The 144,179-nt window shown below is 42.1% G+C and overlaps 2 protein-coding genes and 1 long non-coding RNA gene across 5 annotated transcripts in view; 1 reads left to right on the top strand and 2 right to left on the bottom strand.

Moving 5' to 3' along the window:
- The window catches only part of ESD (esterase D), a 19,943-nt gene extending 8,411 nt beyond the window's left edge, over positions 1-11,532 (bottom strand). Inside the window, exons 1-7 of one of the 2 annotated variants that reach the window (XM_005668414.3) lie at positions 11,466-11,524; positions 8,133-8,183; positions 6,883-6,957; positions 6,213-6,301; positions 4,024-4,122; positions 1,938-2,062; positions 122-241 (exon numbers count right to left, since the gene is read on the bottom strand). In XM_005668414.3, coding sequence (XP_005668471.1) covers positions 122-241; positions 1,938-2,062; positions 4,024-4,122; positions 6,213-6,301; positions 6,883-6,950 — 501 coding nt within the window. In that variant the 5' untranslated portion in view covers positions 6,951-6,957; positions 8,133-8,183; positions 11,466-11,524. Of the gene's footprint in view, positions 1-121; positions 242-1,937; positions 2,063-4,023; positions 4,123-6,212; positions 6,302-6,882; positions 6,958-8,132; positions 8,184-11,465 lie in introns of both variants that reach the window. The other variant, NM_214060.1, reaches the window with a different exon arrangement.
- On the bottom strand, positions 43,611-107,897 carry HTR2A (5-hydroxytryptamine receptor 2A). 2 transcript variants are annotated; one of them, XM_013980517.2, is made up of 4 exons: positions 107,500-107,897; positions 106,312-107,057; positions 102,920-103,120; positions 43,611-47,643 (listed from the first exon to the last, which is right to left on the bottom strand). In XM_013980517.2, exons 2-4 carry the CDS (start codon positions 106,721-106,723, stop codon positions 46,844-46,846), a joined length of 1,413 nt encoding a protein of 470 aa, XP_013835971.2. In that variant the 5' UTR covers positions 106,724-107,057; positions 107,500-107,897; the 3' UTR covers positions 43,611-46,843.
- On the top strand, positions 64,552-89,813 carry LOC110255812. Its single transcript, XR_002336672.1, has 3 exons — positions 64,552-66,221; positions 86,267-86,375; positions 88,229-89,813. It is a non-coding gene; the product is annotated as an uncharacterized LOC110255812 (long non-coding RNA).

Here is a 144,179-nt window from a genome sequence, read left to right as displayed (position 1 = left end):
CAACACCAGAAAAGTTAATCTCAAAACGAAAACAACAGTATCTTAATTTCAATCTTTGAAAGTTCCTAATAGTATATTATGCAAGAGAAACATCTGTCATTAGAAGTTTAGGTCATCTTACTTTGTATTTTCCAGGATTCTTCAAAGTACAAATCAGAGCTCCATGGCCTCCCATGGAGTGGCCGAAAATAGACATCCTTTGGGGGTCTACTGGAAAATTGGCATTTATGAGTTGGGGAAGCTAGAGAGAATAGTTGGACAAAAGATAGGAGAGAAATAAGTTCAGACTTTTTCAAAGTTACATACAATAATCAATACTTCGAAAATCACAGTCTTAGAGTTGTTTACACTTGCAAAGATTTTAAAAAATGTCAGATAGGGAGTTCCCGTCATGGCTCAGCAGTGACGAACTGGACTAGTATCTGTGGGGACACAGGTTCGATCCCTGGCCTCGGTCAGTGGGTTGAGGATCTGGTGCTGCCATGAGCTGTGGTGAAGGTCTCAGACAAGGCTCGGATTTGGCATTGCTGTGGCTGTGGTGTAGGCTGGCAGCTCCAGCTCTGATTCAACCCCTAGCCTGGGGGAACCTCCATATGCTGGGAACCTCCATATGCTGTGGGTGTGGCCCTAAAAAGACAAAAAAAAAAAAAGTCAGCCAATGATTATTAATATTACTACTGGAGACTATAGGGCACATCCAACTTGGAAAGCAACTTTAAGAAGATAATGTGGGAGGAGTTCCCGTCGTGGCGCAGTGGTTAACGAATCCGACTAGGAACCATGAGGTCGCGGGTTCGGTCCCTGCCCTTGCTCGGTGGGTTAACGATCCGGCGTTGCCGTGAGCTGTGGTGTAGGTTGCAGACGCGGCTCGGATCCCGCGTTGCTGTGGCTCTGGCGTAGGCTGGTGGCTACAGCTCCGATTCAACCCCTAGTCTGGGAACCTCCATATGCTGCTTGAGCGGCCCAAGAAATAGCAACAACAACAACAACAACAACAAAAAAAAAAACAAACAAACAAAAAAGAAGATAATGTGGAAAGAAACTTTAAAGTGTTCTAAATTTTGATCTAGTAATTTCACTTCCTGGAGTCTATTCTAAGGGAAAAGTCTTTATGGGGAAAAATTATATTCAAAGATAATCAAATGCAGTAACACATTTTATGGTAAATAATACATACATAAATATAGCCTCTGTTAGGAAAAAGTATTCATGTCGTATGACAGAATACTACCCAATTATTAAAATTATGTTACAAATAGAGAATATTAACAAACATTTATTTTACACAACTAAAAAGAACGAGATAAAAAAATGTTTTATAATTACATGAAAACTAGTCATAACAAAAAGCTTGAAATATACCAAAATGTAATTCTTGTTTGAAGTGACAGAATTACGGGTGATTCAAATTTTATATTATTGTTTCTGAGTTTTTATGAGGTGCACATTAACAGTTAAAGTCATATAAAATTTAGAAAATGCATAAACTGCACACAACTATTATTAATAGAAGCATTATCATTTATCCTGATTACGGTTAATCACTTTGAAATACATCTGAATGAACCTGCTGTCAAAGAAATGCAAAGTTTTATGGAACATGATGGAAGATAATGTGAGAAAAAGACTATATGTACGACTGGGTCACTTTGCTGTACAGCAGAAAATGACAGAACATTGTAAATCAGCTATAATAGAAAAAATAAAAAGAAATACAAAGCTTTTTCATGTACTATTTTCTCTGTATAATATGGGTAGTGTATACAGGCATCAAAATAATAATTCAACTCTTTAAACTTTGGAATTTTTACTAAGATAATAAACATATACCAAATAGATTCAATAATACCATATATTAATTTAAAATTCTTGGGACTAGAAGGACCTTGTGTCTAAAATCAAACTTTTAGCAATAGTTACAATACAAATGAAATTACCTCCTCCGTTACATAAGAGTACATTCTGTAGTTAGTTTTCCAAGGATCTTCAGTAGCATCCAGATAAAATCCGGCCCCAGTGCCAAAATCCCAGCTCTCATCTTCGCCTTTAATATTACAGCCACCTAGGAAAGAAGAAATCTTGTCGCTTCATTTACTTTGTAGTAATGGCCCATGTTTAACAACACACCTTAAAAGGAACCTGAAATTTCATGTGCCTTAAGGCTGTTCACCAAATATTATCGGCTCTCTGCCTGCTGGGGCGGGTACTTCCGGGCCCTCTGAGTCAGGCCATGTGACTCGTTCTGGCCAATGAGGCAGGGGAGGAAATGACCCTGCGGGCTGGGGTGTTCACCGACAAGGTAAAGCACTGGCTTTCTCGGTTGAGGAAGCTCCCTCCACTGCACTCTGAACATACCCTTCCTCACTCTGTTTTACCCATCAAAGTGCTTATCCCCTCTTTGTCTCTTGCAGAGACGTGTTCAGATTCCTTCTCTGAGAACACTCCCCGTGACCAACACTTCTTCACTTCTCTGTACCACTGTATTCTTTTTTTTTTTTTGTCTCTTTTGCCTTTGCTAGCTAGGGCTGCTCCCGCAGCATATGGAGGTTCCCAGGCTAGGGGTCTAATCGGAGCTGTAGCCCCCAGCCTTCGCCAGAACCACAGCAACCCCCGATCCTTAACCCACAGAGCAAGACCAGGGATCGAACCCACAACCTCATGGTTCCTAGTCGGATTCGTTAACCACTGAGCCATGAGAGGAACTCCGTCTGTACCACTGTAATCTTTAAGGATGAGGGGGATAAATGCTTGTGTTCAATTCTCTGTCTTGAACTGAAAATGTCTCCTCATGTACTTGAGTCACCCCATCATGTTTTCCCTATTTACCCATCCCCCAGTGGGATTTTCTGATATTCTTCTTAAAACTTAGTAGGTTTTATTTTTTATACCTGTATACAGTTAAAAAGCCAACCAATGGGATTTCAAATAAAATTACAGTGATATGTAATTTGATGGAAATGACTTCATAATATTGTCGGTTTGCCCATCCAGGAATGTGGCATTTTTCCATTTATGGTCATTAGGAAATTTTATATGCTTTTTTCCCCTATTGGATTATTTTATCATATAGAGAATAATCATTTCCCTTTTCTCAGTTCTTTAATAAAGAAGGTACGAATTATTCCATTTTATATTTTTGATGCTATTCTGAATTAAACATTTTATTACATCTCCTGTGAGACATGTCTTACTTTTACATAATATGAACCATGAAAGGAAATGAACTGCTTCACGAGTCCAGCCATTTTACTTCCAGATGGTTTTAGCTCCCATTTAAATTCCGTTTCCTAACCATTCCAGGGTCACAAAACAAGTTTCAACTATCTTGATTTGGACTGAATTCTCAAACATTTGATATTCTCATTTCCCTAAGGTAAGCATTATAATCATTTATATTAAAACTAATACTTGTTTAACTGTATGACTGTCTGATGACTAACAGAAATGAGAAAAGTTAATTATCATGTGACAAAGCAGTTTACCCAAGGAATTAAAAAAAAAAAAAATCACTTCCTAAGCATGTAGGTTATTTTGGAACTAGTGCCAATAGGACATATTATTATTATTATTATTTTTGTATTTCAGGGCTGCATCCACGGCATATGGAAGTTCCCAGGCTAGGGGTCGAATGAGAGCTACTACAGCTGACAACCCACACACAACTCATGGCAACATCGGATCCTTAACCCACCGAGTAGGGTCAGGGGTCAAACCTGCATCCTCATGGATACTAGTTGGGTTTGTTACTGCTGACCCACAACAGGAACTCCCAATGTGACCTATTATTAATTGAGTTGCTCAAGCTCTGTTTTAAAGTATCCTCATCTGTAAAATGGGAAAAATACGAGTGATGTGATGAGTAAAATTCAGTGAGGAAGAAGTACAGCATGGTATTTTACAGTCATGATGTTGCTTCAAAGATTAATAAATAGCAAAAATATGAATTGTGTAAATGTTATGCCGCTTAGACCTTAGTCTTTAAGACTTATATTTTCACAAAAGATCTCATAAAAAAAGACTTACGAGGGCTGGTATCTGGAGCAATGACGACAAGGCCGTGTTCTGAGGCAGCTTGATGATAACCAGATTTTGTAATAAAATTTTGTTCTGTGCAAGTTAAACCTGAAGATCAAAAACATTGTTATCTCATGTTATACTGTGAACAGTTTATAAGCTTTAATCTTTTTGTAAAACAGGAAAACAAGCTCATTTATTATTACAAAGATTTTTTTTTAAGAAATAACGCTGAAAAGACATTAAAGTTCCCCTTCTTATAGAATTTATAACAGTATTAATCTAAGAACGGTCTTAGGTTAAATGCTCCCATAGCTGTCCTTTGAAAGTCACTCTCTAAATTTCAAATACTGAAGTCCTTTGGAGCAGATATATCTGGGAATTCAGGATTTTTCAAACTGTATAATGGCAATATGGTGTATAAATGAAACATTATAACAAACCCAATGGATCAAAATCTGCTTCACTATGTAACTACTCACTAGTCTAGTTCTGTTCTCTGGAAACATCTAAAACACACTTGGGAGTCCCCGTCGTGGCACAGTGGAAACGAATCCAACTAGGAACCATGAGGTTGTGGGTTCGATCCCTGGCCTCACTCAGTGGGTTAAGGATCTGGCGTTGCCGTCAGCTGTCGTGTAGGTCGCAGACACGGCTCGGATCTGACATGGCTGTGGCTGTGGCATAGGCTGGTGGTTACAACTCTGATTGGACCCCTAGCCTGGGAACCTTTATATGCTGGGGTGTGACCCTAAAAAGCAAAACAAAAACAAAAACAAAACCCAACAAAACACTCAGATGATATGTCCTGACAGATTTCAATCGTGGTTAGAAGTTCAGACCTTTCATTGCAGTACATGTTACACAACACCCTGGTACTTCCAAACTGGGTTATTACTCCTTTAACAAGAGACATGACCCCTTTACTTTACTCCTGTAACAAGAAATAGAGCTCTCACGAAAAACAAAATGCAAAAATAGGAGAAAAGACTGAACACAGCTTTGAACCACACGTCAGAAAACTTGTTCACTCTTTGAGTGACCTTGGGTGATATATAATTTCCCTAATCCTGTGGGATAATTTCCTATTATATAGGTTACATGATTTCTAAGATCATTTTTAGCCTCACCATACTACGTTTCTAAAACAGACATATAATTTGTTGTTGCTTTTGGCGATACTCGGTGCTCTTCTAGCAGAACTGGTCTGTTTGCTCTTCCCCATCAAAGAAATCAGTTGAAATTAGGTAAGCACTTCATTTTTACCTTTTTTAAATAAAATATCTATTCTCATTTTTAAAGACTGGTATTTGAGGCTTAGCCTCGATGAAACATAGATAAGGGAAGATTTATTAAACCAAAGTTAGAAGAAGCAATTTTAGAGAAACAAAAACAGAACTCTATGACGTAATTTGGTTTCTATGAGTTCTTCTTATGTTTGCTTCTAAAGAGGAAGTGCCAAGATCTTGTGAAATAAAAGTTAGCACAAAGGTTCAAAGTTACTCTCTCACGATCCATTTGACAATCTTAAGATTAACCCTGGTTAAGCAGCCTTAGTATGATGTTCCAGATTGTTGCCAGAGGAGATCTGAGTCCAAGTACAGCATTCTAGAGATCACTGTAAGCAGTTACTTGTCTCTGGTTTCCAATTAGCATTCCACAGGTATGCTGGTTTTACCTGAAATTGTTCTATCTGCATGGTAAAGTCGCTAAGAAATGCTTGGGAAGGTACAAAGAAAACTTATCTAAGCTCTTGCCACTGAGTCTAGAACTTTATATTCTCTGTTAAACTACTTGGTCTAATGGAAAAGGAAGCAAAGTAAGCGTAATTCAGCAGGTCTGAAATTATTCTCAGGATAAAGTAAGAGACTATGACAGGCTTCTCAAGTCTTTCATAAACAGTTCAGAAACACACCAATAAGTCAGGACTGAAGAGTAAGATAAGCCAGTTAAAAAGATAAAGAGACTCTCCCCGCTACCCCCTTTTAAAGGCCGTATCCAGGGCATATGGACGTTCCTGGGTCAAGGACTGAATCCAGCGATTTTACACCACGGCTGCGGCAACGCTGGACCACTAAACCACCCCACCAGGCTGGGATTGAACCCGCACCTCCACAGTGACCCTGGCTGCTGCAGTTGGATTCTACCACACAGGGAACTTGAAACTGTTTTATAAAACTCAAATGCATAACACTCACCAGAGAGCCAGTATAGTGCAGGGCATTTTCCAGTTTCTGCCTTTGGTGGTAAGTAGATAGCAAATTTCATTTTGCACTTCAATTCAACACTGAAATTTTAACAGCCCCAAGACAAAACAAGACAAAACAAAACAATTGCCCTTCATTAGCTGAGAGAGAAACACAAATGATTTAATGTCCAAAATAACTGTTTCCACCAACATTTAAGGATCGTACTTCAGCCCTTAAAGAAATGGGGCCAATTTAGCATAGTGATTAACCAACCTGAGCCTATGCCATGCATGGTTTATAGTCATTTTGAGCAGAATGAATTAAAAAATAAATGTAATATACTCAATGTAGCACTAATATTATTAAACATTGTTTCTGTTTCTAAAGAGATGTATGAAAAAACCAATCAGTTTTCACAAAAAAATGAATTCTAAAGATCTTAAACTACAGGTTTGCTCCTGGGCAGTGAAATGGACCACATCCTTAATTTGCTTTTATCACTAATATTACCACCACTAATATCAAAACTGGATAAAATAAAGCTCATAAAAACCACAGGTATTTTTCCATGTAAATAGTAATTCATGCAACAGGGATCTTTTACGGGCTTATTGAAAGAATCAAATAGATGGAAGCAGGGAACGAGAGATTTCTAAAATTGTATCTTCTTAGTAATTACCTGTCATGTTCAAAAACCTTTTGCAATCCTCCAAAGCACTTGTTGCTGGAAAGCTGTTTCAGTGCCATTCTTCACCTATTAGTGAAGATTAATCTCATTAATTTCTAGAGAAATCGTTGCTAAAAAAATCTGAAACAAAACTTTTTTCAGATAAATTATCTAAACAAACAACTGTTTCTACCTTAAATTTTTTCCACATGCTGATTTTCTCTGATAAATAATATTATGAAACTAATTTTGATACGTACACTTACACTTGTTATTTTAAAAACTTTAATACTTTAGCATGTCATTACTGATTTATTAACAAGCTTTTTTGTGTGTGTTTGTCTGTGGACTCCTCCAAATTCTTTTTAGAAAGAGGCAGAATATAAGTAAGTTATTAACTTACTACTTTAGCTTAGAAGATCAAAATTATTAATAGTTTTCTTGTTAACTGTAGCAAAGGAGTCAATGGTTATGGTTGATACTAAAATGGGAGGAAAATGATGTATCAATCATAATTTTGATAATAATAATAGATAACATTTATTGAACACTGACAGTGTGATAAGCACTTTCCCATATGTTAACCAGATCAAATTACTCTTCCTAGGAGAGTTTTTCTGAGAAAGAGATATATATACAACTTTCAGATCAACATTCCTCCTTTTAAAACAAACCGGCAAGTAAAACCTAAGGCTCTCCCAAGTGAAATATTTTATTTATTTATTTTTTTTTTGCTTTTTAGGGCTGTACCAGTGGCATATGCAGGTTCCTAGGCTAGGGGTTGAATCAGAGCTGCACCTGCCGGCCTATACCACAGCCACAGCAACATGGGATTCCCAACCCACTAAGTGAGGCCAGGGATTGAACCTGCATCCTCGTGGATACTAATCAGATTGGTTTCCCCTGAGCCACGCCAGGAACTCCTCCCAAGTGAATTAAAAGTACAATTTGCCGGAGTTCCCGTCATGGCTCAGTGGTTAACGAATCCGACTAGGAACCATGAGGTTTTGGGTTCGATCCCTGGCCTTGCTCAGTGGGTTAAGGATCTGGCGCTGCCGCCGTGAGCTGTGGTATAGGTTGCACATGCAGCTCGGATCCTGTGTTGCTGTGGCTGTGGTGTAGGCCAGCAGCTGCAGCTCCAGTTCAACCCCTAGCCTGGGAACTTTCATATGCCTAGGATGCAGCCCTAAAAAGACAAAATAATAACAACAACAATAATAATAATAATAATGATAAATAAATGAGATTAGTTTCAAACCTACCTTTAAGCAGTCTCCTCAATAAATCCAAATCCTTATCTGTGCGCTGGAGAGCTGGGATGTGAACCAGGAAGTCTGACGTCAGAGCCCTTACTCTGCTACTATGCTCTCCTGCCTCCCCAGAGGGTCTTAAATACTCTTACAAAAATGTCTTTTAGAGAAGAGTGACTAATTTTTACAGTATTAGGGCACCACAAGTACACACAGAGGAATTACCGTCTATTCGCAGGTTTATGCTTTCAATCTATAAAAGACCAATTTTTATACAAACTGCCCACAGGATGTTACTAATTACTGAATATTAACTTCAGCTATTCTTGTGTATGACACTATCTTAAATAATGAATTAATGGAGATAGATGTATACTTTTAAAATACATACACATGAGACCAAGGAATAACATTTATTTGTTGAGTTACTCTACAAGGAAAATCCTATTTTTTTAGACCTAGCAGGGACTATGTTTGCGTTCCCAAAACATGGTTCACTGATCATGTATCTAGTACATGAGGTACCTAAGAATCATTTTTTTAAATTAATGAATAAATTTAACTTCTAACTACCAATTATGTGAAAGTTTTTAAGATTAGTCTTAAAGATTAATTTTTTTTTTTAATTTTATTTATTTTGTTGTTGTTGTTGTTGTTGCTATTTCTTGGGCCGCACCTGCGGCATATGGAGGTTCCCAGGCTAGGGGTCTAATCGGAGCTGTAGCCACCGGCCTACGCCAGAGCCACAGCAACGCGGGATCCGAGCCGCGTCTGCAACCTACACCACAGCTCACGGCAACGCCGGATCATTAACCCACTGAGCAAGGGCAGGGACCGAACCCGCAACCTCATGGTTCCTAGTCGGATTCGTTAACCACTGCGCCACAACGGGAACTCCCCAAGATTAATTTTTAAGATTAGTTTTTATTCATCTACTTTAGTGATCCATAACTAGTCTATTTCCTATGCTCTTTGAATGTCCTTTAAGTTAAGTGCAAAATCAGATAGTTCCCATTTGGCCAGAGAAAACAAAGTTAAAATATTTTTTTTTTAATTGATAGAATGAAGCAAAAAATAAAACGAAAACCTTAACGAGTTCCCATTGTGGTTTGGCGGTAACGAATTCAACTAGTATCCATGAGGACATGGGTTTGATCCCTGGCCTTGCTCAGTGGGTTAAGGATCCGGTGTTGCTGTGAGCTGTGGTGTAGGTGGCAGACATGGCTTGCATCTGGCGCGGCTGTGGCTCTGGCTGTGGCAGGCAGCTGCAACTCTGATTCGACCCCTAGCCTGGGAACTTCCATATGCTGTGGGTGGGGCCCTAAAAAGACAACAACAACAACAAAAAAAGAATCTTCAAGTATGAATCAAAAAAAAAAAAGTTCAATAAAAAGTATGACATAGCTAAGAAGTAGATGTAACATACTCTGTAGCACATGACCTGGTACCCTAGGTGATTACCTATTTGCTGACATTATTCCATGGGAAAAATAGCATATTTAAAACCAACTTTATCAGATATTTCACTCAGCTTCCACAATAACACATAAAAGATAAAACTTTAAAATTTTAAAACGTAGTTGGCTTGTCCACATTAACTGGCTGATGAGAAATGCTTGGGCAACTCCTGGATGCTGCTGCTATAGGTGTAGAGAGCTAATCCCACTCAGTTGTCAGCCCAGTAGTTGAAAACCAATGTCACCAAAACCAAGACACTATAATTAATGATACGATTTTTTTCAAGCTTGAGGCCATTAAAACTTAACAAAAGTGAAACTATAGGAGTTCCCCTCGTGGCGCAGCGGTTAATGAATCCGACTAGGAACCATGAGGTTGCGGGTTCGGTCCCTGCCCTTGCTCAGTGGGTTAACGATCTCTCGTTGTGAGCTGTGGTGTAGGTTGCAGACGCGGCTCGGATCCTGAGTTGCTGTGGCTCTGGTGTAGGACAGTGGCTACAGCTCCGATTCGACCCCTAGCCTGGGAACCTCCATATGCCTCGGGAGCGGCCCAAAGAAATAGCAAAAAGACAAAAAAAAAAAAAAAAAAAGTAAATAAATAAAAGTGAAACTATACATTGACAAAAAGATAAGGATGAATAAGGCTCCATATATACTGGGATCACATTTTTAACTGTGTACTAAACATAATTTCTTTTCCTTCACAAAAATTCACATGGCTTGCCCATAGATGAATTTTTAATCCACCCTAGGGAAAAACCCACAGCATCCATGAGCTCTAAACACCTCACCCTGGCTCTTAAAATTGTCTTCAACGGTCCCAGACTATTTTTCTGGCCTTGTTTTCTATTACTTTAATTTAGTCGAACTCAATTATGTACATAATTCTAGGATAGCCTGGATGTTTCTACTGGGTGCCATGGTATAACGGTTTGGGACCAGGTAGGTTGTGGAGCCAAACCCTTCAGGTTCAGATTCTGGCTTCACCAGGTACTACTAAGTCGTAGTACTTGGTAGTGGTAGTGATTTTGGGCAAACTACCTCATAGCTCTTTTTTTTTTTTTTTTTTTTTTTTTTTTTTTTTTTTTTTATGGCCACACTCTCAGCATATGTAAGTTCCCAGGCCAGCGACTGAACCCCAGTAGCAGATGAGGCAAGAGGGATCCTTTAACCCACTGCCACAGCAGGAACTCCTATGCCTCATTTCCCCATCTGCAAAATGGGCCTATTAATATGATCTACCTGATAGGGCTGTTCCTGGGACTAGGTAAGTTAATTCACATACTTGGAACACTGCCGGCCATGATACACAAATGTTAGTTATCATTATTCCCGCAACATCGAATGCCCTCCAAGTTCTGCTCAAGTGCTATCTCCCTGGCGACCCCGTGAGACATGACCTCCAGATCCCTACACAACTCTGACAGCGCATTTACAACACGATCAGGCTTCGAAAGTGCTTGCAAGCGTCCGGAGATGCGCACGGGCTTCCTGACCCAGGCGCCCATGGGGCCTCCGAACATTTTGGGTCTGCTTCCTCCACGAGCGGGGGACACATCCACTTCCCGCAGGAAAAGCTACAGAGGCGTAGCGGGCTCTAGAGACACCCGCACCTGCTCCGCAAAGATCGCACGCCCGAATGCCCCGGGGTACACATGCTTGGAAGCGCAGAGAGGAAAAGGTCCAGTGCCCCTCCCTCGGCTTCCTGCCAAGGCTTGGTCGTTCTCCCGGACAGAGGCCGCGCGGTCTTCGCATTTGCGCCCATGCGACTCGCCGCAGGCCTCAGCGTCCTCCCCTATCCGGCCCCACAGCCCCACAGTGTCATCCGTGCAGCAGGAGACCCTGGCCGGCCCAGGACGTACGGACCTCGGCCCAGCCCCAGTCTTACCTACGGCAGCAGCCGGAGGCCGAGCAGTAGCCGTCAGGGAAAGGCGGAGCTTCAACATGGCCGCTGTGCCACCGCCTCGGTCCCACCCCCTCTAGGGCCCGCCCCTCGGTCCCAACCACCGGACCCGCCCATCTCGGGCCCGCCCACTAGGGTCCCTACTCCTCAGCCCCGCCCCTCATCGACCCCGCCCCGAAGGCTCCGCCCAGAAGACCCCGCCCCCAGCGCCCGCCTCCCTGACCTCACATTTCCCGGGAGAACTCTCTGCGGCTCCACTTCCTGTGACGGATCCGAAGTCAAGCACCCGCCAGGCGCTATGGTCCCGACCCTTCTCAGGGGACGCTTAGTAAGGCTGAGGCTTGAATAAACACGAGATCTGGCCCCATTTAACTCGTGGAAAATGTTTCCGCCTAATCCTTTGAGGTTATTTAGAAACCGGGACATAATTTCAGTTCCCCTATTTGGTAGCTGGGGTTAAACAAAAGCCATTGAAAAAAATCACCTGTGCTAGAAAAGTAGTAGGTGCTTCACCGGTGTCCTTTTTTCTTCCTTCTCTCAGTGTTAGAAGAATTGAGTAATATAGTTGCTGGTTGCTGACTTAACAACAAATAGTTCCTTGACCTTTTGCTTCCTTGGCTTGCCTTAACCAAATTGATTGTGATGTACTTTGCCTGTTGAGAAAATTAAATCTGATTACAAACAAAACAAAACAAAACCCTTAAAAAAATTTAACAGCTAGGCCATCAGATTGTGAATGACATCTTCGGAAGGACAAAACTGGTTTTGTGGGCATGCAGCCCGTGCAGTAGAGCAAGATCGCCGAAGGACCCTGCCCTTAATTTCTTTCCTGTGCCACATTGTTAAGAAATTTTGAAAGGGGCCTCATATTTTCGTTTTGCACTGGACCCTGCAAATTATGTGGCATATCTTCCTGAAAGGACTGGTAAGTGAAGTGACCTCTATTGAAACTGATGTTATAGATGCTACAGAAGAGATTACATGGCGCGGGTCCATTTGGCCACAGTGACTTGTGGGTTGCACCTGTGGAGCTATATCGATTGGAATTCAGCCCAAAATTGGTACTTAAAATACTATTTTCATTTTGAGAAAGCATTGAAATGAAAAATGTTTTATTTTCTACCATTTTAAAAATATAAATCACCGAAAAGGGAATTTTCTTCAAACTGAGTTTCACAACTAAAACAGTACCCAAGGAGTTCCCGTCGTGGCGCAGTGGTTAACGAATCTGACTAGGAACCATGAGGTTGCGGGTTCGGTCCCTGCCCTTGCTCAGTGGGTTAACGATCTGGCGTTGCCGTGAGCTGTGGTGTAGGTTGCAGACGCGGCTCGGATCCCGCGTTGCTGTGGCTCTGGCGTAGGCCGGCGGCTACAGCTCCGATTCAACCCCTAGCCTGGGAACCTCCATATGCCGCAGGAGCAGCCCAATAAATAGCAAAAAGACAATGAATAAATAAATAAATAAATAAAACAGTACCCAAGCTTGCAAGTTATTTAGAAAGGATAGGAAATGATTGAAGAAAGTTATTTACAGTGTGTTTATTTAATAAATTGATTGCTGTGGGGTGTAGAATAGCCTATGCTATGAGATGAAGTCTTTTACGGCAAAGTTCTTGCGTTGACACTGTGTGATGATAACCAGAGCTAAAATTTATTTTGCTTAACATAATACAATTTTAATTTATAGCTCCAATACATTTGTTTCTTCTAAAATTATATATGTATAATTTTATAATATATAGCTTAAAAAGACAGAAAGACATGTGTACTCCCCATGTTCATTTGTAACATTATTTACAATAGATAAGACCTGGAACCTAAGTGTTCCTTGGTGGATGATGGATGAGTGGATGAAAAAAATGTGAGATTATATATATACGTGTGTGTGTGTGTGTGTGTGTGTATATGAAATATATATATATGAAATGGAGTATGTCAGCCTTAAAAAAGGAGAAAATCCTTAAAAAAGGAAACTGAGGGCATTATGCTAAATGAAATAGACAGAAAAAAGACAAATACTGAATGATCTCAAAAACCAGACCGGGGAATTCTCATTGTGGTGCAGCATAGACGAATCTGACTAGGATCCACGAGGATGTGAGTTAATCCCTGGCCTTGGTCAGTGGGTTGGGAATCTGGCAATGCCATGAACTGTGGTATAGGCTAGCCACCGTAGCTGATTCCGACCGTAGCCTGAGAACTTCCATATGTTGCAAATGCAGCCCTAAAACAAACAAAAACCAGGGCTCAAGGATCCAAAAAACAGATTGGTGGGTGCCAGACGTGAGGAGCTGGGCAAAAAGGCTGACTTCCGGCCAAGAGATAAACAAGTCCGAGGAGGCAGCTCAAGATGGCAGCTCTCTCTTGCCAGAGACACACCAAGTCTGCTGCTACTTATGGTACAACTGACCTGCAAACGAGCGGAGCAACTCCTTCACATCAGCAAACGAAGCACATCAAAGCAGGTAGGAGAGGCTGAGACCCAGTCTCGCCATAAACCCCATCCCTGGCATGGTGACCTGCAATTTAGAGGGACCTCACACAGCTGGAGCTTCTCCCTCAGGAGCAAAGGGTTCATCCCCGCTCGGGCCCTCCACCTTTTAAGACCTGCACCTGAGAAGTGAGGCCTCTGAACATCTGCCTTGGAAAACCACGAGACCCAAAAAGCTGTAGGAGCTGAGAAGCAGCCCCTAAAGGGGTTGCATCCTTTGACTCACACCCCCTTGGAATGACAGAAGCAGCCCAGGGGTTGAACATCGCCCAGATTTATGTCAAAGAGATTATTAATTTGCTAATCTTAAAACATCACAGGCTGGCTGGAGGGACCTGGCCTGTGGGGATAAGCTCCAAACAAGAGGTGCTGGTGGGCGCCATTTTTGTGCTCTCCCTCTGCTTTGCTAAAGCTGGTGGGTGTCAAGATGTTTTGTTGTTTCACATTGGACTTTTTTTTTTTTTTTTTCCACTTGGGATGGGGCACCATCTTCATGCTTTACTTCTGACGTGCTCCACAGTGCCAGTATCTCCTGGAGGGGACGATGTACACATCTGCTGCCCTCCCTGGGTTTTGCAGCTACAGCCCAGGGGATGCCCCCTGACCACCTGGCTCTGGAGGCCAGACTGTCGTGGTCAATGCACCCAGGTCGGAAAAAGAATTTTCCAGCATAGCGAGGTGAAGAGAAAGAAGAGTTTATTGCTGTAAGAGATGTTGGGCTAGCAGCAGGATGACTTCCTGATGATCCGGGGAGAGCTGACTCTGAGCCATGGTCCTGTTTTTATAGCCCAGGGAGAGGAGCGATCTTAGGGTATACCTGCCGACCTGCTGATTGGTTGGGGGAAGAGGGGCCTTAGACACCCTTGCTTATTGGTTGGTTGCCTATGAGGCCTCTATAGAGGCGGGGTGAGGAGTGGGCCACATACCTTTCCTAGAAGGGGGAGGACAGAGTAGTACAGGTTAAGGCGGGGGAGGGGCATTGGACTGAGACGGGTGGGGCAATGATAAGGGTGTGGTAACTCTTGTCTTGGCCGGAGGCTTTGAGTTCTGTCTCCTTGAATGGGCCTTGAAGCCCCACACAGACTACCAGCCCAGGGCACTGCTCAGACAGCAGCCAGAACACCCCCCAGTCTTGCTGAGAAAGAGGCCGATTTGCCTGTCCTGGAGCTTTGGCTTAAGGGGCAGACTGCCTTTATGTTCTCTTTCTAAATATCTCAACGTCCCCAAACTGATACCACTTAGGCCTTACCTTTCATTGATTTCAAAGTTTCATAAAGTAAAATTGCATATTCCTGCTTTCATGATTTCAGTTAGATTCATCTCAGTTTTTAAGAAATATTCATTATATTATTAGCATTAATTACATTAATAATACAAATATACATTTGAAAAGAACACAAACTATGGAATAGTGCAGAAGATTAAATAACCAATAAGCCTACTATTTAAGAGAGAATTTAATTTAATTTCTCTATAGGTCATTTGACCATTTAAGATTTGAAAACACGTGCCTCGAAAACTTTTTTGCCTGACACATTTTTGAAGTGGCAATGAAAGCTTTTTCTCACTTTCTAACATGGCTATTTAGAATTTTAAATTCCTTTAAGGTAAATTTTGATAATTTGTGTTATCTAAAAAGGTAATCTCTTTTACCCAGATTTTATATTTTTGGTAGCATTTTCTTTTAAAAAGTTAAAATTTCCACACCTGTGGTTGTTACACTTTCCCCCTTCTTAGTCCTGAAATGTTTGCGTAATTTCTCTTTTTAGCTTGTTCTTTCAGAGGTGATTCTTTGTAGTTGGCCTTTCTGAAGAACAATACTTAGATTTGTGTATGCATTTTTTTAAATGAAAATTTAAAATGCATTCCTACAAGAGGGATTATTGGGTCAGCTGTTTTGAAGGTTTTTACTATTCTTGAAATATACTGCCAAATTGCTTCTAGAAAGTTTATAAGACTCATGTGCAGTGTTTGTTTTTCTCTTTCACAAATTGGTCATAATTGCCAATTACTCAATAAAGTTGGAGAAAAGAAAACCCAAAATAAGAAAAAAAATATTAGGGTCATATTCTATGAATTGTTCTAAAATTACTCCATCCTTTAACAGTTGTATAGTGTTTCATTCTGTGGCTTTACCATATTTGACTGAATCAATGCCTTATTGTTCTGGTGACCAATGCTTCATAAAAACTAGTCTAAAACTTAGTCATGTGAAATAGCATTTTGTTGCACTCACTCTGTGGGTTAGGAATTCAGAGCACAGTTGAGATGTCTTAATCTCTGACACCTGATGTCCAGGGCCTCAACTGGGGAGAACTAACAGCCGAGGTGACTCAATAACTGGGGAATTGAAGTCATCAGTAGATATTTTTCCTTACATGCCTGGTGGTTGATGCTGGCTTTTGTCCAGAGCACCTACCTCTCCAGGTGGCCTGACTTCCTCACAGTGTGACAGATTGAGGATACCTGGGCTTTTTACATGGTGGCTGAAGGCTCTACAGGTGAGTGTCCCAAAAGAACCAGGCAGAAGCTACATAGCCTATTCTGGCCACTTCTGCTGCCTTCTCTTGGTCATAGCAGTCACAAGCCTACCTAGATTTTAGGAGAGGGGATGTAGACCCCATCTCTTGAGAGGAGACATGTCGAAGAATTTGTGGACATGTTTTAAAACCACCATACTGGAGTTCCCTTCGTGGCACAATGGAAATGAGTCCGACTAGGAACCATGAGGTTGTGGGTTCGAGCCCTGGCCTCGTTCAGTGGATTAAGGATCTGGCATTGCCGTGAGCTGTGGTATAGTTTGCAGATGTGGCTTGGATCTCGCCTTGCTGTGGCTGTGGTGTAGGCCAGCAGCTGCAGCTCCGATTAGACCCTTAGCCTGGGAACCTCCATGTGCTGCAGGTGCGGCCCTAAAACACAAAAATAAATAAATAAAACCACCATACCTATTATGAACTTGTAGACTGTTTACAGTTTTGTCCATGACAATGCAGCAGTGAACATGTACATACATATATCTGTGTGCACACAGCACGGATTCCTGAAGGGCATATTTCCCATGAACACAGCATGCATATTTAGAATTTTGATAAATCTACCTAATATCACTCCTATCACTCCTTTGCCAGATTTATGCACATGAAAGAAACTTTCCTTATCCCTTTTCTAACATCAAACTATATTTGAACAGCTTTCCAAGATGAAAGTACTTTCCTAGCAAGAAATTTTTCTTTTTATTAAAGTATAGTTGAACAGTGTTGTGCCACTTTGTGCTATACAGCAAAGTGACCCAGTCATGCAGATATATACACCCTCTTTCTGATATTATCTTCCATCGTGTTCTAGCCCAAGAAACTGGATATAGTTCCCTGTGCTCTACAGTAGGTCTTCCTTGCTTATGTATTCTTTTTTAAAATTATTTTTTTATTTTATTTTTTTGCTTTTTTAGGGCCGCACATGCAGCATATGGAGGTGCCCAGGCTAGGGCTTGAATTGGAGCTACATCTGCGGGCCTATGCCACAGCCACAGTAACACCTGATTGGAGCCAGGTCTGTGACCTACACCACAGCTCACAGCAATGCCGGATCCTTAACCCACTGAGCAAGGCCAGGGCTCGAACCTGCAACCTCATGGTTCCTAGTCGGATTCGTTTCCACTGAGCCATGACGGGAACTCCTGCTTATCCATTCTAAATAAAATAGTTTGCATCTACTAACCCCAAACTCCTCATCCATCCCACTCTTTCCCTCCTTCCCCTTGGCAACCACAGTCTGTTCTCTCTGTCTGCAAGTCTGTTTCTATGCCATATTTGAGATCCCACATATAAGTGATATCATATGGTTTTGGTCTTTCTCTTTCTGACTTACTTCACTGAGGATGAGGATCTCTAGCTGCATCCCTGTGGCTACAAATGGCATCATTTCATTCTTTTTTTTTATGGTGCCTTGTGTACATGTACCATATCTTAGTCCATTCATTTGTCAAGGGACATTTAGGTTGTTTTCATGTCTTGGCTATTGTGCATGGTGCTGCTATGAACATACAAGTATATTTATCTTTTTGAATTATTGTTTTGTCCAGGTATATGCCCAGGAGTGGGACTGCTGGATCATATGGTGGTTTTATATTTAGTTTTGTGAGGAACCTCCATACTGTTTTCCATAGTGGTTGTGTCAGTGTCCATCCCACCAACAGTGTAGAAGGGTTCCCTTTTCTCCACACCCTCTCTCGAATTTGTTATTGGCAGACTTATTAATGATGGTCATTCTGACTAGTGTGAGGTGGTACCTCATTGTAGTTTTGATTTGCATTTCTCTACTAATTAGTGATGTTGATGACTTTTTCATGTGCCTACTGGCCATCCGTATGTCTTCATTGGAGAAATGTCTGTTTAGGTCGTCTGCCCATTTTTTGATTGGGTTGTTAGGTTTTCTTTTTTTCCTTGGTTGTTGAGTTGTATGAGTTATTTGTATATATTTGGATATTAAGCCCTTTTGCTTACATCATTTGCAACAGTTTTCTCCAATTTTGTAGTTGTCTTTTCATTTTTCTTATGATTTCCTTTGCTGTGCAAAAGCTTGTAAGTTTGATTATGTCCCATTTGCTTATTTTTGGTTTTATTTTTATTGCCTTACCGAGGGATTTTTAATGGGTGAATAGTTTCCATAAAGTGTATTTTACCTTTCATTTGCATGGTTAGATTGTTTCTAATTTTTCATTACAATAAAGAATTTGAGAATATATATCCTTGTAAGTAAACCTTTCCTACTTTCTTAATCATTTCCTAAGGACGCCGTCCTAAAAGCGGAATTACTAAGTCAAAATTTATTCTCCTTTTTAAGCCTTTGGATATGCATTGTCAAAATAACAGTGTTTATGCCATTTTACATTCCCACCAACATCTCTCATTCCCTTTTTACTCTTTTCATTAGGCAATGCTCTTCAACAGTGGGACACTTTGCATTTTGTGCACATTTCACTACAAATTTCCAGTGTGAATTCAGAAATCACATGTAATAACTGTCTAGTTGTAATTTTCTATGAATGGGATGTTTTGGTGAATGCAGTGTCTCTTTGATCCATATCATGTATTTAAAAAATTAGAAAACTCAATACCTAGACTTCAACACCTGTCATTATCTCCCTGTCCCCCTGTAGTTTGCATTTCCAGAATGACGCTTTGGCATTATTTTCTTTTTTTCTTTTCTTTTTTTGTCTTTGTAGGGCCACGCCCAAGGCATATGGAAGTTCCCAAGCTAGGGGTCGAATCAGAGCTGTAGCTGCTTGCCTACACCACAGCCACAGCAACGCCAGATCCAAGCCACATCTTTAACCTACACCACAGCTCACAGCAATGCCGAATCCTTAATCCATTGAGCGAGGCCAGGGGTTGAACCCGAGTCCTCATGGATGCCAGTCAGATTCATTTCTGCTGAGACACAAGGGGAAGCCCTGGCATTATTTTCTTATATAAATAGCTGAAATGAAAACATGTAATGTTTGACATGGCTTTCTATAATATGTATAAAGCAGTTCAGTGTGTTCTTACAAACTCTCCTATAAGTATTTCTCTAAGCACTGGGAGTATGAATAAAAGTTTGTGTTCCCCAATAAACTACTGTACTTCTGTCCATCAGTAAGAGGTATGAATTGTACTTCCTTATATGTCCTATTTTTTAGGATGCTCAGAACTAAGTTTTCCCCAGATACTATAGCATGTTTACTTTAATCAAGATTTTTATAAAGACCAAATTTTCTTCTGTTTCTTATTTTTTCAATTTTTTGGCATGTGGAAGTTCCTGGCAGGGATCAAACCTATGCCACGGCAGTGACAAGGCCAGATCCTTAACTGCTAGGCCACAAAGGAACTCTTCTTCTATTTCTTATCCCTCTCTCTTTTATGGGAACATTTGGGTCTTGCTTAAATTAATCTACTTTCAATTGTTTTTAGAAGACTGAGAGGGAAGTTCAAACCATAAATCAACTGATAAAAAATTATATCTTTAGTAATAAAAGTGATTTGAAGATTGGGCTAAATATGTATTTGTTTTATATGACTTAGAAGCAATTTAAAAATTAGAGTGCAAGTTATTTTGCTATTCATTTTTCTGTGTCTGGCAAAAGGTTATAGGAATTTGGGAGTAATCAAAGGCTTTATTTTAGATTTTATTATTATTATTATTATTATTATGTTTGCGGCCGCACCTGGGGCATATGGAAATTCTTGGGCCGGGGATTGAATTCAAGCCAGAGCTGCAGCCTGTGCTACAGCTGCAGCCACGCAAGATCCTTTAACCCATGGCACAAGGTAGGGGATCAAACCTGCATCTCTGCAGTGACCCAGGCTGCTGCAGTTGGATTCTTAACCCACTGCACTGTGGCGGGAACGCCCTAATTTTTTTTTCTGAACTATATTTAATAAGACATCTAATGGATCCTTTTGTAACACAGAATTAGCTGTAGAGAAAGTTTTGCTCATTTTAACATTTTGCATTTATAATGGTGATAGATCCAGCAACCCGAGGCTGACATCCTGAGATAATCTGTCTCTGATTCTATATTTTTGAAACATTATGTTTAGAATTTTAGTTTTCTATTACTCTGTGTTAGCTTGGAGTGGACCAAGGTCTGCAAGAAAGGCAGCATCTGGAAATGCTGTAAATATCTGTAAATGACTGTTGCTTTCAGTCCAGACTAGCTCAGTTGAATTTGAGAAAACAGAGCTCGTGTTTCCTGATTCTTATTAAATTATGATTTTTTTTTTCCAATGTCCCTCTTCCTAAACCATAGATGTGGAAGTCAGACGATGTTATATAAACATTCTAGAAGCATTATATTTTGAGTAGGAAACAGGGGTAATGAGCCAGATCTAAAAATGTTTTCTTTGGAATCAACAAGGGAAGGAGAGAACAGAGTTTTTAAAAATAAGAGTAAATGAGTGAGTGGAGAATAAAAGTAAGATAAGAATAAGCTGTGTGAATAGGAGAGATTTTTATAGACTGAAACCTGAATCAGAATGAAAGAATTGGAAAAATGCCAGGGCCATTTTGAACTTATTGTAAATGGTTGGGAAAACAGTGATATTTTATTGTTATATTTGGATTGCCTGGTATACAAAAGGCCATTCTTGCAAAACTGACAGATTTCTGGAATTTTCATAAACTGGTTAGAGAAAACCAGAGGCTAGGATGTTTCAGGAATATACTCAGGTGAAATCAGAGCTCACATAAGAATTTATATCTCACTTTCAGAGTTCCCATGGTGCAGTTCCCATGGCGTGGCGCAGCAGAGACAAATCCGACTAGGAGCCATGAGGTTTCAGCTTCTATCCCTGGCTTTGCTCGGTGGGTTAAGGATCTGGCATTGGCGTGAGCTGTGGTGTAGGTTGCAGATGTGGCTTGGATCCCACGTTGCTGTGGCTGTGGTATAGACCGGCAGCTGTAGGTCTGATTGGACCCCTAGCCTGGGAGCCTCCATATGCCGAGGGTGCAGTCCTAAAAAGCAATGAATAAATAAATAAGAATTTATATCTCACTTTTAATTTTATTGTCACTCGACAAAACTTGATTAATAAATGGACGTTCATCATAAATCTGGTCCCACATTTCTCAATGTGACCTTGAGAAACTCTAATTCCATTGGTTTTATTTAGATTCGTGTCTCTGTGATTGAGTATGAGAAGGATAGCCTAAACAAAGGACTTTGCTGAATGTTTAAAGTGCTGCCATGCATTATGAATATTCCATGGCCTGGGGGTGGGTGAGTGTAGTACTGCTTTTGTCCTGGAACATTCTGATAGATTTGTGCCATCTGGAACGCAATTTGGGAAAGACCGATCTAGTTTACTGCTGGCCATGTTCCCACTGAATCAGACCCCCTCACAATCTTTTTCTGTTCACAGAGTCCTTAACTCTTCACATTCCCCTGATGGCTTGGTTTCTCTATCTTAGCTTTCAATACTGTGGTATTGATAGGGATGGAGTAGGCCCAGGTAGTTGTAGAATTCCCTGTCAGGAACCACGGATAGAGAGGGAAACCTAGGGAACTTTGGGAGATCTCTGGAAGTTAAAAACTGCTCAGAGGGCCATCAGAACAGGGCCGGCTTGCTTGGCTAGTAGAGGCATGAGATTTGCCTCGGGTCACTGGGTAGGGAATGGGGGGAGGCCTGAATTCAGATTCAGACCCGGGGCAGGAGTTTGAGGACCGCCCTTCTGCTGATTTGAATAAGAACCAAGACAGTCCTAGTCTGATCTTACAGGGTCAAATACACTCTCATCGGATATCAAGGAGGAGCTACTACTCAAAGAACGAGGAAGAGGCGGTCTTTCCCAACCCCCACTCCCCTTGGATGATAAAAAGTGTAGCCCACCTGAACTTGAGGCAGAGTCTCCTTGCCTGCCCGCTTGCATCTCTCACAAGCACCCTATCTTAATAAATCCATTTCTTGGCTATCACTCTGTCTCTCTCTGAATTCCTTCTGCACAGAGGCATAAATAACCTGAGCCTCAGTAAGTCCAGACACCAGGCGAGTGATTCTAATTTAAAAACCGTGGGTTTGGAGTTCCTGTTGTGGCGCAGTGGTTAACGAATCCAACTAGGAACCATGAGGTTGAGGGTTCGATCCCTGGCCTTGCTCAGTGGGTTAAGGATCCGGTGTTGCCGTGAGCTGTGGTGTAGGTTGCAGATGTGGCTCAGATCTCGCCTTGCTGTGGCTGTGGCGTAGGCCGGTGGCTACAGCTCCAATTAGACCCCTAGCCTGGGAACCTCCAGGGAAGCAGCCCTAGGAAAGGCAAAAAGACAAAAACAATAAAAATAAAAAAAATAAAAACTGTGGGTTCAAGTCCCAAGCTGGGTTCTGGCTAGGTTCAGGCCATTAGTGCTACCAGTCTCAGCATCACCCATTTCTCCAAGCATTTTATATTTGATTGCTTTTTATTCTACCTCCCCCATCAATCGCCAAGTCCTATTGCATTTTTTTTCACAGAATTTCACAAAAGTTCTCACTTTTTATTTTTCTGGACTAACATCCTCATGTAGGGGCTTTGATCAACATGTGTCTAGGCTGTTTCAGCCTTTTCAACCAGCCTAATTTCTCTCCATGGAAATTTTGTTACTGATAAAGGTGTCATCCTTCCTCTTCTTCTTCTTCTTCTTTTTTTTTTTTTTTTTTTTTTTTGCTTTTTAGCGCCGAACCTGAGGCATATGGAAGTTCCCAGGCTAGGGGTCGAATTGGAGCTATAGCTTCGGGTCTACACCACAGCCACAGCCATGCCGGAACTGAGCTGCGTCTGCGACTTACACCATAGCTCAGGACAACGCCAGATCCTTAGCCCACTGAGAGAGGCCAGGGATCGAACCCACATCCTCACGAAGGGAACTCCCTTCCCGCTTCGTTTAACCATGCTGCCTCCTTGGTTTCCTTAGAGGAACCACATATTATCTCACTTATAGTACTACTAGTGTAATTTTTAAAAGGTTCTGTGCATGATCTCTTATATAAATAAAAACTGCCCCTGAAAGATTTTATTCACCTCGTTAAATGAGGCACCAGTAAGATGTTTAAACTGGTTCAAATGGGAACTTGAGTTGCAAAGATTTTTGTTCTCTGCCTGGTAAAATTAATTTGCATTAAATACTGTGAGTAGAAATCATTTGCATAGCTATTAACTGGAATTATTTGCATGGCTATAAGTTTTCTACAACTTTACCTCTAGAGGGTTGTAAAATAGCCTAGTCAGTAAAACATCAATCACAGATACACACTGGCATACAGTAAGATGACACCCAGTGTCCTTACACCATGCCCAGTCTCCCCTGGGTTTAGCTTGCCAGAGCAGAGGCCTAGCATAGTACCACCAGAGTTAAGAATTTTAAGGCTTTTAATGAGAACTTTTTTTTTTTTTTTTTTTTTTTTTTTTTTGCTTTTTAGGGCCTCACCCAAGGCATATGGAAGTTCCCAGGCCAGGGGTCGAATCAGAGCTACAGCTGCTACAGCCACAGCAACTCGGGATCTGAGCCGCATCTGCAACCTACACCACAGCTCATCCTCTCATCACAGCAGATCCTTAACCCACTGAGCAAGGGCAGGGATCAAAGCCGCATCCTCATGGATCCTAATTGGGATCATTAACCCCTGGGCCATGAAGGGAAGTCAAGAGAACTTTTTAGAAGAGAGATTTTTCTCGTGAAACAAAATGAAAAGTAAATTTCCATGTAGATTTAAATAACCTGTGATTTTACAATGCCCTGCTTCCCATGCCCCAGGCCTCTAAATACTGAGCTAAATATACAGTCTTCTGATAATTACTGCCTAGGTGGGAGGACTGCCGAGGTGCGCGTACAGTTTGTGGTTTTGAGGGTTTCTGTCTGAGCAAGGCTCATCCTTTCAACGATGAGACCCATGCATTGGGCTCTTTGAGCACAGCTCTTTAAAACGGGCTCTACTGAGAGCATAATTCAGTTATAGTGGGGATACTGGTTTAAGTCAAATAAACAAACCTCCTTACCAATCCATTGGAGGCTTTATCCTTTCAGTGAAAGAGTTCAGCACCTTTCCAAAAGCAAATGCCCCTCAGAGGCTGGATTCTTTACGCATCCCTCAGTCCTTTACTTAGTTTTGTCCCTCTGAAACTGTCAGTGGTGAATAACGATGCATATGTAAATTCCAATGTCATGGGCCAATATCATAAAACTGACTTTCCAGTAAAGTGCAACAAAAAACCCACTCTGGTTCAGAGAAAAAGCAAGCTTAGATCAATGTGTGTACCATGCTCACTTTAGAATATAAAAGTGAAAAAAATACAAAGAGGTATTTGTATTTGGGTAAGGAAACACTGGGAGGAAGTGCAAATCTACTAAAGTGTGCTCTCTGTAAATAAATACGTACATAAATAAGTAGATAAATAAATTATAGGGAGTGGCCATGAAGAACAAGAGGGAGTGAAATTCCTAATTATAGTCATTTGCTTTTTGAAACACTTAAATCTATTCACTATAAAATGAATTTTAAAGCAAAATGAAAACATTTATATTCTGTACTTAGCTGAAAAAGAAATATTTATTTAAAAGTTCTGACCATTCATCGTTGACTCAAGGACTATGACTAAAGGGAAAGATGGCCTTGTCTTGCTCAAAGTATGTGCCACACAGCTTTCCATTTGATTATCTGTTTTAGATGAAAATGACATTTTCTCACATCCCCTCTCTTTCATCTTTACTTTTAAATAACCAGTCTTTGTATTCCAGCTTTTTATTCTCTAAAGAAAATAAATGTTTAATTCCAGAAATGAATGCTACCAACTGTTGAAGAAGGCCATAGACTTACTTTGGGCTGTAAATTTTTGTCAATTGCCAGGTCTTCTATTCCCCGACTCTTTAACTTTTTTGAGTAAATGGTTATTCTCTATGTTAAGTTAGCAAAAGAGTAAACAAGTACTGAGAAATATGTCTTTTCTTATGAATAACTAACAATGGACTGTTAAGAAGAAGGCTAGTTTGTGTGTATGGTTACCTCATCTCAGGCCTGTACCTGGCACTGTGAATCCAGGTTATCGTGGAGTCTTGGATATGAGAAACATGCAAGATGAACAAAGTCTGGCTAGGAGAAAACAAAAGATGAAAGATCCGGGCCATCAGTTAGAAACATAAAACGCTGGTTGGAGGGGAAGATATTCACATCACCAATAAAAGACCTAAGAATACGTTTGATCATGAATTGGCGAAACCCACGCAAGGAGGAAGAATGAAATATAAAACACAAAACCTTGCTGAGACTAGTTTCCTGAGAAGGAAACCAGATAATTAAAAAAATGTAAATACCTTTCACATGGATTGACAAGTTTTGTGTAATGCCTATCACAATTCCATAAGTATTCTTGCGGAACTTGGCAAAGGACTCAAGATTCCTTTGAAAGAATAGGAATTAAAAATCTACCACAAAACCAAAACCCAAAACAAGCCAAAAACACAAGGCAGGTTAATAACTAGGTACAGGGATGATTAGACAGGGATAAAGCAAATACATTGACTTGTAAATTACAGAGTCCACATGATGTGTGTAGGGTGTTAAGTGTACAATTCTTTGAACTATTCCTGATATATGAACATTTTACAAATAAAATGAAAAAAAAAATCTGGCACAGCTCCCTCTTCTTATTATATCAAGTCCAAATATCTCTGCCTGGTTTTCAAAACTCAGAGTTAAAAAGTTAGACCATCCATACATGTTCAACAGTATTTTCCACTGCACCCTATTCTGGAGCCAACTGATTTCCTCACTCTCTCTTGCTCCTGCTATGCTCATCTTCCCTTTCACACCTTTGCTCCTTCTGTTTCTCCTGCCTAAGTTGACCTCCTGTGCCCTCTTCACCAAGATTCACCAAGCTTTCCCGAACTTGCCAGACCTCCATTTCCACCATACCCGGGTCCTGCTGTATGCAGCCCTCCTCTGGTCCAGATACTCTGATCTCTTATTATCCTTATGATTTCATGCAAACTCTACAGTGCCTCACTCTTAAGTGCTGGTCTATTAGTCTGGTCATACCTAACTGTGGGCTCATCTCGATGCTTCTCTGTGTTACTCAGCGTCTAGCATGGTTTACTATATGGTTGATCAAGAATTGATCAGCTTGACTGATGGGTGAGCAAGAATCATAGTCATGAATTTAACTGTTGAATGAATCAGTTGACTTCGTTCCACTTAGTGGCTGGCATGGTGCCTGCCATGGTTATGGTGTCTGGTCCATAGGAGATTTTCAGTAACTATTGAAAAGAAGAGAGAGGGAGTGAACATTAAAAGGAAAAACCATTGACTTCTCCTTCCGAACTATCTGGAGCACAGGAGAGGATGTGAAGGGTGAAATGACCTACACCAAGCTATTGTCCTTGGCGTAAAATAGGAGAGCCTCAATGCTCAATGGCCCTCAGGACCCTTTCCATCTTGCTGTGTGTGGCTCTACATTTGAATCTTTTATGGCAACATTGTCATCTTTTGTTACTTGCATAACTTTCAAAAAGTTATAGGTAAGACTGATAACTTTTACAAAGGACACACTTCTCTTCAGGCAGCATGTACGCCGTTTTAAATGAGCTTTGCAGAGATGTCGGTTAATCAAGAGAAATAGTCGGCCTCTACAGTTAACAAGGACACTGCAAAGTGCCGTGGAACCTTCTGATAGATATAGGATTATAAGGAAAGTGCAATCAAGAGTGGAACAGTTTAATGTGTTATTGAGAGGAGATTGAGATATAAATACAATTGAGGTTAACCATGTATAATTATAGATCTAAATTTTTTTTTTAGAAGGGAGATACGTTTACTGATTGAAAAGAAAATGGTGATCAAATTACATTGTCAGAATGCTTGAACGGAGGGAGGTACAGACTGCCTTTATTTTATTTTTATTTTTTTGCAGTGGTCCCATACTGCTGTATTATTTCATAAGTTCAGATAGTTGTCAACATTTTTCACATTGATGTGGAAGTACAACTAATTAGAATGTGTGTCTCTGTAGACTCTATTTCTGAGAATATCAAACCCTTTTCTGCCCATAGAGGCTTTTCTGGCATTGAATGTATTTTTTGAAATATAACATATATAAACATATACTGAATGCTTTTTTAAAATTAAGATTTAGCTGAGCACATGCATACAAAAATGCCTTGCAGTTCAGAGGATTCAGTGCAGTGATTGTAGGAAATTGCTCACGAAGCTTAAAGCGCTACAGTGACATGAAGCATTGTTTTTATTCTTGCTTACCTGCTGTTAAGAGGTTTGAGATAGTATAGACACAAGGATTTCTAGATGTGTACAATAATGCATTTAAACACCATTTTAAAAAAATGAATACTTTGAACTGGAAAATTCCTAAATTCCTGTAGAATGTTCCTTAATCTTTTGGCTCCCTCTTCCTCATTCTGGGTAGTGATAATCTTATTGTCCCAAACTCAAGCCAGACATGGGATTTATTCCTCTCCATTGCCCTCATGGCTAAGTCTTGTTTATCTTCTCTTCTTTCCACTGCTACGCATTTGTGAATTCAAATTGTTCTGGTTTTACGAAGATAATCTGAACCCTATACATTCCATAACATCTCCAACAGGATCTAGAACAGCTCCCAGGAACCATATACATAAATATTTCTGTAGTGGAACATATGAGTCGTCACACCAAATGGCTAACTAAAAATTACGCCTAGTCTCCTATCAGCTCAGGGCAGATTTTGCCAAAAAGACTTCAGGTCAGGTGTTGCTACCAAATCAAAATATTATTTTTGGGGAGTTCCTGTCATGGGTTCATGGAAACGAATCTGACTAGCATCCATGAAGATGCAAGTTCTAACCCTGGCCTCGCTCAGCGGGTTAAAGGATCTGACACTGCCGTGAGCTGTTGTGTAAGTTGCAGAGGCAGCCTGGATCTGGCATTGCTGTGAGGCTGTGGTGTAGGCTGGCGGCTATAGTTCCTGATTCAACCCCTAGCCTGGTAATCTCCATATACTATGGGTGCAGCCCTAAAAAGACAAAACAAATATTTTTTTTAGTGTCCAGAATGTTTTGGTTTTGGAATTGAGGATTCAGGATCTTGGAACTGAGGTTAAAAGATTGTGAGCCTGTTATAGCATTTTTTTCTGGAGGGCTTGATGCAACAGTTCTCCCATTCCAATTCATCTTTTGTGTTAGTAAACGATTTCCACATTTAAAAAAATTTATTGGGGTATAGTTGACTTACAGTGTTGCGTTATTTTCAGGTGTACAGCAAAGTGAATCAGTTATACATATATCCATTCTTTTTTTTTATTACTCAAATGAATTTATCACATCTGTAGTTGTATAATGATCATAACAATCTGATTTCACAGGATTTCCATCCCACAGCCCAGGGACATCCCCCCACCCCCCATACTGTCTCCTCCGGAGACCATAAGTTTTTCAATGTCTGTGAGTCAGCATCTGTTCTGCAAAAAAGTTCCGTCTGTCCTTTTTTCCGATTCCACATGTCAGTGAAATCATTTGATGTTGGTGTCTCATTGTATGGCTGACTTCACTGGCCTTCAATGCCGGATGCTCTGGGGCTCTTTCTCCCATTGCCAGATCCCCACACGTGAGAGTTTAATGTGTGGCTCAGATCTCTTACTCCTGTAGGTGAGTCTCTGTCAACCAGTTAGTTTCCAGTCTGTGGAGCTTCCCACTCAGGAGGTATGGGGTTGTTTATATCGAGAAATCACCCCTCCTACCTCTTGATGTGGTCTCGTCTTTTTCTTCTGGAATAGGATATCTTTTTTAAGGTTTCCAGTCCATTTGGGTGAAGAGTGCTCAGTCTTTAGTTGTGAATTTTGTTGTTTTTAGGAGAGAAGTTAAGCTCCAGTCCTTCTATTCTGCCATCTTAATCCTGTCTTTCTCTCCACACCACAGAGACCGATGCCAGCAACAGGGTAGGGAGCGAGAGGAGATGATGGGGACGAGCTCCCGCTGGCTCCAGTGGCCCCTGGGCCTCGGAGCCGCCCAGCACCGCCGCCTCCTGCCGCTGCTCGCTGGGCTGCGCTCCTCCCATGTATCCATTCTTTTCAGAGTCTTTTCAGGTTATTGCAGAGTATTGAGTAGATTTCCCTTTGCTATATAGCAGGTCCTTCTTACTTATTTCATATCTTTTAGTATGTTTATGTTAATCACATTCTCCCTCTCCCCACATTTGCCCTTTGGAAACCCTAAGTTTGGTTTCAAAATCTTTAAGTCTGTTTCTGAATTGTGAATAAGTTATTTTGTATCATTTTTATTAGATTCCACAGATTAGTGACTTCATGTGATATTTGCCTTTCTCTGGCTGACTTTACTTAGTCTGATAATCTCTTGGTCCATCCATGTTGCTGCAGATGGCATTATTTTGTTCTTTTTTTTTTTTTTTTTTGGACTTTTTGTCCTTTCAGGGGCACAGCCTCGGCATATGGAGGTTCCCAGGCTAGGGGTCTAACTGGAGCTGTGGCCGCCAGCCTACGCCAGAGCCACAGCAACGCCAGACCCGAGCCACATCTGCAACCTATACCACAGCTCACGGCAATGCCAGATCCTTAACCCACTGAGCAAGGCAAGGGATCAAACCCGAAACCTCATGGTTCCTAGTTGGATTCGTTTTCACTGTGCCACGACAGGAACTCCTATTTTGTTCTTTTTTTATGGCTAAAGAATAGTCTGAAGATGTGGGTACATATACACAATTTTTGCATTTCTTGCTTCTTCACCTGTGCTCCTCTTCACCTCTTGCTTCAGATAAAGTCCAGGGCTGTGTAGTTGCAACCGTAATCAACTCCACTTGAAACAGTGGGCTTCCCACTGGTGCCTAAATGATCAAAGGTGCAAACTTGGTTACATGGTATCTTGCTAATTTCATAGTCAATGGCTCCCCATTGCCCACAGGAGAGATTCCCAACAGGCAAGTTTCCAGTTTAGGGTGGTTTTTGTTCCAGCGCCCACCTGTACAATTCCACCTTGTCTTCTGCTGCTCCTCTCTCCCCGCTTCACTCTTGGCGTGAGACTTACAGTTCTTGGAGTAGCCTTACTTTGCCCACTCTGCTCTCCTTTATGATTTCAGTGCCCTTCCCTCAGGTCAGCTTGGTGAATTCATCCTCACTGATCACAGTACAGTCATCAGGGAAGGTTCCTCAGCCCTTCCCACGCAGAGTTCACCACCCTTTCTTCATGTCTCCCACGTGGATGTTCTCTGTTGAATAGATGCCTGCGTAGCTCCGATGACATTACTGCAGATTTTGTTTACCTGTCTGAGTTTCCACCAGGGCTCCGGTCTTCCTGACGGCAGGGACAATGTCTCTGTCATCTCCACATTCCCAACATCCCCCAAACTCGTATGTATGGTTTTAACATATACTAGTGGAAAGGATGACTAAGTGGAGTGTGATTATACCTTCAGGTCAGTGTTTCCTGAACTAAGTGTTGAAGAAACACCCAGGGTCTTAGAGAGACCTCAGATTTCTGGGCCCAACGCTGGGTGACCCCAAAGAGAATTCCAGAAGGACGCTCTGTTTTCTACACTTCAAACCAACTCTCAAGGCATTCTGAAGACAGAGAACCATTGTGTTGGGTGCCAGTGAAGCATCTGGGATCTGTAGCCAGGAGTGAAACTCTCAGACCTAAGGTGATTTTCTCCGGCTAACCAATTGGTGGTTTTTCTCCTTAAATTTTCAAGAGCAGTCAGATACCTCAGCTGTGTGGTTTTTTTCCTTTGGTTTTTTGTTTTGTTTTGTTTTGTTTTTTGTTTTTTGTGTTTTTATTTATTTATTTATTTATTTATTTATTTATTTTTGTCTTTTTAGTTATTTCTTGAGCCACTTCCGCGGCATATGGAGGTTCCCAGGCTGGGGGTCAAATCAGAGCTGTAGCCACTGGCCTACACCAGAGCCACAGCAACGCGGGATCCGAGCCGCGTCTGCAACCTACACCACAGCTCACGGCAACGCCGGATCGTTAACCCACTGAGCAAGGGTAGGGACCAAACCCGCGACCTCATGGTTCCTAGTCGGATTGGTTAACCACTGCGCCACGACGGGAACTCCATGTTTTTTTTTTGTTTTTAGAACTCCACCTATGGCATATGGAAGTCCCCAGGCTAGGGGTGGAATCAGAGCTGCAGCTGTTGGCCTGCACCACAGCCACAGCCATGCCAGATCTGAGCCACGTCTGCAACCTACACCACAGCTCACAGTAACATGGGATACTTAACCCACTGAGTGAGGCCAGGGATCAAACCTGCAACCTCATGGATCCTAGTGGGGTTCATTACTGCTGAGCCATGACGGGAACTCCACCTCAGCTGTTCTTTAGATCCAGCTCCCTATTGCTCAATCTTCTGTTTCTTCTCTATTCTGTAACAAGGAACCAGTGGACGGCAATGCACAGCCCCTCACCCCCTCACAACAATCCCAGGGTGCATGGGACTTGAAGTTTGTAAGAGTGGGGGTTGAAAGAGTGTCCCTCATTACCTTGACTGGCTGCCTCTGCTTCAGGATTCGAGGCTTTTCTGTGGAATGAAGGGCAGAGTTGTGTCTAGAGCTACTCAGAAGCTCTTCTCAGTCATTTCTCTGTATAGCCTGGTTCTAGAATCCTGAGATTGCCGAACAGCCAGTGCCGAGAAGGTGTCAGCCACGATATGAGAATTCCCCGATTAGAAGGCTCATTCTTCCCAGGAACGGCTCAACTAGATCAGCATGGGGCCTCCCTCTGCCTGGGTGTGTAGGGCTGATATGTCATCCAAGGGCAGATCTGAAAAGGAAGTGTTAGCGTTCCGCATTCCTCCTTCGCACCCCTCTCTACAGTGACACTAGAGAGAAAAATAAAAACTCACCTGTTGTTCTAAATAAATATCAATCTGGGGAAGTTCCCTGGTGGTGCAGAGGTTAAGGATCCGACGTTGCTGTAGCTGTGGCTTGGGTTGGACGTCTGGCCTGGAAACGTCCACATGCCGAGGGTGTGGCCAAAAAAAAAAAAAAAAAAAAAAATCTGGTCCTGATTTCCCCTGTCAAAAGTTGGTGGAACTTTCATCACTATTGCCAAGGAGCATCAATCCTCTTACTTTATTTATTTAGAAATTTTAAAAATTAAAGTAGAGTTGATTTACAATGTTTTGGCAATTTCCGCTATGTAGCGAAGTGACTCAATTATACATACATATACATTCTTTTTTCAATTTTTTTTTCCATCGAGGTGTATCCCAAGAGATTGGATATAGTTCTTTGTGCTATGTGGTAGGACCTGTGTATCTATTCTAATGTAATAGTTTGCATCTAGAAACCCCAAACTCCCGCTCCCCCACCGCCCCCTCCTTGGCAACCACAAGTCTGTTCTCCATGTCTGTGAGTCTGTTTCTGTTTGTAGATAGGTTCATTTGTGCCATATTTAGATTCCACACAGAAGTGAACAATCCCCTTATTTTAGAAGAGTCCAAAGGTCATGGTCCAGAAGCTTGGAGATGCTTGCATCCGTGGCTGTGCAGTGGATGGAGGCTGGGAAGCTCACTCCCTCCTTGCCAGCATCAGACCTGCAGTGCTTTGGTCAAGGCACCTGGTTTTCTGTTCTCTGCCATTCAGCAGCAGCCTGACAGAGGCCTTACTATCTGGCAGCTCTTTCTCACGTGTGGAAGTGCTCACCTCTTTACCTTGCTGAGCCTCAGGGGAACCTCAGCATAGGCCGTCCCTCCCAGCTGCAGTGAAAGCCTCCGTTCCCAGCCTCTCCGCATCTGCTATGGACCAACCTCAGTATTGGGCCTGTTGACCAGGCTCCTCTGGGAAGGAGCCGCAGACCTTTAGAGACAGGTGCAGGCAAGGGAAGAAGATGCCTTCTTTCCAAGTGCGTGTTGGTAAAAGCGCCCCGAACAATAGTAGATGGGTTTTTTTTTTTTTCACTTGATAAATCACCCTAATCTACAAACACCAAGGGAAAAACGAGGTGGGGTTAGATTAGTGTGAGAGGCTGCCAGACATCACGTGTGAATTTTGCCTATGGTTTGTTAACGCTGGAGGTCCCTTTGCCTTCATTTTTGCCTCCCTTTCTGTGGATATCGTCAGGCGTGTTCTCCTAATGGGTAGCTGGCTCTTTGCTCTTGACCCAGTCATGTTAACCTTATCACGGGTTCTGTAACAGCCCAAACCCTGGTCAAGGATCTCCCTCTAAATCTCACAACTCCGCAAGATGTCATCACCTCCATTTAACAGATGAGGTGTGCAGAGGGTAATTTTTTTTCTCTTTCTTTAAATTCTTCCAGTAAACAGTACAGGTAGAATTTGAAGTCATGTCTGTGTAACCCTTAAGCCCATCCACTTTCAAACATGTTCCTAAATCTGAGTGTTTCCGTTGTGACTCAGTGCTAACCAATCCGACTAATACCCAAGAGGATGTGGGTTTGATCCCTCCATGGCTCAGTGGGTTAAGCATCTGGCATTGCCGTGAGCTGTGGTATAGGCTACAGACACGTGCTGATCTGGTGTTGCTGTGCCTGTGTCATAAGGCTGTAGCTCTTATTTAACACCTCACCTGGGAACGTCCATATGTCCCAGGTGTGGCCCTGAGAAGCAATAAACAAACGAACAAAACAAACCAAAAACATGTTCCTAAATTTTTAGCCTTAGTTTTTTTTTTTTGTTAAATTTTTTTTTAGCCTTAGTTTTAAAACACAATCTTCCCTTAATGGCCTTACCGTGAACTTTGAATTGTTGCAAAATTCACTAAGATAAAGTTCCCATGCTCTATTAGGTAACTTCTTGGTTTTTGTGAAACTAAGGAATATGGAATAATTCGAACAATTATTGCTATGCTGCAGGGGGAAATGTATTTTATTAGCTTATTTTTACTAATGTCCGATAGTTCTCTCTTCTTAAAGTTTTGGTTTGTAGATAATTAAATCCATGCTCAACTCACAGGTGTAAACTGGGTATCTCCCTGAGGGCTGCAGGTGCCTGTATCATTCTGTGCCTTTCCTCTCCCAGGTATGTCAGCCCAATGACATAAGTGTTTCTAATTCAGGTACTAAATCACTTTCTCCTCTAGGAGGCTTGGCAGATTTTTCCTCCTGTATTGTCTAATTTTCTTTAGATTGTAACATGGCTATTTTAATCACAGTGCACTGTGACTGCCTGTTGAGATCATCAAATCACAATTCCCAGGACAAGAGGTGGAAAAGCATCACTGAGTTTGGTTTATTTCCTGTCCATTGTATTTCCCAGATTTCATACTTAAGCTTCTGTTTTTTTTTGTTTTGTTTTTTGTTTTTTTTAAATAGCGATGACACTTTTGCCGATTGCACCGTAAAAGAAAACTGGCCAGTTCACTTTTTGGTGACATTCTTTAAAGTGTGAGGGTCTGTCTTTATAGTTTAGGCAAGAGATAGGAAATTGGAAATAGCTGTATTGGAAGGAAAAAACATGAAAGTTAGAAATGGGAATGCTATTTTTTTGGGGGGGGTTTCTTTTAGGGATGCACCTGTGGCGTATGGAGGTTCCCAGGCTAGGGGTGTAAAAGGAGCTGTAGCTGTTGGCCTGTGCCAGAGCCACAGCAACGCCACATCCAAGCACGTCTTCACCTACACCACAGCTCATGGCAACGCCGGATCCTTAACCCACTGAGTGAGGTCCGGGATCGAACCACAACCTCATGGTTCCTAGTCGGATTCATTTCCGCTGCCCCACGACAGGAACTCCAGGAATGCTATTTGACAGCGTTGGCACCCCTTTCCAGAACCGTCAGTAGATTCTGTTTTTGTTCTATCGGTGTTGACTAGACATGGCGTTGACCCTTCTTAGCCCCTTGTGTGAAAATCGTCTTCTGTCCAGGGATCCAGCGAGGGGAACATTCTGCACTGCCCACCACAGCTGGCTGGATTGGAGCATCTGGACATGGTCTAGTGAGAAGACTGTAAGAGGGGCTTAGAACAAAATCTCTTCCTGAACAGGGAGAACCTGGACCAACCTGCTCGCCATCCCTTAGAAATCTGAAGGGGGAGGATGGGAAAGGTCCAGTAAACAGTGGCAGGTGCAGGAGATGAACAAGGTCACGGTGGACTGCGAGAGAGCGCGTAAAAAGTAAGGAGACAATGAAGGAAGCCACTCGATAGCAGCAGAAGGAGAGAAAGGGGTGCAGAGAGGAATGGGCTGGGGGCGAGCAGAGGAATCTCACGAGGACTGGGGGATCTCGGGCCTGTGTAACCTCAGGAGCCTTCGTTTGGTGCAGAGCTGGTTGTGTTTTTCTTTCTTTGACATCAGTGATTCCTGCCTGCTTGTTCCTAAGTGGGTCCTGACAATAAACTCCATGTTCTCTGAAGGAACTTGGCTGGAGAGTTTCCAATGAGTAAACAGGTCTAACACTCATTTTAAATAGTATTTTCCCCCCTTAGTCCAAATTCATTCTTTTATTTGTTAGTGCAAGGAGTAGAAAGGATATATCGGAAATTTCCTTTTGAGCATAATTCTGCTGGGATGAAGGGCATCTAATTTATTCATTTAACCCCCTTTTAAAAGAGGAACTTAATATTAGATATATTCTGTGGGCATAAGGGAAACCAAGAGAAGACATAGTGGGAGTTCTATCATGATGGTATCTTATAAGATCTGGAATGACCCTTCATATGGAGATTTAATCATGTTGATGGTGAACCATATTTATGGGTCAAGTTATGTTTATTCATAGAAGTCTAATTTACCCTGCACGGTAAGTTAGGAACTTTGGGAGAAACTATGTTTTCACACAGTTAGAATTCCTGTGAGCTTTATTCTTCAGTTTAACTGAGGCCAGGCAATCTCAGGGATAAAGCAGGTGTGAGGGCATTGTGTGCTTGCATTTCTGAATTAGGGAAGAAATAGAGCAAAGAACTGAGAATAAGAATGTTGATTAAAACACAGCTCTGGAGTTCCCATCGTGGCTCGGTGGTTAATGATCTGACTAGGAACCATGAGGTTGCGGGTTCAATCCCTGGCCCCTCTCAGTGGGTTAAGATCTGTCATTGCCGTGAGCCGTGGTGTAGGTTGCAAATGCAGCTCGGATCCCGTGTTGCTGTGGCTCTGGCGTAGGCCGGTGGCTACTGCTCCGATTAGATCCCTAGCCTGGGAAGCTCCATATGCCTTGGGTGTGGCCCTAGAAAAGACAAAAAGACAACCCCCCCCAAAACCAAAAAACCCCACAGCTCTAATGCTTACTAGGTGTGAGCCTGAGCATGTCACTTAGATCTCCAGTTTCCTTATATACAAAAAGAGGTGATAAATGGAGATGATAATGTGTTAAGCATGTAGTCTTGATATTGTAGAATTAAGTAGAATAAAAATTTAAAGGGTCTGCACAATACTTGGCATTTTATAAGGGCTCAGATACATGGCTGTGAAGGTAGTCGTCATATGTGGCTAGTGTTGTATTCGTCGAAATCATTGTACTGTTCTCGGTGTGTGGTGCAATCTGGAGATCGCTAACTACGGCTCACAGGATTTGTCTGGCACACAGCCTGTTTTTGTAAATACAGTCTTACTGCAGACAGCCCCATCCTCTCATTTGCTCATTGTCTGTGGCTGCATTCACACTGCAATGGCAGAGTGGCATACTGGTGACAGATGGCATGGCCCGCAGAACCTGAAATATATACTGTTTGGCTCTGTACAGAAAACATTTCCTTGTCTTTGGCATAGTAGAAATAGGAAACAGCAAAGACTTGACAGCCGTACAGATGTGCACTTGACTTTTGATTCTACTCCTCAGTCCGTGAAATGGGGCAAGTTCTCCTCTGAGACTCAGTTTCTTTCTTGGTTACAATGAAACATAGATATATCCGTGATTACATGTGTGAAAGCACTTAGTATAGAGTAGTTGTTGGGATGTAAATAAGCCTTGACATCTGTATTTCCTTTTACATTCCTTCTGCTTTCTTTTTTTTTTTTTTTTTTTTTTTTTTTTTTTTTTTGTCTTTTTGTCTTTTTAGGGACGCACCGCAGCATATGGAGGTCCAATTAGAGCTGTAGCTGCCGGCCTACACCACAGCCACAACAATGTGGGATCCGAGCTGCATCTGTAGCTCTCATGGCTACGCTGGATCCTTAACCCCCTGAGTGAGGTCAGGATCAAACCTACATCCTCATGGATGCTAGTCAGGTTCGCTAACCACTAAGCCATGATGGGAACTCCTCTGCTTTCTGTCTTATAGTAAGGAAGGTAGATTGATGGTTCTGGGTTTAATTTAATTGTTTCAAGAAATGTCAAAACATTGCTAATTATGCTTTATATACAATTATCATCCACCTATAATTGGGTATTTGTACTTTATCTGAGTTCTTAGAACTAATCGGGGATTGCTCAAAGCCATTAGCAATGTAATCTGTTACTAAATTTAAATAAAAAGTATTTTTTTCCAAGGGGAAAATAATTTGTCTTTCAAAGTCATTAAAAGGCTTTTCTTAGAGAACATTGCATGAATGCCCCTGTAGCTTCAGTATTTTATTTACTATGCTTATTACAAGTTGAAGTAACTTGATATTTGCATTGTGATTATGATTATAATTCTAAGGCTGATAAGATTTTCTCTTTTTGAGTGGTCCTCGTGGGTTTTTGGACATGGTCCGATCCATCTGGTAAACGGGTAGAGGAACAAATGTGAGTCATAGTTTCAGCTTCTGCTGCAGACAAGTGCAGGGCTGAATTAATCATAGTCAAGTTCTCTGGTGATTATATTTGAAGACTGAGTGTAATATGACATTTTCATGCAAATCACTCTTCTTTCTCTTCAGTCTTGAACATGTTTAGTTTTCGTAAATGTGTCATACTCAGAATCACTCATGAATAACTATTTCCTATTTTCTTGCTAATTCAGAAAAAAGTCATCATCTCATTTTTAGAAATGATATACTTATAGATATATCCCATTTTTAGAGATCAAAGAGACAAATGATGAAATGTGCACATGCTGAGCAAATTAATTTTAATTTTTATCACTGTTTTATTTCTTTTTTCTTCTTTAAAAAAATTCTTCTTGGGAGGGATAAATTAGGAGTGTGGGAATATCCGATACAAATGGCAATATATGGAGTAGCTAAACTGCAAGGTCTTACTGTATAGCACAGGGAACTATAATCAATATCCCGTAAAAATCCTGAAAAAGAATATGAAAAAGAATATATGTGTAACTGAATTACTTTGCTGTACACCAGAAACTAACACAACATTGTAAATCAACTATATTTCAAGAAAAAAAATAAAGTACTTAACTCTTCTCCCACTTAAAATTCTTCTTTATTTGCTCTTCTATGTTGACTTAATTTCCATCTTTTGGATATTCTTTTTATATACCCTATTATGAACCCTGGGTCTTAGAATGTAGACCATTCATAGTAGAGCCTGGAGACAGCGATTATGAACAGTCTCTCTAATTTTAATTTTTTCCCTTTATAACTCATTTCCAAATGCTGTGTTCTTAACACCTTTGCCAATGCCTACCTACGTCTGCTTTTCACTGGGGTAGGCCGTGGCCAAAACATCAGCATCAAGGTGGTGGCCTTGCAGCAGGGGACATCTATCAGATGCTGACTCTCAAGATGCATCATTGGATCGGTGTGTCAGGTTATCCACCTACTCATTGACAAAGCTGTGGGTTCAACAAAATCAACATGAATTTTATAAAGAGGACAGGATCATTTGTCACAAAACATCTTGTTCCACTATTAAAAAAAATCTATTCCTGATCTTCCCACACTTAATAATGTCTTAGGTGTAACACACACACACTGTAGACACTCACTAAGAAGCCTGTTGAGAGGATATGTGAGTCAGCAAGATGGGTGTCTCAATCTGATTTAAATACATATTTTGGTGATATTATCAAATAAACCATATAGGCCATAAACCAATGAGCCCTCCTTAGATTTGTTTTTCATAGAAAAGGGGAAAAGTAGAGATTGGTCACCCTTGCTGACTCAGATGCTTCCAGGCCTGGTGACCTTGGATAATTTCTCTAAATTTTCTGACTTTTTATCACCACTCCCCCTAAATGAGGGGCGTGGACTAGATGATGCCTGAGCTCTTAAATTTATCAACTCTGTTTCTTTTTGTCTGTTTCAATAGTTTATTTTTATTAAAGTATAGTTGATTTGCAAATGTAGTGCCAATTTCTGCTGAAACCGGTCTCATATATATATACATATATATATATATATATCTCCCCTTTCTTATCTCCCATCTTGGTCTCTCCCAAGAGACTGGGTTTAGTTCCCTGTGTTATACAGTAGGGCCTCATTGCTTATCCATTCTGAATGGAATAGTTTGCATCTGTCAACCCCAGACTCCCCATTCATCCCATTTCTTTCCTCCTCCCCTTTAACACTCACAAGTCTGTTCTCCATGTCTATGAGTCTGTTTCTGTTTTGTAGATATGTTCATTTGTGCCATATTTTAGATTCCAGCTATAAGTGATATCTTATGGTATTTGTCTTTCTCTTTCTGACTTCCTTCACTTAGTATGAGAAATCTCTAGCTGCATCCATGCTGCTGCAAAAGGAATTATTTTGTCCTTTTTATGGCTGAGTAGTATTCCATTGTATATACGTCCCACATCTTAATCCATTCACCTCTTGATGGACATTTAGGTTGTTTCTATGTCCTGGCTATTATGAATAGTGCTGCAATGAACATAGGGGTGCATGTATCTTCTCGAATTACAGTTTTGTCCAGATATATGCCCTGGAGTGGGATTGCTAGACAATATGATAGTTCTATATTTAGTTTTCTCCATTTTGGTAGTTTAGATTGATCACTTAGGCTAAATAAATAGAATGCATATAAGAAATTGGGCAAAATAGAAATCACATAAAGAATTTATCATTTACATTTTAGAAATGTAGAGTGCTCTTTTTGGTCTTCTAGAGTTCTTGTAGGAATAATGATGGCCGAAAATAACCATCTTAGCAGAGCCTGAAGGAATTATCTGCAGCATGCTTCTGAGTTTGATTCTGTATGAAATGTGTGTGCTGGTCCTAGGGTCTCAGGAATAAGTTTAGAAGTGATTGTATTATATGAGTCTGTTTATTTAAAAGTTGTTAGTGATACTACTACTACTACTTTCTATTGAGGAGGCATAAAGACTTTTGAGACCATGATTAATCACCAACTGGGTGAAACATTCATGCAAGATCTCGACCACGTGCCTTTGACTCACCTTTGATTTTAACTGTAGCTGTGGTGCAGAGTTCCAAGTTATCCTCTACTGTTGGTGGAATTCCTAATTGTCTTCAGTACCCTGGACGCCACACCATTAATGAGACTTTTACATCTTCCCTACTTCTATCTGCTTCCTGGCATTCTTCCCACAGAAACAGCCTGCACCCAAGTTCTCATCTCAGCTCTGCCCTTGGGGTCACCCCCAACTACGACAAGATCATCTGGATAATGGCATATTATTACCTTTCAATAACTGGAATAAATATAGGATAGGAAGTACCAATTGTACTGTTCTCTAGCAGCCAGAATAAACACCCTTCTAAGACCTCATAATCTTAATTATAAGCAAAAACTTAAATGACCTTGGCTCACTTTCAGCAAAAATCTGGCTTTAAAAAAAGAGATTTTTCTCTGCACTGTGCATTCTAAATCTATTTAGGCTTTTAAAGTTTAACCCTTCAAGGAGATCGAACTTCGCTAGTAGGAACACTTGTTCTTCAGGAAGCCTGGGAGCTGTTTTTTTTTTTTGTCTTTCTGCTATTTCTTTGGGCCACTCCCGCGGCATATGGAGGTTCCCAGGCTGGGGGTCGAATCGGAGCTGTAGCCACTGGCCTACACCAGAGCCACAGCAACGCGGGATCCGAGCCGCGTCTGCAACCTACACCACAGCTCACGGCAACGCCGGATCGTTAACCCACTGAGCAGGGGCAGGGACCGAACCTGCAACCTCATTGTTCCTAGTCAGATTCGTTAACCACTGCACCACTACGGGAACTCCCTGGGAGCTGTTAAAAAGAGCAACTTGATATCTTGGAGCAGCTAGAAACTACAGAAGAGAGGCTGACTTTGAGAAAAATGCCACAGCAGGAATCCTTCCTGTTGAAATCTGATTCTTGGTCTCATAGCTTAGGAAGTCCTTCGATCATTAACAATTTGACTTTTCTCATGAGATTCCCATATAAATGTGAAAGCTGTCATATATTTGAAAAGCATCTAAACAATTTTGGAAAATGTGAGAATTGTGAGTTCCATGATATTCCTTGCACACAGAACTGTGCCTTGGTTCATCAATGCTTTGACCGGACATCCTGGCACTCAAAGAAGCATAGACTGGATCCTGCAGAGATCATTGACTCTAAGTCCTTCATCAAACACTTGAAGGAAAAGAGGCTTCGACTTGTCCAGGCAGCAGACCCAGGTTTCCTGCCTCGGTCTTCTGCTCCAATGGGCTCATGTCAAATCCTGAGGCTCCAAATGGATGTGAAACCTCCCAAAATTGTTGCTCAGGTGGACATACTGGTGTTAAATATCAAAAGGAAGAACAGAGCTAAGACTGATGTGAATAGCATTAAGGGAAAATAAGCCATTTTTTTTTTGCAAGCTGTCTGCACAGATAATAAAAAATTAACAAAAAAATTTTGTCTTCTTGCATATTTACCAGGGCACATATCCATTGAGAGTAACATTATGAGTGTCCTCAGTTTGCAGTGAGTCTTTAAAGATGCAGATGCTTCTTTCAAAATCATCATTATGATTGTGGATTAACATTCAAGGTGAAGTTATACAATTTTATATAAATTATGAAGTGTCCGAAGGTATTTGTTTTTTTGTGGGTCACCTGAGCAATACCAGGAGGATGTTTCCTGCCCCCAAATTCCTTTCTCGCTTGTCTCCCGGCGCCTAAAATTTTTGCCTTTGGTTTCTGTCTTTTGGTTCATCTTTGCGGCGGACAGCTAAAGGGACCTCAGTGGAGACAATGGGTTATCCGCTTGAATTACTTATTGATGCCCTAGCAGAGAGGAGAAACCTGAGGGAGTGGGACATAAAATCACTAAGTTTTGGTGGAAGCAGGAAAGATCTACACTATGGTGAGAACAAAGCAGAAGCAAACAGTTGGCAAAGATGAGAAGCACTCAGAGAAAGGATAATAGAAGCTGTTGAATAGTAATGCGGCCTCTCCCACGATTTTATCTAGAATTTGTTCTGATGGCTAATAATGTATAGAGGCTTTTTTTTTTTTAACGACACATTTATAACATTTATATAGCATCTTACAGATTTTTAAGTACAACTCTAGAATGATTTAAGCAACATGGTTTGTTAGCTAGGGTAGGTACTAGAAGTTCCATTTTAGAGACAGTGACATTGAGGCCCAGGGTTAGTAAGTGACTTGTCCAAGCTCATATAACCCGTGCCCAGGGGAGCTAAGATGGGAACTTGCATCTTTGGGTCCTCAGCCCAGCGCTCTTTCATCTGCACCGAATTGAGCAGGGGAAAGAGTTTATGCTTCTGAGTCAGATGACCTAGGCTTGCACTTGCTACTCTCCTAGCCAGCTGTGTGACCTCAGGTATGTTACTCCCTCCTCTGAATCTCAGTTTCTCCATCTGTGAAATACAGGGAATAATAACACCTATGCTGTAGGCTTGTGAGGATTCCATCAGGTAAAGCAAGTCAAGCGAACCAGCTTAATGCCTGGCATGTGATATGCACTCAATACAGGGAGCTGTAAACACCTGGCAAGGATACCTCCCCTCCCTGTTTCCATTCTCCTACACTTGCAGGTGAAATGATGAATCAGGGCAGCTTTCCAGCTTATTCAAGGATATGGCGTTTTCTTGGTTTACTTTAATTCCCGAAACTAGCTCCTGTAAAAGTGTGTATGTGTGTAAATGCACCTGTTGGTGTCTTCAGGTACACCTGTACATGTGTACCCACAGGTGGAACCAGACATTGTGATTGAACATGGAGCACTTGGCTGCTACAGATAACCAGAAACTGAATCCTGACCATGCATCGAACTCAGCCTGGTGGGTCCTAGCTCTGTGACCAAGCTCCAGAAGCATTGGCTCTGTACCCTCAAAATAACTGGATGATACCTGGAGTTCCCAGCTTGATGACCCAGGAGGTTTCGGGGACTCTTTTTAGCAGACATAGCCATAGATTCACAAAATTGCATTTATTTTTGAGTATATTTTATTTACAATTATTTATTCTTTCTTGAAATCCTTTAGAATAGCCTTGATTAAAATCATGACATAAAATAATCTTCCCTGTATTTGTTACATATGGCACAGAATAACTTAACACTTTATATAAATATGTTTCATTGATGCACAAATGGAAGAAGCACCCTTTGCCAAAAGCAGTACAGTAACTTAGTTCCATTTGGCTATGGTAGCAGTTTCAAAAATGACCATGAGATGGTGCTGTGCTAAAGTAGATTAAGTGCTTTAAACTGAGCGTGTTCCCTAAAGATGGCACTTAATTCTTTTCTTTAAATGTAGAAGAATCTACCGTTCAACTTAACATAGAATAAAGTTGGTCACTCTATTTTAATAATATAAACTAGGAGTGAGTCCTTTAATCTCAGATCCATAAATTAGTCAAGGACTGTATTTCGCTGGGGTGAGGGGTGTGTTTAAAAAGCTTTAGTAGTCAGAAAGTCCCCAGACTAATTAAGAAGCCCAAAGGTACCATTTTATTTAGCATCAATCAACCACATATAAGGAGCATGGTTCCCCCCACCCCTGTGTTAAAGTCGTCCCACAAAATTAGGTCAACTTCCAGTTTATTTAAAGAGCTGACACCTCTGTTACATTTTAATCTGCTTTGACAGCAATGGAAGATCATAGAAACATTAGAACAGGAAATTCACATTTAAACTGACATGATACAAACATGCACACAGGTGTATATACTACGTATTTTCATCAATGACTCTTGCTTTTCCTCCATATAAATATATAAATATTGAATAAAGTGCATGGGACCATGTCTGTACAAGTATACAGATACAGGTTTGTCTATATACACTTGAATAGATAGTGACGGAGAGAAAAAACACACACATTTGTAATATATATGTAGTCAAAAGACATCAGGCAGTATTTATGTTCATTCTGATCAAGATTGAGTATAGGAGTGTAGACGCTGTAGTCTTTAATATATAATGAGATGTGCAGAGTTATAAACTAAGGCAAGATACATTAGAGCAGAGACTTTTAAACATCTGCATTTTTATCTGTTAGCACAGAGTAATCATTAAGATAGTTCAGTTCAAATGCAGCTTAGATACCAGTGGCTTACTATAAATTCTAGCTTTGGAAAAAACCTTTCAATGTACCTAAAAGAACCTAATTAGGATAGCCCTAATGCGTTTCCACATTATACAATGTATCTCCCACATTTAGTTTTCAAGGACATAATTTTTTAAAAGGGTGTAGAGGAAAAAAACATTTCTCCTTCAATAGAAACACTTCAGTATTGTAATCACATCTCTAATATCTATTGAATAGGAATGTGCAATTTAACCTAGAATAATATAACATCAAGGTGAATTAACTGCTGTTAATTTCTGTCTCTCTTTAACAAATTTTCAGCAAAATATTCTTTTTCCCCCCTTTTTTAGGGCCTCACCCGTGGCATATGGAGGTTCCCAGGCTAAGGGTCCAAACGGAGCTGTAGCCGAGGGCCTGCACCCCAGCCATAGCAACGCCAGATCCAAGCCACGTCTGCGACCTACAACACAGCTCACGGCAACACCAGATCCTTAACCCACTGAGTGAGGCCAGGGACTGAACCCACAACCTCATGGATGCTATCGGGTTCGTTAATTGCTGAGCCATTTCTGCAAAATATTCTCTCACAGCTTTTTCCAGTGTGGGGAGTCCAGCATCAGTGAGTAATACCTAAGTTTGTTTTTAGGAAAGTGAAACAAAAAATTTGCTCAAAACCTTGGTAGTCATAGTTGGGGTCCAGGTTAAGTGCATATTCCTAAACTAACTGCAAAACTGACCTTCGGGTCACCCTCCCACCTTTGGTTGGTTGGTATTTGTTGGCAATCAGTCCGGAAACTTACTGAGAAAACTACCCTCAGAGGTGAAACACACCTGTTTCTGAACCAGGTGAGAAGGAAATAAATTGAACTGATTCTCAAAATAAGTCAGTGATTTACTCTTTTTGGTGAGGTCCATTCAAATTAGGTCACTTTCTTTAAAGGCAAAGATCTTCTTTCAATTATTTTTAGTATGTAGTACCTTGGACATTTCTTTCTCCACAGTATACATTCAGGAGAGCATTGTGAGTCCAAAGCTGAATAGTTTTAATAAATAATATCGATGGGTTTGGAGCCTCACTTTACCTAATGGGTGCCAACAGGTGGGTCATCTGCATTTTTTAAGACATGTCCTAAGACTCTACTGCTGTTAGTAGCCGCAAACCTGAGTTTATTCCTCAATCCTGTCCCAGTTACATCAATACTGCTTACAGCTCAGAGGAGCGCATGCAAAAATGCAGTCGTTAAAGAGCAAGTTACCAGACACTTCTCTGGTGCTGTTTAGGAGAAGCAAATTCTAGGAATGCATTTGGTAAATGTTTGGTTATCCTTTTGATCGTTTACCTACTAGAGCAAACACTAAACAAGACCACGTTGGAAATTCAGAATAAAGCACAAGTAGTAGAAGAGAAAGCAGCCAATAGTTATTACATAGCATTTAAACTCTTTTTCGCTTCTCAGGAGGATGAACTTGAAATGCAGCCAATGCCAGCAACCTTGTGAATATTTCAAAGTGGCATCCATGAAAAAGCAGGAATGAAAACGTTGTCAAGTATTTCCTTTAAGCATCTCAGCAATGCAGATCTCATAACACTGTCCTTAGTGTCTTTTTGTTGTTGTCGTTCAAGATATGCATCGTGGTGAGTTTCAGAGAAGATTTGACTTTATTCGAGAGGTCATCATAGTCAACCAGTGTTTCACAAGTTAGAGCGATTTTTATTTACAGCAATAGGCAACCGTCTCATGCTGGCCATTAACAACACAGCAGCAAGGTTTCCACTTGAAAACAGAAGTTAATCTAGATTTATTTATGGCCTCATTGTAATTATACAATAAAAGCTAATTATTTTAAGGACATAACATTTACAGTGTTAAAAACAATATCATAAAGCTCACAGCTGAAATGCTGTCAGAATAGTTTTGGAGCGCACATTTTGCGGCACTGAACCCTGCTTTTCATTGACGGAATAAAATGAAGCACATAGATTCTCTTGTTGCTTCCACTAGACTAGCCTAGTTTTTTCCAGTCTCCCTATTTTGTTTCCTTTCTTTCTTTCCTTCTTTTTTCTCCCCCTCCCAGATAGGGGAAAACTCGCTCAGTGGGCCCTCCACGGTTGCTATGGCAACCACTCCATCATACACAGCTAACCTTTTCGTTCACTGTGTTGCAATTGTCTGCAGGAGCATCTTCTGAATGTTGTTTTCCTAGAGCAACCATAGTGCAGTCGTTTTCTGTGGCCTTGTCCTCTTGCTTTGAATTCTCTTTTTGTCCCGTTTGGAGTTGACTAGACTTGTAGGCCAAGGCCGGTATGGTGTTCACTAGAATTAACTGCAGCGGTTTTTTATTTTCCTTGTACTGACACTGAATATACCTGGAAAAGGCCGACCTGTAGGTCTTATTGAACAGTGTGTACACTAGCGGGTTGACGGCTGAGGAGAGGTAACCGATCCAAACGAACACGTTGAGCAGGGCTCCGATGACATCCTCGTTGCAGGACTCTTTGCAGATGACGGCCATGATGTTGGTGATGAAGAAGGGGCACCACATCACCACGAACAGAAAGAAGACTATGCCCAGCACCTTGCACGCCTTCTGCTCATTGCTGATGGACTGCATAGTCCTCCTGCCGTAGGAGCCTGGCTCCCTGTGGATGGACCGCTGGAAGAGCTTTTCGGAAGACAGGGAGCTCTGAGGGAGGAAACTGAAAGAAGCTAATTTGGCCCGTGTCCCAAGATCACTCACACACAAAGTAGCTTCTTTCTGGAGTGACTTGATGGTTAGAAAGTAGGTGATCACCATGATGGTTAAGGGAATGAAAAATGACACAAAAGAGCCAATCAGGACAAAGTTATCATCCGCAAGTAAGCAGCTCCCTTCCTTGAAGACCTTGGAATCATCCTGGAGCCCAAAGACAGGGATTGGCATGGAGATACCTGGATTGGACAGAAAGTGACACACGATTATTAAGGGAGCAGGTGTATCAAGGCAAGAGCATCACTGCGTCATGGTGGCTCTTGAAAGGATCTCGTGTCGGCCTTGTTTCAAAGCTTAACATACACTTCCAAAGAGGATTAAGATTCCCTTGGACTTAACCTTTTTATAAGTGTATATTATATAGTTCCTTATATGTTTATACTGCCTTATATAGAAATCCTTTGCTTAGACAGAAATACAACTTTATTTTTTCATGCTGTTTTCCTGATTATAACATTATACTTAGTAATTGAAGAAGGAACATAAAGAGACAAAGAAACAAAAATAAAAATGACCAGTGGTGCCATCACCCAGAAATAGTTATCATTAACAATTTGGTGATGTTTCTTTTCTTTTTCTTTTTTTTTGGCTGCCCTGCAGCATATGGAGTTCCTGGCCAAGGGATCAGATCTGAGCCTCAGTTGCAGCAAGGCTGGATCCTTCAACCCACTGTGCTGGGGGCCGGCCAGGGACTGAACCTGTGTCCTGGCACTGCAGAGATGCTGCTGATCCTGTCTTGCCACAGTGGGAACTCCCATGATGTTTATTTTAGGTATACACACACATCATGCATACACATTTAAATACAAATTCAGATATTATTTCATGAGCAATTCTGTAACTTTTTTTCACCTTACCTATCATGAGCATGGTTTACAAAAATAACTTTATAAAATGAAAAACATTTTCTTTCTAGAAACTTTGGAAAATGGAAAAAAATAACCGTGAATAAAGAAAAAAAACATGTATTCTTGCCTGTTAGGAACAACCATAATTTAATTTTCCTTGACTTACATGCATATGTAAATATATATATGTACGCACAATATTTTATGTGCAGTTTTAAATCTTACTCCATTTAAATTAAATCATAAAATTGCACCCATTTTAAAGTATTTTTGAAAAATATGATTTTCATGTGAATTTTAAATAATTTTAACCAATTTTGAGTCTTTTAAAAAAGGCTTTTTATTATGGAAAAATTCTAACATACGCAAACAGCACAAATCAAAACAAGGTCCAGCACAATGAACCCATTGCCCAGCTTCAACAATGATCAACTCGAGGCCAATTTTGTTTCACCTTTACCCCCACCGCTGCAACCTTCCCATGCTATTTTGAAACAAGTCCTGAACATCATATCATTTGATCTGTAAATATTTTAATATGTATATACCAAAGCTATGCACTCTTAAGAAACCTAATATTATCACAATACCATTCCCACTCCTAAATATAAATTTAATATCCCCTTAATATCATTAAATACAGCATTGGTGGTCACATTTCCAATGTCCCGTAAACATCATTATGTATTTTTTGTGGTAGAGCATTCATAAGGGTAGATTACAAAAAATAAGCAGATACAGATTTTTTTCTTATGGACAAATACAAGATTTGGGCACATACCTAGCCAAGCAGGTGGGAACATGTGTCCATGGTTATTGTCACTTCAATCTGGGGACACTGTAAAGCTCTTAGGCTTAGGCGGAGGTGGGAGCGGAACCAATAAGGGCAACAGGTGGCCTCTAATCATGCTCATTTCTCCCTCCTGATGACAGGACCAGGGTCTGCCACCACCACTCTACAGTTTGGAGGAAGCGGGAATGGCTTCCTCTACTGGCCTGGGACTGGTCAGGCTGAGGCAGTCATGTGATGGCCATAAAGGAAGGATCAGGATGATGGGGAAAGGAGAAGAAACATGAATCTGATACTCTGTGTAACTTCGTGTAAGGTCGCTTCCTTCTGGAAGGGGTGCCCTGGGAGAAAGTCTGCCAAGTTCCTTTCCAACTCCTGCCTATGTTTTCAGCTCCTTCAGAACTGTAGGACAGGCTGTGTCCTGGTCCTGCTTCTAGGCCATGCTGTATTTATTTATGGCCACACCTGTGGCATATGGAAGTTCCTGGGTAGGGGTCAAATTGGAGCTGGAGCTGCCGGCCTACGCCACAGCCACAGCAATGCCAGATCTGAGCCTCATCTGCTACCTACACCACAGCTCATGGTAATGCTGGATCCTTAATCCACTGTGCGGGCCCAGGGATCAAACCTGCATCCTCATGGACACCAGGAACTCCTGAACCATCCTTTAGAATCTAGTAAGTGGTCACCATCCAGCCAAGAACACAGACTTACTCTAGAGTCGGGAGCTACTGTAGTTTGGTTCTTGCCATCCATGGAAAAACTTCCTTTGAGATTCTGTACCTAACTTCTGCCTACTCAGAAGAGAGTTCATCTCCATCCAACCACGGATCGGACTGTCCTAACCTCACGTCACCTCACTTGCTTGCAAAGCGGGCGGCACATTAGCTTGAGTTAATGTAATGCCTGACACAAATCTTCCTCAGTGACATTGGCCATGATCTCCACAGACTGAACTGACGATATTTGTCACTTGTCTAGGCAAGGCCATCCCAGGATTCTTGGAAGGCGGAGATCAATGACATCAGAGCTGTTCTTAAGGACACTACTCAGCATGGCTAATGACTCTTCATTTCCTTCCTTCCTCTCTGTCCCTGGCCCTTTTCTGGGAACGTTCTGTGGGCCAAGAAGAGACGGAAGAAATGTGGTTCTGAGAGGAACATCCTCTCGAGATGCTGGATACAGCCCAGTTGTGCTTTTCCTTCAAAATAATTTGACTGTAAAAGTTAACGCATGGTTTCTAAGAAGAACGTTTTGTTTTTCTAAGTGTTGGAACGTATTATCTGTGAAAGGTGTTCCGGGTACTCACCTGCATGATTTAAAGTACTTGTTCACTAATTAGAACAGATGCCACCTACTTGCCTCCCTGGACGGGGTGAGGATAAAAGGGATCAAATATATAAAGCACCTAAGACAGTGCTTAGTGAAGAACGCATGTTCTACCAGTGGTGGGTCATCATGAGGTTAGCTTTCTTTGCAGGGTTATTCAGATCAAATGCATTCACTTGATTTTTCTCTAGTTTTGTTCTATTTGGCTTTGCTTGTATATGCTAGACTTTAACCTATGATAGATCTTAAATCAAAAGAAGTTAAAAAGACTTTTGGCTATTGGCTAGTCTACTGTTAATAAATAATGATGTAATTATTATCTTCTGCCAGGGTGACAAAGGGTCTAAATCAATTTTAATTTCGTGCAGCTCGAACTGTGGCTTGCTTTTCTAATGTGATGAATTACAGCCATTACGATTAGTCATGATAAACAAAATATCAACTGTCCAAAAAAAGTGGATGATTTTTGTTATGCACCTCTTGGGTGTGCATTTTCCTGATTAATACAAAGGAAGTCACCTCCTCGAGAGCCTTTTGCCCTATTTGTTTGTCACCTGGTAATTTACAGAAGTGGCAGTTCTCAGTTAACTAGAACATAGGATTACCCCAGACACCAAAATCTTCAATTCATTTGGAGTTCAGATGCATGTCCTTGTTTGAGAAGAAGATGGTTGTGTGCGTGCATGAGTGTTCGCATGCGTGTGCGCGCACACACACACACACACACACACCTCTCCAAATGAAAGGTCAGGGAGGGAAAGGGATGGTTGATGCAGCCACTTGACTGAAGCAGAGATTCCTTCATGAGCTTCCTGGGATGGAGAGCCACTTTAAAGTGGCTGGAACAAGAGGACAGCTATCTGCAAGGCGGACCTTGGTTGGAAGGGGCAGAATCCAATGATTAGGTATTTATGTATATAGGTATGTATTTATTTATCTTTTTAGGGCCGAACCTGCGGCATATGAAGGTTCCCAGGCTAGGGGTCCACACGAAGCTGTAGCTGCCGGCCTACACCACAGCCACAGCCGTGTGGGATCTGAGCTTCATCTGTGACCTACACCACAGCTCAGGGCAACGCTGGATCCTTAACCCACTGAGCGAGGCCAGGGATCAAACTTGCATCCTCATGGATGCTAGTCAGATTTGTTTCCGCTGAGCCATGATGGGAACTCCTGATGTGGTCTTTAAATGGCTCATTTGTCTTTATATATGACAAAAATATCTTGAATCCTCTCATATACCATTTTATTCAGTGCTTCACTCAGAGTAGATGGTAAGCAAGGGTTTAGGGAAAGAAGAATGAGAGAGTGAAAGCAATACTCTGTAAAAGAAAGGGGGGATTTGACGTCAAAGAAGTAGCGCACTTAGACAAGCCTGGTGGATATAATAAGCAGTTCAAAACCATGCTCCTACCAAGAGAGATGAAAATGCTGGCTGAGAGCCAAGACTGTGGTCCCAGCCGTCACCAGGGCATTCATTTTCTGGTTGCTTTGTTTGATAATAGCTGTTTTTGGAGACCTGAGATCACCTCTCACTTGAAATTTTTGCATATAAAGCATTTTCCTTTATGAACAAACAGAGAGTAGCTTAAGCTGCGTGACTCTGCATTTTGTTGAATATCTTTTTTTTTCTGAGGCATGGAAAACAGCAGTCAAAATTTAGTATCAGTATGAGCTCTTCCACATTCATTTTAATTTCTTTTCATTAAGACTAAGACAAGGACATGAACAGGAAAACCAGGGGTTGGCTGGTGTCTTTCTTCTAGGGTAGCCCTGCTTACGCCTGGCATATAAAGTCTGCACCTCTGGTTAACATCTTAACCACAATCAAGATAAATAGCTCTAACTCTGTAGCACTGGCTGTGAAAAGCAGGCTTATTTTAAAAATTTTTAATTTTTTTGTCTTTTTAGGGCTGCACCCGTGGCATAGGGAGGTTCCCAGGCTAGGGGTCCAATCGGAGCTATAGCTGCCTGCCTGCACCGCAGCCACAGCAACTGAAGATCTGAGCTGTGTCTGAGACCTATGCCACAGCTCACGGTACCATCGTATCCTTAACCCACTGAGCGAGGCCAGGGATTGAACCTGCATCCTCATGGATACTAGTCAGATTTGTTTTTGCTGAAGCACGATGAGAGCTCTGAAGCAGGCTTATGTTTAACCCTAGATTTTTACACTTCATGTCTTGAAACTGAAGGCAGAGTTCTGAGACAGTGTTTTCCTTGGGAACTAAGAAGGTTGCTTTCCTAGGTAGGGACCCTCTGCTAGGGAACCAGTGCCAAACCTCAAGGCCTCCGTTCAGGTAGGAGGTGGAAAGAAAATACTTCCGGGCTCCTGCGAAAAAGACGAAAGTTTGGTTCAAAAGTTTCATTTCCCCTGAAAGGACTACTTTTCCTTTGCATTTTAACACATGCTGAATTTTTTTCAAGTTATAAAAATGGATGTACTAGCAGCTTGACAGAAAGCATGACAAATGACTACTGCAGGCTGGTCACCTTTCTGCAGGGAGAAAGAGATTGAATATATAGGCCAGCTGGGGCTGGGACTCACCATCCCACTAACACGATGTGAACTCATGTTACCAAAGGGGACAGGTGGTGGGGGAGGGATAGACTAGGGGGCTGGGACTATGCACACTCAGGTATATGGAGTGACGGGCCTCTGGGGACCTGCTGGGTAGCACGGGGAACTCTACCAATATTCTGTGATGATCTTTGTGGGAAAAGAACCTGCCAGAGAATGGATGTGTGTATATGTGTAACTGAATCGCTTTGTTGCACATCAGAAACGATAAACTACACTTCACACCAATGAAACTTTAAAAAATGAAAACAGGAGTTGTGACTCAGCAGGTTACGAACCCAACTAGTATCCATGAGGATTCAAGTTAGATCCCTGGCCTCGCCCAATGGGTTAAGGATCCAGCGTTGCCCTGAGCTACGGTGGAGGTCGAAGACATAGCTTGGATCCGAGTTGCTGAGGCTGTGGTGGAGGCCAGCAGCTGTAGCTCTGACTCGACCCCTATGCTGGGAACTTCCATATGCCGTGGGTGTGGCCCTATAAAAAAAAAAAAAGAAAAAGAAAAGAAAGCAAAAACCAAGCCAAAAGAAAAAAACAATGTGAGCTCTGAGTTAGCTGAAGAGTTTCTGAATTCCTTATCATCTGTGGTCTGCTGACAAACCAGTGTGCATAACAGAGGAAGCTGGATACTCGTGTCAGTTACTCAAGAAATTTTATGTTTCTTCTTAGATTAATTCTGAATAGCTCTAATAATAAATCACAACATTTCAAAGTGCTTTCATACATATAGTCTATGCGTATATCAGAGGTCCATAACATTGGTTTTGGAAGATGGTGATAGTCTTAAAATTGGAAAAATCTGTATATTATGTTCATTGTTTTGGAGAAAAGAGAGCCTTTATCAGATCATCAGAAATGTTTCTGCTCCTAAGGCTGTTAGTAACTCCTGAATTATATCAACACCCTACCTACAGAATGTAGACACGCACACAGGCACACACACACACACACACAGGTACACACACACACAGAGTCCCCGATGATTCTCTATGCATCGATACTTTCTTTTTCATCCTTTCATCCTTTCTTTTTCTTCCAGGAAAGTGGTATTTCCTCTAGTGAGCCATTATTTTTGAGGCCAGACAGATATTTCAAAACTAAAACCCTTATTATAATCGACACCTAGTTTCTTTTTTATAAAGTGTGATTCTTGACTTTGGCTGCTTATTAGAATTACCTGGAGAGTTTTTGAAAATTCCATTGTCTGGGCTCTGTTCCCAGAAGTTCAGATATTAGTATTTTAAAAAATGCTAAATGCTCAGGCCCCACAGGGACATTATTATCAAAACAAGAGAATAGCCAGGTGGGATCCTAACCTACGACCAGCATTGAGAACTTGAAACATATAGGATTGAAAGCATAGTAAAATGGTTTATTTTGAAATGAAACCAAATCAAGCAAAGCTTTCCAGTTCTGCCCTTTGTCTCATTAAATAAACCTATTAATTTCCCAACAGGCTCAGGTTCACTTTCCGCAGCAAACCGCGAAGCAGCGTGGAGAGTAGATGGAAAGGACCAGAAACCTGCCCTTTGTTGCTGCCCCATCATCTTGGGCAGGAGTTGTCCGGGTGGCGGGGAGTTTTGAGTGAGGTTATTGTGTTAAACCCCAAGTCTTTGTTTCAGATCTTCCCCCGCTATGGCTAAATCTCTAAGAAGCTTTTAAACCTTGTGTTCTGCCTGAGTCCATATGCGGTACTTGGGAGAAAGGCTCAATCTCTCTGTGCGGTACAAGCAGTTGTGCAGTCACTGCCCAAGTGGGTGGCCTCAGCATCATGTCCTGGCGACCTCTTGCTTGTCTGACACTGACTCCTTTTCCGTTGTGTTTCATAGCCCAGAGGTGTACTTTTGAGGCGACTCTCTTGCACTGAAAGGTAAAGAAACTGGCTTCTGACTTGTCAAATGTGGGTTGTCACTGGGACACCTGAAATCCCACCCAGGTCTCTTGTCCCAGGCGGATGGATGCCCGCCCACACCTTCTTCCCCTGACAATACATCATGAAGCACAAATAGAATCGGAATGATACGATGGAATTTCAATAAATTATCAGAGCCGTGTTTTGTTGTTGGAATCACAACTTCTCCAATTATTTCATTCAATTTGTCCCCTCTAATAAGCAGATATCACACATCGATGGAAAAGTGTTCTTTTCTAGACTGTGTATTTAGCAAGTGTTCATGAGCAGAGGTTATTTACCAAAAAATTCATCTCTGCCCGACATGACTGAACCTCAGTTTAAAGAACTCCATCCTATCTTCTTCTTCTTCTTCCTTTTTTTTTTTTTTTTGCTTTTTTAGGGCCATACCCATGGCATATGGAAGTTCTCAGCCTAGGGGTTGAACTGGAGCTGCAGCTGCCAGCCTACACCACAGCCACAGCAATGCATGATCTGAGCTGCGTCTGAGACCTACACCACAGCTCAGGACAACGCCAGATCCTTAACCCACTGAGCGAGGCCAAGTATTGAACCTGCATCCTCATGGATCCTGGTTGGGTTCATTAACCGCTGAGCCACGAAGGGAACTCCCCCATTTGTTTTAAACATTTTAAAGGGGGTAGATTTGGGGAATTCTGCCTGTGGTGCAGTGGATTAAGATTTGGTGTTGCCTCTGTGGCTGCTCAGGTTAGGTCCCCGGCCCAGAACAGAGGGTTAAAGATCTTTGCTGCTGCAGCTGTGGTGTAGGTTGCAGCTGTGGCTCGGATTCTATCCTTGGCCTGGGAACTTCCATGTGCTATGGGTGTGGCACAAGTAAATAAATAAAGGGAGCACCTTTTGGAGTAATTCCTTCTGAAAGCTTAGAGAATGAATCTCACATGTGACATCTCCTTTCAGGCTTGGGTCTAGAAGGTGTGGGTAGAAACAGTTACAGTGTCTGGAGAGTGAGCTTGCAGCAGGTACCTGCATAATCCAGGCCAACAGCTGGTCCGTTCTTCCCCCAGCCTCTCTCATCCTCAGCTTCCCAAAGCACCACATTTGTCATCATGAAAAACCACAGCGTCCCTGATGTTCAAGCCATTACCAATGATGAGAGCCCTTGCAGAGCCCACCCTGCAAGGTCTCTGTGATTTTAATGTCATTATTCAACTTTCTCAATTGTGACATAGCCATGTGGGTTCTCGGTCTAATTTATGTCTTGAACTCTTCAGGAGGGTGTTACATTGAGCTTGACATGGCAGCAAATCACATAGTGTGACTTGAGGAGCTTCTGAGATCTGCCCATTCTTTTCCCCATGGAGTGCTTGGGGCACTCAGTGTCTACTGTTAGAGTGAGGGGTCCCTGTTTCTGTCCCTGTAATACTTCAGAAGGTTAATGATTAATTATTCCAAGCTCAAGTTGCAGAGGTGCAGAGATGCACAGTAGGGGAGACTCCTGGGGGCACGGGCCTCTGAAAGAAGCTCATCATAGGAGAGGGACACAGAGCACAGCCCAGGGATGCAGATCAGAGATGTGGTGTCTGTGGCATGATGGGTTGCCCTGAGCACCATGGGAGAAGGTGCACAGCACTTAGTGACTGGGAGGTACAGACTCACTTCTCCATTTTGCCCTGGACCAGTTCTGACACCATCGCCTCCCCTGAAATGCTGGTCCAACCACTGGGGGCTCCAGAATTTATCTGCAACAGGAGCTAGGGGTGGCAGCAGGATGGGTGGGGGGAGCAAGGCAACCTGTTTTGACTTTGTATGATTATGTGGGGGTGGTTTAGAGGCTGCAGATGGAGATGATGGCCCCAGACCACATGAACCTGCGGCTTACGGAAGTCTCTGGGCTAGGGGTTGAATTGGAGTTACAGTTGCTGGTCAACACCACAGCCACGGCAACACCAGATCTAAGCCGCATCTGCGACCTGTGCCGCAGCTGTGGCAATGCTGGATCCTTAATCCACTGAGCAAGGCCAGAGATTGAACCCATATCCTTGTGGACTCTATGTCAGGTTCTTAACTTGCTGAGCCACCATGAAAACTCCCATATCCTACAACTCTTTTGAGACACATCTCATGACATCGTTCTTCAAGACATGCCCTGTATGAGGTCTTTCCCGAACTATTTCTCTCTATAATTAGATCTCCTTTCCTTACTGTATAGACCTGCATAACCCCATAAATAATTTATACTGAGCTAATTCGCACTTCTAATAGCTTAGAATTTTTCTCTAGAAATGTCATTTCAACCATGAGATGATATTCTCAGTAATGGCAGGGATAGATTATCTTTTTACTTATTGCAAACCCCTCCAGCATCTCATGCAGCTCTGCTCATACTGGGGGCTTAGTAGATGCTTTGGGATTGGTGAGCAAATGAGTGAGTGGGAGAGAAATGATAGGGAATCATAAATGTGGATTCTAATAAATTTTATATCTACCATTTGCATTTATTGGATTGTTTCACAATGTTTTCCTTCATGTTTGCTGGGAAGACACAGTCAAGGAGGCAGTCAATTAGCTACAAAGGGTAGAAAGAGGAAAAGGGAAAGTCTGTGTAATAATGCGTATACGCTCCTGAGAGAACTGCAGAGAGGATGAAACAGCACATGAGCTGACCACCTTAACAGCTAAAATCACAAGGGAGAAAGATGGCTGTCAAATGCAGCACCTGCAGGAGAATCAGGAGACCAGGGTTTATTCCTGTCTGTTCTGACTCACAACCTAGATCTAGGGCTGTTGGTTTTCTCAAAGCTCTTTCAAGTCCGTTAAACGGGTTTGGTCCTGTGATAATCTGTATGGGAAAAGAATCTGAAAAGGAAAGAAAGAAATAGCATTGGAAAAAAAACAAACAGGTATGCACTAAGAAACTAGAACAACACATGGTCAGGAAAGCACAGAGTCGGGCATCAAAAGATGCACGTTTGCATCTGACTCTGTCCATTGCTGGCTGGGTGACCTTGATCTGCTTAATTTTAAAGCCTCCCTCTGTCAGGTGGAGATAATAAAAAGAGGCCTTCCCTAATTTATCTCTAGGGGGCTGGTGAGAAAACCATGAGGTGATGTGTCTGAATTAAGATCCCATGATTAGAATTTACTTGGCACTATGCTAGACTCTGTGGGTACCCCAGAAGACTTTTGAGAAGCTTCTCGAAGCCTAAGATTTTGTCGGGAAAATGAAATATACACAGGTGACTTAGAAAGACAGCAGTGCAAAGTTCCCTGGGGGCCTAGGGGTTAAAGATCCAGTGTTGTCATTGCTGTGGTATAGGCTTAATCCCTAGCCCAGGAACATAAAAAGACAAAATAGAACAAACAAACAAAGAGACAGAAAGACAACAATGCAAGAGAGAATGAAGTCAAGAGGGGAAATAGGTGACAAGGACAAACACTTGATGTCAGAATGTGATTATCACTGTGGGTTTTGTCTCTGGGAAAGGGCTGTGTAGAAGATGGGATGGCTGAGCTGGGTCTTGTGGGTGAATATACTCTGGGCAGGGTTCAGGTTCAAAGGCAAGGAGAAAGGTATATGATTGTTGTACATCCAGGGCTGTAGTACAGCCCACCTTGCTGGGGCTGAGTTCAGCTGTGTCTGGCATGCAACTGTGAACTTGGGAGCAAGCATACATGCTTCTCAGAGGCATCAAGCAGGTCCCCTCTGTGTGACAGCAATCTGTTTCAGTCACTCATCTGGTAATCAAATATTAGGTGAACAGGAGTTCCTGTCGTGGCGCAGTGGTTAACGAATCCGACTAGGAACCATGAGGTTGCGGGTTCTGTCCCTGCCCTTGCTTAGTGGGTTAATGATCCAGCATTGCTGTGAGCTGTGGTGTAGGTTGCAGACGCAGCTCGGATCCCGTGTTGCTGTGGCTCTGGCGTAGGCTGGTGGCTACAGCTCCGATTGGACCCCTAGCCTGGGAACCTCCATATGCCGCGGGAGCGGCCCAAGAAATAGCAAAAAAAAAAAAAAAAAAAAAAAAAAAAAAAAAAATTAGGTGAACATACAGTGAACTACGTACTTTAGGAATCTGAGAGGAAGGAGCTTGAGTCTATAATCACTCTACTTCCAGACTTTTAGGGATCCTTCGTGAACTCACCTATCCAAATTAAGACTGAGGAGGAAGAGCATACAGAGATGTATGCAGAAAAACAATCAAATTGTTGCAATAATGCAATCAAGAAAAATCCTGTCTGATCGTTCTGCTAGGCAGCATCATGTCAAAAGATTGTATAACACAAGCTTGTGCTGAGCACTGCTTTTTCTCCAGTCATCCCAATCTCCCTGCCTCCTCCTCCCTGGCTCCCTTTTTTAATCCACCTGAGCTTTTCTCCCATAAAATGGGGGATTATTTAATAGCATCCTCATTAAAAGATTCTCAGGAGGAATATAAGTGAGAATTGCTATACCGTTGGTAGTAAATACAGAATTGCCTACCAGACAGAAATCATAGAGAAGAATGTTTGACAGTCTTTCTTAATGTGCAGCGTCCTTCATTGCTGTCTTAAAATCCCTGTCGTAGCTGAAGTCGCCTACATCCTTTGTTTGGCTCCACCAGAACTGAAAACCAGCTTGTTGTCATCCTTATAGCTTAGCTTAAAGTTTGTGTCTTGCTTGTGTCCTTTGCATAGGTCTGTGACTAGGGAACCAATTTATCAGTCCCCGGGAGAGGCTTGGAGAGCAAGACTGTCTCCCAGCTGATAAAGCACTCCTCAGAGCTATCATTTTCCCCAACTGACCAAGTAGCAAAGGGTGAAAATGTAATGACCTCTTATGTGGATGGTACCAATTAAGTCAACTGCCAGGAGCACTGAGTAATGGGTGTGCAATATGATAGGACTATAGAAAGTCCATGTTGGGATTCACAGAGCCAGGATCAAAAAGGGATTTTTACCATGCGCTTACTTCCTCTGTGGGAGCAGGGGCCTGATGAAATCGAGGGCGTCTTTCACACAGGTTGGGGTTTGTGGAAATTAGTGCCAGTAGCTTTCTCCCAAGGCAGCTCCAATGAAATGTTCTCAAAGATGGATCTCTCATTGTTTTTTTTTAAATTTTTTAAATTTTTTTTATTTTTTATTTTCCCACTGTACAGCAAGGGGGTCAGGTTATCCTTACATGTATACATTACAATTACATTTTTTCCCCCACCCTTTGTTCTGTTGCAACATGAGTATCTAGACATAGTTCTCAATGCTACTCAGCAGGATCTCCTTGTAAATCTATTCTAAGTTGTGTCTGATAGTTTTTTCAGTCAGCTGTGGTATTTGGTTTTAAGCATAGAAGCTGATTTGGGCTGATCTAGCACAAAATAAGTTTCATAAAAGGATATGGAGTAGTTCAAATAATTCTTGAGAAGGCTAGGCTCCGGGCTAAAATTCCAGGAGTAAAACTGCAGCACAGACCTGGTCCGACAAGGAAACTGCTGCTGTTTTCCTTGTCTACTCCGCCCCAGTGCCCCCTGCCTTGTCCCTGTCACTTCTCTACCAGGGACTCAATTATGCAACCACTGGGGACCTGGCACCTCTGTTACCTCCACGCTGGCACAGACATCCTATTTGTTCACTTTGCTCTTTACTATGTCACAGTTTTGCCAAGGGGCTACTCTTGGGAGGAACCAAGGCCATGAACCAATGTCCTAGCTAGAAGGAAGGCTGGGGAGTTGAGTTCTGCTTCTTGGGAATTTCTCCAAATATAGAAAGGCAAGTTGAAAGGGATGGGCAGCCACGATTATGGCAGGTACCCATGTCCCCTGACATGGTGGCTGCTGTAATTGGGCTGGGGGCAGGGAGATGCTTCTTCCAAAGATGGTGATGCTGGCAATTTTGGCCTTTTCCTCTTTCCCCTGTGACTATCCTCCTTCTCTGCCATCCCTGCAGTCAGCATGTGTTCAAATATTTAATATTGAAAAACTTGAGCCAACCTGGAAATGGCATACCAATAGCTGTGGACTTGAATGCATACAGAACTAGTGTAGTCATATAACCGAGATGTGTGTTGGGGTAGAAGATGATGGGAGACCACTGCTTGGTACACTGGACGGTGTCTAAGGACAATCAGGTTCAGTTAAGAAAATAAACACATTGTGCAAGTCAAACAAAACAGATCTGTGGGCCGGGCTGATGGTTCATTATTCAGTTAGCTTGGCATGGGTTTGGAGTTTAAAAAGTCTTTTGGGGGGAGATTTTTCTTTATTCTCATCTCCTATAGGCTTCTCATCTTGGCCTTGCTCTTTGGGTCACTGTCCCTGAAACTTCCTATCGCAAGGCTCAAAGACACTTTTGTTTTGGTTCCTAAGTCCTCTAATCAAGCCGTGTCTTTCTTAGCAAGCATGGGATTCAGATGCACCCTGCTCCCCGGACTCAGTTCAATGCTGCTGCCACACACATGAATAAGATCTTGTTCTGAGGGTGTCTCTAGAGAAGGAGGACCCAGAAAATCCTAGCTAGTGACTCCCTTTTCTAACCTGAGCTGAAATTCTGTGTCTTCTCTCTGCCTTAGCGACTCTCTCCGTGAGTGGCTAGGATTCTAGAAGCTTCTTTACAGCTTCCCGCTCTTTTATCACTCATCAAGCCAGTTGGCCCAGACCTACAAACTTCCCATCGACTTGCGGGAAGCCTGAGATGAAGAGCTTTGAGTTTTGATTTCTCTTGGACTGTATTTTCAGCAAGTGATACTAAAATTGCTACTCAGTAAGATTTCATTTACTCTGACTTCTACAAAGGCGTTTCCATCCTGAAATCGGAGAGACATTTCTTTGGTCTAATATCTGCTCCTGAACGCTGCATATTCCTCAGACTACATGTGACCTAGGCTTGTGGAAGGATGCACTAATATCAGGATAAAGAGTGGCTTTAACTAAGAAATCTATCTGGTTGTTTTCAAGTGGATAATTTTATGGCTTTTTAAAGAGCTGCAATAGAGCTTAATGATCATCTAATGAAACATTTTCTTTTGCAGTTGATGAACCAAGGTAGAGAGATATTAATTAAAAAGAGTAGAAAAAACCCCCAAGTTTATAGATGCCTATCATAGATAGTGTAGACACTGTGTAAATGTCCACAGCTGTCGGCAAATTTCATCCTCATAAGGCACAGATGAGGCAGGGACTATTATCCCCATATTACAGGTGAAGAAAATGAATTTCTAAGATATTCCATAATTTGCTCTAGGTTTTTCAGTCAGACCCCTGCAGCCAGGGGTCAAGCCTAGGACTGATTTATTTTCTTTGTACCTTATGTTTTGTTAGGACCTTGGCCTCATAATCCCTAGGCTAGGGGTCCTTTGACTACATCAGAGTGTTTTTCATTAGTGTTTTCATTGCTTTCACTTTATAATGAATACTTTTTTGAATGTGAGGGATTAAGACTGTTCACTGGTAAAAGAGCTTGAGATGCACACGAATGTCACGTGGGAACTTAGACCCAGGAGGTAGGGACAGAAACAGGAGTTAGAAGCGGAAAACCAACAACACCCCCAGCCAAGGGCAGTGAGTCACCACCGATACAAATAGACCTCATTCTCAGAGCTCTTCCATAAAAGCATCCTATCCCAGGTCCCAGATACGTGTAGGATAAGCAATAGACACATATCTAGCTGCTGACTTGGCCTCTCCACTTAGGTGTCTTTAACAGGCATCCCTAACCTTACTCGATAGACCGCTGGATCGCATCCTTCCCCACCCCCTAATTTTCTCCACTTTTCCCATCCTAGTTAATAGCACTACCTCCCATCCAAGTGCACAGCTCAAAGATTTAAAGAGTCATTCTTTTTACGACTGCACTTGCTGCATATGGAAGTTCCTGGGTCAGGGGTCGAATTGGAGCTTCAGCTGTGACTTATGCCACAAGCATGGCAATACCGGATCCTTAAGTCACTGAGCCACAACGGGAACTCCTTAAAAGCGATTCTTTTCATTATCCCCTGTTTGCAGAAAACTCATCAACATACTATGTAGTATACCTCCAACATGTATTTTATGGCCAAATCTGTCTACCTTTCTCTAGCTCCACTGCCATCTCTGCACCCCCATTAAGACTCACACCTGGATTATTGCAAGAGCTTCCTCACTGTTCTCACTGTTTCTGCCCTTACCTGTGTAACCCTTTGCTTAAACCCTTCAGAGATCTCCCCTTGCACCTAGAATAACATCCAACTCCTTACTCTGGCTACAAGGCCCTCAGGGATGCAGTCCTGCCTCCATCTCCTTCCCCATCTTCTGACTCTCGTTGTTTCTTGAGGAACTGCTTGAGCTGCACTGGTGTCTTTCTGATCTTTCAACCCCATCGGCTGGCTTCCACATAGGACTTAGGACTTGCTGTTTCCACTGCCAAGAACACGTCCTCCATATGCTGTGGCTGGCTCCTTCTCATTATTCAGCATCAATTTTAATGCCCTCTTCTTAGTGAGTCCCTTCCTGACAACTTCACCTAAATTCGCCCTTCCTCGCCCTGCCTGAGTCACTCTATATTTCCCTGATGTATTTTCTTTCTTTCTCTCTTTTTTTTCTTTTTGGTCTTTGTAGGGCCACCCTCGTGGCACATGGAAGTTCCCAGGCCAGGGGTCCAGTTGGAGCTGTAGCTGCTGGCCTACGTGACAGCCACAGCAGCTTGGGATCTGAGACATGTCTGTGACCTACACCACAGCTCATGGCAACACCAGATCCTTAAACCACTGAGTGAGGCCAGGGATCGAACCCACGTCCTCATGGATACTAGTCGGGTTTGTTAATGGCTGAGCCACAGCAGTAACTCCCCTGATGGTTTTTATTTATAGCACTTGTCAGTTTGTGAAAATGTATTTGTTGGTCTATTTATTTGCTTGTGTACTGTTCATCGCTTTCCATGAATGTGAACTCCATAAAATGAGGGACTTTTCCTAAGAGAGTGCCTGGCATATCGTATTTAAGTATGAAAAACTAAATAAATATTTGTGAAATAAATGAACAAGCAAATTCAGAGGCCTTTGGGTCATAAAAAGAAGAGAAGAAAACAATTATGATTAAATAAGAGACTTTCTCATTACCTTGGTTATAATGGTAAGGGCAAGAGTTTGCCCAAATATAGGCCATTTGGGGGACTAGAAATTCTAGGCAAATGAAGTCTTTATAGGTGAGGAAGTTAAAGCTATGAAATAGGGCTTTTAATAGACAGTACCCTTTCTCTAATGTGCTGCGGTTACGAAGATCTTTCATCTTGAAAACCTAATGCTTCTTTAGGGACACTCTGTAGTGATGGTAATATTTAATAATGATCTTAAAAACTTGTGTGACATTTCCTATGTTCCAAGCACTGTCCATCCTAGGTGCTTTATATAAATTAGCTCGCTTAATTGTCACCTCAACCTTGGGAGGCAGGTACTATTATTATCTCTATTTGCTGATAAAAAAATGTAAGATTCCAAGAGGTTAAGTGACTTGTCTAAGGTCACACGTAAGTGGTGGAACCAGGATTTCGAGATGCGGTCCGTATGGCTCCACAGTGTGTGAGCTTCTTGCTCTGTGGCCCCAGCACAGTTCAGCTGTTAGGCATGCAGTCTTGAGGCATCAAACTGTCATATTTCAGCAAATCTGCTACCATCACTCCTGGATCCTGCATCATCAGATCTGGGTCCTGAAATTCACATGGGTCCCAGCTATGAAATACGCTGATAGTGCATGCCTCCTTGTTTCTTTGTTTGTATTTAAATTTGGCATTGAGAGCTGCTTAGATGCTTTTCACGGGAGGCCATTTATGGCTTCCCATGGGAGACATGAAAATGAAGAGATTCGGTATGGGACCTGTCATCTAGGAGCTTAAAGTCAAGGAGGAATTATCTACTGTGTCTTGAATGTGCATCTCCTAGTTTTTAAATTTTACACTTTTATATGAACAGTTTTAACACTTAAAAAAAATTCCAATTTCCTCCACTGTTTTTCACAATGCTCATTCTCTTTCCATGAGTGCCAGCTGACTGGTATCCTGTGCCTGGACTGATGTTGAATGTTCTTCTTCCAACTTAAACTTTGGATGGTTTTGCAGATGGGGATGGGGCAGAGACCCTCTGAAAATGAATGCACAAGTTTATGTTCTTGTGACTGTGTCAGTTTTTCAGGAGGGAGGTAATCCTCTAATATGCTGTAACACAAAAATGATTCTGGATCACTGAACCTGGATGTAGAAAGACTATGTCGTGTGTGTGTGTGTGTGTGTGTGTGTGTGTGTGTGTGTGTGTGTGGTGTGTATGTGTCCTGGTAAAATCACAGTCTCATAGGTTAATGTCTCCTGGATAATGCTCTTCTGAGACTACTGAAGCAATGTATACTTTATCAAGATACAAAAGTCACAGTTAAAAATTTAATGAGCCAAGTAGCTTTAAGGAAATGCAGGAAAAAGTGATAAAGGATGAAGCTTTTTTGTTTTTTTCTTTTCCACTGCACCTGTGGCCTATGGAAGTTCCCAGGCCAGGGACTGAATCTGAGCCACAGCTGCGGCAGTGCCAGAGGGGATGGGCTTTTTTTAACCCATTTAATTGGGTATTCAGGTTAAAACACACACACACACACTCTCTGCAAAACACATTAACTTTAGTGTCTTGGGGAGAAGGTGATTTGCTGTTTACATACATTGTACATCGCTATTTACATCCAATTAAAGTTGAAGCCCTGCTTAGGAGGAGGCAGACCGAGAGAATACTTTCACGCAGACAAAAGACAACTTTCATACAGTGGAAACAGGAACTTCTGAAAAATGCTTCGGCTGTCCACTTCGGTTACAAGGGCAGGATAGTTTTAGAGTAGGTGGGAGAGAGCGCCTCCTTTTAATGATCTCTTGGGCGTGTGGGGTAGTAGGGGATCCAGCGAAGTTAACTGAATGAACCTCTCAATGATACATTCACTGCTTTTCTAAACTTTGGGACAGTAGCAAAGACCCTGTTTAACCAATCCCATCAATGTATTTTTAAACGAATACTCTGTGGGGGGGCGGGCAGAATAATGATCCCCTGAAATGCTCCCACCTAAGTCCTGGAACCTGGATACCTTGTGTTTCACAGCCGAGGGGCGTTGAGGTTGTGGATGGGCATTAAGGATGCCAATCAGCTATCTTCAAACAGGGCGAGGGGCCTGGGTCCTCCAGGTGGGCTCAATGTACTCACAAGCATCCTTAAGGCGGAAGAGGAGGCGGGGACTTAGGTCAGTGATTCACTCTTCAAAGATGGCGGCAGGCGGCTCCTGGAATTTCAAGAGGGCAGGGGGATGCTTTTTTCCCTCTGGAGCCCCCTGGAAAGGAAGGCAGGCCTGCAGACACCTGGACTTGGCCCGGTAAGACCCATTTTGGACTTCTAACTAGACCAGCAAGTAATACCTTGTGTTTTAAGTTGACAAATTGTTGCCTGAGTTTGTGATAATTGTTACAGCAGCAACAGGAAAGTGAAAACATGTTGCCTAGACCTGCTACTGCTCTGAAACTTAGGTTTTGTTGTGGGTACAGAGACACTGGGGAGGCAGAGAGGGGCTCTCCAGGCTGTGAACGTAGTTTTGGTTGGTACACAATGCTCTCTGCTCCTACTGTTTTAATGGCATTGCCCTTGTGCGTTGGGAGTGGGATTCACCAGGTGAATTCTTCAAAACTGGATGAGTTTTGATGCCATCCAGGCTCATGTATGAACTTGTTAAACCTTTCTCTGAGGAAGAAAATTGACAATATGCAAAGTGGTATTACTTTTCATCTTTATGCTGTGGAAGTGGATTTCACATCAGGCACCATGTCGGGTGGAATAAGCAGGAGACTCGGGGTGGGGTGGGGGTGGGGGAGATGGAAGCCTTTCCTCTTCCTCATACACACTGCAGATGTGATGGAGTTTTGTTCTGCTAGAAACATTTACAGTAACTTTATCAAGTCCCTCAAATGCTTTTGGTATTTGAATGGAAATTGGTTTAATTTTGGGGAAAACTAACCTCTTAGTTCTGCAGTTTACGATGTCAGATTATTTCAGTATGAACATGTTATATCTTTTTACCTAGGTCAGTCTTATTATTTTGTCCTAAAGTCTTTTTTTTTTTTTTTTCATAAGTCTTGAGGATTCTTCATGTTATTTTTGCACCCAGTATTGCTGGGTGGTGGTGATTATTCTTTGTCTGGTGTGTTACTTCTGAATTGTCAGGGGAAGGTTGGTCTACTTGTATTTCCTTTGTAGACTTGTTCTCAAAGGCCTGAGCACTTTTCCTTGAGTTTAGGTTCCCCGTGGGGATAAAGGGACCTCAGTCGATAGGACGTGCACAGCAGGAGGAGGGGTTATACAGCTCACTCTCTAGCCCAGGTGACCCTGGTGGGGGAGGAGGACAGTCCTTAGGGCAGAGGACAGAACATTAAAATGTGGGCTCAGAGGTTCTCATCATAGCTTAGCGAAATGAATCCAACTGGGAACCACGAGGTTGCAGATTTGGTCCCTGGCCTTGACCAGTGTGGGTTAAGGATCCCGCATTCTGTGGCTATGGTGTAGGCTGACAGCTGTAGCTCCAGTTAGACCCCTAGCCTGGGAACCTCCATATGCCGCAGGTGCGGCCCTAAAAAGTGCAAAAAAAAAATGTGGGCTCAAATATACCCGTTAGCCCACATTGTACCTGGATGTCTCCATGGATACCTGCGTGGGCTGCCAATTGATCTTGCCATCCCCGACCCTTTGGGCTGGGAGGAGTAGCAGGAGAGAAAGCTTGGAGCCAGCTGGCTGCTCCCTTCTCCCCTCTCTCTGCTCTCATTTGGTGGTTTTCGACCTTGGAGCACCTTGGAACCATCTCAGGCTTTGAAATACTGACACCTGGGAGTTCCCATTGTGGCTCAGCATACTAAGAATACGATATAGTGTCCATGAGGATGCGGGGCAGATCCATGGCCTTGGTGGCTTAAGGATCCAGTATTGCTGCAAGCTACTGTAGGTCACATGTGGTTTGGATCTGGTGTTGCAGTGGCTGTGGTGTAGCCCGGCAGCTGTAGCTCCAGTTCGACCTCTAGCCTGGAAACTTCCACATACTGCAGGTGCAGCCCCAAAAAAAAAACTAACACCTGGATTGAATCCAGAGGTTAACTATGAGCCCCAGGTGAGGCCAGGACAGAGGTTTTAAAGTGCCGCAGGTGGTCCTCATGTGCTGCAGAGGCTGAGATCTTCAGACCTGGTCTGAAGTGTCCCACTGGCTGGAGGAGGTGCTGTTTCTCTGCTTTGCTTGATCACCAGGCAGCAGCTCCCACCCAAGGCAGCATGGAGACTCTGGAGAGAGGCTACCTACCCTGTCTGTGGCTCTCAGGGCTTTTCCCTTCTGGGGTATGTGTCATTTATGCGTGGACCTGATCCCCTAGATTTTTTTCCTAGAGATTTTTTTTTCATAGCTTTTATGCTAGTTCTCAGATGAACCAGTTTCCATCCTGTCTCAGGTGTTGAGAAGGGAGTCTGCAGTCCTAGTGACCTGGTTTTGGTAACAACATCTGGAGGCCCTTGTTTACATTTCAGCCAGAAAGGCTAAAAGGAAACCAGCTTGAGTGACTACACCAGGCCATGTTCACATGTTATTTTCCTTCAGAACACTATCAAATTGCGGGGTGGGGGGGCTGGGGTGGGTTCAGAGAAGACTCTGGACACAGCACCAACTCTGGGATTGGATTCTTAGCTAACAAGTTTACCCCTCAAGATGTGGTCTCTTATAAATGAGCTAAGAAGGAAAGGCCCCAGCAGCATCTTGTAGGAGATGCCCACAGGCATGAGCTGAACTTGAACTCTTGTGGCGAATAGGACAAAAACTTGGAGGGATGTGTGAGGGAGGACCAGCACTCTGAATCTAAAGAATCATCTAGGAGGGGCTGTTACAAAGATGACAGGCTTCGGTGGCTGTGAGCATAGCTTTAGTGCTCCCTTCTGTTAGTTGCTTATTAGAATTTGTTAGAATTTAATGAGACATCTCTGTTACCCTACAAGAGGGGCTCGTAATAAAGCTCATCCAATTTAGCTCATTTCTAGCTTGGACAGGCTCGAGGTGGAAGCAGCCAGAATTGACTTTTATTGTCAGGACTTCCAGTGTGGGCTGATTGTTTGAGCCTGGATTGGGATAAAGTATCATGACGACATGTTGGTCTAGCCCTTTCTGACTTCACCTCTTTCTGGGCTGACACTTGCCCTGGGATTGTCTGATGGACATCACTAATAACAGAGGTCAGCAGAGATGCCTCGGTTCAGGGATATGATCATATTTTAGCACTTGATAATACTCAAGGCAGAACCAGACTCAAGGCAGAACCAGAACAGAGCCTTTGGTCAAGAGATCATACTTGGCTCCCAGAACCCCTGTTAGGAGTTGAAGGCTATCTCCCCAAAAGAGGTGAAATCCTAATCCCCCAGGACCAGTGAGTGTGACCTTGTTTGAAGGGTCTGTGATGATCAAGTCCAAATAAGGTCATTAGAGTCGTAAGACCTAATCTGCTCTGACCAGTGACCTTTATGACAAGAGGAAATGAGGACATAGAGACAGACAAGCACACAGGGATAACGCTATACGAAGATGAAGGTAGAAATTGGGCAGTGCATCTACCAAGACAAGGAGTGCAAAGGATGCTTAGCGAACCACTGGAGGCTGGGAGAGAAGCATGGGGCAGCGTCTCCCCTCCACAGCTCTCAAAAGAGCTCATCCTGCTGCTCCCTTGACTTTGGGCTGCTAGCATCCAGAACTATGAAACAATACTCTGGTGTTTGAGTCATTGGTTGGTGGTATTTGGGTGTGGCAACCTAGGAAACTGGTAACACCCCCTTTCCCTCGCTCTGGCTCCTCAGAGAAGTGATGCTATGGATGGGTCAGATTCAAGGACACTTGTGGAATTAATCAGGTTGAAATGTGAAAGGGCTGATAGTGAACCAGTTTTGACCTTCAGAAAGGACAACTGCACATGACCCAACCCAATGTATTTCTGGCCAAATCTCAACAGGGTGTGATGGGCGGGGGAGCTGTCTCTTATTTCCATTCCCTCCCCCTCTTGTGGAAAGTGGGAAGGGGCTCACAGCTGGAAGAAATCCTGGCCACCTTTTCCTTAGGGCTTTCATAAGGTTTTCCTTAGGTTTCTGAGTACTCTTTATTCCATGTAGCTTGGTAAACAGGTAAACTAACTGGGGACAGAACCCCAAAGTTTGCCTTTCCTAAAAAGGTCTGAGGTGGGGTGGCAGGTGGGGACCTTTCAGTGTTATGAAAGGCCTATGAAAACCTTAGGGCCTGGAGAAAATGATGAAAAAATAGCAATATGTAACCTTTTTGAAATAAACATCTAAAGAGCTATATAACATTGTAGCCATCAAAGCTGATCTGGCTAGTGACATTAATATGCACATGAAACACAGCTTACATATTTAAGATGATCTAGGCGGGGTCTCCAAAAGTTAGAGTTAGCAAAAGGTGATAAATGGCCCTGGGCACTAGGGCTAATGTTCTTTCCTCTGGTTACCGTCAAGTTAGACTCAACAACTACTTCCTTGCTGGTGTATTTCTTGGCATTCGTGGAAAGATCAGAGACTGGATTCAGGACAAAAGGGATAGAATAAAGCAAGTGTTTGTTTTGCTTTGTCTTTGGCTATACATTTCTCTTGGAATAGCTGATAGGGTTCTAAATAGTGTGGATTAAAACAGGATTCATGTATTTCTGTGTCCTGCCACTAGGATCCTAACCCTCTTTGTAAGAGGACCCAATTCATTCATTCAGTTTCCTCTATAAAAAAATCTTAAATAGCCATCCTTCAGGCTTGGAAATCAACCTAATAGGCAGTTTTGAAAAAGGCTTGAAGTAAATGCAAATACTTGGTACAGCTTTCCATCTTCCTGTGAAATCACACAAACCTGAACTAAAGATGTAAGAATGTTGCTTCATTCACTATGAGCTTATGAGACTTGAGAAGACTGTAGCAGGATTCTGAATAGAAATAAGCATCTTCTAAATGGACATGGGGCTTGCTTGTCCTTCTACTTGATGGGCTATTGATCTTTTAAGTGAACATGAGTCTTAGATGTGCCTTAAAGTTTGTGGAAGGGAAGATCAGGTTGCCTTTCTCTGGTGTGGCCTTTTCAACTCTCTTAACTACAAAATGCCAGGGTAAATGGGGCCCCTAAAATCACCATCATTTGGTATGGTGATTTTTTTTTTTTCTTTTTTTTGGCCATGTGTGCAGCAGATTGATGTGGGATCTTAGTTCACAGACCTGGGATGGAACTTGAGCCACAGCAGTGAAAGTGCTGAATCCTAAGCACTAGATCACCAGGGAATCTCCCCCGCCCCTCAACCCAGTATGGTGATTCTGAGACACTCTCAAAGTACTTTGATCCTGGGGTCAAGGTCTCTTATGAAAAGACCTGTCACTTAGGTTAAAGGGATATCATTATTTAATTATCATTAATCCAGAAAGTTTGTGCTTTTTAGAGCCACACACACGGCAGATGGAAGTTCCCAGGCTAAGGGTTGAATCAGAGCTGCAGCTGCTGGCCTATGCCACAGGCACAGCAACACCAGATCCAAGCCACATCTATGACCTACACAACAGCTCGTGACAGTGGCAGATCTTTAACCCACTGAGCGAGGTCAGGGATTGAATGGCATCCTCACAGAGACTCTATTGGGTTCTTAATCCTCTGAGATAGCAGGAACTCCCAGAAAATAACTTGTGAAAGTCTCCGTCATGTCAGGAATGATGTGAAGCACCAAGGATACAACCTTGATGGAGACGGTCCTTGACATCAGGAGCTGACAGATGAGTAGGGGGCATTGCTAATTCAGGGGAATGCATTCCAGGCTGGTAGCTGTTGCAGGGTGCAATGAGCACTACAGAGTGAGATGTGGGGGCAGATCAAGAAAGCTTTCTGTAGAAAGTGATCAAAAACCGAGACCTCGAAAATAAGGCTTTATCTAGACAAATGGGATAGGTTCCCTAGAGATAAGAAAGCACAGCACATAATAAGAACTGAAAGTAATTCAATATGAGGTCAGGATCCTCCAGAAAGAGATGAGCCTGAAGAAGGATGCAAGAGCCACATCCTGCAGGGCTTTGCAAGCCATTTGGAGCAGTTTTAACTTGTATCCTGAGGGCAATGGGCAGCCATGAAATGATTGAAACCAGAGTGGAAAATGGATTAGAAGAGAACTCGACCCGTCAAGAGGCTGATGGGGTACACAAGGTGAAAAGTGACACAGGGCAGTGGGGACAGGGAAAAGCGGGGGATTCATAAGACAAGAAGAGAACTGGAAGAACTTGACACTTGGTATGGGCACAAGGAAGGAAAATGAAGATGGAAGCTTTTTAAATTTGTAGAGTGGTGCCCATCATGGAACCACTTGAGGACTCAAGTTTTATTTAATTTTTGCATTTTAGGGCTGCCCTGATGACATAGGGAAGTTCCCAGGCTAGGGGTTGAATCGGAAGCTGTAGCCGCTGGCCTATGCCACACCACAGCAACACCAGATCCAAGCTGTGTCTGCAACCTACACCCCAGCTTATGGCAACGCTGGATCTTTAACCCACTGAGCAAAGCCGGGGATTGAACCCACGTCCTCATGGATACTGGTTGGGTTCATTGCCGCTGAGCCACAATGGGAACTCCAAAGAACATATTTTAGGGAAAATGTAGTAACTCAGTTTGGAACACACGGATTTGGAGATACTGACAGTATATCCAAGGATGGCTTCTTTTAAACAGATAGGAGTCTGGAGAAGGAAAGTGATAAGGACTCCTCCAGGACAAGCCCCTTAGACATCTGGCTGGAGATAACTCTAGGAAGAGGTGAGTACTGAGCTGAGTCTGGGTGGATGAATAGTGGTGTCATGTTAATGGAAGAGCCCAGAAGGCAATGAGGAGTTTCAGGTAGCGTAGAGGGGTTGGGATGGAGCAGGAAGGCAGGAAATCATTCCTGATGGGGGCCTTGCGTGACAGGCCTTAGGCATAAGGAACTAGGAACAAGCCAATAAGATTCTAGGCAGGGGACAGACCTGGTCTTTTTTGTACTCTACAAATTATTTATTTTATTTTATTTTATTTTCCCACTGTACAGCAAGGGGGTCAGGTTATCCTTAGATGTATACATTGCAATTACAGTTTTTTCCCCCACCCTTTCTTCTGTTGCAACATGAGTATCTAGACATAGTTCTTTGTACTCTACAAATTAGACTGGGCACTAACATGAACAAGAACTGGAAATGACAAGTCAGCCCATTAAGAGATGCTAGTGCTATTTCTGTCAAAAGATCAAATCCCAAACGAATGCTGAGGCAGAGGAGAAAAAGGAGTGAAACGGGGCAATATTGAGGAGAAAGAAAGGGCAGACATAGCCATGCCCTCTGGGAAGCAAGGAAAATGGCATGAATGATGCTGAGGCTTCAGCTCAGCTGGTGGTGGCCACTTGATAAGATAGACAAGGTGGGTAATGGGAAGGAGTTAGTAAGAAAAGCAGGAGAGATGGGCCATAATCCTTGGTTTTTCATTAAACCAAGTCAGGAGTTAAAAGAAAGGAATTTTTGTTGGCTATGAGAAGCAATTATAACTTTCATCTGTAGTAAAGAATTTTCAGTGATGTCACATTATCCTTGTCTATGAATACTGAGGCTCAGGAATTATTTCACTCTGGAAAAACTCCCTTTCTCTAAAAAGAGACAGCAATATTCAACATGGGGCCGAAAAGAGAACACTGCCATAACTTGGTATTTGCATATGTCTTTCCTAAATAGTCAGACAGAAATCTTTGTAACAAAAGTATTTTTTAATTTGTCCAAGGCCTCAAGATCTTACAACATGGCTACTTATCTTCTAAGTTTCAGTTGAGATAAAAGTGGTCAAAAAAGCCTTCCCTGAAGATCTTCTCTAAATGGTTGCCTTTCCTAATATCGAGGTACCATGTCTCATTCTTGATAGCACTTTTTTCTTCTGCTTCAAGTTATATTTTGTTCAGTTATTTCTTTCCTTCTCAGTATATCATAGGGTTCTTCGTTGGTGGCTCTGTTGTAGAGAATAGTAGATATTTTGACAGCTATCCCTGGCTAGACTTCTAATCTAAACCTACTCTAAATCTGCTAAAGCTACTCTATGTTGCTGTATAGTGCATAGAAATCTCCATCAGGAATTAAAAAGAGCTCCCCATGGTAACATGAATAAGAAAAGCAAAAGTGGAGTGTCACAGAAAATGGGTGGGAGGGTCTGTGTGGGCGCGTCTGTGTTAGGGCCTGAGATGGGGAGGTCTGTGGCAAAGGAGGATTGCAGAGCAAGCTCCTCGATTTTCTTTTGGTGGAAGAGAAGCGTTGTTGCTTCCACAGAGAAGAGCTTCATTGAAAGAAGCTCCAATTCAACTACTGTGGATTCTATGACTATATTCTGGAGTGGGGGAGATCCTGAGGGAGCCTGTCTCCAGAAGCTGGCTTAATTGGGTTCCAACTGGGCAGAATGAATTTTTAATCAGAACAGATTTTATTTGCTTTAAATGAATATTGTTGCAGTTAGCTGTTAATGACCCCTTTGTTGATCAATAGAGGCTATCAGTGGCTGACCTTGACAGATTCCATTACTGAAATAATGAGTCTGATGGGTTATGATGATTAACATTTGCGAATGGTTTTACATTTGCAGGGCAGGAGAGGGGTGTGAAATAAAGCTGCTTACTCAGGCGGGTTGACCATGGGGAGATGGAAGGAAGTAGTGAAAAGTGCAGGGAGCTTGATTAAAAAATGAATGGCTCCCAGGAAGAAGTCGTACAAATGAAGGCATATTCAGATACATATCTTGGAATCACCATGTTGAAAAGGTTGATGACTTAAAATTGGAATTACCAGATGTTTTGGGCAGAAATGGGGAACCAAGTGGGAAAATAGGAATTTATCCTTTTAAAAGGTCCTGGTTTATTTCTTAACAGCTGGTGGGAACCTGAACCAAACTGACAAATTGAAGAAAGCAGCCAGGTTCAGAGGGAAATGTAGGAGAGACGCTTATAAGTAGGATATAAAAAAAAAAAAGGGGGGGGAGGTGAAGTCCAATTGAATGTGAGCACTTCTGAAACTTGGAAGCTTAGGTTTCCAAGAAATGTGATTTTATTTTTTCCCCCTAAGCAGCTTCCTTCTCAATGACATACTTTTAGATTGTAAAAAAATTTCTTCCCTTATCCTCAAAACTATTAAAAAAAAAAAAAATTCAGTGCCTCCAGACACATGACCCAGCAAACAAATACCAACACAACTCCTCCTATCCGCCCCCCGCCCCCCAGTCAGCTGTGGGAAAATGTGTGAACTTTTTCTTGTGATACAGTTTGGGTGACTGTGGAAAGATCTGTTGTCAAATTTTCCCTCCCACCTTCCCCCAATTTTCCCATCACAGATTGATTTCTTTGTATCTATTGAACATCTTGAGTTTTCTGGCACTATGTCCTTAAGATGCACCCATTTCTGGAAGGGGTAATAACTTTGCATCCATAATTAGCTCATACCAACTAAAACCTTTTGCAAAGAGAAATCACATGGGGACCAATGCATGTGAAATGAATTACTTTGGAGACAATAGTTTTCTCCTTGTCCCGGTGCTACTTTTCAGAGGTGGAAGAGCCTATTTTTGGCCTCTTAAACGACTCTGAATAGGAATTTCCTTCTCTGGCTTATTAATCTCTATTGTCAAACTTCCTGGATCACTAATTAACCGACTGAAGGCAATTTGTTCTATGCCTTTACATATTGCCAAAGAACCCAATGTAATGAGGAATATTGAATATACATGGAGGCAAACTCCTATATAAGACACAAATAGACCCTGTCTTGGTGTTGCCTATCCTTGGTTTCTGGATAATGGGTCCAGGATCCTACTAACTGCTTACATAAGAAGTTAACAGGCTTCAAAATGACCTGTGCCCAAGCAAGCAAAATAAAGAACCAGATGACAATGAGTAAGTTCCTTGCCAGATCTGACTCTATTGTAATGAATCAAATTACTGTACCTTCTGTAAGTGCAAAGCCAACAGTTGGTGCACAGCATATGGGAAATGCATACAGTTTTGAACCAATCCATCCATTCCACACCTTAGGGAGATGACTCAGAGCAAGAAGCTCCTTTAGAAATGGTTTTCCCCATCATTAAGGGCCTATTCTATGTTGGTACCACAATCTAAGTATAAAGGTAAGCACTGTATCAGCTAGGCTGTAGGCAAATTAATATATTAGGGACAACAAACTATACTATCAAGTTTAATAAAATAGAGCACAGGGAATTATAACCACTTGTGATGGAATAAAATGGAAGATACCATGAGAAAATGAATGTGTATATATATGTATAACTGGGTCACTTTGTTGTACAGCAGAAATTTACAGAACATTATGAGTCAACTACAATAAAAATTAAAAAAAATCCCAGTAGGCCGTTATAGGGAAAAAATAGAAACAGAGCAAGGAAAATCAGCTGGGGAAAAAAGTACTGTAGAATTCATCTGGGGATAGATCCAAGGTGGCTTTTCGGGACATAGAGGCCCCCAATGAGAAACTCTCAAAACAGGAAAAAGAAATGGAAAATCAAACTGGTGGACCCTGATGGGGAGGTCCAGTGGTTAGTGACTCCTATTAACTGAAGTCTTTCTAAGACAACTCCAAGTTTTTGTTGGGTCTCTTCACCCTGTGTCCTCTCATGGGTCATAACTTCAGTGGTAAAATACACCACTTCGCAAAACTTGGAGCCAAGACCTAGAGGAAGACGAGGAAGTGAAGTAAAGGGGAGGGTGGGATCAGAAATGATACTTCAACCCTGAAGTCAAAGACTGTGGTAACTGGGGAAAGACGAGGCTGGTCTTCAGGGAGATAGGGAGCAAGTGAGGTAACGAAATGGGCAGGTGCCTCAGGGTGAAGAACTTAGCGTTTAAGCCTAGAGAAAGCATCTCAAAGTCATCCTAAGGGTGATGGGAAGCCACTGAAAAGTTACTAAAAGACCTTCACTTACTTAGCTCATATCGCTGAATTCTGAATGAGTCACATCTGTAGGTTGTTGAAAAATCCCCGTGTTCGCCAAATTAACTGGGTTAATAGGTACATGTATAATGGAAACTTTCTGACTACTTACTAACATTAAGGTATTTGATGAGAATGAAATACACAGAGTACGTGGACCACAGCTGATTTTTTTGTTGTTGTTGAAATAAATGATGGTATGACTCTTTGTTGAGTATGAATCTTTGCAATTTTTGCAGTCAACTTTTCAATAAAGTAGTATGGGGGGGTTAGTTTTCCTAAGTTATAACTAAAGTTGCTGAGAGCTTGTAACATGCAACATTTTCAATATAGTCTGGCAGTACATCCAAGGAAAATTCTTTGCTTGGTTTATTATAACTTGATTGGAATGCCACTACTTCAGACTCTGTAGAAGAATACTGGTACTACTTACAAAATTACATTTGTTCTGAAAATAAAACAAGTTACGGGTGGGTATGTTAATATTTAGAATGCTTTCAAGTACTTAGGGGTCACTTTCCTGTAAGTGACTTAAATCACGATGGAACTTTTCAATCTTGAAAATACTAAGGACCTCTAAACTAATTTCCTCCTTGGTATAACCCTGTATTACTACATGAATTTCAGAGTAAAGATTTCTTTTAAAAAAAACTGTAAAAAAAAAAAAAAAAAAAAAAAACAAAAAAAAGTTAACATCATAAAATGTATAAAACAAAAATACAAACCTACTGAAAATCTATAATTTAGGTCCTTTAATTCAGACTTACTTGCCCAACATTAGTCAAATAAGGTCATATTATTAATGATCATACAACTTTGAGTTAATGTATTACTTGTACAGATGTTAAGGGAATAGATACAAATTAAAAGCAAGAGACTACATTCATATTAAAAATAAGAGATGTTCCCTTTCATTTTCTTAGAGCGTTTTCCTTTGTAAAGTTCTAAGTTCTTTATTTGGCTCTGCGTTGTAAATCTTTTAAAAGGCTTCTTAAGTCTTCTAACTAGGAACGTCTTTGTCCAGGACCTAGAGACCAACCCTTGGAAATGCCATCATCATAAGTGACTAGATATAGTTCCCTGTAACTATAATGGAAAAAATAAAAATCATTAAAAAATTATCAATGGTCGTGTTGCAAAAAAAAAATACCATCATCAAGGGGGAGATAGAGCTTTTAAATAGCAATAGACATATCTGGTGGCTATCTTTATAGATCTATTGGATTCAAAGCAAAAACATTTTGGGGGTCATTCACTTAGGGTATATGTCTATATGGATACACCTGTATATACACATACCTGTGCTAATGGTGGGGGACAAATCTGACGTATGGAAAGCTGATCGGCATTTACCACTGATGGGAGGACAGGGATGCTAAAGCTAAAAGCTGCTGGAAGCCATGGGGCCATCTGGATGTTCCGAACAAGGTCAGCTTTCCTGCGCCTTAGCCAGCCATCCCATGAGAACTTTGGGCTGTCCTTTTCGCACTCACTTCATTATGTTTCAAGTTCTGCTACCTTTATCTTGCCCACATCCTGGGGATCCTAAGAGGATTCATTTGTGAGAGTTTTGTAAATTGCTTTGTAGATTAAAATTCTCTATAAAGTGTTTATTACTACGGGCAGTCCTGACCGGGAGAGATTAGACTTCTGACAGTTGCCATTTCTAGGCTCAGAGAAACGTGTCTGTGTTATTCACCCACAAGGCTGGCTCACACTGATAGCGTTGATCAGGTGATGTGCTTCCTGATCTGCTTCCCTGTACCGATGACTTGTCTTTCAGCCTTAGCCTGGCCTCACCTTTCTCCTTCCTCTGCTTCCCTCCTTTTCCTGGGGCCTCCCAGCTCCTAAGCAGAGCTCCCCTAGACTTGTCAAGAGCCCTTTGGATAGGGAGAGGCCGAGGAAAGCAGTGTGGCGCAGTGAGGAGCTTCTGTCGTGGCTCAGTCGTAATGAACCTGACTAGGATCCATGAGGGTGTGGGTTTGATCCCTGGCTAAGGATCTGCACAGTGGGTTAAGGATCTGGCTTTGCCGAGACGTGTTGGGTAGGTTGCAGATGAGACTTGGATCTTGCATTGTTGTGGCTGTGGTGTAGGCTGGCAGCTGTAGCTCTGATTCAACCCCTAGCCTGGGAACTTTCATATGCTGAAGATGGGTCCCTTTAAAAAAAAAAAAAAAAAGACACACACAAAGTGTGGAACAGTGGATATGGTCCTGAACTTCAAGTCTGGAGATCTGCCTTTGACCAATCCTGCCTTGTAGTTACGGAATCCTGACCGGGTACTTCATCTCTTGGAGCCTAGTTCTCATTGAACACATTTATTGAGCCTTGACTAGGGCCGGGCTAGGTATAGTGTTTGGGGCTGGAGAGTCATCAGAGAACTAGCTCCAAGCCCCTGTCCTCATGGAACTTATATTTCAGCGGGGGAAGCTGAAGATAAAGCATAAGTACAGAATGGAAGATAGCAACCTAAGGTTGGGGGACACCTGGGTGAAATGGATGGGGAGCGGATGGGTGAGAATGTGATCGTTTCTCTGGGGGATCAGGGTAGACTTCAGAAGAAAGGGGCATTTGAGCAAAGACCTAGAGGAAATGAGGCAGTAGGACCAACACTGTACCTATCTTGAGAAGAACTTGCCAAATAGAGTCCAGGATCAGGAAAAGGGGAAACTAAAAACTAGTTGTTGACCCTTGCCTGGAACTAAAAACAAGGGCAACAGCTACTCTTAAAATGGTTACTATAGGCTAGGCGTGTAGTAGACAGAGCTATCTGGTAGAGACCTTGTATCTAAAATATGTCTACTTTACAAGCTGGTCATGGCTGACCTTCATCTTGTCCACTTCTACTGTACAGCAGAGTGACCCAGGCATACACGTAGATACATTCTTTTTCTCATATCATCCCCCATCATGTTCTATCCCGAGAGTCTGCACACAGTTCCCTGTGGAGGAGGTCAGTTCTTAGAGTTGATTTCTTAGGCAACTGGGAACCTACTTAGTCTGTGAAATTGAAATTCACAAGTTTATATTATCAGTGGAAATTCTGTTTAAACATCTTTTCTTATTATCTCCCTAAAGCTGTGGGAGTGTCTTTCCCCTAGAGAGGTCCGATTTCAGGAGCACATAAACTTTGAATAATCCAAAAGCTCAGCATTCTTGGCTGTGCAAGGTGCCAGAGCTGGGTCAGAGTCAAGCTGGATGGAATTACTGAAGGTGGCTGTGTGGCCGGCAATGCAGTCTGAAGATGAAATGCAAGGTACCACTTAGACCGCTTGGTATTGAGAATGAAGGTTTGTACGAGGTCTTTGAGGGTGAAGGCCTTGCTTAGGAACAAAGAAAACTGTTGAGAAGATGATGTATTTGGAGGAATTCAACCCTGTGACTGAAAGCAAATTCCAGCTCAAAGAATTAAGAACACTTCCTTAAATTATCATCACTGGCATTTTTCCCCCTTAAATGAAGGAATCCCATTTTCAAAGACCTGTAACTACTAATACATAGTTCTTTGAGAGGACCCACTTATGGGGATTATACCTTAAATCCCCCATATTTAATTGAATTCTGTTATATGGAATTTCTATGATTTATCTTCAGACTTTGCAAGGAAGTCCAGGGTGGCAGTTCATCCCTGAAGTATCCAAAAGGCTCATAAGCTGGGTCCATATTCACTAGCCACAGGGAAACTGCCATTTCTCAGGATGGAAAGATTATTCTCAGCTATTAAGATTGTCACACAGGCGTTCCCGTCGTGGCTCAGAGGTTAACGAATATGACTAGCAACCATGAGGATCTGGGTTTGATCCCTGGTCCCGATCAGTGGGGTGGGGATCCAGCGTTGCCATGAGCTGTGGTGTGGGTTGCAGATGCAGCTCAGATCCTGCGTTGCCGTGGCCTTTGCCGGTGGCTACATCCTGATTGGACCCCTAGCCTTGGAACCTCTATGCCGTGGATGCAGCCCTAGAAAGACGAAAAAAGTGTCACAGAGAAAAATTTCCATACTGACAATACTTTTAACTAGGAAATTAGAGGAAAAGAATGTTATTGCAAGTCTGCATTATTTTCAGATAACTATTGCTGGATTACTATTTAACAGTAATACTTGGGGTGATAAAGGAACCTTAAAGAATCTGAAGGAAATAAAAAGAGATACAAGATTAAAGGGACAGTGAGTGAAGGAGGTCACACCAAAAGCACAAGAAGAGAAGAAAAAAATGGGGCTTCAGGAAAATTAAACTTCTATGCATCAAAGGACACTATCAAGAAAGTAAAATGACAACCTATAGAATCTGGAAAATCTTGGCAAATGATACCTGACAAAGGCTGATTATTCAGAATAAAGAATTCCTGGAGTTTCCTTTGGGGTGAAGTGAAAAACGAATCTGACTAGTACCATGAGGCTGCGGGTTTGATCTCTGGCCTTGCTCAGTGGGTTAAGAATCTGGCATTGCCATGAACTGTGGTGTAGGCCAGCAGCTGCAGCTCTGATTCACCTCCTAGCCTGGGAATTTCCATATGCCAAGTATTATGACCCTAAAAGGCAGGGGGCAGGGAGGAGACCCTGGAACTCAAGCATTCTAATTAAAATGCGCAAAGGACTTGAAAGACACTTCTTCAAAGACAAAGGCCAATAAGCACATGAAACAACAAATGCAAATCAAAGCCACAATGGGATAACACTTCCCACCTACTAGGATGGCTACCATAAAGAGCAAATAACAGAAATTGAAATCCTTGTACATTGCTGGTGGGAATGTAAAGTGATGCAGTTACTGTGGAAAATAGTTTGGCAGTTCCTCAAAAAGCTAAATATAAAATTGCCACATGACCCAGCCATTTCACTCCTCAGTAAATTCCCCACATTGAAAATGGGCCTCAAACAGACCTTGTCCGCCAGTGGTCATTACAACATTGTTCACAATAGCCGAGCTGCTCAGTGGATAAATCAAACAAGATGTACATGCAATGGACTCTTCAGTTATAAAAAGGAGTGAAGGAGTTCCTGTCGTGGCTCAGAGGAAGCAAATCTGATTAGTATCCGTGAGTTTGCAGATTCGATCCCTGGCTTCACTCAGTAGGTTAAGAATCTAGCATTGCTATGAGCTGTGGTGTAGGTTGCAGACCTGGCTTGGATCCCTTGTTGCTGTGGTGTAGGCTACAGCTCTGATTGGACCCCTAGCCTTAGAACTTCCTTATGCCCTGGGTGCAGCTCTAAAAAGACCCCCCCCACACAAAAAATTTCTGATAGTGCTACAATATAGGTGATGAACCTTGAAAACATGCTAAGTGAAATAAGCCAGACAAAAAAAGACAAATATGATTTCACACATATGAGAGATCTAGAAAGGATAAATTCACAGACAAACTAGATTGGAGGTTACCAGGGGCTGGGGTAGGAGGGAATGGGGAAAAATTGCTTTTTGGTCAGGGTTTCTGTTTGGGGTAATAAATCTAGAAATAATGGTGATGGTTGCATAAGGTTGTGGATAGAAAACCCCTAAATCGTATACTTGAAACGGCAAATTTGTTCTTGAATCACAGTTTGTTTAGATGGAAATACTTTTTATTTGTGATTTTTAAATTAACTTCCAAACTGGTCAAAGGCTTTTTTTAATGGAAAAAGTAAAAATTATTGGGATGACAAGTAAATATATCTGAGGTAATTATAGGCAAGTGGAAGCACATAGATTATCATAGGGATAGAATAACATCCTAGCGTAGGCCAAACTACTGTTTTGAATATACTATTAAAACGAGAACCAGAATTGGGAAAATGGCTAATGATGATAATATACTAACACAAGGGAATGACTTGCCATTAAAATCGTAATTACGAAGCGCATATGAAAAAAACATAAATACGTGAATACCTTACATGAAGTATGAGAATATAGAATAGCATGTAGAGTATCTTTGCTAAAATAGGTTTTATGTGGGAGTGAAAACATTAAACCCATTTTAGGGATAAAATATTTCTAATGCCTGTGGCTTTATTTTTTTTGAAAAAAAATGAAAACTGCTGGTGGGCTCAATACTTTGCATCGCTAGTCATTACCTTTTGTGCAGAGTAGAGTTGGCGTTTTGAGCTGAGAAACTCCTTCAATTCTGGAGCTGTATCCATTCTATTCAGTTTTAATCTGAAGACTTGTTAGGTGTACATGAGGCTAAAATTAATGACAGCAGAGATAAACTACTGGTTTAAAGATGTTATAAGTTAAATTCCAATTAAGCGTTGCTTGCAATCTCACTAAATACTCTCATTTAATACCAAGACCCAAGACTTCAGGGTTCTTTCATGTAACTATAGGATGATAGAGTGAACAACTGCAGTCTAAATCCTCGTTTTGAAAGTGAGGGAACTGATAAACACAGTTTGTATTCTGACAAAAGCCAGGCAGTAGCCCAGGTCTTAATGCTTAGCCCATATCTGGTGCTGAACTGTGCATGGAAGTGTCCTACAGACAGAGGGGCATGTGCTGGAAGATATAACTTCAAAATGTGGTTGGCTTAGTGATATTCATACCAAACTAGCCACACCTGTCATCCTTTCTCTCCTCCGACTTTTGGAATTTTTACATTGTGAGAATTATTTCAACTTAGCAATAATAGCACTTTGCTTCATGCTGGAAGCTTAGGGCAGGAAAAACTTTCTCAAGAACATAAATGCAACCTGATGGGTGTTTCCTATCTTGGTGAAGAATCTGTTAAGAACCCACAACCCAACAGGTCAATTTTGACCTGAAAACAAAAAAGAAACCAATCCCCAAACCCTGATGCTTTTTAGGACTGTTAACTCAGTTCTACTTGAAGCAGGGGCTGGGTTACAAGAGAACTCTTTCAGGTCCCTCAGTGTTCTCCTGGCCTAACTCAGGATGCTGAACTACTGATGGGGCTGTTAAATAATCCATCATCAGCTCTGAATGCAAGCAACCATTACAGCAAAGGAAACAGGCCAATCATCCTGAAGATATGGACTATTTAGCATTCATTACTGTGTTGATAGGGTTGATGATGTGGTTTATTCACCTGAAAACCAACTCTTTGGAAACAATTACAAAGTGTTGGTAAACTCTGAAAGCAGGGAACAGATGGGAGTTGCAGGTAACACCACCTGTCCTGGTCAGGCCAGTAAGAGGTTTCAGTGCCGTTCTTTATGTCTTGACACCCAACTTCATAACATAATTCTGAAGGTCGAATAGAATCTCTTGGTACCGGAACAAAGGCCTCTTTGTTCAGTGGCTTGCTGACAATTTTAAGTATTGAGATATCTAACAGGGGAAAATGGAATTACAGAGCTGGAAAGGATTATCAAAATGTAATTTAATTCTAGACAAATCCCATCTAAGTCCTTAGCTTTCAAAAGAGCTCCAGGGAAATTACTTGAGTTGTACCTTTATTTTTTCCCCTTCAATTCTGGGAGCTTTATTGATGATGGGTAGTGATAGTGTGAGAATATCATGGTGCTCTTTGAGATGTGGGAAGGTACCTTATTACCTTGCCCAACTTGGAACAAAAACGATCCTTCAATTTAGATTTTTTCTTTCTTTTTATGGCTGCATCTGTGGGATTGAACCCACATCCGCGTGGATACTAGTCTGGTTCTTTACCTGCTGAGCCACAAGGGGAACTCCTTCAATTTAGATTTTCAAGATAACATAAGAGAGGATAAAGAACCAAGTCTAATGCACTTGCTTGAGGAATTGCTCAGTAATGGTCAGTTCTGCCAGCATTTAGCAAATTCTTACTACGCTAGCGATGACTAAATCAAAGAGTAAGAATGATCCCTTCCTGCACCTGAAGGGTTAAAAACCTAGTATGCTCTAATGAAGTAAGTTGGAAAGAGAAAGATAAATACCACCATATGCTTTCACTTATATCTGGAATCTAATATATGGCCCAAATGAACCTTTCCACAGAAAAGAAAATCATGGACATGGAGAACAGACTTGGGGTTGCCAAGAAAGAAGGGGAGGGAGTGGGAGGGACTGGGACTTAAGGGTTAGTAGATGCAAACGATTGCCTGTGGAATGGATAAGCAATGGGGTCCTGCTGTGTAGCACTGGGAAATGTCTGGTCACTTGTGATGGAGCATGAGAATGTCAGAAAAAAGAATGTATGCATGTATGTGTGACTGGGTCACCTTGCTGTGCAGTAAAAAATAGAACACTGTAAATCGGCTATAACGGAAACAATTAAAATCTTTATAGAAAAAAACCCCCAAAACCTAATATGCTCTATTGCATGGTTAATAGGCCCGTGCACCACCACGGTACCACTGGTTCCTTGCAAGGAAGTGGAATGCAATGTATGTATCCGAAATTTTTACAAGTGCATGTGTGAGGCAGTTCGTCAAGAGTCTACATTAAAACGTCTAGCCACATCCTAGGCTGATAGTGCCAGCATTGCTCTTGGTGCATTTCAAATCCTGGTCTTCCCTGTGATTTCTGCTCAAGTCAGATCATTTGGGAATGGGCCTAAGACGAGGCCCTCCTCTGTGATCCTAATGTACTTCCAGTGTTTCCTTCCAGAAAAGTCATCCTTCAAATAAATAGGTTCTCGCCCAAGGGTGAAATGGTCTTCAGTTACGGGTCATTATTTTTGGCTTTTCTATTGTTGCAGAAACTGGTTTGAGAAAGGTTTTGATAGCTGCTTAGATAAATACTTCACTGTGACAGTTCAGGCTTCATCTCTGAGTTTTCATTGTTTTCTTTCTTTTTCTTTTTTTTTTTTTTTTTTTTTTTGTGCCTTTTAAGGCTGTAACTGTAGCACATGGAGGTTCCCAGGCTAGGGGTTGAATCGGAGCTATAGCTGCTGGCCTCCACCACAGCACCACCAGATCTGAGCTGCATCTGGAACCTATACCACAGATCATGGCAATGCTAGATTCTTAACCCACTGAGTGAGGCCAGGGATTGAACCTGCAACCTCTTGGATTCTAGTTGGGTTTGTTATCCCTGAACCACAATGGGGAACTCCTCGTTCATTTTCTTTTACACTTTTATAAATGGTCTAGCCAAATGTGAAGAAAATAGCTCAAATGGGCAAGCGAGCAAGTGCTGGCTAAAACCCTTAACTGAGGGGAGGGTGCCTGGTAGCTTAGTAGGGGCATTCTCCGGGCCAAAAGCAGAACCCTATAGTCCCCCATCCCCTGAGGAACATTCCGAGTAACACTGCTCCTGGAATTGCTTTTGTTTTTATGGGATGTGTAAACAGTCGAAAGTGAAACCCTCATTAATGTAATGAAAATTAATGAAAATATTTCTTGCTTAATAAGGCACCCTCCTGTTGTGTTAAAGCACTAAGTTATTAAAAAGACAAAAGTGTGACTTTGAGCTTTTGCTTGAAGTTAGAACGTGAGAGTCTCATGGTATGTGTCTCTCATCTTAGCTTCTATGACCAGCCTTGCCAGACCTGTTTCTATGGAGACAGACATTAAACCGGTGAACATACTAGAGAAACTACTATTAGGATGTTCTTTGAAACTTGGATTTGCCAGGTGAGGCCCCCATTTGCAAAACAGGCACAGGGAGACACAGTAAAGATGACTCGCTATCAGGGCAAAACTACAAGGGCTTCTGGGAAACCCTTTTTCTCTTTATTTTCCTCTCCTCTTTTCCTTTCTCCTTCTCTCATTGATTGTATTTATTCAGTCAAGCATAATTGAGCTCTTAGATGTGGTTAAAACCACATACTTTTCCCTTCCTCTTGTGTGAGTCAGATAGATGGCTTTAGGAGACAAAACCAATAGGAAACTCTTTCAGGATATCTGGGGAGCACATCTGTTAAACACACTGATAGAAGGGCAGAGTTGGTACCTCTGCCTCTCGAGCATCCCAAGCATGATGGCTCAATACACATCTAAGCATGGTGATGCCTGAATAGGATGGCTGGAGCCACAGGAGAACACTGGCAGACTCTTGGACCCAGAGGTGTTGGGGAGTTAGCATAACTGAGAAATAGAATCTTTCCTTTCCTTTAAGTAGAGAAATCACAGGTGCATGGTTTGTGTAACGTCATGGGCATCTCCCAGGGGTTCAGAAGCCAGTGCCTATAACAAAGACCCAATAGCCTGTGTGCCAAACAGAAACAATGAATGAAGATTGACTTTCTTCCAGACAGGCTTAAATGTCTTTCATGGGATAAAACAAAGCTGAATAAGCAACAAACACTTTACCCAACAGGTGGGTTAATCGCTCTCTTAGGGAAATAGAGAGCCACCTCGAGCAGAACTTGGGAAATCACCCAGTTGACCCTGAAACCAAAGTTACTATATTGGATGTAAAAACTGGGTGGTTTCTTTGAATAGAACACACAGTAGTAACTTGGTTGTGTTTTACCCATTTGAGCCTGTAAACACATTCACCCATGTAAACCTTTAGAGCAAATCATCTGGGAGTTAAAAAGGAATAGGAACATGAAAACAAATTCATCCCATAGGCAAGAGAGAAATGTAGGAGACACATTAATTCACAATTTTGGGATGTTTTAAAAATCTGAGATGATGGCAAGCATTTACAACGTATAAAGGTTCTCATGAGCACATTCTAATAAGAATTGAGCAGGAAGCTTCTATCCAACTCTACACCCCACCAAAGCCAATGGTCTTAACTTCTGAAATCAAGCCTTTATTAAAAAATGAGAAATAGGGTAGATTAGAAACTACATTTAGGAAGACAATTCAATTTTTTTTTCTTTTTGTCTTTTGTTGTTGTTGTTGTTTGTTGTTGCTATTTCTTGGGCCGCTCCCGCGGCATATGGAGGTTCCCAGGCTAGGGGTCTAGTCGGAGCTGTAGCCACCGGCCTACGCCAGAGCCACAGCAACGCGGGATCCGAGCCGCGTCTGCAACCTACACCACAGCTCACGGCAACGCCGGATCATTAACCCACTGAGCAAGGGCAGGGACCGAACCCTCAACCTCATGGTTCCTAGTCGGATTCGTTAACCACTGCGCCACGATGGGAACTCCCAATTCAATTTTTTTTAAAGTATAGTTGATTCACAATGTCGTGCCAGTTTCTGCTGTACAGCAAAGTGACCCAATCATATATATACACATACGTACGTACATTCCCTTTCCCATATTACCTTCCAACATGGTCTATCCCAAGAGATTGGATATAGTTTCCTGTGATGTACAGTAGGACCTCATGGCTTCTCCATGCTAAACGTAAGAGTTGGCGTCTACTAACCCCAAACTCTCCGTGCATCCCACTCCTTCCCCCTCCCCCTTGGCAACCCCAAGTCTGCTAGCTCCGTGAGTCAGAGGAAGACATTTTTCAAGTGCTGGCATACTTCAGGTTTCCTGACTTTGTTTCTAAAACAAAGGCTGTTCCCTTTCGCTAAGCAAGAGACCTGATTGTCGGCGAAGATCAGAAAGTGGTACCTTCTGGAATTAAAACCCTGCAAGATCATAATGAGATGGATGAAACTCTTCATCTGCGGAAATCTTCCGAGACGCAACTCTCTAAAAGAAAGGTGCGAAAGTGTTTCTGAAAAACACCACAACTTCCTGTTCATCCAAGACTCCAAGGTGCCTCCCTCCAAGTCAGCCAGCACCTGTAACATGACTAATGCCAAGTGCTAATCTTTGAGCTGCAACATTAATGTATAATGGGCTATTTTGGTGACAGATGAAATATTGAAAGGGTTCGATAGCTACAAAATCTTTAGCATTCTTTCAGTACTGTCCAGGGAAAGATGTTCTGACTCTAGATGACTAGTCTTGCTTATTTAAAGACAAATATCCCTAGAGTGGAAAAGGGCAATTTATCAGTGTTAAGAGTTATAGAAGTAGCCTTTCAAGGGTGTCTAAATCCATATAGCCAATCCCTTGTATATCAAGCTATACTAGAATGTTTTCCCTCTACATTATTACTCTTTCTGAAGAGTTCTCATTCTCCATTTTCCCAACTTCATCCTATTCTTCAAACCCCAACTCAAATATCTGTCTTCACGCAACCATCTCTCATCCTCCATTCTTCCAAGTTCTTGGCATTTTTTTTTATAATAAATTCTGCTTTCTGTTATAGCTGGCTTTATCCATCAGGCTGTATGTTCTTTGCTGTGTACTTACTTTTTGATTCGTGTTTAAAAAGTTTGCAGATACATGCATCAAACTCTCCTCTAGATGCTTGCATATTCGTTCTATCCTGTGTCTGGCAGGTGCTTAGATTTGCTCTAGCCCATTGTAGACACTCCCTAACTGCACACTGCTATTTGGTATGGCATCTGAGGGGATTGCCCTACTGCAAGGAGAGTCCCATGAAGGTGAACGGGTCCAGGAAAATGGGTCTGTATTACCCACGTATGAAATAAATCAAGTGATTGGAACTTGACTCATGTAAGTCAGCTTCAGAGAGTGTCATTATTCCTGGGTCAAGGTGGGGAAAAGAAGTCGGAACTTGGAAAGTTGATGGTTGGTATTGTGGAATGTGGAGACCCCACTGATGTTCACCTGCAGTGGTGAGATTCTGCCTGGGAGACCCATGAGGCCTCTGAGAGATGCATCGCACCTCTTCGCATAATGATTGCAAAAAATCAGCCAGATTAATGGAAAACTACCCTGAGATGCTATGTAGATTCTGACACAAGAGAACTTGGTTTAGGAGAACAATTGTCCAAATGGGTCTTAAAATCTCAAACCAAAGCTCAGCAGTTGCTGGGGGAAAAACATTCAACATCGTTCTTACAGACCCTATTAATTAGGCATTTATAATAACCACAATATGGTTGGTATTTAGTAGAAAAAGGTAGTTTATTTTTTAATAAATGTTAGGCTTTCATAAGGTATGGGAAAAGTAATCTAAAAATAGCATTGTTGGGGAGAGTTTGGGGTTAACAGATGTGAACTATTACATTTAGAATGGATAAGCAATGAGGTCCTACTGTACAGCAAAGGGAACTGTATCCAGTCTCTGGGATGGATCATGATGGAAAATAATATAAGAAAGGGAGTGTGTGTGTGTGAGAGAGAGACTGGGTCACTTCGCTATACAACAGAAATTAGTACAACATTGTATATCAACTATACCCTAATAAAAAAAAAATAGCAGTTTGAAACCAAATGGACAAAGAAGGAAGTTGGTGAAAGGTGCTTTCAGTTCAGACTCTAGAAATTAATTCTGACATGCATGCCTGTATAGGCATTATCTATTATATAACTTGGGCTGAAGATTAAGTGTATTTTTATTCCTTGTGTTCTCTGGAAACACATAATCTAGTGAGGGAATAAAAGATGATGGTAAGATGTGAAAAGATAATATGTAAGGGCTGTGGAAGAATCAAAGCAGGGTACATATCTCACCCTTGGATAGAAGGGAAAAACGAAGGCTTCCTGGAGGAGGTGATGCCAAAGGTAGAAATTGCCAAGCAGGGAGATGAAAGGGCATTTGAAGCAGAAGATGCAATGATGAAGGTGAAGGGACGTGGGAATTCTAGGTAACTGATTGTAGATGGAGAATGTGAAATAGAGGTGTGGGCAGGGACCTTCTTTATGGGGCCCTGTGTGTCTCATTTAAGGATCTGTAATCTTACTGGCAGCAAAGTCATTCAAGGGTTTCCAAAAGGAGAGAGATTTTAGTTAAATATTTATTTGATATGGTTAACTTTGGTGAAGAGGTGGAGAATGACAGCCATGGAAGGGGACATGTTTGCCATAACCCAGGAGATGAGATGGGGCTGAATGAAAGGAGGGGAGGCTGATGGTGAAACAGCGAGGAAGCAGACAGCAGAGGCCTCAGCAAGTGCTCAGATGTGCAGGTGAGGAAGGGGAGGAGTTTGGGGCATCTAGTGATGGAGCAGACTTTAATGCCATATTCTAAATCAAAGATTTCAGGAAGCGGGGGACGGAACACGAACACAGCTTGGGAGCAGGTAAGACTGAGGTTCCAGTGGGACTCGAGGCTGGAGTCCTTCATCACATAGTTGGATGCAGGAGGCTGAGGCCCTGGGGAGCGGGGTAGTCCAGAATACAGATTTGTTAGTTCCTCGGTGTTCTGCTAATAGCTGAAGCCATGGAAATGGAAGGGACTCAGCAAGAGCAAGGAGAGTGAGAGATGAGAAGGGAAAGAGTGGATCTGGGGAGAGCCCTACCATATAAGGAGTAAGAGAAAAAGGAGTCTGCAAAAAAGAAGCAACAGACCTGGGCGGGGAGATGCTGAGGGAGGAGACTGTTTGGAAGAGAGGTTGATACGCAGAATGAGATGCATGAAAGAGTAGCTAAAGAAAGATCTAAATATATAAGGAAAATTGGGGTTGGGGTTGCCACTGCAGTGCAGTGGAATTGGTCTCGTAGGGCCAAGACACACGTTCAGTCCCTGTGCTGGCACAGGGAGTTAAAGGACACAGTGTCGCCACAGCTGCAGCATAGGTTGCAAACTGCAGTTTAGCCGCAGCTGCAGCATAGGTTGCAAACTGCAGTTCAGCCACAGCTGCAGCATAGGTTGCACTGCATAGGCAGCTGCAGCATAGGTTGCAACTGAAGTTCCCTGGCGGGGGGGGTAGCCAAAAAAGAAAAAAAAAATTGGGGTCAAGATAGTCTCCAAGCACATGTCCATGTGTCTATAAGCTCTCATTCCTAATCTTCAATTTAATGATTAAAAAGGCAAAAGCACGTCAGTCAGAATAAGCTACAACAACCCATGAAAATGTCATTTCGTGAGTATTTCACAAATGATGGAGGAATCCCTGGAAGACAGACAGCAGATGGGACCTGGTTTACAGAGAAGCAGAGGCCAGCAGGGTTTGGAGGGCACAGCTTGAAATGTAAGCACAAAGTCAAAGGATATACAAAGGGAAGGAGGAGTTCCCACTGTGGCTCAGGAGAGACAAATCTGACTAGCATTCGTGAGGATGCAGGTTTGATCCCTGGCCTCGCTCAGTGGGTTAAGGATCTGGCATTGCTGGTGAGCTCTGGTGTAGGTCACAGATGCTTCTCGGATCTGGCATTGCTGTGGCTGGGGTGTAGGCCAGCAGCTATAGCTCTGCTTAAATCCCTAGCCTGGGAACCTACATGTGCCGTGGGTGTGGCCCCAAAAATACAAAAAAAAAGGGGGGGAGGCAGGGGGAAGGCTACTGTGGGATATTCTCAAAGGGAATATCCTGAGGAGGCTCTGCTTGGCCATACTCCATCGTTTCTGCTATGCTCCACGTTGTGCAGGAACAGGTTCAAGGTCAGCATGGTGATGATGGGTGCTGGTCTGTAGAGGCAGGGAGGCGTGAAGGGCAATTCACTTTTATGCTCTGTAGTTGGAGCTGTTTAACTCTCTGACATTGAGAATGTATTCATGTGTTACTTGAGTATATTATGAAAGTAGAAATAGTCTTTTGGATTTGATGAGAGATCAGGGAGGTTTGGGTGACCTTGAGAAGGACAGTAAAGAGGAGGGGTCAAAGCCGGATGGTGCTTGGAGGTGTGAACAAGAGGTGACAAAATGGAGCGAGTGAGGGCAAAAATCTCAGGGAGTTAAAATTAATTAGAGGGGGGTGGGGAACGTCAAAGATTGTTAAGAAAGGGATAGGAGGTAGAGTTAGAAAGTACAGAACATGGATATTCTTGGCATTACCCATTTGGAAACTGAAAACTGAAAGCGGAATTGGAATGTGGGAGTAGAAACAGAAGAGGAATGGCTTGCGGGCCCCTCCTTGGAGCCAAAGGGAATAAGAGCATCTGCTTGGAGAAGGGCACCCCAAGGTTGAAAAGAAGACTTGAACAGAAAAAGATTTGGAAAAACCCACTAGGGTTGCACCGAAAGGTCAATAGCAATGAGAAGTCATGGCAAGGTTGGAACTACAGACAGGTGATGTCTGATGCAGTGCGTGACTTTCTCTGGCAGCTCTTGATTACTTGGGTGCCATAACCATAAGGGCTGGTTGTCCAGGGTTTGGGTTAGGGAGGTCCATGAAGGAACAGGTGGTAAGGTGCAAAGAGTGTGGGTGATAACAGACTGATGGGGTGATCGCTATAGCTCCCTACTTGGAAACTCAGAAGATTCCCATCTATGGTCCCCAAAGAACTGAAGAGACTGGAGCAAGTAGACTCCCCTGTAGCTCTGGCCCAGCTTAAAGGGAGGAGTTCCTGAGTTCCTGGCACAGCCCAAGGGCAGGAGAGAATCTTACATAGATGCTAGTCTTTGCTTTAAGTGGCCAGAAGCAGTAAAATTCCCAGTCCTGTGCTGCCACCGCCTCTGACCTCTCCTTCTTAGAAGAAACTCCGTCTATGAGGCAGGTCCAGTCGACAGAGAATAAAGCGTTTCTTCTTTCTCATCGGGTCATCTCTTCATTTTTGCCACCAGTTTCCAGTGGCCAAGGAGAGCTCTTTGATTCAGCACGTAGTCCCATAGCTACTGGCTAGAGTCTGCCATGCAGAGAGACGTCAGCTGTCACTTTGGCAGGCTCTGAGCTGCCGGGGCCATTAAACCGCCTCTTACCCTTGGGCCAGTGTCCTGAAGGACAACCAAGGACATGTCCACCAAGAGCACAGTCTTGCTGCAATGTTAAGTTCCACGTGAGAAGTGGTGGACCAGTGAGGGAGATTTTCCTAAGTTCCTTGTACCTGTGCGTGGGCAGAAAGGGACAAGACCACTGCACTCAGGGGTCAGGAGAAGGAGCTTGGCTGAGTGGTGGCCCTGCAGAGGCTTTGTTTCAGGGCAGTGACAGCCTGGCTGGCTACTTGGCAGCTCTCTGGTGCTGTGACACCCTACGGAGGGCCAGCAGTCCCTCTCAGCATGGCTGAGAGCAGCCTGCTCACATTGGACGTTGACCTCCTCATCTACGGGCTGGGGCAGCACCTGGAGCTCCCTTCTGTACCTCTGATGAGATACTAGATACTGCATTGTGCCAGGGGACAAAAGGTGGGGGCAGTTGTACCTCACCCAGGAGAGAAATGGGAAGATAGTAGAAATCCTTGCCTTTCCTTTAGCTTCTCATTCGTCACACGTTTGTTTCCTTTCCTGTCCTGCTAGATGCCCCTACTGTGTGATGTCTAAGCAGTGGGGCTGGGAACGGGTAACCCAAGTCCCTTCCTTCCTGGTTGCATGATGAGTCTTTGAAATCTGATTCTTAGGCTGACTGCTGGCAATAGGGGGTTGGCAATTTTTTTTTCCTTCAGAAGATAGATAGGATAGGAAAACTCAGCATGTGTATTTCACTACCATTCCTCTTGGACCTAAATAGGCATATAATTTTTTTAAACCCAAGTGCTAAAATTGGAGGTAGATTTGTTTATATACTATTGACACTTCATTCCATATGGAATCTGAGGCTGCTCACAAACACACAAAAAGTAAATAAGACCAAAAAAAAAAAATAAACAAGTAACCAGCTATCGCAAAAGGTCTAAAAAATTGACTTACTAAATTACACGCAGTTCTAATAAAATTTTTTCTCTTCTGGGACTAGATAGAAGCTGATTTCCATAATACAAAGAAGCAAACGAAAAGGGTCAGGAAAAGTCTGAAGAAAAGCAACAAGGAAGGAAATACTAGTTGAAGAGTTAATAAACGTCATTAAATATATTCCACTAAAGTATGCTGTAGGTGAATGTAAAAAAATGATCAAGAGAATTGAAAGCCCAGAAATAAACCCAAATATAAATATACATATGAACTGAGTATAATGATAAAGGTGGCATATCAGATCAATGGGGAAGGAGATGGGATAATAAGTAGCTGTGAAGAAAAAATGTAAACCATAGGTTAAGTTCTAAATTGGTCAGGGACTTAACATGTATAAACGAAACCATAAAAAGTAATGGAAGAAAATATGCAAGAATTCCTTTAACTTTGCAGTGGGAAAGGTAATTTTAGAAATGACTCAAAATTCAGAAGCCATAAAGGAGAAAAGAACATTTATAAATAAAATCATAGGGAAAGAAACATCTATCCAAAAAAACCCCCACCAATAATGGCAAGTGACAACATACTGGGAAGACATAAATTGTGCCAACACGGACAAAAAGTTAATTTCCCTAATGTGTGTTAGGAAGAGTCCAAGGACCTTCCAGAAAAGAGTTCAAATGATGGTTGTAAACTTAAAACACTTATGTGACAAGACAAACACTGCGTTCGCTCAGTCATGAAAGCAACCTCATGGCAGAGGTGCTGTTCCCATCATGATGCACTCATCAGGAACCGAAGGTGCAGAGAGGTTAAGTCACTCGCCCAAGGTTACACAGCTCATGGGGACAAAGTCTGGCTACAAACTTTTGCTTATAGCTACCAAGTTCTACAGCAAAAACTATAGGCAGCCGGCCATAGAAAACATAATATAAATTTGCTCACAAACCTGCAAAGATGCTCATAATCCTACTACATACTAAAATAAATAAAACTATACTGAGAGTTAGCATTTTCACTGTCCCTTAAAGCGGCTTCATTCACCTGCACTGTCTAGGAAGTGAAATGTTTTGAAGGCCTAAGCATTAAGTTTCGAAATCTATGCCTGCTATCCCAGTCGGTGAAGGCAAAGGGCCAGATAAATGGACACAGTGTGTCTCTTCTATTAGAAAAGTAATAGTGCATAAAACACAAGGTCATGATTAGCCTTGAGGGAAGAAAAAAATCTTATTCATACTCATGATACCTCAAAATTACTCCATGAACACAAATACATTTCTGAAATGAAAGAAGGGCAGAGAAGAAATTAAATTGGTGTCTCTGCTTGCTTGTCAGGATGTGACAATGTGAAAAGAGTCATTTTCACGTTTTCTATACTTTTACCTGCTAAAGACGGTCGGAGAATAAATAGCATCTATTTTCTTTTCTGATGTGGCGTTAGCAAGGCAATCATCACGAGGAAACGGTTTGCTCATTTTGTATATTGTAGTGGAGTCACGGCTACCTCTGATCAAGGGAATTGGGTGTATGAAGGCAAAATGAAATCCAGAGAACCTCAGGATCATTCTTGATGCAATGCTTCAATCTTTGACTGTCATCACCTCTTTATTCAGAGAAGCTCACAAAGAGAAAAACGCAACTGATTCGTAATTATGTTCATTTTCTTCAGGGTAAGATAGAAATATTGGCAAAAGTAAAATGACCAAGTCGGTCACAGTAATGAGAGGGAGAGAAGCAGGAAATCTTAATAAATTTGAGTCATCTATGATGAGGTCCCAAGGCTGCTGTCTGTGAAATCCTAGCAAACTTGGGGGCTCAGCTACCTCCTCCACAGAGCCTCTGTGCACCACCCCGTGATGCAGGTGTAACCGTTTGATTCTTGATCTTCCCAAACATCTTATCATATATGTGACAAAACTATAGAGAAATATATAAGGGAAAATACAACAGTCGGCCACTCTTGATAATTTTACCTTTTTTTTTTTGCTACCATAATAAATTTAATAAAGCATGGAATTATATCACAATTAACAAGTAGGAAGGACATAGTCAAAAATTAAGTCAAATGGAATAAATGTCGTTTTATCAAAAACGATCTACATTTTTCTTAAAGAGTATCAAGACTTGGAATGGTTTCTCAGTGCTAATCCTGTGTATCTCCATATGTTATTACTCTTCCCTTAGCAGAATGGGCTCAGACCGTGCATACTACCCTGAAACTTGCTTTTTGCACCTTACATCACGAACACTTGAAGGTCACATAACCCCAACTCAGTATTTTTAAGAGCTGCAGATGGGAAGTGCTATAAAATTGGGTTGTGATGATCGCTGTGTACAACTATAAATGTAATAAAATTCATTGAGTTGGGGAAAAAAAAGAGCTGCAAAATATTCTGTAATTGAGATAAAAAGAATATATTCAACCACGACCCAGCCCTTCCGCTTTTCTGCTCTTCCCCCAAAATGATACAGATTCTTGCAGATGCTTTTGTTTTTCTGCAGAACAGAGAATCTCGAGTGGGGTTGGGAGGTCATATTTTGAAAACGTTTGCTAGATTGTCCAAGAGCAAACAATGCATGTTTACATAAACGGAATATGAGGGCATAGGGAACCATCTCCAAAACAGTAGTGGATGTTTTCACTCACTTGAATTTGGCCTATCAGATGGATAAAGAAGGTACTGCATTGTCATTTTAAATTACACTTCCATGACTGTTTAAAAAAAAAAAAAAAAAAAAAAAAAAAGCCTTTTTCACGAGCTTGGTCCATTTCAACTTACTTGCTGTGAATTGCCTATGCATATTGTTTACTTATTTCCCTGCTGTATTGCTTGTCTTTTCATTTTTAAAATCAAAATGTGGGTGCTCTTTGTAGGTTAAGCATAGAAACCCTTGGTCTGTTACGCATAGACATTGAAAAATTTTCCTCTGACTTTGTTGATTTTAGCCATATAAAATGTACTATTTCTCATGTAGTCACCTAGGTCTATATTGCTCTTGATGGTTTCTGCTCTGCATTTTTTTTGGGGGGGGAGGGGGACTTTCTTTTTAAAGGCCTATTACACCACTGGGTTATTTTTAAATGGTGGCAAAACCTATGAATTGGGACTCAGGGTGAATAAGGCAATAAAAAAATTGAGTGGGGTTATTTATTTTATATATAGAAATGGAAGTATCAGTGTGAGGAGTATTTGGAATGGGACTATAATCCCAAAAGGAATGGATGAAACTCAAACAAACTGGGATGGGGGAAGGGAAGTGAAAACATTGTGGGAGTCGGCAAACATGAAATCAGGAAGAAAGTCAACTCTTAAAAAGAAGGATGCATGACGAATGTAAAAAAAGGAGGGATAAAACAAAGTGTGTCACTTGTCCCAGTTCATGGAGCCGGGCAGAATTTCATTACGAAAAGGTGGCGGGTGTCAGACTTTGTGTTTTTTAAAAAAATCCATCTGTAAGTTACTTGTAAAAATATGTATGTAAAACAAAAGAAGAAAGATGTGAAAAGGTGGGAAAGATACACTGGAGAGATTCTACTGAGGAGGAGGAGGTGTGGTAATATTAATACCCAATAAAGCACATTTTGAGGCCCCCAAACTTGTCTCGAGGTGGGTGGGGGGGATAGGTCAAAAATTGGAGTTAGGACTCTCAAAACACTAGGGATTTGAGGGAGTAAGATTCTGGAGTGAAGGAAAGAGGGAAAAAAAGTCAAGTTAATGGTGTGAGCTGCCTTTCCCTTCAAGGCCTTTACCAACTTGTTAGAGAAGGAGCTGGAGGGGAGGGGGAGGAAGTGGGATGGACGGGGAGTTTTGGGGTTGGTAGATGTAAACGACTGCATTTAGAATGGATAAGCAATGAGGTCCTGCTGTACAGCACAGAGAACTATACCCAGTCTCTTGGGACAGACCATGATGGAAGATAGGATGAGCATCATTCATATACATGTGCATGGGCTAGGTCACTGTGCTCTACAGAAGAAAGGGACAGGACACCGTAAATCAACCATACCCTAATAAAAACAAAATTAAATAAACACAGACGGAGGGGCTGAGCATCTAAAGAGTTAGTAGCAGCCTGGTGGTGCTGAGGAGACAAAACCTGGAGTTGAGAAGTCTTCAGAATGAAGAACAGCTCGGTCCTTGTTCTGGGGCCCTGAAGGAATATGTCCTAGGCGTAGGGTAGACTCAAAACTCAGCAGTGCTCACAAAGCCCAGCCTCACCCAAGCTCGATCCCTGACTGGATTTAGGGGACCTATTTTAACTGCCTGCTCAAGTTAAAGGACCCCTCCATGAAGAATAAGAACATCAGCAAAGGACCCACACATTTTATCCAATGTCAGTATTCAGTAAAAGCACTAAGCTTACCAGCTGACAGAACCAAGTAGGAAAAGACCTGGAAAATAGAAATCGCCAGGTAACTCAGATACCCAGATACCTCTGATTACTATTCAAGGAAATAGATGAAAAAATGGAGAGTTATTCCAGAGAAGCAGAATCTATAAAAAGGATCAAGTGGAAATTCTAAAAATGCAGTACCACGTTTCGAATACAATATATAGTTTTAACAGCAAATGAGAAATAGCTGGTGAGAGGATGAGTAACCCAGGAGAAGAGTCAATAAACTTAGCCAGACTAAAGTAAGAATTGAAAAAAGGTGAAAAATATAGAAAAGCATTTAAGAGTCATAAACATAGGTAAAAATTCTACCATACAAGAAACTGGAGTCTGAGATGGGTCGGGGAAGGGAGAGGGAATGGGCAGAAGCAGTCTTTGAAAAGATAATGTCAAAACCTCAATTCTCCACTGAGCAAAGATAGGCTTAAAAATGAAGGGAAAATAAAGATGTTTAGAATAACAGCCAAAATAAAACTACATGATGCTCTAAAAGACATCCTTCAGGAATTAGGACTATAAACCCAGGCAGAATCACAGAAGTGACAAAAGCAATAGAAAAGATCAACATGTGAAAAAAAATACTGAGGGAATAGGACACTTAAGATGACTTCGAGGTTTTAAAAAGATACAAAGAATCGGAAAATAGGAAAAAATACAAAAGGTAAATTGAGTTAAATAGCCCAAGGTTTTTATATTATTTCAGAAGTGATACAAGTAATTTGTACTAGCCTCTATTAGGTCACAAATATTGTAATCACTAAAGGGATTTAAAAAAATGGAGTAACTAATAAGCATATAAAGGGGATGATGAATTAACAGTTATTGATTAGCCCAAAAGGTAAGGATTGAGAGAAACTGGAATAGAGAATAATAGAAAATGAAAAGACTATAAGAGGGTAAATTTAAACCCCAGTATATCTGAGTTACAGTAAATGTAAATGAACTAAAGATTCCAAATAAGACAGTGACTAAATTAAAACAAAGCAACTTTAATAGGCTTCTTAATAAGCAATATACTTTAAATATTAGGTTAGAAAGGAGTTTGACAGTAATAGGATGGAATAGGATATATACAAAAAATGATTAAAAAACTAAAAACTGCAAAGCTATAAATCAGATGAAGCAGACTTTAAAGTAGTGTTATGTTTAATAATGATAAAAGAATCAATACAAAAGAACTTAAGCTTTGTATGCAGCTAATAACCTAAAACAAGGTAGAAAATGTAAATGAAACATTTCAAAGATACTTGAGATATAATTAAAGATACCATTTGAAAGACATCAGGACAAGAAAGATTGGAAACTAAATTCTATATAGCTTTAAAGAACATGTATGTTCTTAAAAGACCTTAAACATTTTAAGACCTTAGGGAACAATCAGAAAACTGTCAAATTTTGTGTGACTTGGTTGATTATTCTTATAAGTCCCATTCATTTATGAATATCTTCTAGGCATGAAAGGGCAGTTTAATATTCAAATCTACAAGGAAAATGCAATATATCAGTAAATCAAAGGGGTAAAACATATCTAAGAGATAGATTGCTATCGATCTAGCTCTCTATCTAGATGCTGAAAAGGCTTTAATCACTGGTAGAAGAAAATGTTGGACTATATACAAAAATCCCAGCCAAGGATTTAAATGTACAACAACAAAAATTAAAAAAAAAAGTGGAAATGGAAACAATAGAAAAATAATTCAGAAGAATATTTATGCTAAGCCCTTTCATTAGAACTGCCTTTCGTTCTCTTTTTAAAAAATACTTCTACCAACTCCTCAGCCACACATCTTACAGACATGTGGCACTGAGCCTAGATAACCACCTCAGCTCTTCTGAGGTTTCCGTATCTGCCTTCCCCGATTGCACTGTGGGAGACCTCTAAATGCACGTCTTAAGATATTCAGTGCCAAGCACAGAGTAGCTAAGCAATAAAAGTTTGACCAAATGGGTGAATGCTGACCTCTGACCAGCACCCCAAGAATCATTCCCTCCAGCCTGCCTGCTTGTCTCCTGGGGTGGCGGCTGGAGGAAGAAGGAAGCAGACTGTCTCTATGGGTGAGGGCTTTCATATAGGGTTGACTCAGGGTGACTCTTAGTTACAAGCTGTGTTATTCTGTGCAACTTGTTTCTCTGCAGCTCATTTTTTGTAAGGTGCTTTGAACATGACTGGGTCTCTGGTCGTTGTGCAGAAACAGCCATTACTAACAAATGATGATTTTTTTTTTTTTGGCCACACCTGTGACACACAGAAGTTCCCAGGCAAGGAATGGAACCTGAGCCACTGACGACTCAGGATCCTTAACCCACTGTGCCACAAGGGAACTCGATACCTGTGCTATTCAGCTTGACTAAGACAGGGAAAACGGTGTCAGTATGACTGAGGGTAAAAGATAGGTGACTCTTGCAGCCTTGGTCTTATCAATGGGACAGTGTCCAGGCAGGGGTAAAGCTAGAGTAGATTTGACCGTCGCTTGGCTGGCTTTGTTTACGTTATTCTTGCCCCCACTTTTGCTAACTGCATCTCCCTCTTGGATAGTCAATGTCTGTCCTCAACCCTGGCTGCACCTTACGGTCACCTGGCTTGCCATGGACTGATGAAATCAGAGCACTGCCCAGGGGTTTTATATGTGCCTGGGATTGAGAACCACTGGTCCTTCATTCTCTTGATGCTAGAAGAGCAAGTCCAAGGTTGCAGAGTCCCAGAAGCAGCAAGCATTCTGGGGAGCAAAACCTGGCTCCCAAGAAGGAGGTACATTTAGCAGTAAGAGGTGTGGTGCCGGGAGCTGAGAGTCTCAGCCCTGATCCTGGCTGGAGGGGAGACCCAGCCAGCCACACACTTCTCTCTGCTCCAGTTTCCCAAATCCTTCACAGAAGCACTAAATAAGATCTCCTATCCTGTCTGCCTCAGACTGTAACTGAAAATAGAAAACAGATTAAGACCGTAAAGAACTTTGGAAATCATACAAAGGTGGTTTGTTAGCATTGCCGTCCTAATCGAGCATGACCTTGGCCATGCTCTTGACTAGCCATAGGGTCCTGCAAGGTCCACCTCACTTTTTACACCTGTCTTGTCATCCATAAAACTGAGTGAACTGCTCTGCTGATGACACATTCTGCAGCAAGGCAAACCACAGGCGCTGACACACAAGGTATCCTATTACTTCACTTGCCATTGATGTGCATTTTGATCATGAGAGAATTGTGGGTAGCCTGAGTCAGAGATGTCAAACCCACCACCAGGTCCCATAGATGCTCATGTTAGACACTGGCGCACATGTAACCATAAGCAGGGGCAGCATTTCTGCTTTGCAACTTGAAAATGAATCCCAGAGAATCTTGGGTTAAGAACCAAGCCCACTGAGGTGACAGGTGCCATTGGCTTAGCTGCCTGGGAGCTCCCGTTCAGCTTCTACTACCTGGCTTTCCTGCCTGTCAAGTGTGAGACAGATCAATTCTGGCAACGGGTCAGGTGTGTAATCAGCCCAAGTGGAGCAGCTTGAAATCCTAGCACGTGATATCCTAACAGGAGGAGGAAGAGTCAAGGAGGTGCTGGAGGCCCCATGAGTGCCCAGTCCTGCTTCCAGCCTCTGTCCTCACCTTCTCCCTCTGTTATGGCACCTGGGACCTTTCTCTACCCTCTAGAAGCTGTGTCTGCTCTAACAGGGGGCTCTGTATTCTTATAGTGACAACAGGTGGAGTGATTATCAACACTGAGGTCTCGGGGAAACTCAAGATCGAGAAATTTCAAAACTCCAGTGAGTTTGAAAGTATGAGGTGGGGGGAATTCCGGGAGGCGGCAGGGACACAGTTACTCTCGATTTTGGTTCTCTTGGGGGATATGTACGTTCTTTTCATGGCCATACCCAGAAGTTCCCAGGCTAGGGGTTGAATCAGTGCTACAGCTGCCAGCTTATACCACAGCCACAGCAACACTATATCCTAGCTGTGTCTGCTACCTGCACTGCAGCTCAAGGCAATGCCAGGTCTTTAACCCACTGAGCAAAGCCAGGGGTGGGACCTCCATCCTCATGGATACGAGTCGGATTCATTTTTGCTGAGCCACCACGGGAACTCCTGGCTATGTATGTTCTTACCCGTACAAAAGCAACACAAGTTTATGTTGTTAGCTAGTCACATTAACAGATTTTTCTTCCCTAAAGCAAATTGGATAATTTGCTGGGTTAGAAAATCTCTTGCAACAAACAGAACAATAGACTCAGGACGTGAGCATTCCGTGCAACAAGAACAATTCTACTTAGAAGGCAGGAACCATCACTTCAAATAGGATTGAAAAATACCATTCCCACTTACCTACTGATATAGTCCAAACAGCAATTATTTTCAGAAATGCCTTAGTTCTAGAGTTGAATCGGCTGTGATGGATGGGGTTCTGGATGGCAACATAGCGGTCCAGCGAGATGGCACAGAGGTGCATGATGGAGGCCGTGGAGAAGAGCACATCCAGATAAATCCAGACGGCGCAGAGCTTGCTGGGCAGAGGCCACCGGTACCCTATGGTGCAGAAGATGAGCATCAGTTACCAGCTTTAAACTTCTGTGGGGTGTAGTATTTATCCTGCTTGAACCATTTCTGTCCTAGGGAAAGGCACAGGTAGCAGCCAAAGACAATGCAGGCTTTTTTCAACACTTCAAAAAAAGCCTAGCAACAACTGTGCTTAGCTACAGTAAGATGGTACTGACCAACGGTGAACGTAAGGTTGGAAAACTTCTTGTGGCTGGAATTATGCTGGTGGGTTGACGACTCGGGTTGTGTCTCTGAGGGTTTCTCTCGTTCTATGTCTTCCACCTAACAGAATCTACCCCTGTTTGTTTGTGTTTGCTTTTTTGCTTTTTAGGGCTGCACCTGAGGTCTTACCCATGTTCCCGGGCTAGGGGTCCAGCTGGAACTGCAGTTGCCAACCAACGCCACAGCCACGCCAGATTCCAGCCATGACTGTGACCTACAACACAGCTCCCAGCAACGCCGGATCCTTAATCCACTGAGCGAGGCCAGGGATCGAACCCACATCCTCATAGATACTAGTCGGGTTTGTAACCCGCTGAGCCACAGGGGGAACTCCCTGTTTGTTGTTAAGGACTTGGGTCAGGAGTTCTGATGTTACTTTGAGTTCCTGTGTCAAAGCGCTCTACTGTCACTATTTAGTCTCACGTTTTTCACCGATGGTGTATCCCCTGGGGTTAGGCCATCTCTTAGCCATTGTTACAACTGCTCAGTGTCACAGCGATGGCATTTAATAGTCTCTCATTGGTGCGAATGAAGAAATGATGAAAAATCCGGAGTAGAGGCCATGTCTTGGTGAAAATGGAAAATCATTACCTGATACTACTTAGGGGGTTAAACTTGAACTGAGGGAGGTGTGTGTGTGGGGAAATGAAGACAGTGGTGAAGGGAAGTGTGATACTCGTATCCTGAGAACGGTTTCAGGGCAGTGGCGCTCAAACTTGAGGGAGCCCTGGTACCTCTGAAGTGGTTTCTGAAAATGGGACTGTGGGACCTCATCTCTGGAGCTTCTGATTCTGTAAGTCTGTGGTGGGGCAGGAAGATCTGCATTTTTCATAATGTTCCAGGTGGTGCTGATGCTGCTGGTCCAGGGACCCTGCTTGGGCCACGGCTGCCTAGGGCAGTGGTTCTCACCCAGGGCTGCACATGGAATCTGCTAGGCAGCATTTCTGTGGCTCCTGATGCCCAGGAGGGTGGGTAGAGGTGGGGCTCAGACAGGAAAGTGGTTTAAAGCTCCTCAGAGGATTCCACTATGAGACGCACTTCAGGAAGTCACCTGCTGCGTTGGCAAGCCAGGGGATGCCTCATGGGCATAAAGTCTCCTCTTTCTGTTTTAGAGGGAGATCAGATGGTTATATAAACCTCAGTTAGTTGTGATGACAGTTGAAGTAGTGATCTGTGTGATGGGAGGAGGAAAATGAAGACCACCTTTCATGACATTCTGGACCCAAAGCTGAAGCAACTCTCTATTCACAAACATACTCTCTACCAAAATACCACCACCGTGCTAAGAAAAGGGTGCGGGATGCAAATTTGACTTGGTGCTTTTCACCCTGTTCGTGGAAAGCTTGAGCTAAAAGCAGAGGCTTTTCTTAGCAGTGCCTGGTGAGGAAGCCACGCTCTGCCTGGTCGGAACTGATGTTGGCCCTGGGCGGAGTTTCCTCTGTAAGGGAACAGCCTCAGGCCATAGTCTGGGTTTTCAAGACGGGGGATAAGGAGGGGGGAATTTCCTCATCAGCCCTGCCGAGTCCGGGGGACCAGTCCAGGGGGAGGGAGAAGCGCATCTCCAGGCCGGAACCAGCTGTGCGCTGAGCGGCTGCCACCAGAGGGCGCCATTGCACCCACGCCCGAGGCACCGGCCAGGTCCCGGCTTCCTAAGCCGGCTGGCCGGTGCCTGCCCCACACCCACCGCTTAGGGTCCCTCCCAAATTCCCACCCAGGTTTTAGTTCGCAGACGGGCCCACTGGGAGTCATCTCCCACTCCTGGAGTTTGCCTTCAACGCAGAGCGGTTTAGGAAGTGGGAACCCCTCCAGGATGTCTGGGAAATGACAGGCGAATTTAATCAAATCATCGTGATGTGTGACATTTTGAACGGTCAGGCGGGGGCTGCCCTGGCAATGAGTATTATGGATCCTGTGCAAACTGGCGCCCGCTCTCTGTTGCTCATCTCCTTCCTCCTCCTCTTTCTTCAGGGCTGGGTTGATATTTTTTTTTAGCCCCTAAGATTTGGCCAGAAATTCCCCTCTGAAAGATAGTGCTCACAACCTCTTCCTAGCTCTGGATGACTGCTGGTGGGTCGTGTGTCAGCGGTCTCAATATTCTCTCCCCCTTTTTAAAGGGCGAAATCTGGTCGTATTGACATGTTCTTAAGCACTCATAATCTGGAAAGAATATCACATTCTGCTTCCCGCTGAAGCCGTCCCAGTGTTTGCTGACTTGCTGGGAGGTTTGACTCTTTCAGACTCTTGGGAAGAAAGCAAGATTAATCTCTTCCCATGGGTTTCCCACCCTCCCCCAAACCAGATGAGAGGAGTTTCTGCAGATGCATTTTTAAAGAGTGGAGGGTATAATTCAAAGGCACGCTTCCAAATGAGCTTCTCCGGGCAGGGAACAATTAAAACTGGAGTAATTCATTTATTCTAATGGAGACTCTGCATATTTTAACATTAAATCTGCTGCAGCCCTCATGTTCCCTCTGCAAATGTTCCAAGGTAATTGAGAAGGTTTTGCCACTCCGTTAGAAGTGCTGAAGACAGTGTGACCAAGATAAAACTGTCCTGTCTTGAAGGCTGGCAGATTTGGTGGTAGATAGAAAGGAGCAAAAACCAAGTGGATTCAGAATGACAGAAAGCTGGTGGCTTTATGGCTCTGTTGGGACCTTGATAATTCTACACAAAATCGACATGGTCTTAAGCACACTTTGTCTCTCAACGTAAAATGTACATGTCGCAAAAAGCATATGACTCTCCAATGATCACAAATAGGAGATTGATATATAATTTCTTTAAATGTGAGACCCCATTTTTAAGAGTAAAATTTAAGCAGCCTAACAAGTTGGACCCTCCTTTATAAACAAAGCCTTGCCCTTAAATTGTCCCATCAGCCCCGGCTCGGCTGCTAATGACATGCACATGCTCTTCGTTACCAGTGTGAGTACAGCTGGGAAACTAATGCCACTCACCATAGAGAATGGTTAACATGGACACAGGCATGACAAGGAAACCCAGCAGCATATCCGCTATGGCAAGTGACATCAGGAAATAGTTGGTGGCATTCTGCAGCTTTTTCTCTAGGGACACTGCCATGATGACGAGTATGTTTCCAGCAATGGTCAGGATAATCACTACAGCTGTCAACAAGGCAGACCAGTTTTTTTCCTGGAGATGAAGCAAGGAGAAGCAGGGTGGTGAGAGACAGCCCTCACAGGAAAGGTTGGTTCGATTTTCTGAGTCCACGGTCCAGTTAAATGCGTCTGAAGTGTTAGCTTCTCCCGAGTTAAAGTCGTTATGGTAGAGCCTTGTGTCATCGTTTAATTGCATGAAGGAGTTCGTAGGTGAGCTCAAAGAAGTGTTTTCTTCACAGAGAACATCCATGTCCGAGCCGGAACTTGTAGCAGTTGAAGAGTAGAAAAGCTAAGGAGTTAACAGGCTCTGCTCACCACTCAGCTTTATGTTTCCGTGCTCTGTCACACTGAGGCTGCTCTACAGGCAGGGCTCCTTCGGTTGGCTTTTTCTCTCCCATTATTACAACAGTTGTTACAGAACTGCAGTGGCTTCTTTCTGTTTCCTTCCTTCAAAATTTTAGTAGAATCTTCTGTTGGGTTTCATTCTTTGTTTTTTCCCTCTCACAAGCAAGGTCAAAAAAGCAGAAGGAACTTTGGACGGAGAGGTGGCTGAGTTGTGAGCATTCCGGGAGAAAAATGTGATCCTGGCCAGAGAAGCAAAGTTTTGTAACTACCAGGAATCTTCTTTCACTCTATCTCATTCGGGTGGTGATGCTGATGATATTAGTTGAGCCACAGCAGCATTAAAAGAGCATGCCCTCCAGAACAGTCGGGCTATAGGCATCCTACACTAAGAAAACGCGGTTAAAAATACATCCAGAGTTAATCCCATAGTAATCGGATGTACTTTGGGTTATAGTTCTCCGTGGGTCTTAGGCTGAATGGCCCCCCGGCCCCTGTCAGGAATTTCAGCTTGAATTATGTGGCTTAGTTAGTCAGAGAAAGAAAAAGTCTTAAGCAAAGGATGAGCAGACAACTTTCCACGCTAGAAATTCCCATTGAAGCGACTACATTTCGTCCAAGAGCAGCCTTTCAAGCCAGAAAGAAAATTACACAGCCATAAAATACAGCCGCCCCAGAACTCACAGAGGTCTTCAGGGTCCACCCGGTAGACACGCTGGGCTGTTCTGTGACTCGCAGCATCTCTCATGGTAATGAAGCCGGTAATGAGTCCCTTCTCCCGGAGCTTCCCCCCAGCATCATAGTAAGTCGATTCCTGTTCTGCTGACTTCAAAAACTGCCTGGGAGAGTCGAGCCAGTGCCAGCGCTGCTGCAAGGTCCGTGGCGGCTCCCTCTGCCCCCGAGCCCGGGTCCTCCCCCCTCCCGTGTGGATCGCCCCAGCCGGGAGGGATCGTCCCCCAGCCCCTCTCAAAGTCGCCCAGCAGACAGCGCAGGGCAAAGGAGGCAGAGCTGGTTTCTCCGGGAAATGGACTTGCTCCCCGGCGGCTGCCTCTTTCACTCCTCAGACCTCCCTCTATCTGTGTGTCATAAACTGCAAGGTAGCAACTGCCAGGGAGGGCGGACCAGAGGAGCTTCCCCCCCCACCCCCCCCCCCGCGCTTTTTGCTACACATTAACATGGGGAAGTTTTTGTTTTAAAAGCGACAAACGGGAGAAAATTGCCTTTTGTCCAGGTTCCTAAGGCAGGTAAGCCCCACTGTCATACTGTTGAGTGTGAAGGGTGAAGACAGAGGGTAAATGAAGGCAGGAATTTTTTTTTTTTTCCTCCGGGAGCACTGTAAGTGTGGGGCTTCTTCCACCCAGAGCCCACCCGGCTTAAGGCTGCCTTGGAATTGTTGACCTTGGTGACCAGGGCTCAGCGTGGCTGAGCAGAATTTTGGCCATAACTCTGATAAACCATGAGTATTCTTTTTATTTATTCTTAAGTACATATATATCATGCAACTAGCTTATTTTGCTTCAGCGGAAATATTCCCCCTAGAAGTAATTCAAAGGCTCACTCGTGGAAGAGAGTGAAGTTGGTTTTTCCAGAGGTAACACTAAAGACAGCCAGCTTTACTGGCCAAGAAAGCCTCTTCTCGGGTTTTTAAAAAAGGCAGGTATGTCGAGGGTGTATGGGCTGTGTGTGTATCTATCTTATTTTTACAGATGGGAAAATGGATTCTTTGCTGAATAGTTGAGGTTTTTTAGGTTGCTACCCATCTTCTAACTCTCTGCATTTTCCCTAGACAAATCCACCTCCTCTCATGCCTTCAACATGTCTTTTTGCCCAAACCTGTACCTTCCTAGCAGATGGATTTCCTCTGCTCCCAATCTAAATAGCTGACTGCCCAGCAGGCCTTTCCACCCCTAGTCTAGGAGCCCTTGGCCTCAGCATCTTATCTTTCTCCTGTTCCCCTGCCCCCTCTGGTTCTGGTGCTTATTTCTGCCCATTCTCTTGATGAAGGCATTGCCAGCTCTTCCCTTCCCTTGTCCTCACTGCCCCGAGCTTACTAAGTCCCCGCTGCCACCTCTGTGTACACATTTCTCAAATCTCTTCTTTCCTGCTGTTCTCTTGCCCCTCTGCTTCCCCTCAGGGAGGGGGTGGGGAGAGGGAGAAAGGGGGTGGTGGTTGCCATGGATCTTAGAACTGGCAGCTGAGAGCGTGGGCTTCGGGGTCAGAGTTCCCTAGTTTGGAGCCACAGCTCTGTAACTCATAAGGGGTAGAACCCTATACCCTCGAGTTGCTTCCTTTGACTGTAATGAAGCTGAAGCTAAAATGTGATGGAAATATTTAACCCATGTCTGGCTTAGAGGATCATCTTAAAGAATGTTGGCCATGTTTATACTTACTAGTATTCTTCTTGGAATTATTAAAAAATGTAGCAGTTTGCCTGCCCAGCACCCCCAGCTCCCACTTTGGAGTCCTGGACTCTTATTCCTCTCCCACAGGCAGCCTCCATGAAGATGAGACTTGCCACAGGTTTCTGACAATTTTTAAAGCATTTGTACTTGAAGTTCCCTGTGTCTGGAATCCTCCCCCCCAACCCCCCGCAGCCGCCTTCTGTGTCCATCTGGCAAGTTCCTACTCAGCTTTCAAGACTCATCTCCAATGGTGTGTCCTCTGCAAATCCTGGGCTACCACTTGCTACCTGTGTGACCTTGGTTAAGTTACGTAGTCTCTCTGTGCTTGGATTTCCTCATCTGTACATAGGGAATAATAATACCACCTCAGAGGATTGACTTGAGAGTTACATAAATTGACCCATGTCCCTGGCACACTGTGCACCCTCCATGAAGATCAGTTGCTATTGTTACTGTTGTTGCTAAGCTTACTGATGACAAAACTTTCCATGGTGCTCCTTCCCATGTCAGCTGAGACTATAGCACCTTCTATAGCCTTCTTTTTGCATACTTCTCATACATTGCATGTAAGCCCCCTAAGAGCAAAGACTGTGTTTTTGTTCATGGTAGGACCCATTGTTGGGGTTTAGAATGAATATTGAGGGAATGAATGATTTCTAACCACTTGTTTACATGTCTGTTGTCTTTATTAAATGATGAGCTTCTTATTCATCTCTGAACCATGGATACCAAGCATGGTGTCCCCTTGGTGGATGCATTTGTTTTTGTTTTTGTCTTTTTGCCATTTCTTGGGCTGCTCCCGTTGCATATGGAGGTTCCCAGGCCAGGGGTCGAATCGGAGTTGTAGCCGCTGGCCTACACCACAGCCACAGCAACGCGGGATCCAAGCCGTGTCTGCGACCTACACCACAGCTCAGGGCAACGACGGATCCTTAACCCACTGAGTGAGGCGAGGGATAGAACCCGCAACCCCATGGTTCCTAGTTGGTTTTGTTAACCACTGTGTCATGACGGGAACTCCGGTGGATGCATTTTGAGGGACTAAGTGAATGGATTATTAGCGTATATTTAAAAGCAGCATCAGGGAGAAACTTAGAACCTCTAACCCCTTTTTTATTATTTTGTCCAATGGGATACTAATTGAATTTTATTCAAAAAGGCAAAGAGAACAACAAGGTCCTACTGTATAGCATAGGGAACTATTTCAGCATCTTGTAATAAACCATCATGGAAAAAGAAATATATATATATCTGAATCACTTAGCTGCACTCCAGAAACTAACAACATTGTAAACCAGCTATACTTCAGTGAAAAAAAAGGCAAAAAAGGCAAATGAAAGTATGATGTTAAAAAAAAAAAAAAACCACTTCAGGGTAGAGAAGTGACTCTAAAGTTTTTGACGTTACTTTTGTTTTACTGATCGCTGTGTTAGAATTCTTAAAGGCGTCCAGTGGTCTCAGGCCATTGTTCTTCCGGAAGAACACCTAGGTTTCCAGTCATGGCCAAGCCAGTCACTGAGTTTCTTGGTATAGAGTTTATATAGTGAGGGAATTTTTTAGTAACCATTTAAGATTATTTTCAGTTTCTACCGCAGTGGTATGAACGCTTGTCATGGACAAAGGACAAAGCGATTTGGGCAAAATCTAGGTCTTTGGCTGCTGAAACAGAGCTTGTCTGTTAACAGTCTGAGAATTAGATGTGGTAGGAATGGTTTCTTGCAGATCAGACACCCGCTTGGAAGCCTGGTGGAGGGGGGTGTCTGGGCTGCTGTAGTGGACACTGTGGTGTGGGTCTCATCTCCGCCTTCAGCACAGGCGCTCATTGTCTTTGCTGCCAGAAGTGATGATAGCCTAGAGCTCTTGGCTGAGCCTCCCTGTGAAAATGACCCTCTGCCAAAGAGGCCACCGTACCCAGAGCTGTGCCCCTTCCTAGGGCAGCCAGCATACAGTGGTTGGTCTCTTGTGTGGATATAATGTGGATGCAAAAGTCTGGTCTCCGTGCCTCAAAACTGGACAATCCTTAAGGGCCACCCTGGTTGCAGAGCTCCCCAACTTTATTGTGCCCACAAGTTAAACTCCTCCCCCTGCCTTGTTCTGCCTCCCTCCCTCCTCTACAGGTGTTGATCTGCTTTCCTCCCATAAATCTCCTGCACGCAAGTGTCATCTCAGAGTCTGGTTCCTGAGGAACCCAACCTAAGACCGCTGTATTTGAACTTGTGTTTCAGTACCTTGATGCACTTCTGCATGAGTTGCATGTCTTGCAGAGAATGGAAAAATAAATATTGTCTATATTGATGAATACTTTCTTGCCACAAACTTGGAGTTCTTCAATAGGCAGGGGGCTCTCCTACCTAATTATTGCCAGAAGGAATTTGAGATTATCAACTCTAAAAGGAAATTTGTTATTTTGGGTAGAGTGGCTCCAGTAGTTAATTGGGCTTTCTCTAATGGCGTATTTTGCTACTAGTTTATTCTCAGGGAGTCACCAAAAAATGATGGCCTAAAATTAAATGTTGATTTTACATTTTCATTGGCTACAGTGGTATTCATATCCCTTGTTGAAATTTTTCCAGGCTAAAGTTACTGAGTTTTGAAACATGAGTGCCTTGTAGATGTTAATACATGGAAGAAGAAAAGTAAGATTCCGTGAACAATTGAATCTGGAACATAGAGCATCCGGTATTCTCCTCTTAGAGGTTTACAGTGCACATGAGTATGTTGAAGGCTATGAGAGATACTGCAATGAAGACATTTGTTTTTATTTTTCCCCCACCCTCCCGGCACTCCCTGCACTCTCTGCAGGAAACTTAATTGTTTAAATCAAATTATATTGTACATTCATTGAAATGTTAAGATCTTCAGCAGTTTGATGCATTTTGATAAATATATTCACCCATTTCACCATTACCTCAAACAAGATAGCTACCGCCTCCATCATTTCAGAAAGCTCCCTTTTGCCCTTTTTGGACCTTCACTTAAGTGGAAGTATGTAGTATGTGCTCATTTTGTGACTGCCTTATTTTGCTTGACAGTATGTCTATAAGATTCAGTCATATTGCTGTGAGTAAAATACTGTTTAAAAAAATTTTTTTAATAGATGGCAGTCTGGGAAACTTAAATGGCCTGGATGTTGGGGGTGTCAATCCCTTATTATTCAGAGGAGTATAGTTTAGATCCTCTGTCTGGATCTTTATTTTTTTTTTTTTAAGGTAGTGGCCATCTTAACCTCCACTTGACTGTATCTGATTTTTCTCTGAATTGGCAGCAGAGAGTTTGTTTATTCCATGTTCTTTCTTAACATTATGTCCCTGGGATTTCTATTACTCAACTAATACTAATGGTCTAAGAATGAAAAATAAAATTTCACAGATTTCCTGAATGGTATGTAATCCATCATTTCCTTTCGATGTTCCAGTTCTGAGGTTTGGAGCAAGCTAGACCACCTGACCTCTGCATGCTTGGAAAACAGTGTCTTGCATTGCCTTCTGTTCATGCCATTGGCATGTGTGAAACGAAACAACTACTTGAAATTAGCTAATGACTGTCATCTATCTTTTCAGTTTTCCCACAGTGGTGTCTAGTTGAACAATATTCATACATTTAATGGATAATTAACAAAGTGCTGTGTCAAACACTCTTTTAGGAGCTGAGTGGAATGGAGATGTTGGACAAGGTTCCCGCCCTCATTGATCCACTCAAGGAATTGTTGGTAGTAGCATGTGTGAGTGTAGGGTCGAGGTACAAACTCGGCTGTCAGGCTGTCAATGGCACGTTGGTGGTGGTTAAAGTCTGAAATGGGATGAGATCATCTGGAGAGTGAATAGAGGTAGGATAGGAAAGAGATCTGAAGCCTGAGCCCTGTGTTGCTCCAGTCAAGGAGCTGTAGAAGGACCAGTTAAGCAGATCGATAAGGAGCAACCAATGACTAAGCAGGGATGCAAAATGAGTGGTACCCTGGAAGGCAGGTGAAGAAACTGTTTAGAGCACTCAGCTAGGTCAAAAGTCTGAGTATCATGAGAATTAAGAAGTGATCATCAAATTTGTCAAGATGGAGGCCTTTGGTGGCCCCAGTTGGAACTTTTCCAATGGAGTGGTTGGGTCCGAGAAAAAATGGGGAGAGAAAATTGATCACAAAGACAAATAACCACTTTGAGAATTTTGTGGAGGACACAGCAGAGTGATGGAGTCGTAATTGAAGAATGAAGAGGCAAAGACTTTTTTTTTCTGGCAGGATAAGTTATAACATATTTTTGTACTCATGGGAATGGTCCAGTTGAATGGGGGAAACTGACCATGCAATAGAGGCAGGGGATAGTTGCTACAATGATGTCCTTGACTTGGTGAAAAGGGATGGGTCAAGGACACAAGTAGAAGGCTTCCTCCATCCTGATAAGAGAAAAGACAGACTATGTGGGATCAAAGGCAGGTGACTGTAAACGTGTTGATGTCAGATGATGATCAGAGTCCTTTATGAGGTTTGTATTTTAGTTGGAGGAGAAAAATATTTTTATCTGTCCTTTCAGTTCTACTAAGGAAGTGATGTTTTGATATAAAAGGGTAAGGATGAGTGACAGCTTTTTATATGGGCATCAGGGGGGTCTCCTGTGGCATCAGAGCTGAGAGCAGAAGGATAAGAAGATGGGAGAAGACTCAGCCAGAGCAGCACGTGGGGAGGTCCTGAGGTTGAACTAAGCTTGGCAGGGGAGGGGTGGGTTCTGAGGACCATTTGGGGTTGGGGGAGGATTGGTGCAGGATGAACTGAGTGGTGGTGAGGCAATTTGTAAGGCTTTCTGGGCCATGGTAAATGGTCTGGATTATGTTCTAAGTACAATGGGAAGGCACTTAGGGCTTTAGGAATGAAATACCATAATTTATGTTAGGAAAGATGATTGTGCTGCTATATGGAGAATAGTGGATGGTGACAGGAATGAAAGCAGGGAAAGTGGTTAATAGATACTGCAGATGCTCAAGTGAAAGATGGTGATGGCTCAAACTAGGGCCATGGTAATAGAGATGGAGGGAAGCATTAGGACTTTTTGGTTTATGGGCAGTGGGAGAGTGACGGGTGAGAGAGGAGGACAGGAATCTAAGGTCAAGGATCTCTCCTAGGTAGAGAACAACTGGGTAGATGAGTGTCATTTATGGAAATGGGAAGACTGGGTTTTAGGGGCAAAATCAATAATTCTGTCATAGATCTCCTAATTTTATTATCCTAGTTAGGATTAAAGTTAGCTACACGTGACAGAAATCCAGGATAATAGGATATTAAACAACTGAGAAGGTTTTTCCTTTCTCATATCAAGGAAGTATGGAGGGGTCAGTCCAGGCTGACAGAGGCCTTTCTAATCATCAAGATCTAAGGTTCCTTCTGTCTAGCTCCTCTGCCTGCCATTTGCATTGGGAGCAAAATGGATGCTTCAGCTCCAGACATCTTGTCCACATCCCAGCCAGCACACAGGAGAGAGATGTTTCTCCCTTCCTCCAGTGACACTTCTTCTTAATGCCATTGGCCAGAATGTATATACATGGTTGCTCTAGCTGCAAGGGGAAGGGAAGAATCTGGAAAATGTAGTCTTTATTCCAGCTGCTTCTGTGTCCAGATAGAGATCAGGGATTCTGTTACTGAGTAAAAAACTGGGAATGGAAATTTGAGGAAAATTAGCAAGGCCTGCCGCTGGTCTCTAAGAGGAGTTGTGTGAAACCTGTCGAATATGTGGATCAGGAGATACAGAAGGTACATTTGGGAGTCATTCGGCTACATAAGCAGTGTTTAAAGTTGTATGTGTTAGTTTTCTCTTCCTGCCATAACACAGTACCATAAAATGAGTGGCTTAAGACAACATTCATTTATTATCCTTTAGTTTTTTTCTTTCTTAATGTTAGACATCGAGCAAGGGTCTTACTAGGCTAAGATCAATGTTTTGGCGAGGCTACATTCTTTTTTTTTTTTTTTTCTCCTTGCTTTTTAGGGCTGCACCCATGGCATGTGGAAGTTCCCAGGCTAGGGGCCGAATCGGAGCTACAGCTGCCAGCCTACACCACAGTTACAGCAACGTGGGATCTGAGCCACATCTGTGACCTACACCACAGGTCACAGCAATGCTGGATCCCTGACCCACTGAGTGAAGCCAGGGATCGATCTCGCATCCTCATGGATCCTAGTTGGTTTTGTTTTTGCTGTGCCTGGATGGGAACTCCAGGGCTGCATTCTTTTTTTTTTTTTTTTTAATTTTCCCACTGTACAGCAAGGGGGTCAGGTTATCCTTACATGTATACATTACAATTACAGTTTTCCCCCCACCCTTTCTTCTGTTGCAACATGAGTATCTAGACATAGTTCTCAATGCTATTCAGCAGGATCTCCTTGTAAATCTATTCTAAGTTGTGTCTGATAAGCCCAAGCTCCCGATCCCTCCCACTCCCTCCCCCTCCCATCAGGCAGCCACAAGTCTCTTCTCCAAGTCCATGATTTTCTTTTCTGAGGAGATGTTCATTTGTGCTGGATATTAGATTCCAGTTAAAAGTGATATCATATGGTATTTGTCTTTGTCTTTCTGGCTCATTTCACTCAGGATGAGATTCTCTAGTTCCATCCATGTTGCTGCAAATGGCATTATGTCATCCTTTTTTATGGCTGAGTAGTATTCCATTGTGTATATATACCACCTCTTCTGAATCCAATCATCTGTCGATGGACATTTGGGTTGTTTCCATGTCCTGGCTATTGTGAAGAGTGCTGCAATGAACATGCGGGTGCACGTGCCCCTTTTAAGTAGAGTTTTGTCTGGATAGATGCCCAAGAGTGGGATTGCAGGGTCATATGGAAGTTCTATGTATAGATTTCTAAGGTATCTCCAAACTGTTCTCCATAGTGGCTGTACCAGTTTACATTCCCACCAGCAGTGCAGGAGGGTTCCCTTTTCTCCACAGCCCCTCCAGCACTTGTTATTTGTGGATTTATTAATGATGGCCATTCTGACTGGTGTGAGGTGGTATCTCATGGTAGTTTTGATTTGCATTTCTCTTATAATCAGCGATGTTGAGCATTTTTTCATGTGTTTGTTGGCCATCTGTATATCTTCTTTGGAGAAATGTCTATTCAGGTCTTTTGCCCATTTTTCCATTGATTGATTGGTGTTTTTGCTGTTGGGTTGTATATGTTGTTTATATATTCTAGAGATTAAGCCCTTGTCAGTTGCATCATTTGAAACTATTTTCTCCCATTCTGTAAGTTGTCTTTTTGTTTTCTTTTGGGTTTCCTTTGCTGTGCAAAAGCTTTTCAGTTTGATGAGGTCCCATGGGTTTATTTTTGCTCTAATTTCTATTGCTTTGGGAGGCTGACCTGAGAAAATATTCATGATGTTGATGTCAGAGAGTGTTTTGCCTATGTTTTCTTCTAGGAGTTTGATGGTGTCCTGTCGTATATTTAAGTCTTTCAGCCATTTGGAGTTTATTTTTGTGCATGGTGTGAGGGTGTGTTCTAGTTTCATTGCTTTGCATGCAGCTGTCCAGGTTTCCCAGAAATGCTTGCTGAATAGACTTTCCTTTTCCCATTTTATGTTCTTGCCTCCCTTGTCAAAGATTAATTGACCATAGGTGTCAGGGTTTATTTCTGGATTCTCTATTCTGTTCCATTGGTCTGTCTGTCCGTTTTGGTACCAGTGCCACACTGTTTTGATGACTGTGGCTTTGTAGTATTTCTTGAAGTCTGGGAGAGTTATGCCTCCTGCTTGGTTTTTGTTTCTCAGGATTGCTTTGGCGATTCTGGGTCTTTTGTTGTTCCATATAAATGTTTGGATTGTTTGTTCTAGTTCTGTGAACAATGTCATGGGTAATTTGATAGGGATTGCATTGAATCTGTAGATTGCTTTGGGTAGGATGGCCATTTTTACAATGTTGATTTTCCCAATCCAGGAACATGGAATATCTTTCCATTTCTTTACATCTTCTTTGATTTCTTTGATTATAGTTTTATAGTTCTCGGCATATAAGTCCTTTACTTCCTTGGTCAGATGTATTCCGAGGTATTTGATTTTGTGAGGTACAATTTTAAAAGGTATCGTATTTTTGTATTCCTTTTCTAATGTTTCATTGCTGGTATACAGAAATGCAACTGACTTCTGAATGTTAATCTTATATCCTGCTACTTTGCTGAATTTATTAATCAGTGCAAGGAGTTTTGGGGTTGAGTCCTTAGGGTTTTCTAGGTATAGTATCATGTCATCTGCATACAGGGACAGTTTGATCTCTTCTCTTTCTATATGGATGCTATAATAGACGCAGAAAAAGCATTTGACAAAGTTCAACATCCATTCATGATCAAGACCCTCGCCAAAGTGGGTATAGAGGGAACATTCCTGAATATAATCAAAGCCATTTATGATAAACCCACAGCAAATATAATCCTCAATGGGGAAAAACTGAAAGCCTTCTCACTCAAATCTGGAACAAGACAGGGATGCCCACTCTCACCACTGCTCTTCAAAATAGTTTTTGAAGTCTTAGCCACAGCAATTAGACAAAAAAAAGAAATAAAAGGCATCCATATAGGGCTGCATTCTTGTTGGAGGGTCTATGGGAGCTTAGACCTAGTATTTTCTAGCTTCGAGAAGACACCTGCATTTCTTGCTGTGTGGCCCCTTCCTCCATCTTTCAAGCCAGGAACTAGAAGTTTGCATCTTCCCATGCTGTCATCTCTCTGGTTCTCTGAAAGCGAGAAAGATGGTCTACGTTTAAGAACTTGTATGACTAGGTTGGGCTCACCTAGAACATTCAGGCTGATCTCTGCATCCCAAGGCCCTTAGATTTAAACACATTTAAAGTAACATAGTCACAGGTTTGGAGGACTGAGGGGGGATCATTATTCTATCACATGGTCCTTCAAAGAAAAAGGGTATAACAGAAGGATGGAAGGCCTGGGCCAACCATGCCAACATTTAAACTCTCAGTCTTAAAGGTTTCAAGGATTCCACAGACAAAGCCTGTAAAGAGAGGCCAGACCACCAGGAGAGCCTGATGGCAGGGAACTCGACAGTATCTCAGGCCAGCTGAGACGTCTGCTATCTTGAGAGCTCTATTTAGAGGAAGACCTTGAGTTCAGTGGATTTGGCAATGTGACTTTGTTGGTGACCTTGACAAGAGCAGGTTCACTGAAAAGGTTGAAATATACAAGAGCAACAGGCGGTGAGCCGGGAGAGCTCTGAGAGTGTGAGGAGGAAGGATGTAAATTACGGGGTATACACAAGTAATACCTGGTACGGAGAGAAATAAGGCACGGGAAGGGGAAAGGGACGGGGAAGGATTTCTAAAAGTAGGTGGTCGGAGAAGGCTTCATGGGCAGGTGGTATTTGATCAATGACTTGAAATCGGGGAGGAAACAATCCAGGCAGGTAGATGGGGAGAGGGATGAAGATGGTTGAGCAAATTTCTCTCCTTGCAAAGGCCTGCAGGTGGGGCCCTGACCTGGGTAGGTGCGAAGAAGCAAGGAGGTCAGTGTGGCTGGAGTGGTGTGAGTGGGCTGAAAGGCCAGAATGGGGATGGTCTTGCCCGGGCCAGACAAAGGATGTGGCATTTGCTTCGTGATGTGGACCCCGCATTGCTGTGGTGTGGTGTGGGCCAGCAGCTGTAGCTCCGATTCCACCCCTATCCTGGAAACTTCCATATGCCACGGGTGTGGCCCAAAACCAAAAACTGAGATGTTCAACTCTAGATGTCTTCTGACAAACAAATGACTATGCTGGATATAAGAGTCTGGAGTAGGAGTTCCCTTGTGGCTCAGCAGGTTAAGGACCTGGTGTTGTCACATCTGTGGCTCAGGTTCGATCTGGGGCCCTGGAATTTGCACATGCTGGGAGCAGCCCAAAAAACCCAAAACAAAACAAAGAGTCTGGTAGAGAGGAGAGTCCAGACTGCAGATGTAAATGAGGAAGCTGTCCGTGTATGGAAGGTGTTGAAAGCCACGAGACCGGAGACTTGCCAAACATCTGAGGAGAGAAAGAAGCAGTTGGAGAACTGAATCCGAGATACCTCAACATTTAGAGGTGAGGAAGCTGAGGGAAAATCAGCGAAGGATAAGGATGTGTGTGTGTGTTGAGGAAGGAGGAAGAGCAGAGAATGTGGGGTCTTGGAAACCCAGGGAGTAAAAAATTTCAAGGAGGAGAGAAGGCAAGTGAAGCATCATGAAACCTGAAGAATCATACACTTGAATTGCACAGTATTACGTGGGAAGTTAAAAGTTCATGTTAAATTATAGAGATTTTGTCCTGTTCTTGAATATGATCTCAACTTGAAAAAACCGGTCTACATGGTCCTAAATTGAAAGGAAATGCATGAAAGCATCTGGGCCTGGCGGTCCGCTAAGTGGTAACAAAATTCGTGTGTGCGTGTATGTGTGTGGTTAGAGAGACAGAACAGAGACAGAGATACTATTCAGTGCATTAAAGTTGAAGAATGTTTTTCAGATGGTGGCAATACTAAACAATACTCGTTAATTGTTAACTGTTTTCTGGCTTGAATTTTATTTTGTTATTAATCTAACCTTTTTGAAAACTGTTCCTTTGGGAGTTGGGGGTTAATAGATGCCAAGTATTGCGTTTAGAATGGACAAACAATGAGGTCCTGCTATGTAGCATAGGGGACTATATCTAATCTCTTGTGATAGACCATGATAGAAGATACTAGAAAAAGAGCGTGTATAAATGTATGATTTGGTCACTTTGCCATATAGCAGAAAATGACAGAACAGTGTGAATCAACTATAATAAAATCTGGGAGTTCCCGTCGTGGTGCAGTGGTTAACGAATCCTACTAGGAACCATGAGGTTGTGGGTTCAGTCCCTGCCCTTGCTCAGTGGGTTAACGATCCGGCGTTGCCGTGAGCTGTGGTGTAGGTTGCAGACACGGCTCGGATCCAGCGTTGCTGTGGCTCTGGTGTAGGCCGGTGGCTACAGCTCCGATTGGACCCCTAGCCTGGGAACCTCCATATGCCGTGGGAGCGGCCCAAGAAATAGCAAAAAGACAAAAAAAAAAATCTGTTTTTAAAAATTATTTCCCCAATACTTTATTTTTTTTCCTACTGTACAGCATGGTGACCCAGTTACACATGTATATGTTCTTTTTTCTCACATTATCATGCTCCATCATAAGTGACCAGACATAGTTCCCAGTGCCACACAGCAGGATCTCATTGCTAATCCATTCCAAAGGCAATAGTCTGCATCTATTAACCCCAAATTCCTGGTCCATCCCACTTCCTCCCCCTCCCCCTTGGCAACCACAAGTATATTTTCCAAGTCCATGATTTTCTTTTCTGTGGAAAGGTTCATTTGTGCCATATATTAGATTCCAGATATAAGTGGTATCATATGGTATTTGTCTTTCTCTTTCTGACTGACTTCACTCAGTATGATTAAAAAAAAAATCTAAAAAGAAAACTGTTACTGATACACTTTTTCTGAAAAAATATGATTGAATGAGTTCCCTTATGGCTTAGTGGGTTAAAGATCCAGCATTGTCACTGCTGTGGCTCAGGTTACAGCTGAGGTGTGGGTTTGATCCCAGGCTCAGGAACTTCTGCATGCCTCTAGGGTGGCCAAAAATATATGTAAATATAAACATAAGTATAAATATCCTTTATAGCAATTACTGGGCCAAGGAGTTATAGTGCTTTTTCTTATTTATGTTTATTTTGGGTTTTACAAATTTTTTGGTGTTATGTTTATAAACATAAAATAATTTAAAAATATTTAAAATGCTTGAAGGTCATAGGAAGAGAACCGAGTAATATGTGCTAATGGTGACTAGGATACACTGGCTTCATGGTGAGATCAAAAAAAAAAAAAAACCAAAAAACTTGTTTGCTTGAAGCATAGCTTTTGCGTTACTCAGGATTATTATTGGCAAATGGCAGAAATCCAAGACAAAGAAGCATTAAAGGAGATTCTTATGTAACTGACAAGTCCAGGAATGGAAATAGTACTTCAGGCATGGCTGGATCTAGGGCTGTATTTCTGTCTCTGAAATCTGTTTTCTCTAGATGGACCTGATTCTCTTCTACTACAGAGGGCTCACTTCTTGTAGCTGGGAAAGATATTGTTGGCAGTTCTGATTTTTAAGTGCAGCTTGTGGAACAAGGTTTAACTTTAGTACATGCAGGGAGGACCCTGGTTGGACCTTCATGGCGCACGTGCCCATCTCTGAGCAAATCATGGTGGCCACGGGGACAGAGTCCTGGAATTGGCCAGTCTAGGACCTGCCACCTGTCCATACCTGTGGGATGAGATCAGAGCGAAGTGATGGACTGCTTCACTGGGACCCCTTTCCTAAATACGGATTTCTGCCGGACTAGTAAAACGAGGAGGATCCACGCTATCAGTGGAAGGTGGAAGGTAGTACTTAGCTTATCTATGTTGTGCTCTTAAGTATTTTTATTCAGTCAGACTGACTCTGGTGCCTCAGTCATACTTAGGTGCTTCAGGAGGTGTGGTACTTATTGCAGGCCTTGGGGAAGCCCCTTGGTATATTCTTGCTCTGGATATAAATAGCCCCCAAGTCATTCAGTGTCCCCAAGGAGTAAGTTATTTCCTAAGTTACCTGATTTACTACCAGGCATGACCTAGGGTTGGGAAAAATGAATCTATTCTCATTTAGATTCTCATAGCGCTAGACGATACCTTCTTTCTTACAAGAAGAGCACAGCACTACTGTGAGGTAAAGTCCTGAAGAATTATCCTCATAAAATTTTGCAGATACCTATTGGTTGAACTCCAAAGATCCTTGGACAGGGTTCCAAATTTTGTTCTAGAACCAACTCTGGGCATAGATACCCTGTTAGATGTTTATGGTATGAACCGAAGGAATGTTGCAGACACATTTACTTCTTACTCCTAATTGGGGAATGTAGTGATCTGGACTGGACCATGTGGCTTGTGAGAGTCTGTTGGTTGGGTCAGAGCCACGCCTAACGGCATGTTGGGTCTTTGCTCCGTGTTCGACTCCAGCCCCACCTGAGGCTGTGGGGGGCAGTGGTAGATGGGAGATTGATGGTCAAGACAGTTTCCCTTGGGGTCAGTTGTACTAAACTAGCTCTATGAGAAAAGCAGCCTATAGGAGGAAATAGACTCATCTAAAAGGCAAATAGTGAGAGCTCACTGCTGAGAATAGATTTTTGTTTTTGTGTGTTTTTTGTCTTTTTTCTTTTTTTTGCCTTTTCTAGGGCCACACCTGTGGCATATGGAGGTTCCCAGGCTAGAGGTCTAATTGGAGCTGCAGCTGCTGGCCTATGCCACAGCCACAGCAACTCCAGATCTGAGCCGTGTCTGCGACATACACCATAGCAATGCCAGATCCTTAACCCACTGAGTGAGGCCAGGGATTGAGCCTGCGTCTTCATGGATACTAGGTGGATGCGTTTCTGCTGAGCCATGATGAGAACTCCCGAGAATAGATTTTTATCCTCTCATTCCTCTCAGTGAAGGCTGTATCTTTTAGCATTGTGGCCTAATTGTGACCTTGGTCTTGACCCATCTTGGGGCTTTGACTCCGCTGTGGTGAGTGGCCCTGTGGGAGAAGGGGAATCCTGAATTTTGATAGGATAAAATGGGTAGGCCATACACGGCTTTCTTCTATTCCATTGGGTTTAGTAGCCATAGATCAAGCAATATGAATATGAAGTATTGACTGTCTTAGGAGGATAAGGTTTTCACCTTTGTGAGGTCACTTTTTTTTAAAGCATAGTTGGTTTTACAGTGTTATGCCAATTTCTGCTCTTCAGCAGAGCAACCCAGTGGTACACACACACACACACACACACTCTCTCTCTCCCTCTCTCTCTCCCTTTCTTATCTTCCATCATGGTCTATCCCAAGAGGTTGGATGCAGTTCCCTGTACTGTACAGTAGGACCTTGTTGTTTACCCATCTAAATGTAATATTTGCATGTATTAACCTCAAACTTCCTGTCCATCCCACTCCTCCCCCACCCCTTGGCAACCACTAGTCTGATCTCTGTCTGTGAGTCTGTTTCTATTCTGTAGATAGGTTCATTGTTGCCATGTTTTAGATTCCACATATAAATGATACCATGTGGTATTTGTCTTTCTATGAGGGCCCTTTTTAAGGCCAAATTACTGTTCCTTTTGTTTATCTGATAGCGATGATGTGGGCAGTTCAGCTCCTCAGGTCCTTTGATAAATATCTCAGATGGGGTCCCACAAAGTACAGAAATGGATAAGAAGATTAATTCAATTTTGTTTCTTCTAAGGCCACCCTATTCATTGAGATAAAATTACTCTTACCATTGTATTTCCCATCTCAAAGTGAGGCTCACCTCTCTTGTCCAGGATAAGGTGGTACATCATACACCAATGTCCCCAGTAAGACCTGGACCACCAGTTTGGAGTAACAAGTAATGCTCAATGTCTTATTTGTAAAAATGAATCACTTAAGCTCCTATATGCCCTTAACCCAGGAGGTCCAAGATCTCCCCTTTGAGGCCTCTTCAACTTTAAGACTCTGGGGTCTTAGAACCAAGAGATGAGTTGTTTCAAACTTCACATAGAGAGGGAATTGCAGCTGATGAGTCCAGTACTGCCCTTGCTTCTTGCTGCCACATGGTGTTTGTGTTGAAGCCTCTTTCTGGCATTTTTCAGGAAAAGCTGATCTTCTGTAATGAGAGTCCCCTTGCTCCTTGGCATCCTGCCGTGGTCCCCGCCATTCCTTGTTCATACTCATGCAGTGGCCGTTGTCAGTGAGGTCATTCCTCTGTGTTAAGTGGAGTGGTCCTGGCTCTCTTTCTGCCAGAACCACAAACACTTAGGACCCCGAGAGGTGGTAAATTTTCAAAATAGAGGGCTCAAAGGAGAGATTAGATAACTGCATTTCAGAGATTTTTAGAGGAGACACATAGAATGACTTAGCTTTGTCCTTGTAGGTCCTTCCCAATTTTAATACTGCTTGATTCTGTGAATCTAAAAAAACATGCAAGTAAAAATAAATTTAGGAGTTCCCATCATGGCACAGTGGAAACAAAACCGACTAGTGTCCATGAAGATGTGGTTTGATCCCTGGCCTTGCTTAGTGGGTTAAGGGTTTGACAGTTCTGTGAGCTGTGGTGTAGGTTGTAGACACGGCTCAGATCTGGCGTGGCTGTGGTGTAGGCTGGCAGCTACAACTCTGATTTGACCCCTAGCCTGGGAACTTCCATATGCTATGGGTGCAGCCCTAAAAAGAAAAAAAATGATACTATGTCTTAAAATTGGTTTTTATTTTTAACTATAAAATAAATGCATATTGTTTAAAAAAAGTCAAACCATGGAAAAGAACTCTCTTCCAATCATGCTGCCCACATTTTATATTCTCGCTGATATTTCCTTTGCATATGCAAGTGTTGGCATAAAGTATATGCATACATGTGATATATAGATGTTACACATCTATATATAATGTTAAATTTGTACATTAAAATTTAAGTTACATATATTATAAACATATAAGCAATATAATTCTACTGATGGATATACCATGATTCATTTGATCAGTCTTTTCTTGATAAACAGGTTAAATAATGCATTATGATTGAAAGTACTCAATTTTAAAAGTACCACCAATGGGAGTTCCCGTCATGGCTCAGTGGTTAACGAATCTGACTAGGAACCACGAGGTTTCGGGTTTGATCCCTAGCCTTGCTCAGTGGGTTAAGGATCTGGAATTGCTGTGAGCTGCGGTGTAGGTTGCAGATGTGGTTCAGATCTGATGTTGCTGTGGCTGTGGCGTAGGCCAGCAGTCATAGCTCGGATTAGACCCCTAGCCTGGGAACCTCCATATGCCGTGGGTGCAGCACTAGAAAAGACAAAAAAAAAAAAAAAAAAAAAAAAAAAAAAAGGCAGCTGTGCCTCTGGTTTGATCCCTGGCCCAGAAACCTCCACACACCGTGGGTGTGGCCTTTGAAAACAAAACAAACTATATCGAGCCCCTTGTGATGGAGCATGATGGAGGATAATGTGAGAAAAAGAATGTATATATGTATGTGTGACTGGGTCACCTTGCTGTACAGTAGAAACTGACAGAACACTATAAACCAGCTATAATGGAAAATATAAAAATCTTAAAAAAAGGAATATACCCTGATATTATAATAATAAAAACCAAAACAAAAGCAGTGTGTGAGCTGTATATTCACATGTGGGAGTGTATTTTCCAAAAATAACCCAATCCTTTTTCGCTAATGAATGTAAATGTTTATGAAGTATTGATACTTGGAAAAAAATTTCTTTTCCTCTATGTATACACGTTCAAGACCTAAGAAATAGAACAATTTTCGGAAGCCACAATCTTAGTAGCTACCTAAAAACCCCGACTTCCGCTTGGAGCCCCTTTGTCTCTCCGTTGGCGATTGTCTGCTTTGACTGTTTCCATCAATGTTCGTTTAAACTGCGTTCTCGTAACTTGGTCCCAGGTAATTTCTCTACAAAGATGAAGTGCTTTTCTCTAGATCGTTTGCCATAAAGAAAAGTGTCAGAGGCTGTATTGTGTTCGGAGGAAATACTTGACCTCCTAAGGCCCTGTGAAGATTTCACACACAGGCCTTGAATAGATCTGTGCCTGTGATCAGGGTCTTCCCAGCTCTCTGACTTCTAAGTGTGTGTGTACCTTTACTATCAGCTTTGCATAGACGCTGAAGGAAGAGAAAAATCAGCATGCTCTTAATACTTTTTATCTTCTTTCCTCCTTTTCCTTCCAATTTTGATAATTACATCATTTCTAAACATTTCTGGGGCTTACAACGTTAAATCCACTTGGTGATCATAATCCTCACATGGCTTTGGGCTTCATCCCACAGTTTGCTGGGATGGGTGCTTAGCAACATCTCTTTGGCCGTCGATGGCTACTTAATCTCTTGGTTGATGGAGGGTTATTCGCTGGTGGTTTCTTTAAAAATGAGTCATGGAACTATAATGCTTGAGGGCTTCGTAGTTCAAAAGACACATCTCTGTCTTTACCTTTGAACAATGTTTGGTCTAAAGTTCTGGTCCCATTTTCTTGAACACTGTACACAAAATTTTGACCATTTTATTCAAGTGTGATGGAGATATAAGAAGCTGTACATGTTTAATGTGTACAACTTGATGAGTTTGAAAATAAATAGACTGGTGAAATCATGACTGCAGTCTATGTAGTAAACTATCAGAAAGTTTTTTACTGCCTCCTTCCCTTCTCTTCTCCCCTTTCCCTCCCCTCTCTCCTACCTAAAAGTTTGCTAGCAGGGTAGATCTTCCCTCCCCTCTCTCCTACCTAAAAGTTTGCTAGCAGGGTAGATCTTCAGTGTACAGTGTACAAGACAGAGTTGTTGACCGTCGGCACTCTGCAGTCTGCAGTGCAGTGGGTATCTAGGACCTACTTCATCTCCTGTAACTGAAACTTTGTACCCTTTGACTAATACTCCCCCCATTTTCTCCTCCTCCCCAGCTCCTGGCAAATACCATTTTACTGTCTACTTCTGTGTGGGACTATTTTCGATTCCTCATGTAAGCGGTAGCATCGAGTATCTGTCCTTTTGTATCTGGCTTATTTCATTGAACATAATGCCCTCCAGGTCCATTCACGTTGTGGCAAATGGCAGGATTTCCTTCCTTTTAAAGGCTGAATAGTATTGCGTTGCACGTGTATATCGCAATTTCTTCATTCATCCCTCAGTGGACATTTACGCTGCTTCCATGTTTTGGCTGCTGTGACTAAGGGGGTGTTGTACATACTGTCTTCGCATCTTCAGGGGTTGAATGTGGTTGTGAAGAAGTGCCAGTTCAGGGAGATCGTTGCCCCTTTTCAAGTGTATTAAACTGTCTTGATGCTCAAATGACTTTGTTGTTGTTGTTCATGTGTTTAAAGCTTTTGATGTATAGTTAATCAGGAAATGTATTACTATTGGTGGTTCTGTGTCATTTTTTTTCTGAAACATTATGTGCCCTTTTAATGCCTTTTAGATTAAATTATTCTTAAATTTATCTCTCTGTCTGTTTCTTTCTGTCTGTCTCTTGGTCAGATTGAGTTAGAGTTGTTTGATGTATTCTACTCGGTAGGAAGGTGGTCTTAGCAATACTCTACAGCAGGGATCATCAGACTCTGGTCCTTGGGTTAAATGTTGCTTGTTGCCCATTTTTTTTTTTGAATAAAGTTTTATTAGCAGACAGCCATGCTCATTAACTTATATATTGTCCATGCTTTTTTTTTCTGCTACAATGGCAGAGTTGAGTTGAGACAAAAATCATTTGGCCTACGTATTCTAAAGCATTAATCTGGTCCCTCATTGAAAAAAAAAAAAACTGCAATTCCCTGTTTCAGAAGAACTAATTATCTATAACCTTACAGTTTTCTCCTTTAATTTTTCCATTGTAGTAACTCTAAGAATAAACCAGAAACGTCCATTTCCCATCTCTGTCACTCTGGTAGATGGCATGTTATTTGGCACATAAACCAACTTTTTATTTCTTAGCTGTAAACTTGATCACATTTTTGTAAGTCATCAATTCGCATTTTGGGAGATGTTTGAAAATTAAACTTGTGAAGATTTAAAGGTAAAGAGGAAGGTTATCTTTTCCTATTGGTCAACCTTTTCGAAATTCTGAAGTCATGTAATATATCAGTCTTTAATGACTACGTAACTGCCCCCAAATTTTGTTCATATTAGGGGGTTCCTGGTAGTGCAGCAGGTTAAGGATCTGGCATTGTCACTGCTGTGGCTTGGGTTACTGCGGTAGCACAGGTTTGACCCCTGGTCTGGGAACTCCAATGCTGTGGGCATGGCCAAAAAACATTTTTTGTTAGTGTCTGTTTTGGGGGTGGTCATGTCCAAGACTTGTAGAGCCATTTACAATTGACTCTAGTGGCCAAGGAATGTACTAGAAGATGGTAGAATATAAAACAACTTGATTCACCCAAGTACCCCTTTCTCTTCTAAGCTACATTTTTATTTCCATTCCAGGCATATGTTTCCACTGTTGTAATCAGAAGTTACAGTGATTATATACTGACTGTATGTGCTTTTCTGAAAACGAGGCTAGTGAGAGAGGTGTCATTTTTGCCCAGGAAATCAGTGATGGAACCTTAGGCAGGGCGCTAGAAACAGGCCAGTATGGTTGATAACTGGCTTTGATTTTGTTGACAATGTACTTGGTATTTTTCCCCTAAATCCTTGATTTTTTTGATTCGAAGACAATTAAAATTGTGGTTGAATGGTACCCTACTTTTCTTTGTGTGAATAATGCTGGATAATTTTAAGCTTTGCTTATTTGTCTTAGTTTTCAACCTTTGCTCCTCTCAGTTGTCTCCAAATCCCATCAGTTGGGAAGCCCAGATGAAAACTGGGTGAGGCCAGAGGCGCTGTACACAGTAGATGTTCAGTCAGTGTGCCCTGACTAACAAGATGCTGGCTCTGCCTCAATCTGATAATGATCTGCCTTTTTTTTTTTTTTTTTTTTTGCTTTTCCCAGGCAGCAGCCACAGCATATGGAGGTTCCCAGGCTAAGGGTCCAATTGGATCAGCAACACCAGATCCGAGCTGCGTCTGTGACTTACACCAGAGCTCATAGCAATGCTGGATCCTTAACCCACTGAGCAAGGCCAGGGATTGAACCTGCGTCCTCATGGATACCAGTCAGATTCATTTTCACTGAGCCACGATGGGACCTCCCTGATGTGCCTTTTAAATGGAAACATGCTCATGCTGACTCTCATGCAGGTCAAAATCCTTCAGTATTCAGATAGGTCTTTTTTTTTTTTTTTTTTTTTCTTTTTCTCTGGTGCGTTTGAATTTGGCTCCTGGAGTTTGATCATCATTTCTTTCTTCCATGACACTTATTTTCGTGACACCCCACCGAGTCAGGATCACAGCTCCTGGTTGTTAAAAACAGTGTGTCACAGCCAGTAAGTATGCTTTCAGACATCACATTATGTACCCACGGATACAGTTGCTAGAGAAGATAGCCATCTTTTTGGTAGCTTAGTCACCAACTACCCTTTGCTTTCCCACCCTCGAAAAGCATGTAAAATTGGAAATATTTAAAAATCCTCTGGAATTGTCTAATTTTAAGCTGGTATGAACATTCCCTTGTACTGTGCTTGTCCACCCTGAGGTTGAGTTATAGTACTGGTTATGCACCCTTGCTCCATTTAAGAATAACAGTAGATGCTTTGGTATGAAACGTGAGATTGCATCTTGTTTTGAAACCAAGGAAGAGAAACAAATGTTGATGGAGCCCAGTCCTAAGTGTTAGGCTTTACATGCATGTTCTATAATCATGGCAAAAACTCTGTAAGAGAGCAGAAATAAGAATCTATGACACAGATGCCCTGCAGAAGGCAAGAGCTAAGCCTGAGTTTAATCTTGGCCAGTGCTGTTGTTGGGGTATTTTTTTTTTTTTTCTTTTTAGGCTTGTACCTGTGGCATATGGGAGTTTCCTGGCTAGGGGTGGAATTGGAGCTGCAACTGCTGGCCTATACCACAGCCACAGCAATGTGGGACCGGGGATCCGAGCCTCGTCTGCAACCTACACCACAGCTCACAGCAATGTTGGATTCTAAACCCACTGTGTAAGGCCAGGGATCAAACACACATCCTCATGGATACCAGTCGGGTTCATAACCCACTGAGCCACAACAGGAACTCTTGGGATTTTTCCTGTGGCCACATCGGAGGCATATGGAAGTTCCTGGGCCAGAGATTGAATCTGAGCTGCAGCTGTGGCCTATGCTATAGCTGTGGCAATGCTAGATCCTTTAAACCACTGTAATAGGCTGGAGATCAAACCCGCTGTGCCACAGCAATAACTCGTAGTGTTGGGGTCTTAACCCCTGTCTCCATTACTCCCTCTCTTTCTATTACATCATATTTTCTTTGACTATATATTTTACACTTTATTATGTCTTGGCTTTTAAATTTTAAACTGCCAAATAACTGCTATTTGCTTTGTGATGAACATTTTAGTTTTATTTTGCCTTCATTATGTTGCTATCTAATATATTACAGCAAAGTACATATATTGTAAGTGTCGAGCTTGATTAATTTTTCCTGAAATGAATATACCCATGTGTTCAGTATTCAGGTTGAGAAACAGAAAAATTCCAGCATATAAAGAAATCCACTTTATTTTCCCTTGCAGCCCTTCTATATTCACAACAAGGGTAATCATATCTTGACTTCCAACAGCAATAATGAGTTTTATCAGTTCTTAGATTTTATGTTAATGGAATTCTATTATACGTGACTTTTTGGGTATCTGGCTGCTTTTGTTGTATGTTTTGTGAGATTCATCTTATTGTTGCATGTAGCTGTTGATTGCTTTATAGCATTGATTGTGTGCGACTAGACCACAACGTATTCAGGCTACTGTTGTTAGGCTTTTGGCTAGTTTGAATATGGGGCTGTGATGCATGTGTTGTTATTGGTCTAGTCAATGTCTTTTGGTGAATAAGTATTTTAATGTCGAACATATGTTTAGGAGGGGAGTTGCTGAGTTATTTTTTAACAAAAAAGTTTTAGTAGGGATTCTCAGTCATTGGCCCATTCAACAAATATCTCTGAAGATTTTTCAAAACATCTATGCCTAAATTCTACCTTAGGAATTTAGATTCAAGTCTTTTGGAGTGAGGCCAAATTTTGCTCATTAAAACAAAAACCAGGGAGTTCTCTTGGGGCACAGCAGGTTGAAGACTGGGTGTTGTTGCTGTAGCGCTTGAGTCATGGCTGTGGTGCAGATTCGATTCCTGGCCTGGGAACTTTCCATATGCTGTGAGCACAGCCAAAACAACAACCCCCCCCCCAAAAAAAAAAAAAAACTCCATAGAAATATACTTGTGCAGCTGACGTTGAGAATCACTGACCTTTTTTTGAATGACAGAACAATGTTCAGTATTCTATAGGTACCTTTTCTTTATTCCATATAAGGATATGTATACATTCACTATAATCTAGTGATACTTTTTTATATTATACAGACACATTATTTATACTTGGCTAATTATTTTCTGTTTTGAGCTTTTATTTTCTTGGAAGAAGAATAAAATACTTGAACCCAGTTGAGTTCCATCTAGTATTTACTCAGCGGTGTGTTCCGCACTTACGGGATTTGATATCCATGCAACAGGTGTCTTAGCAGATCAAGGAGTTCAGTATCTTTTATTATAAAAGTAATCCATTCACTTTGCTTAAAAAAGGCAGTAGATAGAGAAAATGAGAATAAAACCTCTGCTCGTTCACCCACCTCCTCACGCCCACTTCCTAGAGGCACCCCTGCCCTCCTCCTTTCTAAGCATACGTGAGGTATTTGACTTTTCTTGGTGGCAGTATGGTAGTCTGGTTTGTGTCCTGAGGCTGGTTGAATCTCTCAGAGCCTCACTGTCCTCTTCCACCTCATGGGATTACTGCGGGGATTAAAAGTGACGGCATTTTGGAGGACACTAAGTGCAGTACCTGGCATGTGATGGGAACTCAATACTCAGAACTATTAGGATTATAACTCTGATAGCTGTTAATCTGCTTTCATAACAAAGCACGTTTATGGCATAAGAAAGGAAGGTGCTTCATACGAGACTCTTGGGCAGCGTTGCTCATCTTATGAAAATGTCGGTTCCATTTGAATCCCATTTCCACATGAGCAGAAGCAAGTGGGAAGCTGGTCCCACTCACAGAAAATGTCAGAGATAATGGTTTCATAATTTGCTGAGTTAAAACGTCAAGCTGCTGGAAGGTAAATTTTCTTGGGTCCAGTACTTCTCTCACTATATCAGGGTATAATGGAGTTGCATTTTTTTTTTTTTTGTCTTTTTGGTCTTTTTGCCTTTTCTAGGGCCGCTCCCGTGGCACATGGAGGTTCCCAGGCTAGGGGTCGAATCGGAGCTGCAGCCACCGGCCTACACCAGAGCCACAGCAACATAGGATCCGAGCCGCGTCTGCAACCTACACCACAGCTCACAGCAACACCGGGTCCCCAACCCACTGAGCAAGGGCAGGGATCGAACCCGCAACCTCATGGTTCCTTGTCAGACTCGTCAACCACTGCACCATGACGGGAACTCCCGGAATTGCATTCTTAAAGTCTATGACCTGTGTGGGCATCATGCATGTAGCCTTGTATCTCCCTGCATAAAAGCACTTTCTTAATGTCATAGTACAAGTGCTCTAATTGCTAAACTATTGGACTGCTTTTTGGCTTGAGTTTTTCATTCTCCATAGAATGAGTTCCTGACACTTTGCTAAAGCCTCCAGCTTGCCTTTAGTTGTCATACAACAAGCTATGAGATTGGTTAGTGTGGTTAGATTTATACATAAAAAATCATCAATACAACCTCAGTAGTTTTACTTTAAATGGACTCATTTCTTTAAAAAAATAGATTTATTAAGATAGGACGCTTGTGAGAGATACAAAAGAGCAGGCAAAGAGGCTCTGCAAAATGGACTGATTTCTGCTGCTTCCCTTTGCACATCTCAGCATACTTGTGTACAATTTGAGATGGAGTTCACAGACCCACTGCAGATGTGGTTCCCTTATTGTCTGTGAGGGTCTTAAGGACTAGCAGGATTTTATACATCGAGTGCATTATGTAACAGTGTGAGGACCAGAACTGTGTCAAAGAAATGCACACATAGGTGGGTGAGTGCTCCTTGCTGTGTATAATAAATATGTTCTGAAACAGTTACGGCTAATTTTTGTAAATCTGAATTTTCTGAGAGGTAGGGATTGCTCTTTTAAATTAACCCCAGAAAACCTTCTGAAGGGATCATGTCTTCAGTTGGGAATCATTTCTCTTTCTAAGAATGGAACAGAATCACCTTTTACATTGAATTGTGGGCACATTGAGAGCATAAGAATGAGTATAAGAATAAGAGCATAAAAATCAGGTTTCACTCATGGTCCACACAGCCCAGTAATCTAAATTGATTACCACTTAGGCTATCCAGCTTGAAAAAATACATGTCCTCCTATTTCTATGAACTATGATTCTCTTGTATTTCTAATTACTGAAGATGAACTAATTTAAGGATAAAAAAGTGAGGTAGGATCAAAACAGCTTGGCTCAACTACTGGGAAAATGAGAGATTTTCCCACTGAAATGGAACATCTCAATGCCATTATATAGTTATATCATAGGTTAGTCAGTCTGGGCAAGTGCATGCTTACCATGTCATCAATACTAGTAATAAGAATATTTCTGTACATTTACTACCTCATACTAGATGAGCTTTAAACAATTTGTGCCTCGTGGAACCAAAACAATAGGACATGTACCTGTGGGGTATCCTACACATTGTAAAAATATTCCACTTGGTTCTGAGGGGTTGCATAATTGTGAACAGGCCCGTTTCTTGGAAAATTCTTTCCCAGTAAGAAATAGAACTCATCTAGTCTAGTTTAAGGTCAAAGGAACTTGAACTGCAAGGACACAAAGACATGCGCCTAGCAGATCTTAAAGGCGGAAGTGCTCCTGTGCCTTCCAGTGGTGTAGACCTAGAACTCAGCTTCCAGGAGTCAAGCCAGCTTGCTCTTCAGATGGCTCCTTTTCTTTCCTTGCTAATTCTTATCTGTCGCATCATTAACCTCATTCTCTAATCACTCACTGCAAACAGCTTCCTCTGCTTTATCTGGTTGAACATCTCTTAGCTGAGCTGTGGCTCAGTGGGGTAAGAATCCGACATAGTGTCCGTGAGGATGGGGGTTTGATCCCTGGCTTTGCTCAGTGGGTTAAGGATCTGGTGTTTCCACAAGCTGTGGCACAGGTTGCAGATGCGGCTCTTTCAATCCCCTAGCCTGGGAACTTGCTTGTGCTGCAGATGCAGCCTTAAAAAAAAAAAAAAAAAATCATTTCTCAGCTCAAGCTCCCAACAAAGACTTGCTATTTTTTTTTAAATTAACATTTTAAATGTTGAGATAACTGTGGATTCACATGCAGTTGTAAGAGTATCCTTAGCTTCCTCTAATGGGAACATCTCACTAGACAATCGTACAATATTAGGATGAGGATATTGACATTGGCACAGGAAAGATACAGAATATTTCCATCACCACAAGGCTCCTGATACTATCCTTTTATAGCCACATGCACTTCCTACTGTCTCCACTCCTTCTTTAGCCCTTGGCAACCACTAATCTGTTCTCCATTATTATAATTTTGTCATTTCAAGAATGGTGTGCAAATGGAATCATGCAGCATGTAAGCTTCTGAAATTTGCTTTTTCTCTCAGCGTGATTATCCAGAGAGAGAGATCCAGGGTTTTGTATATTAACAGTTTGTTCCTTTCTATTGCTGAGTATGTTTAACTCTGCAGTTGGTTTAACCATGTACTTGAAGAACATCTGGGTTGTTTCCACTTTGCTCTTACAAATAAAGTCTTTTGTAAAATTTGTGTACAGGTATTTGTGTGAACATAAATGTCATTTATCTGGGATCAATGCTCAGTAATGCAGTTGCTGGGTTGGAAAGTGATGGCATGTTTTTAAAATTTTTCCATTTTGTTACAACATTACAGATGCATTGCCCTCTGAAACATCACATTTAAGAAGGGGACAAATCCTTTAAATCCCAATGATTATTAATGAAAATGACAAAACTTTGTTTTCTCTAAACATTGATGAAAAGTGACATGTGTCTGGTTATTCTTGTACAAGAAGGCCTGATGTGTAGCCAAGATGATTTCACATTTACTTTTTTTATGGTCTAAAGGAGCTGTAGTATTTTACATTCACACTAGTTAGGCATGAGTGATTCGGGTTCTTCATATCCTTGCCAGCACTTTGTGCTGTCACTTTTTATTTTTAGCTATTGCGACAGGTGTGTAGTGATAGCTCATTGTGCTTTTAATTTCTAGTTCCCTAATGGCTAATGATAGTGAACATCTTCTCATGTACTTCTTGGCCAACTGTATGTTCTTGTCAGTGAAATATCCGTTCATGTCTTTTGCCCATTTTTAAATGGAATTCTTGTTGAGTTCTGAGAATTCTTTATACATCAAGATATGTTCCTTTGTCTTATATGTGGCTTGCAAATACTTTTTCATATTACATAGCTTTTTTTTGTTTGTTTGTTTTTGTCTTTTTAGGGCCCTGTGGCATATGGAGGCTCCCAGGCTAGGGGTTGAGTTAGAGCAGTAGCTCCTGGCCTATACCCAAGCCACAGCAATACGGGAGCCAAGCTGCATCTGCGACCTACACCATAGCTCGTATCAGCGCCGGCTCCTTAACCCACTGAGGAAGGTCAGGGATTGAACTCGTGTCCTCATAGATACTAGTCTGTCTTTTCATGTTCCTGATAAATCTTTAACAGAGAAAAATTTTTGATTTTAATGAGATCACATTTATAAAGTTTTCCTTTCATGGATTGTGATTTTTGTGTCAAATTTAAAAACTCTTTACCTATCTCTAGACTCTCAAAATTTTCTCCTATATTTCTGTTGGTTTTATAGTTCTGCAGCTTACATTTGTCTGTAATTAATTTTGAGTAATTCTTGTAAAGTTATTAGATTAGGTAGAGTTTCATTTTTTGCTCTATAGCTGCCTAGTTGCTCTAGTACTGTTGGTTGAAAAGGCTGTTTTATTCACTGAAATAGTTTGCATCTTTGTAGGATAAGTCGGGCATATTTGTATGGGATTACCTTTGAATCTTTCTGTTTTGTTATCTATGTGTCAATCCTTCTGCCAACAATAGTCATGATTACTCTCTCTATATATAAAATATCTCTTGAAATTGAGTAAACTGATTCCTATTTTATTATTATTTTTTTAAATTACAGCTATTCTAGATTCTTTGCTTTCCCATATAAATTTTCAAATAGTTTTGCCTAAATCTATAAAATTCTTGGAGTTCCTGTTATGGCTCAGCACATTACAAACCTGACTGATATCCATGAAAATGCAGGTTCAATCCCTGGCCTAGCTCAGTGGGTTGAGGATCTGGTGTAGCCTGCAGATGTGACTTGGATCCCACATTGCTATGACTGTGGTATAGGCTGGCAGCTGCAGCTCTGATTCAACCCCTGGCCTGGAACCTTCCATATGCTGCAGTTGTAACCCTAAAAAACAAACGAAACAAACAAACAAAAAATTTAATTTTGATAGGAACTGTCTTAACTCAATTTGCATATCAATTTGGGAGAATTGACATCTTAAATATGTAGACTCTCCAATCCATGAATATGGTATATCTCTTTAATTTTTTTTTAGGTCTTTTATTTTTTTCATCAGCACTTGAGAGTTTAGCATTACAAGTCTGTTTGTATTTTGTTAGATTTATATATAATTACTTTATATTTTTTGAATGGCTGTAAATGATATGCATTTTAAAATTTGGTGTGCTTTATTCATTGATAGTATATAAAATAAAATTGATTTTTGCATCTTTACTTTATATCCGTGACCTTGCTAAATTCATTTCTTATACTTCTGAGTGGTTTTTGGAGACTCATTGGAAGTTTCTGCATAGACAATCATGTCATTTGCAAATTGGGACAGTTTTCTTTCTTCCTATCCAATCTGTACATCTTTTGTTTCTTGTCTTATTGCACTGGGTAGATCTTCTAACACTATGTTGACTTAGAATGGTAGAAGTGCCTTAATCTTTGCTTTAATCCTGTTTTCACCATGAAGTATTTAGCTGTGGGTGGTCTATAGACGCTTTTTATAAAGTTGAGGAAATTTCCCTGCATTCCTGTTTCTTGAGTGTTTTAAAATCATGAATGGATGTTGAAGTTTGTCAAATGCCTTTTCTGCATCCATTGGTCTGATCTCATGACTTTCCTGCTTTAGCCTATTAAGATAAATAAAATTGACTTTTTTTCTAACTTGAAATCAGTCAAGTATCCCTGAAATAATCTCCACTGGCAATAGTGTTTAAATTCTTTTGATGTTAAAGACTATTTATATTCTTTTTATGTGCTCCTATTTGTTATCTTTGGTTAAGAATTTTTGTGTCATATTGATGAGAGATATTGACCTACAGTTTTTTGTACTGTTTGTGTGTGGTTTGGGTATTGGGGTGATACTGGTTTTATAAAACATGGGAAATGTTTTCCTCTTCTGTTTTCTGTAAAGATTATATAATGATGTTAATTATTTCACTATATGGTAAAGGTTTGCTGTGAACTCACCTGGGGCTAAGATTCATTTTTTGAGGAGTTTTAAAATTAATAATTCAATTTACTTAATAGCTATAGGGCTATAAAATTATCTATTTGATATTGGGTGGGTTGTGGTAGTTTGTGTTTTTCAAGGAATTGGTGTATTTCAACTAAATTGTAAAATTTATGTGTGTAGAATTATTCATGATAGTTACTTTTTTTTTCAATGATTTTTATTTTTTCCATTAGAGTTGGTTTACAGTGTTCTGTCAATTTTTTTTTTTTTGTCTTTTCTAGGGCTACCCCTGTGACATATGAAGGTTCCCAGGCCAGGGATCCAATCGGAGCTGTAGCCGCCGGCCTATGCCAGAGCCACAGCAATGAGGGATCTGAGCCGCATCTGAGACCTACACCACAGCTCATGGCAATGCCGGATCCTTAACCCGCTGAGAGAGGCCAGGGATTGAACCTGCAACCTCATGGTTCCTAGTCAGATTTGTTAACCACTGTGCCATGACGGGAACTCCTGTTCTGTCAATTTGCTACTGTACAGTAAAGTGATCCAGGCACACATACATAAAACTTATTCTTTTGATGCCTACAAAGTTTGGGTTTCATCCTAGGTTTTACTCCTGCTGTTGGTAATTTATCTTTTCTCTACCTCTTTTTTTTCAGTCTTGCTAGAGATCTGTTGGGTTTTTTTTCTTCTTTTCAAAGAACTTTCTGTTTTTTTTTTTTTTGGTTATTGTTTTTGTTTTTGTTTTTTTTTGTCTTTTTATGGCTGCACCTGCAGCATGTGGAGGTTCCCCGTCTAGGGATCCAATCTGAGCTGTAGCCGCTGGCCTACACCACAACCACAGCAACAGGGGATCTGAGCCGTGTCGTCTGCGACCTACACCACAGCTCATGGCAATGACAGATCCTTAACCCACTGATCAAGGCCAAGGATCGAACCTGAATCCTCATGGATACTAGTCGGGTTCATTAACTGCTAAGCCATGATGGGAACTCCTATTTTTTTTTCTGTTCATTTTCCTTGATTTCTTTTCTTATTTCATTCCTTGCATGAGGTTTATTTTGCTTTTCTTTGCTTCGTTTATTGATTTGAGACTTTTCCTTATTTCTAATGTATGCCTTTAATGCTGTACATTTTCTTTCTAGAGCTGTTTTCTCTGCATCCCACATTTTTTTTTTTGTTTTTTATAGCTGCACCCAGGGAATATGGGGTTTCCCAGGCTAGGGGTCGAATTGGGACTGTAGCCACTGGCCTATACCAGAGCCACAGCAACACATCTGCAACCTACACTATAGCTCAGGGCAATGCCAGATCCTTAACCCACTGAGTAAGGCCAGCGATCGAACCCATGTCCTCATGGATAGTAGTTGCTTTTGTTAACTGATGAGCCATGACAGGAACGTCACAATTTTTGATACACGGCATTTTCATTTTAATTAAGTTCAGTTATCCTTTGTATCCTATAAACTTCTTTGACACATGGATTATTTAGAAGTACGCAATTTAGGAGTTCCCATCATGGTTCAGTGGAAATGATTCCTGTATCCCTGAGGACACAGATTTGATTCCTGGCCATGGAAAATGGGTTAAAGCTGTGGCATTGCTGTGAGCTGTAGTGTAGGTTGCAGACGTGGCTCAGATCTGGCATTGCTATGGCTGTGGCTGTGGCCAGCGTCTGCAGCTCTGATTCATCCCCCAGCCTGGAACCTCCATGTACTTCAGGTACAGCCCTAAAAAAAAAAAAAAAAAAAAAAAAAAAAGGTATGCAGTTTAGTCTCCTAGTATTTCAGAGTTTTCCCTGTTTTTATTTTGGTACTTATGTGTAGTTTGAATCTACTGTGGTCAGAGAACATGTTTTGTTAGAATGTAATTCTTTATAATTGCTTGAGGTTTGTGTTATGGGCAAGGATCTATCATACTGTGGGAAGAGATGACCTTTTAGTAGCCAGTAGTGAGCATCCTGCCTCTCCAGCTAGGCTTCCTGTGGTACCACCTCATCAGAGGAAAGAGGACCTCGTTTCTGCAAGTGTGGGCAGAAATCCAGGCTCCTATGTGGTTTCCACAGACACCAAGGTCAGGGTAAGTGTCCTGGAGATCTGCTCGGTCTTCTCTAGCACCACGTGGGTTGTGGGCTGTGAGCGCCTCACTATAGTCTGGCTAGCGTGGAAGCATAGTCTCTTTACCCTGCCTTTGCTGAATGGGACCACAGTTACTTTGTGGTGTGTGAAGTAGCGTGCTTTTTAAGTGAACATTTTCTATCTTCCTAGGCTGTCGCTTTCTTGATCCTTTGGCTAGAGAGAAGTTCTGGTTGAGGCATTTCTTGTTCATTCCTCTTGGTGTTTCTGAGTTGCTGTCTCCTCCAGCACCCAGTGTGGGCTAAATGAGGCAAAAAGAGAACCTAGGAGCTCCCCAGGGAATGGTGTTCCACTGTTGGGTCTCATGACCCTAGTCATTCTACCACTTAATGACCACTTTTCAGAGTCTTCGGTTCATTTTATATATATATTAGCTAGGGCTTTATCTTAGTGGAAGACTTAGTGGAAGGAATAGGGAGCCATATGTCTATTCTCTATTGCTAGTGGTAAAAGTTCTCTTGCTGGAGTTTTTGGAGACCATTTCAGAATCATAGGCGAAGACCACCTGATTGACCCTTTTTTGGGGTCAAGTGCCCTCTTCTGTTGTATTTATCCATTGGGAGGTCAGCAGCCCCCTGGCTTATTACCTACCCAGGTAGCATAGTGGAGGTAGAACCTTTGAAAAGGGGATTGGAATAGTCTGATATTCAAGGAGATGGTGGCTACATAGACTGTGAAGGTTTTTAAGAACTATTACCTTACTCCTTATGTGTTTCCTTTTTTTTTTTTTTTTTTGTCTTTTTGCTATTTCTTTGGGCCGCTTCCGCAGCATATGGAGATTCCCAGGCTAGGGGTCTAATCAGAGCTGTAGCCACCGGCCTATGCCAGAGCCACAGCAACGTGGGATCCGAGCTGCGTCTGCAACCTACACCACAGTTCACGGCAACGCCGGATCCTTAACCCACTGAGCAAGGGCAGGGACCGAATCCGCAACCTCATGGTTCCTAGTCGGATTGTTAACCACTGCGCCACGACGGGAACTCCTGTGTTTCTTTTTTGAGAAGAGATGCCAATTATTTAGGTTAGCCATACTGGGGCAGTCTGGAAACTGCATAAATGGCAAATTAAATAGGATGTAATGTAATGTCTCTACATTAGGTGATAGACTGAATATTTCTTTTAGATAAGAGATAAAATTTAAACTATAAATAAATCATGGATGTTGATAATCTTTAATAATAAATGGGGAAGAAATGCCACTAACAATCTTTGTAAATCTTTGAAACTATCCACTTCCATATGCATTACTTAAACGTATTAGTGCAAAAATACAATCTATTAATCATAGCCTACTCAGTTGGAAGATGTTCATTACAAATTCCTGACAAATTTCAAATGTCATTTTCCTGTCAGAAATTTGACAGCCTCTACAGTGTTTGCTGTAGCCTTTTTAACAGTATTTAAAAATCAGTTAGATTCCTGCAAATGTAATTAGGTTAGAGATGTTCTGTCTCTGATAAAAACTCTCTAATTGAACAGAGGGATGTTTTCTGTAACCTCTTTCCAGTTCCAGTTACCCTGACAGTTCCTCATTTTCTCCCCAGTTTCTCTGAAACAACCTCTTGCATTTTATTCATTCATTAGCTATTTATTAAGGATATACCATTTTCTAGGTGGTGTTGTAGATGCTGGGTATGCTTAGGTGAGGAGGGTGGAATTACGTTTCTCTCTTAGAGGGCTTCCATTCTATTTGGGACGGTAAATCACCATATACACACACAGATGTGTAATATTGGACCTAGTGGATGATGAGTGTCAAAAAGAACAGTGGCACAGTGCTAACAGGATAGAGCGTAAGGAGTGGCGGGGAAGCATTTTTGACAATATTCTTAGGAAAGATTTTTCTGAGATTGTATGAGAGCTAAGAGCTGAGTAGCAGGAGAATCCAGCTCTGATAAGAATGGAGGCGAAAGCACTCCGGGCAGAGGGAAAAGCAAATGCTAAGATCCTTGATGTGTGATTGACTTGGGGTATTTGGGGAACAACAAAAAGTCCAGCGTAGCTAGAGTGGACGAAAAGGGGAGGAGTGGTGGGACATGAAGTTGGAGAAATAGGCAACTATCAGATGATGTAGGGCTGTGCAGGTCATGGCAAGAAGTTGGAAATGTTGGAGCACAAGAATGTTTTAACTCTTGGGTCGAAAATGGACTGAAGGAAGCAAGTGCAGTAAAAAAAAATGTCCAGATGGAGGTGGTTGTAAGAATTGGGCTTGAACCAGCTGGAATGGGTGAATGCAGTAAGGTGTCAATGGATTTGGAATATTTTACAAAGGCAGACCCCATGTAACTTGCTATTGGCTTCAATGTGAGGTGTGAGAGAAAGATACGTGTCGAGGGGACAGGTGACTTTGAAGTTTGCGACCCGAAGAACTAGAATGGAGTTGCCATTTATTGAGATGTGAAAGGTTATAGAAGAAACATATTTTGGGGTGGAGGGTAAAGGTTAAATCTATTAAATTGAGGTGTTTTTTGACACAAATGGAGATACTGACGGAGTAGTTGAATATAGGAGCCTAGAATTGAGACTAGGAATGAAGTATCAATTTGAGAGTCCTCAGCATTTATGTGATGTTTGAAGTCATGGGATTGGAAAAAAATGCCTAAGGAGTAAATGGAGTTGAAGAAGAGAAAATGACCGAGCCCTGAGGTGGTCCAGAGATGAGTCAGTAAGAGAAGGGGAGGGAAAGCTGGCAAAGGAAATGTGGGGAGCAGCTACTGAGATGGTAGGAAACTCAGGGCAGAAACCTATTGTGAAGTCCAAGAAAAGAGTGTCGTCCAAAATGACCATGATGTCAAATGCTGCTGAGGAATAAACCAAGAGAAGAACGGGAATTGAGAATTAGTTTTGGATATATAACCCAAAGTGGGATTGCCATATCATCTGGTAGTTCAAGTTTTAGTTTTCTGAGAAATCTCCATACTATTTTTCATAGTGGCTGAAGCAATTTACATTCCCACCAAGAGAGCACCAGCCTTCCCCTTTCCCCACATCCTTGCCAATGTTACATTATCTCTTGTCTTTTTCATGATAGCCCTTCTGATAGGTGTGAGGTGATACTGCAGTTTTGATTTGCATTTCCCTGATGATAAGTAATGTTGAGCATCTTTTCATACATCTGTTGACTCTTTGTATGTCTTCTTTGAAGCAATGTCTACTAAATTCTTTTGCCCATTTAAAAATCTTATTTTCTTGTTGTTTTGACTTGTATGAGTTCTTACATATTTTGGATATTAACCCCTTATCTGGATATGTGGTTGGCAAATATTTTGTCCCATTTCGTAGGTTGCCTTTTCATTTTGGTGGTTTCTTTTGCTGTGCATAAGCTTTTTGGTTTCACATAGTCCCACTTGTTGATCTTTGTTTGTTTTTTAGTTATGTCCAAAAAATCATTGCCAAAAGGATTTTCTCCTATGTTGTCCTGAAAGAATTTTACAATTTCAAGTCTTAGGTGTAAGTCTTTAATCAATTTCAGTTAATTTTGGTAGGTGATGTAAGTTTGGGATCCAATTTTGTTTTTTTGCATGGAACCTCTCTCATATTGCTTTAAAGGAGACTCTTGACATTTTTGTCACATCATTCTTCAAATGTTACTTGTTGTCTTGTAGAGAAATGGAAGTTTTTGAGAGCATGTATAGTTTCTAATGTTCTACTCTAAACAATTTTACTTAACTTCCAAGGATTTGTGCTACCTTCAAGACTAAATACTCCAGTAACAACTCAGTGGCACACACATAACTCGGAGCTTGCTTATTCCTGGATCTTTTTTTCCTGAGAAGGTTTTCGGTGGCTTGTAGCCTTGCCAGTAGTTCCTTTGTCTGCTTGCTAATGGGCCCCAGCAATGGTGCTGTTCTCAAGCAGTCCTATCTCAGCAGGTGAGAAAGGGTGGCCTCTTGAATGAGCCAAGACCTATCTGCCATGTTGCTCCTCTCTCCTTTCTTAAAGTGTGCATTTCTTAGGAACCTGTGGTCCTATAGAAGTTGGGTTGCACATTATTTCATGCCTGCAAATTCATCTGAGACTGTGTTAGTTTGGTAACTCACATAGTAATGCATGTGCCTGACTCTCCATCAGGAACACGCAATACCTCATAGCGCATTTCCCCAACAGTTGTGAGGCTGGTGACAAAATAGCTCTACAGTTTTCATCCAACTTGTAGGTGGTACCCCAGGGGGTCATCATGACTTGATCAAGTTTATTCCTGGGTCTGTTAAGACGATCTGCTTAAGGGTCACAGTAAAGATGTATTTTTGGTCCATGGAGGTCTGAGGAATTATGTCTTAGCCACCTGTGGCCAAATCCTTGACAGACACTGATTTTAGGAAGGGGGACTGAGAGTTTCAACACAGGTTTTTAAAGCCAGTCTGGGACACTTTGAGAGGAAAAATGTTTACATCAGTGTAATAACCAATAAGAACAACAAACTTGAAGCAGGGAACCACAATTCCAAGCAATAGGGAAAGACTGAGAATAGGAAACTCTAAGATATTATTACATCCATAACAAAGAACATAGATGGCTGAAAAGACTGAAAAATGGTTGAAAATTAGAGCTTTGAAACTATATAAATGTAAGGTGGAAATTGAGCTCTGTCACTTAGATTAAACTTTCTAAGCTTCAAGTTACTCATCTGTGAAATAGGGTAAAGCTACTGGCTACTTCATAAAGGTGTTGAGAGAATTAAAGGAGATAATGCCTATAAAGTGTCGTGCATGG

The sequence above is a fragment of the Sus scrofa genome, chromosome 11, assembly GCF_000003025.6.
Source record: "Sus scrofa isolate TJ Tabasco breed Duroc chromosome 11, Sscrofa11.1, whole genome shotgun sequence".
NCBI lineage: Eukaryota > Metazoa > Chordata > Mammalia > Artiodactyla > Suidae > Sus > Sus scrofa.
Note: the sequence above shows the minus strand (reverse complement) of the source record. Positions and strands in the feature narration are given on the sequence as shown.

What these genes read in the sequence shown, in the direction of transcription:
- HTR2A (XM_013980517.2), bottom strand. Translation starts at nt 106,723, where the DNA reads ATGGATGTTCTCTGTGAAGAAAACACTTCTTTGAGCTCACCTACGAAC. An exon ending in CATGTTAACCATTCTCTATG is followed by an intron (nt 103,121 to 106,311) that starts GTGAGTGGCATT and finishes TCTGCACCATAG; the next exon opens with GGTACCGGTGGCCTCTGCCC. An exon ending in TGTTTGGACTATATCAGTAG is followed by an intron (nt 47,644 to 102,919) that starts GTAAGTGGGAAT and finishes TGTCCAATCCAG; the next exon opens with GTATCTCCATGCCAATCCCT.